Here is a 144179-nt window from a genome sequence, read left to right on the forward strand (position 1 = left end):
ATCACAGACAGCATTTGCACGCCTGAGATTTAAATTGGCTCCCCCCACCCTAAAAACCAATTGATATTGCAAAGGCCAAAAGCAAACACTGGTCAGAAGACTGAATTTTGAGTTTCTCTTCCTTGGCTTTCCATCTCACATTTTCATAACTGGTGAAACTAGAGTGAGAGAAGCACTCTTTTCAAGGGTCTGAAAATGTGTTACAGCGCAATTTTTGGTGAACTTACTCAGAGGTAAGTCTTGAGTTCAACAGGGTTCCCCCCACTCTTTAGAAAATGTGTTGAAGTTTGCAGTTCTGAAGATGCTCAACTTTTGCAGGTGATGATGCATTCCAGGTGAAATATATACTTTATTGGCATTACAGGAAAACAGCCATTTAAAGCTAGAATCTCGTCACAGCTCTCCATAGGCTCAAAGGGGTCAACTCTCCTCTGCCATCCTATCTTCTGCACAACTCTAGGAAATTTTAAGTGGGAGAGCTGCAGGGAGGGTGGACCGTGGAGGAAAACGTGTCATTTAGGCGTTTTGATTTCAACATCAATAACTTTTGTTTATACACCTACTCTGAAGCTGTCAATTATAATTGCGTGTTCTCCTCTAGCTCAGCTGCATGGCAGTCCAACTGAGATCTGGACAGGATACCACCTGATTTAGCTAATCATACACTTTACTAGAGAAATATAGGTCTTTTCCATTTTCTGGTCTATAGTAGGTATAGAGTGGTGAGAGTGGAAATGTAGTCTAACTTCAGGGAGGTCAGAAGAGCTAAAAAATAAAGTGGAGAAGACAAGTGGTGCAGGAATTCCAGCAGTGCAAACCTAAGTGTTTTAACTCAGAAGTAAATCCCACTATACTCAGTGGGATTTGCCTGCTAGTAAAAGCTTAGTGATACAGCCCCAATCTTTTATTAAAGGAGTTTAATTACTAAAGTGAGCATCTGAATCTGATCTTTAAAATCTCTTGAGGTGGAGGCAAAGAGTGTGCTTCCTCACAAATTTCTACAGCTTCTCACAAGGATAATATCTTCATGATAACAAACTGGGCCCTACACTGTTTGACCCACATCAGTTGTTTTCAATTGCTATGCTCAATAATTACTACTTTTATGCTGGCAGGTTTTTCAGAATAGGATTAATTTTCATGATTCCAATGAATCATTTACTCAGGATTGGAATGGTCTGAATCTGCAGAAGCTCTACAACGTGGACCATTTTCAGAGCCTGGAAGCTTGTGCAACATGTGCAAAGGCTTGCAATGTGACACCATCATGCGTGTTTTGCATAGGTTTCTGCCTATGCAGCAGGGCTTGTAGGTCATTGGATGGAGGTCAGATATAACTGCCTTGGGAAGATCATCCTGATAGGTGGCTTTAAAAAAATGCATTTAGAAATGGTTTTTCAACGGACTTAACAGTAACAAATGTACTTCACTGTTAGTCGCCTGGCCCTGTCAAAACAAAAATGTTTAATATATTTTAGAAAATGGCCTGCTCTGTCACTCTGGTCTGTTGACATACAATGCTGCTGTGTACTGTACATGGAATGGTGAGGTTTCTTACTTCAGGACAAAAGGGCCCAAATCAGCTACAGCATTTGCTTAATTTGAAATATGGAATGAAATCTCAAACTCGGATTAAAATCAGAAATGAAATAGTACTTTCAGAATTTGAAATAATCTTTTGACAGCAACAAATGCAGGGCAGCAGTCTTATGCATGTCAACTCAAAAGTAAGCCCCATTTTGTGCATGGGAGTGCAATTCCTATAAGCATGCATAGAATCCAGCTGATAGGCCCCTTTTGCTCTGATGATGTCACATAATGAAATGAATGTGGGAATGTCTGTATATTGAGTACCACTTAGAATTAGTTGACTGAATAGCATAGCAGGAGCCTTGGAATTTCTGGGGGCCAAATTGCAGGTGATACTCGTTGGACTTTTGTGACTCTTGAATCCCACAACAGTAAAGGGGAATTTTTGGTGGCCCATAAACATGGCCAAAGAACAAAAACAATTTTTTCCCCTCATGCCTACTTAACCATGACCCTTCAAAGACAGATTACCTAAGAAAGCATGATGGCATTCAGCCTCAGGCTTTAACAGCAGGTGTTTTGGAAGCCAGTCTAACTAAAAATAAAAAGTGTGTTGAAAAAAATTGAAGAATAAACAAAACAAAACGGCAATACGGTTGCGGGTCGTCCACTGAAAAACGCAGTGTTCAAATCTTTGCTACAGGCGTAAGTGTGCAGGGAACGGTGTCAGAAGTTAATGGTTATTTTAATAAAACCGAGATGTGCAGAGCCCAAGCCGTTGAAGGTGGAGAGGGAGACGGGGCAATGTGGGGTGCAGGAGAGAGAATGCACGGAAGAGGGATCTCTCTGCCAAGAGATTTTGTGCAAATGCTGCGCTGTGCTTCCCGCCATGGAGCAGCATTCATCAGCTGCAACATTCTCAGAAACACTCGATCCTAATGGGCGGTTCTTCAGTGCAAAAGCAAGGAAAGGCAGTGAATGTCTGGATCTAATGGTTTACCCAGAAGAAAATCCCACTGGTTTTAGCAGGGCTTCCTGGGATCGAAGCCTTTATCTGAACACCCTAGGGAAAGAAGGACGTGCGAGAATTGAGAGATCCAGCATCTGCGTTTGTCAAATCAACGTGATCACCACCAGAAGGGCGAAGAAGACCGTCGCAACCATTGAAACCAAAGATGAAATTATGCATTGCTGTCCCCGCCCCTTACATGAGCTTTTTTTCGCCCTCCAAAAAGCAAGGAGGACATCTCCATTTGTTTTAAAACAACGGAAAAGAAACCAGTTCGACCTCTGCCTTCTTCCTTTATTCTTAAGAATGCAGCGCTTTGCCTAAGAGAGAAATTATTTCCCTCAAAAATTCAGTTATCCAGCCGAACCCTTAGGAAAGGTGTTGCAGACGCCAGCCTCTGGGAGGTTCTCCTGAGCCAGCCCCATAGAAACGAACGTCGGTTACTCAAAGGCACCGAGGGGCAAGGGTGCTTCTGCCGCTTTCTCTTGTGCGCAGCTTAATTCGTTCTTCCAGATCCCCTAAACCAGAGTTCAGCGCCCCGCTGCCCTTTCTCGCTCTGCGCGACGCTGGCCTGGTCTCTCCTCTCCCCAACGCCCCTTTCCATAAAAGACGGCGGGGAGACTTTCCACTGCGCGGCTTTCCGCTCGAAAACCTCTAAAACTTTACTGCGGGGAAGGATAGAAGGCCTGAGGGGAACGCCGTCCAGATTTCTCACTAAGGCAGCCTGAAGCAGAGGGAGCCGTCGTGGCATTTGATCTGGTCTATAACGGAAAAGTTCCGAAAGCGCGCTGGCGAAGCCTCCGTTCGCACTCTGCGCAGCCCTTGCGCGCCACTTGTGGATCACGGAGCTTTAGCCTGTGCGCTAGGCCCTCCGAACGAAGCAGCCCTTTTGCACTCCACTTTGGCCTCTCGCCTTGCTCTGCCTCCTTCCAAATCCATCCTCACGCGTGTCTTGCCCAGCTCTCAGACGGTGACAAAGAAGGGCCGCTTGCCTTTCGCCAGCTGCTTCCACCGGCCTTCGGTTTCGACGACGCCGGACACCGGCTCCTGCCTCCTGGGAAAGCAAGCGCACCTGCCCGCGCACCCCGGGTACCATCCGACTGCGTGGCATCTTCTCTCGCCACGGCGCAAAGCAGAGAGAGAGGTCGTCTTTGGGATGGCGCTGCAGATCGCGTGGATTTCCACCAGGGCCGACGGGGAGCTCGACACAGCTAGAGAGCAAAGTTCAACCTAGAAACAGCCCCCTCCCTCGGGAGGGGTGCGTGCAGGGGGGTAGAAAACTGCGCAAAAGGGCGGCAGTTCCCTGGCCTTTGTTTAAACAACTCACCTCCCTCACCGCTTTGGAGTTAGGAGGTGGGGCTGTTGACAACAAAACGGTCTGCGGCTGATCTCCCCTCTGCGCTTTTTACTCTTCTGCGCAACCCCCTTACCCAAAGGTGCCCTAAGCTTGAATAGGGCTGCCGGGGAGCTTGCCTGTGGGTGAGGATTCGGAGCCCCTTCCCCACACGCCCAGGCACAGGGTTCAAAAGGGCAAGCGCTCTAGCCTAAGAAAAGCAACCAAGGCCCTGTGGCACCTTGGGTACTTCGGGAGACCTTGATGAAATGGGTCCAGCCCACGAAACCCATTCAGGTCGGGTCGCAGCGCACTATCCTTTCAGAGTGTCTCGGCTGCTTTGACTGCAGGCGGAGAGACGCGAGAATCGGACGCACAAGCTGCTCCAATTTGCAAGCAGTTTTAAGCGAAAGCAGCTGCATGTAAGGCGACTCGGTCCCAGCCAGGTCCATGTAACTAATTGGCCGGAGTCGACCCAGGCTTTGATTCTGGCTGTCCAGTTAAGGAGGAAGTGGGGGGGGGGAGCGGAACAAGAAAAGGCAGGCTGTCTGGTTGCCACGAAATGCAGCTTTGGTAGGCGCTTTAACCTTTGGGCTGAAGGAGACCGAATTAATGCTGCAATCTATCTTTTGGGGGAAATAGGGGGAGATTCTGTTTTGGGTCTGTGGAAACAGAGGAAACCCCAAACATCTCCCCCCCCCGTCTCCCATTTCAGACAATTATGTGTGTCCACAAAAGCGGAAAGACAAAACAAACCCGGGCCAAGTCCTCACCGACGCCTGCTGTTAAACCAGAGGCGGAGGGTGATAAAATCAAAAGGGAACCTGGTGGCTCGGTTTTTCTAAGCGCCCCCCACGCCAACCCCCGTTTCTAGTAACGCACTCAATCGAAGTTCCCCCTTTGCTGGAGAAAAACAGATAAATTTATGAAGGGATAGCTAAGAGAATAATTACAGGGGAAGGCCGTTAAATTTTATTTCGAATCCCCAAAGGCAAAAGCTGACATTTTATTGCAAACATCTGGCGGGCTTAAGGAGGCTGGCATGGGGTTAGTTCCAAACTCTTAATGCCGGTGTGTGTTTTAATTCGGAGCAAAAAAGCAAGAGAAACCTCGTCAAAACACGTTCCCACTATCCCCAAACCCTATTTGCTCAGTTAACAAAAAAAGGGGGGAGGGTTAGCAAGAATCCTTTGTGAAGTTCTCTTGCGCACGCCTCGCGGAGCTGCCCAGAGTGCTCTTGAGCTGGTGTGGTGGTGCGGGGCGCGGGCTATTTACCAATACTGTCTACTTGGGAGTAAGCCACCCTGAAGAAGCTCAGGCTCCTGCAGCAGATGGAAATGCCAGTCAACGCCTCCCACCCACAACCTCTTAAAATCTCACTGGCTAGCTGTCCTTAAGGGAAGCTATTCCTCGATCCCCACCCCATCCTCTCCCCACTGGGCATAATGGAACTGATCGACTTTTACGGGGCTCTTATACTGCCACAAAATAATATCTGCGACGCCCTTTGAACAACCCGAAGGCGCGACGCAAATAAATGCAGCATTCTTCTTCTTCCCTGCAAGTTGGGAGGGAAGGAAGAGGGCGAGAGAACCTCCATCATAACTAGCTAATAAGAAGGAGGCACTGGGCTTGGGGGTGTCCCATAAAACTGCAGTCGGAGGCCTGCTCTTTACAGACCTCATAAATGCGCCCCTTTGCCAGCCGGCGCGGGGATATCAACGTGCTTGACATTCCGAGGGCAACCAGAGCAATTGGGCTGAAATTAATCTCGCCTCTTAAACTAGCGCCGGGCCCGGCTCCTCCACCCCCTTTTAAAGACCATCTAATAAGGTAGTAAAGGACCATAAATCACAGGAACGCCAGCCCACCCCGCCGGCCCGCCCGGCTGAGCGCTCTGCAGCTATTGCGCAAGGTCCCCTTACTTAGCCGAGCCTGGTACAAAGCGGGGGGGGGGTGTGCCCTCAAAAAGTTCTTTCCCCCCCCTTCTCGAGATGGGCGAACTAACCCTCCCCTTCGTGGGGATGGAGTAGTTGACGGTGCTACTACTTATAAGCGTTTTAACCGGCTTTAGCGCAAAACCCTCTTCTCCCATCCGTGGTTTTTGAAGTATTGAACGGTGCGCTTCGCCGCTTCAGCTTGGTTAGGTAGAGGACGCAGCTTTCCCGGGGGCGGCCACTGCAGGGTCTACTCTGAAGTAAACCCTGCTGGGCACAAGGTTGAGATGGGAAACCTGGATCTGCGCTGCGACCCCTCAGATCGCAGGTGGAGGCCAATCTGATGGAATTATCCTTCGCACCAAATAAAATAAAAATGCTATGTGCCCACAGCATGCCAAGTGAAGGTCATTATGCGTGCAGCGTTTTCTTCCTGCTTTGTTTTTTTTGTGGGACTCGGGAGAAGCACCCGGGCAAATGAATCAATTCCTGGGGTCTCTGAGCTGGTACAGTCCAGACTCAGGCTTCCCATCTCAGGGCGAAACGGGCCTAAGGGTGAGCAAGACTGCAACTCTGGACTAGGGCTTCCAGGTTTCAAAATCTAAAGGCATTATCACTCCGGAGAACGTGAAGAGGGAGATAAAGGCTCTCATCAGATATAATCGCTCATCTAATCGGTCTGGGGTGTGTGTGGAGCGAGTGAGGGGCGCTTCCTTTTGCAAGGAAGAAGAAATAGAAAATCCCATACAGCAAAGGATTCAGGTGGGGAGATGGGAGCGATTGTCAGTAAACAGCTAATTAATCCGAAATTAATCCGAAATGACTGACGACGGTGTTTACACATAGGCCACCACCTAAAACTTGTGGGGCGGGGGGACGACCTCTGGGGTCCTCCCAATGTCCTGGAACTGACCTCGGTCCTCGCCCAGACTTTCAGGAGGCAGCCCCGCTCGTAGGATGCCGCGCAACCTCGTGGCGGTCTCAAGGCTAGTTTATGCCATAATAAACGTGTTAGGTGCCACGCAGCTCTTACTCTCACTCCCGGGTAAATGTGCTTCGGAGTGGAGGCGGATCTTTCGGAAGTTAAACAATAGACAGAAAAACCCGAAGGAAGGACATAGATGGGCTCGGAATCGTGACCTTGAGAGAGGTCTTGTTGGTGAGCGAAGTCTACGAGAGCGATAGGGGAGGGGGCGGTGAGTTGTCAGCCTGGGTGGGCGCTATCTCACGCACGTTAACTTGCCATCAAATCCCATTTAATTCTATGGGATTTACTTCCGAGTAGAAGAGCTGTTCGCCCCCGGATTTTCCTATTCGCTCCAGATTTGCCAGCAATCACTGCCGCCTGCCTTTTGCCTCCGCGGTTGGCTGGTGGATTTTGACTGCATCGTCGGACCACTTAATTTCGGATTAATTTCTGAAGCGCGCGCGGAAGTAATGCGGGCAGTGGAGGTCGAGTAAATATTTGTCACCTCTGGAGCCCTAAGGAAAAATCGACTTAAATAAGTTTTCCAAACTGCGAAGAAACACCAAAGGAATTTAGCGCGCTTTTGGTGTCGCCAAATCAGACTGAAAGAGGCGCAGAGTGGCCATAGTCGCTTATCTTCTTATCTTTTCGAAACACTGCGTGCAGATTATTATTATTATTTATTATTATTATTATTATTATTATTATTATTATTATTATTATTATTAAAACAAAATACGCCCAGACTATTTGCACTTAGTTGGACGTCCGCGGCACAGATTCCCGAGGGCCAGGTACCTTGCAGGCCACTTATTCTGGGACCGTGATGTGGGCGAAAGAAGCGCACAGGCCATAAGGCAACATGCAAGAGTAAATGAGATTTGGTTAAACTCATTTTCATTTCTGTGCTGGGTTTATCACCAGTCATTAAATGGATAGGAACTCAATCCCGATGGTTTCCACTTAATTTGCGTACACATCAGTGTGCTTGGGATGGGGGGGCAATTAAGGAATCTCACTCAGCGCCCCCCTTCCACTCGAACCCTGTTTATTTACTAGCAAATCAGTCCAGGTGACTACCATTGAATTGACTGGACCCATGTGCGTGCAGAGCATGCTCAAGCAAATATAATTGGCTCCAGTGAGCCTTTACTCTCGAGTAAATGTTCTTAGGGTTGCAGCATTGAAGTGTCATGGAAATAGAAAGAACTTGCACCCAAGATTAAAAAAAAAATTTTTGGCAAAGTGTCACTGCCTCTTCTGAGAGCGCTTAAATTTTCCTCACAAAGCTTTCTGTTACATAAACACTATCAAAATCCGCCGGCTTTACAAGGATTAAAGGTGAGTAGATAATTCTGTCTATTTTAAAGCCAGGATTTTGGTTTTAGAAAGGGTCTCCTAGGATACGAATGAGCGGCTTAAAAAAAAAAGCTAGTCAAAACGTTAAAAAATTCTTCATCTCCTTTCCCCAGGTAGCTCCTATTTTCCTTCGTTTTTGTTTTAATACAAAAATGAGCCCCTCACCTATTTGCCTACCCGCCCTCCCCAAGCATCTATTCCTCTCCGAAAGAGCCTTTGAATCGCAGAGTCCGCCCAAATACTGAGAGACTCGCGCGCTCTGACGCCCGCCATTCCTTCCCCGACGCACCACGGTTGCTTTTGCGTGGAGGACCCGAACTTTCGCCCTCCTCCGGCTGCTTTGCCGGAATTCAGCCTCCTGCAAATTTCGTGCGATTCCAAGGCTGGCGAAAGAGAGGATATGAGCTCAAAAGCTGAGGAAGAAGCCCCGCTTTCTTGGCACGGTGGGTCACCATAGTCGGGGAAGTCTAATCGAAAGAAAAAGACGGCGAAAGGGAGAGTTTGGTGCGCGCCCGCGCGTTATTTGTCGCTGTCAACTCCGAGCGGAGCAGCCCGTCCAAGCCACCGTGAGGCACCGCGCCCGCCCGCGGGATACCTTACCTGATCTTCGCCAGGCTTTCCCAGCCCCCTCCCTGTTGGTTCTTCGGTCTCAGAGGACCTGAAATCCATGCGAAGAAGGAGGTTTGTGGCTTAGGCTGCCTTTGGCCCCAGCAAAAGTCTGGTTCAGCCGTGCCAAAGGACCGCAATGAGACGCTGCCTAGCTAGCCCCGACGTGGCTTTCTAGATAGCCGGCTGCCTGGATGTCCCCGCGTCCTTTCTGCCGTCCAGGGCAGCAGCCTGCGAGCGTCGGTTATGACAACTTCGCCTTTGTCTGCTATGGATGAAGGAAAGGCTTGGTGCACGATTCGTGCGCGCGGCTGCCTGCCTGCGCTCCCTGCGTCTCTTTCTCTCTCTCAACGCTGTGGGATTATTGGGCAGTTTGTTTCTGTGTCTCAACATAGAAGGGCGTGTAGGGGGAATGAAATGTAGCAAGAAAACAGAGTTGGACATTTTATTTAAAAAATGACGTCTCCACTTCGCTTTTGCCCGGATTTATGAACTGGGAAATTTGGTTAAAATAAAATAAAATACCCTCTCCATAAAGAGGCCGATTCCAGCCCAAACCCCAAAACCAGGCAGCTTCTACATGCTTTACTGGCAAGTAAATTCTGCGGGAATAATTAGGGTTTAATTCGAGGGGAAATGCACAGGATCGCAGCCTGTCTTGATTTTACCGGGACAGATTTTTTCCTGCCGGCTCCTGTGCGCTGATTTCGTCGGGAGTTATTCCCAAGCTAGAGAGTTTAGAATCGCAGCCTTGACGAAGGCCTTCACTCTGAGGTCAACTTAAAAGTGGCTGTCACCTTGGGCTAGATCCTGCCCACGTCTTTTACCGCATCCACCTTTTTGTTGCCGTTTACAGTGCTCTTTCTTCCCCCATCCCAGTAAACCTCTTTGAGTCCGTGGGAATGTGGCCTGTAAGTCTTGCAGAGCGATAATCAGAATTATGCGGATGGGTTATTAGTATAGTCAATACATGCCATACATTATTAGATGTAAAGAGGCGTAGGAAATATGTTTAGGATAGGATATAGGACAGGAAACATCGAATAGTCGTGGCCGTCATACCGTGATATAGAAATATATTGTGCCTCTGTTGATTTTTGATTCGGTCGTTGTGATTATGCATTTTGGACGCACACCTGAAAGAGTTTTCTAAGGCCGAAGGTTTTTACGGACAGTCCCTCCTCCCGTCCACCCATCAACCTACCAACATCGAAGTTTGCCTGGGTTGAAACCAGTTTAAATCTCATCCAATAAAGCCCAAAGAAGTTATTCGCGCGCGCACAAAACTTTGCACTCGGGCGGAATTCCGGATCAGGCTGCTTAAACAGGACTTCGCATGGAACTGCCAAACCCTCACAACGGACTTCATTTTCAAGGAGATATGTATATATATATTGGTTAGTACATTTTAGAAACCTCGCTGCTGCTCCCCCAACCTGCTCCCCCTTTAATTCGCTTGAAGGAAAAGGTAGCGTTTGCAGAAGTGGAAAACGATCCCTCCTGCATGGGGGGAGCGGGTGGGGGAGAATCTTATGCAAGATGCCAGGGATGAGGGTGGGTAGGTGGGGGCTAGCATCTGGGGCAGGGTGGGGGGCTGGGCGCCCTCTCGGCTTGTTTTTGGAGGGGGAGAAGGGAGAGTGGCTGCGTGCTGGCGGAGGGGGGAGGAGTGCTGCTCCGCTCCCGTCCAGCAAAGGGTTAATTCCGCGCGCAGCTGCCCAGGAGGAGCCAAGCTGGGAGAAGCAGCCCGGGCGCTTGGCCCGCCCCCTCCTCATTGGCTCCGGGGCGCCGAGGTCCCTGGCCTGCGCGCCTTTCCATTGGGCAGGGACTTTGCGGCTCTCTCCTGACAGGCGCGCACAGCCTGGCGGTGTCGTCGGGGGTGTTGGGGGGGGGGAGAGAAGAAAGTTCCCCAGAAGTTTGGATCAATCAGAGGGAGGGAAAGGAGGGGGGAGAGAAAGGAAAGAATGAAGCGCAGGCTGCAAGCGCCGCGACTCTGAGCGGCGCCGGCGATCCGGGCGGTCGGTGGGTCGTCTGCGCTGCTCCGCGGATCCATGTAGCGTCCAGGCGGCCGCTGGGCGCTCTCACGTCGAGGCGGCCTCTCCGCTTGCCTCTTGCTGAGGCCCAGCCTCGTGAACCAGCCAGCTAGCCAGCGTCGCCCTCCCTCCGGCCAGCGCTTGGGCAGCTGGCGGCGTGCCTGCCCCTCGGGCCGCGGGACTCGCCAGGCACGCACTCACCCCGTCGGGCGGCTAAAATGAGCGAGAGGAGGCGCTCGGCAGTGGCCCTCAGCTCGCGAGCGCACGCCTTCTCGGTGGAGGCCCTCATCGGCTCGCACAAGAAGAGGAAGCTCCGCGACTGGGACGACAAAGGTCTGGATTTGTCCATGGAGAGCCTCAGCCCCGACGGGCAGCTGCCGGACGCCGACGACCCCGCCCAGTGCCTGGACCTCAACGCCAACGGTGAGTGGCCTGGACGGGGTTGGATTTGGGGAGGGGGAGAAGGAAGGAAGGAAAGGGTCCGCGGACGCGCCTTGGGGCGGCTGGAGAGTCCTCTTGGCACGCGGAAGCCGTGGCCAAATGCGAGGCCAGAGCCCGTCCAACGAGACAGGCGTTCGTTGTGGCCTGCGGAGGCTTGACCTTCCGCCGACAGGTGTTGCTGGGCCCCGGAATAATGGCCGGATTTTTGGAGGTTCCTGGTGGAAACCATTCAGGCTGCAGTCGACGGAAACATCTTTCGGGAAGGTTAATTTAGCACAGCCTCCCCGCAGAATGGTAGCGTTGGAAGCGACCCACAGGGCCGTCTCGTCCGACCCCCTGAAATGCAGGAATCGCCTCAATGTTGCTTGTGGTTTTTAATAGCCGTCGGGGAAACTGTATCTCTTGAACCCTGGCCCGGGCGTCCCCAGGGACTCGGCCTTCCCACTTTGCCTTCCTCTTGCTGCCAGGCAGCCCCTTCGCCCCTCCAGGACAGGAATAGACCGGCTGATGGCTATTAATAGCCAAAGGCATCAAGGCAACCCTCGCCTGGCATCGAAAGAGCGCCCCCCGAAGGGCCAAGCGGCGCTGGGGGGCGACGCACGCTCCTTGCCAGTTCGCCACTGCCGGGCCTGGAAGAGATCTGGGAAAGGGGCGCCTCCTCGCGCGCTCCTACCGCGAACATATCCCGGGATGGAGCCTCGGCACTCCGAGCGCGGAGAAGTCCGGGGAAGTTTACTTAGGGACGCAACAGGATCAGGCCTTGGGCCCACGGGCGGGAGCTGGGCTGCGGATCCTGCGGGAAAGAGGCGCCGCGATTGGCAACCCAGCTTGGAGACTATTTTCGTTCAAGCGGCTCCTCTCCAGAGTCCTTGGCCCGCGGAGCCCGGCAGCGAGGACCGGATCCCCCCCTCCTTCCCCACGGCTCCAGGGGGATCGGTTCCTCTTCCTCATCCTGGTCTTTCAGGACGCATGCCATATATCCACTATATTTATTTATAGCTGTATCTATTGCTGTATTTGTGATCCGTATATATATGAGCCTAAGCAGCCTTACTCAGAAGTAAGTCCCATGTAGTTCATGGGACCTTACGTGTATGCGTGGGATCGCAGCCTCCACAAATAATTACATCACATCCCAGGTGATCGTTTTGAATTTTCAGCTTTTTAACCGTTTCCCGTTTTGAGCAGTGCTTCCTGTAAATTATATAGTGTCTTCCAATGACACTATTGCGAGAAAGGGTTTAAAAACGCCATTTGATGGAAATCCGTTTTCCCCCCTGTTTGGCTGTATGTGTCAAATCACTTCAGTTATAATTCGAACGACGGTTGTTTAATTACTGTGAATATTATTATTTTTAAAAATAAGGACTTCAAAAGTAGGAAAGAGCTGAAAATCTGTAATTTTCCAAAACGTAATTTTTTCCTCTTGCAGTAAAAGCGAAATCTCTTTTCTTTGGGTTAAAACCTTAAGTCAATTCGTGTGCCTAGGAGTATAAATACAGGCCAGAAATTACCGGTGGGTTGTTTCATGAAACTGCCTGCTCGAAGTCAGTCCCTTTCTGGGAGTCTCGAGCGAGCGCCCGCTCCAAAGTGCCGTCGAGCCTCCAGCGGGGCTTAGATTTCCACCTAGCCAAGGATCGAAGTCCTTTTGCAAATCCTTTTTCCGCTTCCTACACTTCCCCTCAATGCGATGATGATTAAAAAACAAAACAAAATCCCTATTCTGACCTCTCCGCTGAAGCCGAAGCCCCGTCGGGGGGCAGCGAGTCGCAACTCGCTGGGATTCGGCAGGATTTTTGGATTTTGCCGTCCAGTCTCGGAAAAAGCGCAATTCCTTGGGACGTTTTCCAGCCGCTTCCTCGAGAAGTCAGTGGAGCTTTGCGCAGGAGAACTGCTCGGTCTATCAGTCTTTGAAATATAGTGGCTTTCAGTCCGATTTGCAGTCCGCGGGCCTTTCCCACTTTGCTTCACGGGTGAATTATTTTAACTCAGTAGGACAAGGCCCGTCTCCCAGCGCTGTTTCCCGAGGGCCCCTCTGCTGTGAATCGAACTCCTTCCCTCTCTTATTACTTCTACTTCAAGTGGGGTGTTTTTAAAAAAATAAAAATAAATTGGAGGGCTCGTCTTAATTACAAATGTCTTAATTATGCTCTGCCTCGGGAAAAATTAGAGAATAACGGGTGCGGGCGGGACAGCAACTTCCTTGCCCCTCGTTATAGCCAAGTCTCCTGGAACCGCATTTAATAGCCCTTCGATAAGCGCTTCTAGGAACCGTCGGAAAGAGACCTTGCGAAGAAAGGCGTTTGAGATTCCGGAGGCGAAAATTAATTTTCTGGAGGGGCCGCGAATCCGGGAATCCAGACTTGGGTTTCGAAAGTTCTTACACAAAGTAAAGAATATAGAGAGATCTATCTGGGGGATTCCTTCCCCACCCTCCCCCAAAATCCCCACACCGTTTTACTCCCCTCACACCTCTTGGAAGAGCGCGCACATTGTTCAGCTATTTGCAGTCCCGTAGACGCGAGATGTTTTTCAACTTAGCATGACCGACGGCGATCCCTGCTCCACCCCCGCTCCCAGCGGATTCGTTTCGAAGGAATCCCCGGGCTGAGGGTCGGAAAAGGAGAATTGCGAAGGGAAACGCGAGGTCGAGGCGAGGGGCTTTTGCGCAAAGCACCAAACCAGAACAGAAACAGGGACTAGCTGCGGCAAGAAGATAATAGTTACCAAAAAAAATCACAAAAGGCAAATCGTTAGGGGAAAGAGCCCATTGCAACTGCCGCCTAGATCCCGAGATTATCGCGATCATTATGGACATTTATTTCTGACGCCAACAATGTGGGCGGCGGGAGGGAAGTATAGTACTTGCTTACTTAAATCAAGAATGGGGTGTGTGGCGGGGATATCGCTGCAACGATACCTGGCTGTTGCTTTTTAACGAAACCCGCTCTATACACAAGAAGCGTGGCTGGTTTCCTCTTCTCTCTACGCAGCGGGCCACGATCTGCGCTCTGCGCCAGGCCTCAAATTCAGCGTTCATTATATTTGCAGCCGTGCTCTAAAAACCGGATCATAGTTAAAAGTTCTTAAAGAGTTTTAGTGCTGTTGCCGAGCCGCCCAACCGAAACGCGCCCTGGAAGAAACGTAAAACACGGCTCTAACTTCGCACCCGTCTTTTCTCCCGCTACTCCCCGTCATAATATGTATTTTTCCTCCCGCGTGGGCTTTTCCCTCGACCCGTAAACCTGAAAAGTCCTCTGTTTCCCGGCTCTTGCCGCTGCAAAACGCGCGGGGCGTTTGCGCCAAACTTGCGCCGGCCTAGAACATCTCTCTCTCTCTCTCTCTCTCTCTCTCTCTCTCTCTCTCTCTCTCTCTCTCTCTCTCTCTCTCTCTCTCTCTGTGTGTGTGTGTGTGTGTGTGGCGGGGGCACACTGGGACGGCGGATGATCCTCTTTACCTAAAAGGGCGAGTCCAGTTTGGAAGAAGTTTGGCGGGCTCCTCGGTTTGTCTGGATTTCTGCCTAACCCAGTCTGCCAATGTCGCCCCGGTGAAAGCGACTAGTTTAGCTGAAGCAGAAACACTTTCGGGTTGGATGCGCCGTTCGGTAAATCCGAGGCACAGCCTTGGAAAAAGAGAAAATTGTTCTTGCTTCTCGGGGTCTTGTTCCTTAAAAATAAAATAACACTGGAGAGTCTGGAGGGATATTTTTTTTAATATCGAGACATTTTTAAAGATTCTGACGCGCTAAGCATCTCCCTAGTCGTTCTGTACACAGTCGACAGCGCAAAGCGAGATGCCAGCACAAACTAAGGATTCAGAAGTCTCTTCGGAAAACAAACAAACCTGGAAGCAAAACTATGTAGGATCTTGTGTGTCCTTCCTTGCATTTTTCGGGGTAGTGATGGTGGGAGGGTGGGTACCGTTTTTCACAGCGATTCCACTTTCTATTAATCTCTCAGCCCCATGCCACCTATGTGATGGTGTGTTTTCCCCCGATGAGCTTACGACCTTCTCCTTCTTCTCCTCCTCCCGCCCTCAGCGCCGCACACGTGTCCTAGGTGCAGAGATTTTTTCACACGTAGTTTATGCCCTCGACTGGTGTATGCAACGATCTGGGTGGGTTTGGGGACACCGATCTGACAGTGGCAGTAGAAAATTGAGTAGAACAGGGCGTCGTCGGCCCCTTCTAAAAGTGGGCGCGCAGGGGAAATGGAAGGAGACGTTCTTCCCAAGTCAGACTGGGATGGTGGGGTAAGTGGAGGAACAGCCCCCCTCCAGGGTCAGCCAGTGGGGGTCCTCTTCGAGAGAGAATTTAGCCCTTTTGAATTGTGACAGCAGAAGGTCTCCACACACACCTCAAGATCCTACCCCGTTCCCATATTTTCTTTCTCAGAGAGGAACCTGCCCCTTAGTTTGGGATCGGCTCCGATGAATCTGTGGCAACACAGCCCAAACTACAACCTCCTTCAGGTGAGCAGTTTAGATGCTTTATAGTTGTGCAATCCTCCCCATAATTACCCCGAAAGTTTCATTGAAATCAACGAGATTTTCTTCCAGACGCATGCAAATTATCAGGCTGCTGGAATGGAAATTGGTGGGATTTCAAACGAATCCCCAAATGCTGTGTTTATTTTCATTAAGCTCAATGAAGGTATGGCTTCGTGCTTGGCCCGCTGACTTGGAAGTATCCATCTCTGGACTATGCGCCCCTAAACACATTTAGGTCAGAGGCACAAAACTTGAATCTAAGCATGTTTCCTTAACTGGGTGGATAGTTACTGCTTTCTGTGCCAAGTAACTGTTTGCTAACCTGTTTCCGAGCCCGGCAAAAGCGCCAAAATTTGAGCAGAATTATATTCCCACAACCTTCACCACGCCGTTTTGGAATAAACTCAGTTGGAGTTAGTTGGCTGTGCTCACCAGTTATATGTTGAGGGTCAAAGTTGCCCGCTAGGACCTATAGTTGATCCTATCCATATTTATGGTTATCGAGTCCCCGTGTTTTTAGTGGGTCTTGCTTCCTAGCGCCTTTGCCTAGGATCACATTTTAACCAGCCGCAGCCCAAGAAGCTTCGGTTTATCTGGGTTGCGGAGCAGGCTGTGAGTTTGTTATGCGCAGCTGTCCATCATAAAATGTGGACTGTGTAAATGGTGCTGGTCGTCACAGTGTGCATTAAAATAACCCCCCCCCCCAGGTCAGGGCAAGGCAAACGGGAAGATTTTCTTCCAATATGGTTCCCTTTTATCTCTTTTATGTTGATGATAACTCAGAGAGGGGGTTTACATAAACCAGAGAACTACCAACTAGTCCATCTGTTTTTGTTAATATAGTTTTAGTAGTTGTACTTTTAGGTCCAATAATCAGAAAGAACAGATGAAAATTAAACTTCCTCTTCTTTGCTCAACAAAGGTTTTACTTATTTATTCATTGTGAGTTCACCTTATTTTTTTGGTTTCTTTAGTGTTCTACTTGCATTTCTCAACTTCATTGTGAAGTTGTTCAATGAAGAGGCTCATTGCTGGGCAGCATCTCTTTGTGGCATAATGGTTCTCCTGAGAGAGCTGTAGGTCAAGTTTAATTTTATAGTTTAACCAAAAGGTCATAATGATAAAATGCCAAACAAAGGAAGTATGGTTCAAATGAATGTGTCTGCAGTCTAGCAAGAATCTGGAGGCTTTTTTTTCCCGGCCTCAGTTTCATTGCAAATTTTGAGATTCGCTTTGTGGCACATTTCTCCTGATTTTATTTTTTATTTAAAAACCCCCAATCTTTGTAAAATAAAAAAAAATTAGCTAAGGTCTTCAGGTTCAATAGAGATGGTGCAATGGAATACATAATGAAACACTGTTTAAATTTCATTGGCCCCACAGATGCATAATAATAATAATAATAATAATAATAATATATTTATACCCCACCCACCTGGCTGGGTTTCCCCAGGCACTCTGGGCAGCTCCCAACAGAATATTAAAACACGATAAAACATAAAACATTAAAAACTTCCCTAAACAGGGCTGCATTCAGATATCTTCTAAAAGTCAGATAGATGTTTATTTATTTAAGACCTGATGGGAGGCAGTTCCACAGGGTGGGTGCCACTACTGAGAAGGCCCTCTGCCTGCTTCCCTTTAACCTTACTTCTCGTGGTGAGGGAACCGTCAGAAGGCCCTCGGAGCTGGATCTCAGTGATGGGGGTGGAGATGCTCCTTCAGGTATATGTTGTTCAACTGGAATTTTCCAAGAACAGTGATCAGAATACTGTTAAGCCATTATTTGGAGCCTGAATGGTGCCTGAATTGGTACCTGAAGCCAGTGGATGCTGGTCCACTATGGTGAATGGGGCCACCAACCTTAATCTGCCTTCAGCCAGCCCTCACCTAACTGCCTTCTTACTTACAACTGTCCTAGAGCATGGCCTTCCCACCAGCTTCCTCCTGGTTAGTCTCGGTGTTGCCCTCAACAGGAAAGAGACAGGAGTCAAAGCTAGAACTAGGTGGCTCTGCCTCTCATTGGCTGAGCTTGCTCTTGTCACTGGCTCTTGCGCCACCTACTGCTGACATCCCTGCCTTCTGCCCTATCACCAGCCCCCATAGCTGGAAGCAGAGCAACAATGGCACCCCTCTCCTCAAGGCGAGGTGCAATATATGGCAAGGCTAACCAAGGTATTCTGGACCCGAGGCAGGAAAGTTCCACAGATACCTCTCTGCCATTCTAGCAGTAAAAATACAAGAATAAAAAATAAGTAATGAACAACTTGCTGCCTTTTTGCTTTGAATTTCTTGGGAAAAGTGAAAGAACAACAACAACGTCTCCACCCCTACGGTCATCAGCTGTGTCCGAGGCTGTCTAATGGTAGGGTCAATCTAAGATGGCAAATTAATAAAGGGACTCAGTAGGTAATGAATGAGACTCTTAATCTCTGGGTTGTTAGTTTGAGCCCTACGCTGGGCAAATGAATGAATCGGTTTATTTCAGTCACTGACCCGATTGTACGCTGGGCAAAAGATTCCTGCCTTGCAGAGCGTTTGACTAAATGACCCTCGTGGTCTCTCCCAACTCTGCAATTCTCTGATTTTATGAAAATAACTTTCTAAAGCATGACTAGGTTTTGCAGGGTGAAGGTATAGTGAAAATGCTGTGGTTTGACTCGACTCCATATCTAAACTAGGGAGAAAATGCTTTAATCTCTTATGTAACCAACGTTTTGATTGATCTAGGCTTCAGTATCTTAAATTCTGGGGGGGGGGGTTAATGCCCAGTGCCCCTAATTTTAACGCCCCCTTTCCCTATTTGACTTTCCAGTAACTGCTGCTAATATCACTGCCTTGTTCCAGAAAAGTTTAAAATAACATATATAGAAAGACTTAAAAGCGCACCATTTTATCGGCGTAAGTCTCACTTCTGCTTCAATACATGCTGTGGGTGTTCCAGGCAAAGTTGTTAGGAATTTATTTAGTGAGATTTCCAGCCGTTTGGTCTCAATCAAACCCCAAGCCACAGCATCATAATTGGGGGAAAGAAACCTCTGGTTTGAGCACTCTCAGGGATAGGAGGGTCAGACCACTCCCTTTCCTCTGCCAAACCCAGGAATAGCTTGTGAAGGCTGAGTAGCTTTTAGCTTAGCTCACATCATTGCTCCTGTTTCTGCAGATGGCACCCTCGAATCGTTGAAACAACGAACTTGCCCAATGATTTGATTATCTAGGGTCCCTGTTTGACATGCAGTCCAATCCCGAAAAGCAGCCAGTTTTATTTCAGTGTAATTAATACCGTATTTTTTGCTCTATAAGACTCACTTTTCCCCTCCTAAAAAGTAAGGGGAAATGTGTGTGCGTCTTATGGAGCGAATGCAGGCTGCGCAGCTATCCCAGAAGCCAGAACAGCAAGAGGGATTGCTGCTTTCGCTGCACAGCGATCCCTCTCGCTGTTCTGGCTTCTGAGATTCAGAATATTTTTTTTCTTGTTTTCCTCCTCCAAAAATTAGGTGCGTCTTGTGGTCTGGTGCGTCTTATAGAGCGAAAAATACGGTATATAACTGCTCTCTCTGTCAGATTGCCTCCCTTCAACCTTTTCAAAAGCCTTCTCGGCCCTGTGTGGGAGCTGTAATATAAAAGTGTGTGCGCGCTTGTGTGTAACCCTAGACGACTGTCTAAGCAATCCCCATAATACTACAAGATGTGCCCAAATTAATCTCTCTTGCTCTTCAGCCTGACACCTCAGCTTCAGCAGCTGTGGGAGGGATATTTATAAAGTTGACTGCCATTCTGCTTGGCCTCTGACTCTACCCCTGATCCCAAGCTGGAGGCTGTTTGAGGCGTAGCAGGTGGTTAGGGTGGCTGCCTAACAGTGCTCAGAGCCTATTTGTCTGTTTGTTTATTGCTCCCATGGGGAAGGGAAACAAGGAAGAATCTCCAGCACATTCGATCTGGGAAGTCAAGTTGCCCTCAGCACAGTTCTCTCCCCCCTTCCCTTCCCTTCCCTTCCCTCCCCTCCCCTGCTCACTCCATTGCACACCAATGCCCATTTTGGGAGGCTGTAGAGGAATCGGAGCTGAAAGCACTAATTCAATTAATCAGCAGATTAGCCAATTAACTCATGAACTGCAGATCAAGGATGACACGTTTTAACTGGACTGTCTCCCATGATGATTAGCTAGCACTGATGACATTATAAGGAATCTATTTGACTTCCTTGGTCTCAAGTACGTTTGGCTGATTTTTCCAAAGGGGTGTTTTGGTTTTTTTTTGGTAAACATCAAACTTATGAGGAGATTGTAATAATCATTTATTAGGTTTTAAATGAAGTTGTATTAGACGCTTAATATGAATTAAATACCCCTCATGTGCATTGAGATGCACATCTAGTTAAATGATTCACTCAAAGTAGGGGTGATTCACATAACTTTGGCGGCTTCTTATTTTGAACAGGTTTGCTTTTTTTAAAAAAAAAAATTGGTGACCCATTCTGGAAATAAACCCAAGGAAGGCTGAGCGAGTTAGCTTTTTATTTTCTAAAGAAACATTTCATAGTCTGGGACATATAAGGAGCTTTGTTCAGGGTTTGTACAACCGCCACACAGCTGAACATGTATGTGTAGTATCAAAGTAAGAATCTGGAAAAATAACAATCTGACCATAAAGTCATATATTGGTTTAAAATATTGCTCTGGTCAGACCTCTCTTTGTCAGAATTGAATGAAATTTGAAGGCAAGGTAGCCCTTTCTGTGGGTAAGAAGCCTATTGAGTCTCAGACAGGGATTTATAGACTAGGTAGGACTTGCCAATCAGAAGGTCGGCGGTTCGAATCCCCGCAACGGGGTGAACTCCCATTGCTCGGTCCCTGCTCCTGCCAACCTAGCAGTTCGAAACCACGTCCAAGTGCAAGCAGATAAATAGGTACCGCTCCGGCGGGAAGGTAAACGGCATTTCCGTGCGCTGCTCTGGTTCACCAGAAGCGGCTTAGTCATGCTGGCCACATGACCCGGAAGCTGTACACTGGCTCCCTCGGCCAATAAAGCGAGATGAGCGCTGCAACCCCAGAGTCAGTCACGACTGGACCTAATGGTCAAGGGTCCCTTTACCTTTTCCATTAATATAGATATATTTAAAAGGCAACCCTATAACTTTTTAATTCCTTAGCAGAATTGGATTATATTTTCAGGCACAGTTTCTCTTCCTGAGGGAGTGAAGACTGCCAAGTTTCAGACAGATAGCTACAGAGGATTATGTGCAAGGGGGAGTCGTTTGGGGGAAAAGGAATTTGTTTTCCCCACTTTGGGAGGGGCAATTTGTATTTAAAGATCTACATCAGGAATTGGGGGGGGGGGGGGGAATAAATAGCCACACTGGGAACAAGGAGGAGGAAATCAAATCACTCTTACCCTACAGCTGAAGTGGGAATCAAAGGCCGTCTCAGGGGAGAAAGGTGCCTAGCTTTGAATAATGCTGGGTGGGGACAGAGCCCAGGAGATCCCAGAGGGCAACTCCTGTCATTTCCTCCCTAGGGTGAAAGAGACCACCAGCGCCTGATATATGCTGAGAGGACCCTGGAGAGGCAGCATGGACGGGTGATTGCCAAGGAGGAAGCAGCCCTTGTGGATCCTGCTGCCCAAGGCAATAACCTCACCTTGTCTCATGGCTGAACTGGTCCTCCACAAACTGATGATCCTTCTGCATCCCTCCCAAAATCAGAATGATTAGAAGCAGAAAGTGGAGTCCTGATAAAATTATTCTCTGGCTGAAAACTCAAGCTCTTAGCTACAAAACTGCACCCCTTACTTTCCGTTTCCCCTCTCCTGTCATGTCATGCTACTAATATGTGGATCTTGGTGTGTGTATCAGTTTATACAGACTCACTTTCTGTGTTTCAGAGTCCCTCTAAATCTGTCCCAAAGCTCCAGGAACAACCCAATTTGCCCTGGAATCCTTTGAAAGACATTCATTTCAGTTCACATAAATCCTGTATCTTTTCGTTGTGGCACACTTTGGTCTGGGGTTTGTCTGAAGTGCAAGCACACCTCTAATTAATACAGTATGTGATCAACTATGTCATTATGAAGCCCAACATTCAATAGTAGGTTTCATATGCTTATTTCTCATGCAAAACTGCCTAAGAAGCAACCAAGTGTCATTGAAAGGATCTGAACACATTAACACCAATGCTCTGGGCATGATCCCCAGCTGAGTTCTCATGCACAAGTCCCACTGAAATTAATAAAGGTTGTGGAAAAGAACAGTGATGTTCTTAGTGCAAGCCCTGCTCCTTTTAATGTGAGATGCTTAGGAGAAAATGCCAGGGGAGTGTGCCTTTTGCCACTTCAACTCCCTGTAATAGTTCCATTTCCTACTTGCTACTGATATTTTCAAAGTCCATTTGTTCAGTAACATTAGCCAATGTCTTTTCTTTTAAAAGCAGCCAGGCCCTTCCAGACTTCTAAAATATATTTGTGCTCTCTAAAGGCTTGTCATTAATCTGATCTATTCTTGTTCATTAACCTAATGCATTTGATTATCTGAACCTGGTTAGACTATCAAATAGGGAAAGGTCTGCCCGTTGGAAATTAAAATGAAACCTCCGCTCTCTGAGGCTACATTATATATATATGGAAGCAAACATTTTCTGTTGCAAATACTACCAGCCAACATCCCATGGTTATTGAAAGGACTGTCAACACCAACATTTATTTCCCTAAATGTTAACTAAGGACACAAGCAAATCATTTTCTGCCCCATTGAAATAACTGGAAATGAAAAGTATTTAAATTTGGCCAAATTATCCCCTAAGTATTAATTCGTTTATGGCTTGTGTGCCGTGTCCTTCCTCTAAGGAACTGAGAGTGACACACATAGCCTTTTCTTTCTGCTTGATCTTCACAGCAACCCACAGAGGTAGATTGGGCAGAGACTGTAGCTGCTACAAAATTACATGGCAGATAAACACATCTGGAGCTGCCCAGATGTGGATCGGTATAGCTGCCTAGGCATATGCCCTGGATTTGGTCAGGTTCATTCAACTTTGACCTCTGAGTCTTGAGAATGGAGGAAGCGTGGGGAGGGGGTGGGTTTTTGTTGTGTGTCTCCAAAAGAATCTGCATCTCATTGTCCTGCGGAATCCTCACTTCTAGGCCTCTGAAATTCCTTTTATATGGAGGAGAACTGGGCAGAGGCTGTGCCTGTAGCAGAATGAGGTGTCAAGCAGGTGAGAATGTGGCTGTAGAATGCTTCCAGCAACACCACCCAGTGGGGGGCCACTTTCCCTGCTTAAAAAAAACTATAAATAGTGATAATACACTGGCGTAGCCCAGGATTTTGCCTGCTAAATACCAGATTTCTATTTGCAGCGAGGTTTTATTTCTTTATCGTAGTGAAGCGTTAAAAATTGTGATCCACCCCTCTCCACCTGCAGTCCATTCTTCCGTTACCTCATTCTGTTGTAGATTTTTGGATTGCCATAAGGATGCAAGTAATAAGGTTTTTTTGTGTGTGTGGGAGAATCCTACAAATGCACTCAAGGCTGCAAGAGGTGTCAACTGATGTCTTCATTTAGAAAGATTACATGCATTTTAAATACCCCCCCCCCCCCGCCGGTTTCCGCACAATATAATTTTATTACATCTGTAGGAGCAGGAAGAAGTGGGATTCAGAAGACATTCCTGTCTGGACTGTGATTTCTAAGCAAATCCAAAGAGGTTTGATTACACGCAAAAGTCAAAGATTGACTTACAAATCATCTATCACGGCTCCCTTTCCCCACTTGGGCCGGAGTTATTATATCAAATATCAACACAACTTGGCCTCTTCGAGAAGCGGCACCCGGCCCTATTCATATCTGTCTTTGGCGAAACTGATGTTTTTTTCAGATGGAAAAGCTGGGAGGGAGAAAAGGAGGGGACAGCCTCAAAAACGCCACAAAATGCTTTATTACTTTGCAGCCTGTTCCTGAAGCTCCCTAAAGCGCCGGTTTGAGTGAGTAAGAATTTATTGCATTAGGAGTTTGAAGAGTTTGGCTCTTTAGGATTTATATTTTAGTTTTTAGGATAGCAACATTTCTCTGTCCTCATCTTATGTTTACAGGTTTCTGGTCTGCATTAGAAAGTTTACGCTGCTTGATTGTATTCATATTTCTAAGGGTTTGAAACAGCTTACAATGTAAAACAATTACCACTACTTGTTTTCAGTTGCAAGTTTTCCAAAATAGGCCTGCTTCCATAGGTTGCTGTAGAATTTGTGCTGGCTTCTCTATTAAGCTGCAAAAACTACAGATTGAGATGAATTTAAGTCGATTCACTTTTTTTCATTTTGTCTGTGTATATGCATGCATAAGTGGTCTTGTGCTAGAATATATCGAACTATACCAATGAAGTTTTTCTAACGCTAGCAAATATTTTGGAAGTTGCCACAGTGCAAAGGAAAGGACCGGTTCCATTAGTATCCAAAATGGATTTTTAAAAATGATAATAATAAAATAAAATGCTTTTAGTGCAGATTGCATTCTGGAGTTTATTTCTTAATGTAAGTCAGATAAGTACACTGATTGCGAATTTGAATTTGTGATTTGAATTGGATCATAAATTCGTGTCATTTCTTGACCCCACTCAAATGGCTGCAGAGAGAATATGGCCTTTGGACTGCTATCCTTAATCAAACAAGACATGCAATTACAGAATAATAGAACATATGGTAGTCAACAAGCTGGCACATTAAATACATAAATCATGTTGTATCTATATTCCTTGGGACCTAGCAATTAACTCAAAGTACATGAATTTATGTTAAGTCAATTCACATGATAAAAAAAATATATCATCAGTCCCAAGAGTTGTCTCCAGCTTAGGCCCCATCCACACTTTATATTTAAACAATTATCATGACTTTCTCCGAAGATTCCTGGGAATTGTAGTTTGTCAAGGACACTGTGAGCTGTTAGGAGACCCCTATTTCCCTCACAGAGCTACAGATCTCAGATGTACCTGAGAACAAGGATTGACTGTAGTTCTTGGAATAAGGGTCTCCTAACCAGTGGCGTAGCGTGGGTGGTGCAGGGGGGCCCGGCCGCACTGGGCGCAACATCTGGGGGTTAGGGTTAGGGTGCGCAAATCCATGGGTTAGGGGGCACAAATCCACGGGTTAGGGGGCGCAAATCCACGGGTTAGGGGGCGCAAATCCACGGGTTAGGGGGCACAAATTACTTGCCTTGCCCCGGGTGCTAACAACCCACGCTACGCCACTGCTCCTAACAACTCAGTGGACTTAACAAACTCCATTTCCCAGGATTCTTCAGGGGAAGCCATGACTATTTAAACCGGTATAATACCTCTTTAAATGTATAGTGCAGATTGTGCCCATCATATTCAGTACAGACCCATTGAAATCAATGGACAAATTACTTAAGTGTATTAATTTCAGTGGATCTCAGGTAGATCCAACCCTAAGCACACAATTAAATCCAAATTCTGGCCATGCAGTAAAGCATCCAAACATTTTATTTTGTGCACCATCCTAATAGCTACTTGATGAAAGGTGGGGTTTTAAAAAAATAATAATCACCTAATAATAAAATAAATGTCTCCATCTCACAACCAAATCAATGTTTAGCATATGACGGGAGTCGTGATTTTATGAATTTGTGCAATTGCATGGAAATTAATCTGGCCACAAGATGGAGCAAACAGTTTCTAGAAGTGTGTGAGGTGAGTAGAAAAAAAATAAAGGACCCACCATTGCATGCACTTAATGTCTCTGTGGGGCAATCAGATATCCCTATTGCATGCAACTGTGTTCTCATAAACCATTACTGGGTTGTGTGTGAATTAGCCCCAGACAGGTTGCCTGTCTCATATCATCCTTTCTTTGAGTTGCTTAAATTTGTAGCATGCTACTTTCCAAGGGTTTTGGCAGATAGCAGAACTTAAGTATAGACATAAGGATAATTTATTGGTGGATTGATCACTTTGCAGTTATAGGAAAGGGATCTCATAGTCAGCTTGCAACTTACGAATGCAGCAAGATAAGAAATACCTGTGTGCTGCTTTTCAGTCAATGGTCCACAAATTGTGTCAAGCATCATTGTGGTCCTTTTTGGCTTCCATCCTGTTAGCATTCACCACCTGAGTTCGCTATAAGAAGCAACAATGCTATGCTTTATATTGCCTTAAGATAATAATAGAAAATAATAGATAACCCGAAGGACATTAGAATAATAATTAGAAGACAATTTACATGAGGGGTTGGGAAACCCAGTCAAAAGAAAACACATCGCCTCGTATGTAAACACTACGAAACTACACATTGCTTTCCTAAGATAATAATAATTAAGCAACATTTATATTATTTTCTGGGAACGAAACCCAACATTCTGGGTTCTGGCCAATAAAATGCCTATTTAATTTCCTACCCAATTAATTTTTTACTGGAAGAATGATCGCTTTTTCAAGCAGTCTGACAGTACAGTGTTTTATGGCATACATTTTCACGGGTCTCTGGAAGAGTCTCTGATTCATCATAAGCTCCTCCTGCTGGGGGGGGGGCATCATTTTTGCAGTTTTCCTTTTCCTCTTCTGCAGCCTCCAGTGCTATCCCACCCCCAGGATGTTCCAGAAGCTCCCCATATCACTCTGAAGTTGCTTTTGCAGAGGGAAGGCGGATTCTGCAACAATAATCTCTCCCTTCCTCTGGTATCCTGTTACTGGAACTTCACTCATAGGAAGCCTGGGTGCAGCCCACAGATACAGTTTTTCCAGACTTGATCACTGAAACTCTCTGCCCATGGAGTCTGGAAAAGCTACATTTGGGTTTATTTCTTTTTAATCAGAACTTATAATGAATCCTGATTCTGGGCCTGTAAGCATATTTAGCTGGCAATAAGCTGTGTTGGACTCGGTGGTGCTTTCTTCTGAGTGAACATGCTTCAATGCCCTTCTTCAGCCAACCAAAATGCACCTTTTTTTGCATTTTTAACAAAGCTCTTCCAAGGAACTTTTATCCTTTCAAAATAATTGCCCCTTTCTTCTAAATTGCTACAACTGCTTGCCTGCCTTTCATTACTATGTGGCGTGTCTTTGTGTGGAGAGGAAGACTGCATTGCGGCTACGCCAAAACCTAACCAACATCCCTGACGGAGAAGTGCAAAGTGTTTGTGTGTAGAGTTTCTGCCCTCCCTCAACATCCTGCCTATTATAACTATAAAATTATTTCTAGAATAGATTTCTAGATAAAACCAGGAGTGGACCAATGTGAGCTCCGGTTATTTATAAGCAAATGTTCACCTTTATTATGGAGACGTTTTTTTCCAGCTACCACAACTTGTAACAACCAACTGGGTGTTTGCCTCATGAAGAAAAAATGGGCGACATAGATTCTTAATTCCCTCCCAATTTCTGCATTGCTCTGCTCCTTCAGCTCCTAAGCCTTCTCTTTATTTAATTATTAACAGGGTTATCTAGTAGACCAGGGGTCAGCAAGGTTTACCTCGCTTGGGCTGGTTCACTCCAGTGGAGATCCTTCCGTGGGCTGGATTGTGTGTGTATGAGCACATATGCTCGCAATTTCTGACATCTGCGTATGCACAGACACGATTTCTGGTGCCGTGGAAGTGAGCCCCCGCGCTGCACTGCGCGGGTTTAGTGCAGCAGGTGGGGATTCGCCGAGTGGGCGGCTCAGTTTGGGGGCGGCTTGGGGGCCTGTTAAACGACCCCAATGGACTTTTTGTGGCCCATGGGCCTTAGGTAGTAGACAATTGGTTTAAATGCATTTCTCTCTTGTCTGGATTGCTCATCCATACAAAATGTTCCCTGCACATAGAAAACTATCCCTTTATTTGTTTATAAATTAAAATAATTATATACTGCCTGCTATGCAGGCATCTCAAGGTGGCATACACCAATGTCATTAAAATACAATACAAAACACAATTGCATTTAAAAACACAATACAGATAAACAAAGAAGCAGTCAGTGAATGTCTGCAATGCCTGTTGTCAATAGCCAGCAAAGGCTGTTCTTGAAGTTGTTGCTGTTATTGCTGTTGCTGCTGTTATTATTATTGTTTTGCATGCACTGGAATTGTATGCTGGCACATGACTTATCTCTAGAGGGAGACTATTCTACTGGCACAGAAAAAACCTTTTCCTAGCTTAGAGAGAAGTCTAGGTCTCTTTTCTCCTGCCATGCAAGTTTTTACTGTACAGAAAAGGATATTGATAAGCTGGAATGTGTGCAGAGGATGATAAAGGGTCTGAAAACCAGGCCTTATGAGGAACGGTTGAGGGAGTTGGGCATGTTTAGTCTGGAGAATACTTAATATGAAAGCCATCTTCCAGTATCTGAAGGGCTGTCACATGGAAGATGGAGCAAGCTTGTTTTCTCTTGCTCCAAAGGGAAGAACATCGTGTCCAGTAGTGGTATCAACTTCCTTGGAAGGTGAGGGTTTTCATTGTAGGTTTTAAAATGGGTTGGGTGGCCATTTGTCAGGGATATTTTAATTGTAGGGGGTGGAGCTACATGACCCCGTGGGGTCCCTTCCAACTCCACTGTTCTCTGCTTCTGTGTGAAGCTCCCCCATGTAGTTGTGCAGGCTAGATGCAGGTGGGCTACCTCGGGGAGAACTAGGCATTAACAAGTCTGGAGAGAGAAGCAGGTATTAAGAGTTTTATAGTTTTGAAGAGAACTGAGGGGAAGGGAGTAGCAGCCTTTCTTAACCTGTGGGTCCCCAGATGATGTTGAACTACAACTCCCATCACCCCAGCTAGCAAGGCCAGAGCTCAGGGATGATGGGAGTTGTAGTCCAACAACATCTGGGGACCCCCAGGTTGAGAACCGCTGGGAGCGTCTGATCAATATACTCTGAGCCTGTTCATCCCTGGTCTTGCTGGTGTTCTTGCTTGTTGATTGGTGAGGAGACTGTTCTTTGCTGCGGGAGAGGTAGAGTTGAGTATTCCATGCCGTTTTCACATTCAGTTTTCGCACTGAAGTCCACTTTCATTCAGCAAAGCTAGGAATGTCATCAACATAATAAACCATGCAAATAAGTCTATTGACTGTTTCTGAATGTTGGTTTCAACTCTACTGGCTCGCTGAGTGGGGAGAAGGTTTTCTCTGACCGTTTCTAATTAACAGTGTGGATCCTAAAAGGTAAAACTGAAACTGGTTCGGGACTGTGTGTAATTAGCCACTGCCCATAATGTGATTGCTTTTGCCAATCTCCTGCTAAGAAAGGTAAAGGGACCCCTGACCATTAGGTCCAGTCATGGCCAACTCTGGGGTTGTGGCGCTCATCTCGCTTTACTGGCCAAGGGAGCCGGTGTACAGCTTCCGCGTCAAGTGGCCAGCATGACTAAGCCGCTTCTGGCGAACCAGAGCCGTTCATGGAAACACCGTTTACCTTCCTGCCGGAGCGGTACCTAATTATCTACTTGCACTTTGACGTTGGCAGGAGGTTTGACGTTTGAGGTTGGCAGGAGCAGGGACAGAGCAACGGGAGCTCACCCCGTCGCGGGGATTCGAACCGCCGACCTTCTGTTCGGCAAGTCCTAGGCTCTGTGGTTTAACCTAACAGTGGTTTAAGTGCCTAACAATGTCCATGTCACCCAGGAGTTTGCAGCTGCAGAGATAAGAAAAGAAGAGTCGTTCCATTGTATGGAGAGGTCACTTCCTGGTTCACATGGAGAAGCTGTTTTCAGCAGAGCTCAGTGACAGAAACACACAGCTGTATTGAGGTAGCACTGGGTGTTGAAATTTTGTGCCCCTAACAGTTTTGTGCCTGGGGCAACTGCCCTTGTGGCCCTCCCATCTTACATCACTGGTTACTTGATCTGTGCCTGCACTTGACCTCACTTCTCCACTCTTTTGCCTCACACTGACACCCAGCACCCCACTGGACCTGATCCCCGTCTATTTGCAGGACTGACTCCAATGTGCCCCGGTTGAACTGCATACCATATTTTTCGTTCTATAAGACGCACCAGACCACAAGATGCACCTAGTTTTTGGAAGGGGAAAACAAGCAAAAAAATATTCTGAATCTCAGAAGCCAGAACAGCAAGAGGGATCGCTGCGCAGTGAAAGCAGCAATCCCTCTTGCTGTTCTGGCTTCTGGGATAGCTGCGCAGCCTGCGTTCGCTCCATAAGACGCACACACATTTCCCCTTACTTTTTAGGAGGGAAAAAGTGAGTCTTATAGAGCAAAAAATACGCTAACTCATTTCTCATTCTCTATGTGTCTTTAGCATGGCAGTTAAGGTGCATGTGCCGCATTGAGCTTTCCAGCACCAGTTTTATTACAGCAAAGCTTTGCAATATTTTAAACAGGCACAATAACTAGAGTTTTACTCGCAAGTGCTATTAAAGTAAGAAATGAAATAGTCCATGCCTATGTGTCTGAGAGATCTGGAAAACTATTAAAATAAGTCATTAAAACAACACATGGGTCTAAATTCTTAAAGCACTTTTATTTCATCCTATAAGTAAAAATAGCAACCAAAAGGTTTCGGGGTAGGGGTTTTCTGTGTGCTGGTCTTTCCAGGATATGCAAAAGAATTATTTTCTGTTTGGTGTCAAACAGCTTGGCCAATGCTTCTTTCCTCCCAGTCGTACCTCTGTTGTTTCACTCTTCAGATTTCTTTTCTTCTCTGGGTTCAACAGGACTGGTCTTTATAATGCTTATAAAATTCTGAGTGTGTGGTAGGAAGCCTGGCTTACTAACTCATCTCCATGTACAATTCTGTAATAAAACATAATTAAATAATAATAAACCAAAGTTAGAAGGTAACAGATTGCACAGGTTTCCAAATAAAGGCTTGAATAACCCATTTTAGTTACAAACTCAGCACTCAGCTTTTTAAGCTATAGTCGCTAATATGTTTCTCTAATTTAGTGATTAGTCATGAATTTGAAGTTATGTAAGTAATTTATACAACGTGTTGTATCAATTCTCTAAATAAGGGGCGTCTCTGGAAAATAGGGACACTTTGAGGGTCTGACACACACAAATCCTGGGCAAAAATCCTGACCAGCCAGTCCACCCCCCCCCCCCAGCTACAGCTCTGCCTAACACTGTTTTCGTGTGTGTGTGTGTGTGTCACCCTTCACAGTCACAAGAATATCTAATCTTATCCAGTCAGCCTTCCAAATATATTTAGGAATGTGCTTCAGTTTTGCGCAGTGTGTGTGTGTGTGTGTGTGTGTAGCGGGGAGTCTTTGAATGGCCAGCCTTTTAATAAAGCTGTAACAAGGTTTTAGGCACAAGGAGCCCAGTGAGAATTTCTCCTTTCCTCGACTCATTCAAATGAGTGGGTCCTGTGCAAAAATCTTGCTATTTCCATACGATTTGCAAAGCAGAACGTCCCACCTGCTGATTTTGGTCTTTTTTGCTGCCACCGGTTCTTCCTTTGAAGATTGTTCAAAAAATGGTTGTGCCAGTGAGGCTGATGGCAGTACAAATGAAAAGAAAATCATCTGTGTGCCTTTTCTAATTGCTTGTGAAAGTGTTTCACATTCAGATAGGCCATGGAGGATGAGTCTGGAAGGGCACCAACTAATAGTTAGAAAACACAGGGTTGTAAAAATATGTTTCTTTTGTGAGAAAGCAGTTTTTAAAATAGTTATGTTAGAGCAAACTCTTGACCCTTCTGACACCTTTAAGTTTTTCCCCACTGGGCAAATAGCAGCTGTGGGATCCACTTAGATCAGGAAAGAGTTAAATCCATCTTTCTGCAGCCCAGTCCAACCTGCCTCATAAGACTACAGTTAACTCAACCCACCCAACCAATAGGAGGCACATAATCTTGCCTAAGGGACTCGGGTGGCGCTGTGGGTTAAACCACAGAGCCTAGAACTTGCCGATCAGAAGGTTGGCAGTTCGAATCCCTGCGACGGGGTGAGTTTTCCCGTTGCTCGGTCCCTGCTCCTGCCAACCTAGCAGTTCGAAAGCACATCAAAGTGCAAATAGATGAATAGGTACCACTCCGGCGGGAAGGTAAACAGCGTTTCCATGCGCTGCTCTGGTTCGCCAGAAGCGGCTTAGTCATGCTGGCCACATGACCCGGAAGCTGTACGCCGGCTCCCAATAAAGCGAGATGAGCGCCGCAACCCCAGAGTCGGTCACGACTGGGCCTAATGGTCAGGGGTCCCTTTACCTTTAATCTTGCCTACTTGATGCTTCCTGTCTCTGCTGCTTTTATAATACTACAGTAGCCGTCACACTAAGTTATTCTCGGACAAAAAGTCTGCAGTAACATTTCGTTGCAGGAGGCTGGACTAGATGACCCTCGGAATCACTTCCCATTCCACAGCTCTATGAAAAGCTGCACATTTTAACAGTGTTTGGAACCTGTGGTGTTACTGAATCCAAAAAGGTCTGCATTTGCATAAAACTTCTTCAGACTGTGCTGGATCCCATGGACAGGAGGAAACGCAACAAAGCTTGTGGTCTTCTGAAGAACCCAGGAAATTTCCTTTTGGTCTCTCCCCCTGCTCCCCGCCCCCCCCCCCGCACCACCATTTAATGCACGAACAGCGGAGAACTGAAAGGAAGTTATGATGTGTTCTGCATCTCTCTCCAGGTTAGGAACAGGGAAAGGTTAAATGACGACGAGGTTTGAATGGCAGCAAGCCATCAATTTTGGCTCCTAGGGTTCTTTTCTGTCCTAGCAGTTGTAGCTATTTTATGTGGCGTGCCATTTCGGCAGCAGAGAGAGAGAGAGATGCTGGCACTGATCTTTAACACATGTGGAAAATACGGCTAGGGAGTGAAGCGTATGGAAAACATATTAATCTTTTTACAACCAGAAGATCCATGTTTGCTTCTTTGCACTCCTCTTGCTGCTTTTGACTCCACTGCACATTTGGAAGCTCACCCCTCCCCTCCTCTATGAAATAGACAAGAGATAAGGGGCCCAATCCACCAAGAAGCTCTTGCCCGACTACTGTTCATTTTCGATGGGTTTTGTTTGTTTGCACAGGAGAACTTCCTGGCTGATTGTACTCATTCGTACTGTTGAAATGGATCAGAGCAGCATAAGAGGATGGTACGAACATAAACAGCCTCACCAACCCAGATTTACCCCAATTGCATGATTGACTTGCATTAAAAGAAAAACAACAACCAGAATAACACTGTAAAATGTGCATGGTTAATATGAGTCTTCAGGAAATAGTATCCAGGAAGGTTAAAACATCTCTATGTAAGGTTTTGGTCTTAAAATGGTTCGATTTTTCACAAAATTATGAGCTGGAAATGTTGAGGAAGATGCGTCTTGCTGTGAATTTTGGCTAAAAATATTTCCAGTGAGGTCTTTCTGTAATTTGGGAAACATTTCTTTCCTATTCTGGATTCTCTGATCTGATGCCCGGACACATGAGCAGCTGGACTGTAAGCAAGAAGCTTCCCATTATCCTAACACCCAGTGGGATTTGATAAGACTGATCGGGCAATCCTATAAATGTCTACTCAGAAGTATGTCCCATTGACTTCAGTAAGACTTAGTCCTAGGGGAAATTGTAGTAACTTACTTAGGAGCAAGCCCCAAGTGAGCTGAACTTGCTGGTCCTTGATTCTGGCAGGATCGCACCATATCCCAATCTCAACATCAAATATATCAGATTGTACTGAATAATAAGAAGAGTCCAGGATATATTTTGCAATGCAAGTGGGAAATTACCATTTCACTTCTAAAGGAGAGTATGTGCAAAGGAAATTATCCAAAAATAAACCAGGGCTATTCACATCAGTGCTAGAAATAGGCTGGAACTAAGGTGGTGGAAACTTGTCCATTACAGCTTGTAAAATCAGGTAGGACTGGACATTTGGACCTTGAAGGTGGCTAATGCCTCTGGGAGCGAAGGTATGAACCCCGATAGCTTGAAGAAAATTAATTCCTATCTCCCGGTTTCTGATAACTACCCCAGCATTTGGGGGCAAGCTCTTGGAGTGTGTCGTTCTTCTCAGCTCCAGGTAGTCTGTGTTGTTGCAGGTGGTTTTGATCCATTCCAGTTCAGCTTCATGTCTAGTTTTGGGATGGAAACAGCCTCGGCCACCCTGATGAATAATTAGCCCAGTGGAATGGATTTGGGAGAGTGCCACCCTGCTAATTCTCCTGGGCTTCTCAGTGGTTTTCAGTATCACCAAGCCTAGTATCTCTCCAGAGCAGTTGCCTGGATGAGTCCTGGTTCCAGTTTTTGAGCATTTGAAGTCTCAGAATGTGGTGCTATTGTTGTCCGGGTTCATTTCTGTCTCCCTTCTACGTGAAACGGCTTGGGAAACTCGACTGGAGGTTTGGGCTGATGTGAGGATGATGTCTGCTTGTTACTGAGCTGTGTTCTGATGGTTTTTTGTTGTACACATGCATTGAATTTTGGTATTTGTGGATTATTTTTTACCGGCTTCTTTGAAATAAAAAACCTGTTGTAACTGTATTAATTGTACTCTGCCTCAGGACCTCTGCCATTGCTCCATTCAGTGAGAGGTGACATAAAAACATTTTAAGCACATAAGTAAATGAATGAATCAATGAATAGATGTCTTTTTGAACTGGATTTGTTTCTCTTTCTGATCTTTGCTCATTTCCGAGCACAGTTCAAAGTATTGGCGCTGACCTTTAAAGCCCTAAACGGCCTTGGCCCAGTATACCTGAAGGAGCGTCTCCACCCCCATTGTTCTGCCCGGACACTGAGGTCCAGTTCCGAGGGCCTTCTGGCGGTTCCCTCCCTGCGAGAAGTGAGGCTACAGGGTACCCGGTAGAGGGCCTTCTCAGTAGTGGTTCCCACAGAGAGGGGAAGTTCCTGGATTCCTTGGGGTCAGCATTTTAACCAAGGCCTTATCCACACTTCCTTTTGTCTCACTGCTTCCCCTGCCTGGGGAAACTGCTCTTTAGTGCTCAGCCAGAGAAAACAGTGATTTGGGTTTTCCTCAGATTGCCATTTCTTCTGATCTATGGCCAAAGTGGGGTTTCCCTTGGAAAGGCGCAGGGCAAGGGGAAAACTGCTCGGACCCATGCTTTCTAAGCGCGGCGCAAGCGGAACTGTAGACGAGCCCTAAAGCGGCAAAGGATTTGGGAATCCTTTTGCCCAAGGGACAAAGATGACAAAACATTCAACCAAATGTACTAGAAAACCTAAGCAGGCAGCGAATGACTTTGAATTCCCAAATCTACTATTTAACTATGCAGTTCAACAGCAGGCAATATCAGAATGACTAAAAGAGGAATGTAAATTTTGCCAGCTATTATGAAAGCAATAAGCTGTTCTAGCACTTTTAAAGTATTTTTCTTCTTCTGGGCAACAGTTAATTGATGGATGGGTAAAATAATAATAATTGTAATAATGGGGCAGTTCCATTAGTTCCAAAATAATAATAATAATAATAATAATAATAATAATAATAATAATAATAATAAATTCAACCAGTTTTATAGAAAAGTAATAGCCGGCATGATTGATCAGAGATTTATCCTCCTGATAGGCTGAGGGATATAGCGAATTCTATCCAATACTTCCTATTGACACAACAGCAGAAGCATGCAACGTAAAGAGACCTGTAGGCCCAGAAAGCGTTTGCATAGCTGGAGATTTCACCTTGTTAAGGACCTTTCCTGCCAGAGCTCAAAGCTGCTTCTAGCATTGTCTTGGCTCTTGCAGGTATTTTTGGCGCACAGGCTTTCCTCATGTAGCTTTATGAGTTGGCTTTTCCCTTAGGCAGGAGAAAGTGGCTTGGCTCAGGCAGTGGTGCAGCTGTCTAAACCACAGAGCCTAGGACTTGCCGATCAGAAGGTCGGCGGTTTGAATCCCCATGACGGGGTGAGCTCCCGTTGCTCGGTCCCTGCTCCTGCCAACCTAGCAGTTCAAAAGCACATCAAAGTGCAAGTAGATAAATAGGTACCGCTCTGGCAGGAAGGTAAACAGCATTTCTGTGCGCTGCTCTGGTTCACCAGAAGTGGCTTAGTCATGCTGGCCACATGACCCGGAAGCTGTACGCCGGCTCCCTCGGCCAGTAAAGTGCGATGAGCGCTGTATCCCCAGAGTCGTCCGCGACTGGACCAAATGATCGGGGTCCCTTTACCTTTAAGGAGTGATACATTATCAATTTATTATATATACTGTATATATTTATCACTGCAGGGATTTTCTGCCATTTGGCTTTTATGCCCAGGCACCAACATTCCTGCTTTTGGGCTGCAGCGAAGCTCATGGGACTTTGAGAATCCCAACGATAATTTGTTGGCGAAGCAACAGCATGAGACCTAGGGGAGCGTTTCCTGTGCTCCTTGCGTGCTCCTGGCATGGGCTCACGTGTATGCAAAAGCCATCATGAGTCACAGATTCCCATATTAAAATGTTTGTTTTCAAGGTTAAATTTATACCGGGTGTACCACTATAAGCAGTTAAAATTACACTGTGGCCTTAAAATGTTTTTAATAGAATTAACCTCCATTTAGCTAACGTACCTGAAGCGTTTTAAGAAGAAAATACTGAAGGACGTATTTAAACCCCACGCCAAGGGGTCGGCTATGCATAAATGTGCAAAAATGTACCAAGCCGGTTGAGTTTGCCCATGCCTTCCTCTCTGATTGCCCTGTTATTATTTTGCTAGTTCTCCCTTATCTCTCCTCTCTTATATCTCAACACATCCCTGTCCATGACCCTCCAGAGCCACCACCCTGAAGCAGAGGCACCAGGTTGCCCCCAAAATTGAGGGGTCCTAGCGTGTGCTTGATTCAGAATGGGCCCCTCCCTCTCCCCTGTGATGACCTTTGATTCCCCCCCCTTGTTTCCTATGTAGATCTTTATCCAGTGCCGGATTTACATATAAGCTAAACAAGCTGTAGCTTTGGGCCCCACTCTCTTGGGCCCACCCCAAAAATTTAAAACCTGGATGTACATTTCCAAAATATAAGATAAAAACAAATAAAATCAAACCTACATACAGCAACAGTGTTTTGTGTTGTGTAGGCTCCTATAATGTAAGTAATGCTCATTTCTAGATACAGTGGTACCTCTACTTACGTTCACCTCCGGTTATGTATCCTACGGGATATGTACACGGCAAACCTGGAAGTATTTTTCTAGGTTTCGTCGTGTACGCATGTGCAGAAACTGTCCCTCCGGTTGCAGAAACCTCGGGATCCGACCAGAGCTCCGGAACAGATCCTGTCTGCAAATGGAATGCATAGGGTGCCTACATTCTGCATGGACTGGTTGCACGGCAACATGTGCAAATGGCTTTAGATACCTATTTGGTCCATAAATTGCCATATAGCATATATTCAACACAAAAACAGCACAATTTGTTGTTGACAAAGGACAGCTGGACATAGAAAGGGCCTCATTACCTTCAGGAACTGAGGGCCTCATCCAACCTAAATCTGGCCCTGTCTTTATCCCACTCCCTTGCTCCTAATGTAGGTATTCAGTCACCCCTTCTTCCCTGTCAGGATGTGTGCGCTATTTTGTGGTTCGCCTCAGGTGCCCAAGTGTCTTGGGCTGGCCCTGATTCAGGTTCCCCCAATGTATCCAGAGTTTCTACTCTCTAAAATATAACAGGGACGCGGGTGCTGTGGGTTAAACCACAGAGCCTAGGACTTGCTGATCAGAAGGTCGGCGGTTCGAATCCCCGTGATGGAGTGAGCTCCTGTTGCTCGGTCCCTGCTCCTGCCAACCTAGCAGTTCAAAAGCACATCAAAGTGCAAGTAGATAAATAGGTACCGCTCCGGTGGGGAGGTAAATGGCGTTTCCGTGCGCTGCTCTGGTTCGCCAAAAGCGGCTTAGTCCTGCTGGCCACATGACCCAGAAGCTGTACAACGGCTCCCTCGGCCAATAAAGCGAGATGAGCGCCACAACCCCAGAGTCGTTCACGACTGGACCTAATGGTCAGGGGTCCCTTTACCCTTTACCTTTAAAATATAACAAGCTGGAAAATGGAGGTTCTCTCCTAGCCACTGAGAGGCCAGGCCATTGGAAAGATGTCTTGCCCTTCTAGGACAGGCAAATTCATCTTGTCCTCCTCAAATGAAGCAGTCAGATTTGGCTTTATTAAACCTCCTGGGCCTTTTAGGACAAGGATTCAAAATTCTCCTGTTTCCCTTTTGTCCATTCCGCATGTGATTCTCACTTATCCAAGTGACCCCAGGGTGTGTGTATTTTCTATTGGCTGGAGCCGAATCACAATTTCCTCTTTCGAGCGTCCAGTGCAACTGATATTTATAGACTTTTTCCTTTCCTCTTCCCGCTGAGCAGCCTCCCAGCTCAGTACTTTGAATTGTCATCTATGTTTACCCACTTTTTATTGCATGTTATGGCTAACCCCTGCTGCTGCTCCTTTTTTTTAAACCTGAGCCAAAACCAGTTTCTGGAGGCTGCAGTTGGAATTGTTATGAGAATATACTGCCTGGCAGATTTCAGACAACAGACTTTGCACCTGTTCGCCCAGTCTGGCTGAAAGCACCTGAAATTTAATGTCACTGCCCTGTGTTAAATGTATACGGTAATTTTTTAATTTGGGCTGTACCTCCAAGGAAAAATGACTCCTTTGTTTAAGTGATGAACTATTTTATGTTTGAAGCACAAATTAGGGAGGCTTGCATTAATACATGAAGCACCGTATTTTTCGCTCTATAAGATGACCAGACCACAAGATGCACCTAGTTTTTGGAGGAGGAAAACAAGAAAAAAATATTCTGAATCTCAGAAGCCAGGACAGCAAGAGGGATCGCTGCTCAGTGAAAGCAGCAATCCCTCTTGCTGTTCTGGCTTCTGGGATAGCTGCGCAGCCTGCATTCGCCCCATAAGACGCACACACATTTCCCCTTACTTTTTAGGAGGGAAAAAGTGAGTCTTGTGGAGCAGAAAATATGGTAAATGAACTCCCTCTCCATCTTGGCTTTTTCTTCTCCAAAGATCTGTAAGCCTCTTGACAAATGCTTTTCAGATTGCACATGGCTACTATATATATTTTTCAATGCTGGTGATCATAGAATCATAGAATTGTTGAGTTGGAAGGGTCCACAAGGTTAATCTAATCCAACTACCTGCAAAGCAGGAATCTTTCATCCAACGTGGGACTTGAACCCACAAACCTGAGATTAAGAGTCTCAGGCTCTACCAACTGAGCTATCTCTCAGGGGTAATCTGTCTAGTACGTTTCCGAGCACAATTCAAAGTGTTGGTGCTGACCTTTAAAGCCCTAAACGGCCCCAGTCCAGTATATCTGAAGGAGCGTCTCCTCCCCCATCGTTCTGCCCGGACACTGAGGTCCAGCTCCGAGGGCCTTCTGGCGGTTCCCTCACTGCGAGAGGCCAAGTTACAGGGAACCAGGCAGAGGGCCTTCTCGGTAGTGGCGCCTGCCCTGTGGAACGCCCTCCCATCAGATGTCAAAGCGATAAACATCTACCTGACATTCAGAAGACATCTGAAGGCAGCCCTGTTCAGGGAAGTTTTTAATATGTGACATTTTAGTGTATCTTTCATCCTTGTTGGAAGCCGCCCAGAGTGGCTGGGGAGACCCAGCCAGATGGGCGGGGTACAAATAATAAATTATTATTATTATTATTATTATTATTATTATTATTATTATTATTATTTCATTGGGGTTTCATTGTCCTAGTTATACTGCCCTGGGGCCTTTGGGTAGGGCTGCCATACGTCTGGAATTTTTTGCAGATATATGTGATCCGCCCATCAGAAATAGCGTCCATGCGTAATTTCTGAAAATCGGCAAAACTGTCCAGGGAAACATGGGCATATGGATATGGTGAATTTCCTAATAAATAGCTCAAAAACTTTGTTTGTTTGCTGCAAAAGAAGCTCAACAACCCTAGCAAAAAGAAAAAATGGAACGGTCAGTTCTTGAAATATGGCAACCCAACCTTTGGGCGACCCCTTCATGGATCACTGCCTTGCCATGGCGAAGGGGCTTGAATAACTCAGAGAAGCTATGAGCTATGCCGTGCAGGGCCACCCAAGATGGACAGGTCATAGTGGAGAGTTTTGACCAAACATGATCCACCTGGAGGAAGAACCGGCAAGCCACTCCAGTATCCCTGCCAAGAAAACTCCATGGACAAAGACAACAGGCATATAAAAGTTATGACGCTGGAAGATGAGCCCCTCAGGTCGGAAGGAGTCCAACATGCTACTGGGGAAGAGTGGAGGACAAGTACAAGTAGATTCAGAGCTCATGAAGTGGCTCGGCCAAAGATGAAAGGTTGCTCAGTTGCGGATATGCCTGGAAGCGAAAGGAAAGTCCAATGCTGTAAAGAAAAATATGGAGGGCACAAGGAGAAGGGGATGACAGAGGACGAGATGGTTGGATAGTGTTCTCGAAGCTACCAGCATGAGTTTGACCAAGCTGCGGGAGGCAGTGGAAGACAGGAGTGCCTGGCGTGCTCTGGTCCAGGGGGTCACAAAGAGTTGGACACAACTAAACGACTAAACAACAACAACAAACCTTTGGGCGAAGGGGAGGCAATATTTCTCATAAATAAATAACTGGTCGGGTGGAAGCCGAGGATCCCAACCGTAGGTGGAGTCAGTGCAAGTGACTGGCAGATCCAGCTAATTCTGTTTTTGCCCCCATCCTCCTCCCTGCTGAGTTTTGCAAGGGCAAAACTGAGACTGAAGAGGAGGAGGCAGATTGCCAGGGCAGCTTGCTGGACTGGTTGTCAGAAAGGAGGCCAGTGGGTTTGGAGGTTGTTGGGACAGTGCCCCACTTGCCCTAAATGGGCTGGCCTCCACTGATGGTTCATGCTGGACTTCCCTATGTGTCCCAGGAGACTGTTGTCTTTTCGGTGCCACGTCAAGCCTTTTGATTTGCTCAGGTGTTTCGATACCGTTTATTTTATTGGTAGAGATTTTAAGTGGGTTTAACATCGGCGTTGTCACAAATTGCTCTGCTGTTTCATCGTTTTCATGAGATGTTTGCGACGTTATTTTCTGACTGCTGTGGAAATCCTTTAACCCTGAGAGTTAGAGAGGAAGGTACAAATGTTTGCCCCCCCCCAAAGATTTAGGAAGGTCTTGGGTACCCCCCCCACTGCACATGAGTAGTAGCTGTGCCTGTTCTGTCTGGATCTATGGATCTCTCTACAGTGCTGAGTGGAGGGGCTTCGTAATAATAATAATAATTTTGAGAACATTCATAAAAAAGCAACTGTAACAAAAGGAATTATTGTGAAAATAAGAGGGGCAATTTTGAGCAATTTTGTCCTTGCTCAGGACACCATATTATTGAAGTTCATACCTGCTCTCTGGATCCATGGGGTGTTCCCCCCAAAACAGACCTCAATGCTGGGTCCAGCTGCCACTCCCCTCTCGCAGACAGTATGCAAGCCAATATGGCCATCATGCCTAGCAGACACTGGTATTCTTTCCCTCCTTGAATTAGGGCCTTTGAGATTTAGGGACACTATAGCTGTTTGTTCAGTTTTGCACAAGCCTATTAATAATCACTGTTCAGCTTTCTTTTCTTTTCTTTTTTGGGGGGGCAGCCGTGGCATCTAAATCTTGTGGCTCCGCTTCTGTATCCTTATGCAGCTGCCGTTCCTTCCAGTGGGGCTTGAGTAGGAGAAAATAAGTGGTCCCGGCTAGATGCTTTCTTCCTTGGTAAAATAATAAAAACAAGTCCTCACAATGCGCTCATGGAATTATGTAACTCTTGCAGTTCCACTTGGGTCAACATCAAAGCCTAAAAACTGGGCCTGGCCAGGTGCTGTTGATCAGATCTTGGTTTCCACTGCAAAGGGTTTGGGTGGCCACCTTGCTCTGCACATGCCCCACATGGCTCTCTGGGTAAAAGAGCAAAGGGAGGTGTTTTCTGAGCACTGCTGTAGGACTTCCACCATCTCTTTTTCCTGTCAAAGCAAGGAAGGCACCATGCAGAGAGAGAGATCTGTTGCACAGGCAGGAAACTTGCTGCTTGCTGCTAAGAGTCATATCCTCCAAGAACTCCACATTCCCAAGTGGCAGGAATAGGGGATACTTTGGGAGAAGCCCTTTGAGGTTCAGAGCCTGAGTCTCGGTGGGAAGAAATGTGCTCGAAAGTGGCAGGAACTCCTCTGCTGCAGACTTCAAAGAGGAAATCACTTCTGATCGCCAGAGTCTGAAGCTGGTAATTTAATAGGGAAACTCCGCATCTCCTATTGGGTTGGTGTTACTTCCCTGTGTATTGATTTTTTCCACCCCCCACCCCCGTGAGCCCATTCAAAAAAAATATAAATGCACAAGGATATTGAAAGCAGAAACTTCTGGTGTACGGTTTGGATGAAAGGGAAAAGGGAGGTGGGCGAGTGGATGGGGGGGGGGGGAATGTGGTGTGTGTGCCCACGTCAACTTTTGCTGGAAAAGTCACGTCAAGCCTATAAACACTGCAAGATGCAGAGAAGCCAAGTGCCCTGCTGCGTCTCCCCTGGTCTTTCCATCTGTGGCTGCCAGAGGAGGAGGAGGAGGAGAAGGAGGAAGAAGAAGAAAGGGCAACGCAGGCAAGAGCAGGACCCACTTCTCTCGGAAATATAAAGCAAACTGACAAAGCAGCCAAACCCACAGCTGGGTGCAAAGTCAAAAATCTCCCAATATTTTATTCAAGTTGGCACCCCTGATAGGAGTGCTTCTTCCAAGACTAGCTTGTCTGTGTCTTAAGTTCTTCAGAGGAGGCTTCTAGTTGGGTAAACTTCATTAGGTGACAATGTGGGACAGAGTCTTCTCTGGGGTGGCCCCGCCTCTGTAGGAGACCTTTCCATTAGGGGCATGTGTGACTGGAGCCAACACAACAATCATGTAAGCAGCAGGACAACACACATTTATTTCCCCAGGCATTTTAAAATCCAAAATTGATCAGACTCTGCTCTAATCTAATCTCATTTCATCTAATATCTCATCTAATCTAATATGTTCTAGTCTGTTCTCCCTTGGGCTTTGTAACGACCTCTGTAGTTTTCATGGATGGTGCTCCCCTCACCCAGTGGTCTTATACTGGATTTGTTTGTTTTGTTTTTCTTCACCTTTGCATGCTGCAGGGGTATCTCTGTAGATGAAGGGCAGTCTAGAAGCCTGCTTTTGCTTCTTTAAGGCTGTCACCTTGCGTAAACTTACCTTGGTAAAAGACCCACCCCCTCTAGCAGGCCATAGATACTTTCATGTAAGCAAAAATAGGCTTGTGCCACAGATTTTTCACCAGGTCAAAAGCCCTTTAATTGAGAGAAATGTTTTCCAGTGGTCCCAACAGCTACACTTTAAACAACTTGCCACTCGGAATAACTTAAATAAATTGCCACCCAACGCCTTTGTGTGAAAAAATATAAATAATATACTTCTCACTGCCTACGTCACCATTGTTCCTGATGTTCAGGAGTGGAGGAACCTTCTGAAAATCAAGCAGCTACTGTATATGTATATAGATCACCTATAAGCCATAGTCTTCCTCTTTCAAAACCGCAGATATGAAGTGCAAGGCTTTTAAAAATAGCCTCCACTTTGGGCATTGACGGATTGTGTGATTCCACCAGGGGGCAGTGGTGGCCGCCAAGTCAGATGGCTTTGAAAGAGGATTAGACAAGAGGATTGGGAACGCGGGTGGCACTGTGGGTTAAACCACAGAGCCTAGGACTTGCTGATCAGAAGGTCGGCGGTTCGAATCCCCGCGACGGGGTGAGCTCCCAGTTCCTGCCAACCTAGCAGTTCGAAAGCACGAAGAGCAAGTAGATAAATAGGTACCGTTCCGGCGGGAAGGTAAATGGCATTTCCATGTGCTGCTCTGGTTCGCCAGAAGCAGCTTAGTCATGCTGGTCACATGACCCAGAAGCTGTATGCCGGCTCCCTCGGCCAATCAAGCGAAATGAGCGCCGCAACCCCAGAGTTGGTCACGACTGGACCTAATGGTCAGGGGTCCCTTTACCTTTACCTAGACAAATTCATGGCGGATAAGGCTGCCAATGGCTTCTACCCACAATGGATAGGTGCTACCTCCACCTTAGGAGGTAGTATTCCCTGACCACCACTTGCTGAGAATTGCAAGTAGAAAAAGTGCTGTTGCACTCAGGTCCTTCTTGCAAGCTTCCCATGGGCATTGGCCATTGTAAGAGAAGAAGGCTGGACTGCTGACCTGTTCTAGCAGACTCTTCTTCTATATTTAAGCCCTCCAGATGTTTGGAATGGCAACTCTCAGCCCCAGCCAGCACAGCCACGCTGGAGGGTACCAGGTTGGGAAGGCTGTAGTAAGGCATGGTGAAAGGTAAAAGGGTAAAAGTGACAGGGGTGGCGCTGTGGTCTAAACCACTGAGCCTCTTGGGCTTGCTGATCGGAAGGTCGGTGGTTCGAATCCCGACAGAGTGAGCTCCTGTTGCTCTGTCCCAGCTCCTGCCAACCTAGCAGTTTGAAAGCACACCAGTGCAAGTAGATAAATAGGTACCGCTCCGGCGGGAAGGTAAATGGCATTTCCGTGTGCTCTGGCTTCCATCACAGCGTTCTGTTGTGCCAGAAGCGGTTTAGTCATGCTGGTCACATGACCCAGAAATCTGTCTGTGGACAAACGGCAGCTTCCTCAGCCTGAAAGCAGAGATGTGTTCCGCACCCCATAGTCACCTTTGACTGGACTTAACCATCCAGGGATCCTTTACCTTTAATAAGGCACAAGGCTCCATCATAGTAAGATGGCCATGGCACCCAGTGGACCTTTGCTGTTGGATAGCTGAGCCGTTTCCTTTGGTAATTCCAAGCAGAGACAAACAACTTGGTTCCACCTTGGTCCCAGTTTTAGCATTCATAGCTGTATTAAGTATCTGATAAAGTTGTGGCCAGTTTAATTCCCACACCCACCTCTCGCTGCCATTCTGCAGCACTAGAGATTACAGTCATGGCAGCTATACAAATCAAAACAGTGCAGCCAATGGCAAACTGAGAGATACCTTAAGGGACTTCCAGGCGTTTGTGTTGAAATTTTGCCCACTATGTGTTTGATAGCTTGGAATTTTTAAGGGTAGCATATGAAGTTGTTCCAGCTGTAGATATTTACTTGGTGTGTGTGTTTGAGTTTGATGGCAGTTTCCTTCACCCCACCCCTCTTTTAACTTGCTCGGTTTGAAGAAGGAAGAATCTCCCCTGGGATTTGATTGATACGGATTTGGCAGCTGTAAATTGCTCACAGCGTGCTGCAAAGCCTGTCCTGCGAGGTTATGTTCAGTTCCATTGAGATTTCATGGTTGGGCAAAGGAAGCTTTGTAAGAGAACAGAGCAGATGTGTCTTTCAGCTGGCTCACGCCTGTGCCTTTTGCAGCAAGCCTTTTCCTGGACTGCGTTGGTCTCCTGGCAAGCTTGTAGAAAAGAGGGCTCTGGAGAACCATATTGAGGATGAACTTTTAACTTGGGGTGTGGGTGGGAATCCAGAGTGCGACAGAAGTGTTAATGCAAGCAGATTCAATGTTAGAAAACTTCCCGACAGTAGTTGCTCAGAACAGTTGTCCAGAATCTCGATACTCCCCTAGTGGCAATTTTTTTTATACATATCTTTACAAACACAACATTGTGTCGAACAGTTAAAAGGAAGCTGGTTGTGACTGCAATTTGAAACTCTTTCAAGGCATTGCATTATTTTGCAGAAGGTCACGCAAGGGCATTGTTAATACATTGTTGTGTGTGACGTGAGAGAAACAGCTAGATTTATAGGATGGTGATGTCCCCGTGATGTGAAATGCAACTGTAGGGGCTAATATCTTTGCAAATATAACTTGCAAAGCAACAAACACCAAGTTGTGCTCTGAGTGGGGAGCACATCCCTTTGTGCTTTCGGCATGTGTGTGTGGTGGGAAGGCACTGGTAGTTGAGGTGGGCAAGCCTTGTCACAATTGTATTGTCAGCATGTGAGTTGTGGGTTCAGGCTACAGATGCAACACTTTCAGAGCAACCCACCCCCTTTAAATTATGCTGGTTGTAGCTGCAATCCTGCTGTGGCAGAAGGGAAGGTGGACAAATTCAGTGAAGATGAAGGAAGTGTCATGCTTCAATGGTGGGTGCAGGAACTGGTTTGCTCCTTTTTTAAAGGTCATTTTCATTTTGCTATGTATTATATGTAGTAAAGGTAAAGGGACCCCTGACCATTAGGTCCAGCTGTGGACGACTCTGGGGTTGCGGTGCTCATCTCGCTTTAGTGGCTGAGGGAGCCAGCGTACAGCTTCCGGGTCATGTGGCCAGCAGGACTAAGCCGCTTCTGGCGAATCAGAGCAGCGCACGGAAATGCCATTTACCTTCCCACGGCAGTGGTACCTATTTATCTACTTGCACTTTGACTTGCTTTTGAACTGCTAGGTTGGCAAGAGCAGAGACCAAGCAATGGGAGCTCACGCCATCGCGGGGATTCAAACCGCCGACCTTCTGATCAGCAAGTCCTAGGCTCAGTGGTTTAACCCACAGCGCCACCCACGTGTATTATATGTACACAGGTTAAAATAAAGTATGTAGAGTTTAAAAAAAAATCAGGTCCAAGTAGTATCTTAATAGTTATACTGTCGGAGCTTCACTGGTTACCAATTTCTTTTGTGGTGCTGGTTTTTACTTGCAATGCCTTGACTGGCCTGAGCCCAGAATGGCTGAAGGCTCATCTCCTCCCATGTGTAGATCTGTGATGTCCAGCTATAGTATGGTACAACTTATACTGCTTTTTAGCCGGAAGGTTTCCCCAAAAGTGGTGAACAACATCAATATTAATACAAAAGAAACACACAATGAAAAGTATGATATATAAAAGACAACAATCCTGCATTGTTCCTGCATTGATAGGATTCAGTCCCACTCAAGATCTTCTAGATCTTCAGATTCTTGAATCATTTACTAAGGTTTTTTCTTTTGAGCCAGGTTTTTAGCCTTCATCATTTTGAGAGTTCTGCCGGCTTTGCATCATTCTCCCTGCTGTTAAGATAATGCTGCTGATTCCATTTGCCTTTTTCTTTGGGCTGTTTTAATGGGATTTGGTTTTTCTCCTTGTTGGCCATATTATTACCCACTCTGAATGCTCATTTGAGCTGAAAAGCAAATGATAAATCCTAAAATCAATTAATAAAAAGTCCTTGCCCAAAGGCTGACTATCTAAGCAAAGATGAGATGCAGGAGAGAACAGGAAGGGATGATGGGAAACAGGAAGTAATGGGAAATCAAAGTTGTGTGCAGTTGTAATGCTTTCAGGAGGCTTTTCTCCTTACCATTATGGAACCTTTATAATTGTTGGCATCTGTCAAACCATCATAAGAGTGGAAAATAATGACAAGTTGAAGGAAGTTCCCTCATTTCCTTTATGGAAACATTGAGTTGCCAAATGCCAGGCCACAGAATTAATCTTATCTCCACCCTTGTCTTTGGCAGATGATGGAGGTGGAAGCAGAAGAAGCGATCAACCTTCCACAACGTAGTCTCTTCCAAATGCTTTGAGCTACAGCTTCCACCAGCCCCAACCAATATGGCTGTGCTGGCTGAGGCTGATGGGAACTGTAGTTGAAAAGATCTGGAAGAAACCAGGTTGGTGGAAGGTTGACTTATTGGTAGAGCCAGGGGTTGGTTGATAGGACAGATACCAAAGAGCAGGAGCCAACTTTCAGTTCATCTGTAGGGTTTTTGCTTTTCTTAAGCTTTCACTTATTGATTGAACTGGTTTTTGGCAGCTGTAAATGGCACGCTGCAAAGTCTCTCCGAAGAGATGTCTTCAGTTCCACTGAAGACTTTGAAAGCACCCTTCCCCCCCAAAGGGACTTTTGGCAAGGGAGAAACACGCTCTGTGCCACTGGACACCTGTTGTGAGGCATATTGCAGTGTGCTCAACATATGTGCCCAGCTGAGGGCTGGCAAAGTGGGAGGGTGGGAAAGGCTCGGTTGACTTCCTATGGGGATTGACATCTGTGTGCATTTAATTCTGTGTGGAGGGCTTGTGCCCTTATTTTGGATGCAGGTTTGCATTGGGAATTCGGTGTAAATTTAACACATGAAGTGCCATGGGCTTTGCCCTAATACTGCACGGGTTCATGCATCTATAGGAGCCCAAAAGTGTTAGAATGCATTATGTAAACATTAGAACAGCCTATATAGAGGAAAATCTATGTCTTTGACCCAACTGACAGAAATAATTTGTTGAATTCCTTTTCTCATGAGAAACAATATTGGATTCCATTCTTTCTTAGGCAGAGAGGTTGCTTAACAATCCAGAATAATTAGGTGATGTTTCATCAGCAGAACATTTTCTGTCAAATGACAAAAAAATTCATTTTGCCTTCTCGAACCCCATGACTTGGAAACAGCTTTTGATAGCAGTTTTTAAGCAAACAACTGTGTAGTATATTTCACTTACACCCATGTCTGCCTGTCTCTCGTTCAGTCTTCTCTGATCATAGGTTTACTACGGAAAGCTGCTGTTACAAATGAAAACTATTTGATAAATTAGATGTGGCTGATTCATGGCAGTCTTGAGCACATTATAGCTGCGCTGGCATAGTGCCTAAGAGATTAAGCTACAAATGAGGGAATCCCCAGCGGAAACTCCATTCATTCTCCCATGAACTTGTAAGGCTGGCATTAGGCAGGCTATAACCTCTCCGTCTTAGTCTCCATTCACAATAATCCTGACCTACCAGCCCGAGCTATTGCAAAGGTTATGGCCTTATAAACTATCTGAAGTGTTTTGACAATCCAAACATGTCAGGTGGGTGGCACAGAAACCCAACAGAATGCAAAAAGAGAGCAACCAGTTCTCCAAAGTGCCAGCGATGGAGGTTTATTGTAGGTTTCTTTCTTCAAATGCAGACTTTGAGCTTCTGAAGCAGGTTCCTTTTGGAGCCAGATGGACAACATGCAGAGTTTGTGTGATCTGCTTCAGAAAGTCTAGGCTTATGGACTATGCAGAATTAGACAAGATGACAGGAAGGATTCGAAACCTGCAGGATCAGAGATTCTCAGAGGACTGGAGTAAATCTGTGAGCTATCTGAAAAGCAATTGTAATCAACAGATCACGCTAGTAGGATTGCAAGAAGTTTTGTAAGGAGGACTATGTGAAACATCACAGAGAAAAGTATGAAGAGAACTATTAGTGAAGGACTATTAAAAGCAATAGTGAAATTAATGAAATGCAGATTAAGTGATAAAGGTTGAAAAACCTTCAGATGTGGTTGATGGAAGTCCAAAACATTGAATAAGATGAGAAAATATGTTGTATGTTTTTTGGGGAAAATTTTATGTAAAAATTAATAAAAATATATATTTAAAAAAAGAAAGAAAGTCTAGGCTTGCTCCTCAGGAAGAAACTTCAGTTCTGAAATGTGTTGAGCTACAATAAACATTAACAGGTGTCACTTTTGAGAACTAGCTTCTACCTTTTTGCATTCTTTGTGAAGTATTTTGAATGCTCTATATCAGGCATGTCCAACTCCCAAGAGACTGTGATCTACTCCCAGTATAAAAAAACTGGCAGTGATCTACCCCTTGTCTTTGGACAGGGGAGGAGCATGCATGGGGTGGGTGGATTGCGTTGTTGAGCTTTTTTGGGGGGAGGATTGCACAGAAGTTTTTTTTAGCTCCCCCCATAACCTTTGGTACATGATAACGATCCCGCAATCTACCAGGATCAGCTGGGGATCTACCGGTAGAAAAAATAGAGAAAGAGGAAGAAAGAATGAAGAGTAGAAAAGAGTTTAAAAGAGAAACATAGAAAAATAAGATTGGGAAAATAAAGAACTTCCTATTCTTCATTTGTCCACTATATAAAAACAATATTCACTTTCTATAAACAAACATTATCTTCAATCCTCAAATCCATATATCATCATTTCTTTTTCTTTTTCATGCAAAAAGTCTATGTGAGCTTTCCAGTCTTTAAGAAATGTTAAAGAAAATTACTTTTCTCTGATTAAACATGTCAATTTCACTTTTGAAAACCAGCTTCTCCTTTTTTGTATTCTTTGTGAAGTGTTTTGAACACTCTAGATAAAAGCCAAGTAATATTCTCTAATCCCTGGGACATCTTTCAATTGGTATGAACTGCTTACATTTCCTGCACTTGCGACTCCAATATATTCTGTATGAGAGTCATGCATTTTGGTTGCTTGTATTCTTGTTATAATTACACAGATAATGCTTGTTAGATGGTTTGTTCTCATGTTTTTCAACACGATCAATAGTTAAGTTAATGAAACATATTAAGCATGCAATATGGGATGTGTCATTTCATATTGGTGTCCTTGATAAATCAGATTTTTGTTTAATTTGTACAAATTCTCTAGGCTGGTGCAAAATCATTTCCTTGCACTAGCAATACATTGCTGGAGTTTTCACTTCCTATCTGTGCAAACAACCAATAAAAGGAAAGAAAACTGAATACTGCTTGCCTGTTTTTATTTATAAGTAAAAGGACTGGAGGCTTAACGTTTTATCAAAATGAAAATCCTAGGGAGGGACCAGTGATATTGCTTGGAGTATATCCTATATTTATTTATTATACTTGTATACCATCCAATAATACTTTCAGCACAGTTTACAAGTATAAAACAATGTACTCCACCTTTCGGTTCACAAGGCAACTCACAATAATAAAAAAGGAAACTGCAAGACAAATGTGGAAAAGATCACATCAAGACGTAGCAAATAGCACTATAATGGCGAGTCACATCATGCCAAATGCTTGGCAAAATATAACTAGCTCTTATGGCTCACTTGGAAGCCTTAATTGAGGGAAGCAGCTGGGCATCTCTAGAAAAGGGATTTACCAACCAGGGGGCCATGACCAAGAGGGCCCTGTGCTGCCTTCCAGCTCACCAAACCTCAGAAGGCCATGGAAATATTCACAACATGGCCATGGCCTCCACACAGTGGCGTAGCGTGGGTTGTCAGCACCTGGGGCAAGGCAAGTAATTTGTGCCCCCTAACCCGTGGATTTGCGCCCCCTAACCCATGGATTTGCACCCCCTAACCTTAACCCCCAGGTGTTGCGCCCGGTGCAGCCGGCCCCCCTGCACCCCCCACGCTACGCCACTGCCTCCGCAAACATTCGGTGTTTGCAGAGCAGTTTTTGAAAATGGTTTGGCGCAAGCCATTTCTTTCGTTCAGCCCCATCGTTCTGTTTCCCCCTCCTTTGTTAGCCAGACTTTTATATCCCAAGACCCCTGCAAAAACTTAGGTGTCCCTTGAAATAACAATTACTTTCCCAATAATTCTTCCCATATGTTCGCCATCCTTCCTTCTGCAGCTTTAGTGCAATGTGGTTATTTTCTCAAGGAAAAAAAATCATTGTTCCAGAAATTATAATAGAGGAACAAATAACATATATTTGCAAAGAAAGCTCTGCCAAAATAAACCCAAAACCAAAAGCAACACCCATTATTTCTGAGATACTAAAAAGAAGAAAAACAAGTGTTTTGTCTAAAAATACCTAACTGCAAGAGCAACATATGTGGCAGGACATATGAGTAACCAGAACATTATTTCTCTGGTGTTGAGTGAATTTTCTTTCTTTCTTTTCCTCCCATCTCCAGTTGGAGTGCTCCATTATTGTGCATCCTGAATACATTTCTTGCTATTTATATTTTATATTGTGGGCAATTTCATACAGCTGCTTTAAAACTTAACGAAAATTCCAGATGTCATGTTCGGAACAGAAAACCAGAAACCAGATTGTAAATCACAACAATAGCATGCATATAATAAAAGAGATGCCGTTTCACTCGTCGTTCTTTATTTTATTTTTTCAAAAAATAATCCTTATGCTGACTTTTCTTTATGCCTTCCTTCTGTGGGGAATTTTAGAAACTGATAGTTTGATCTGGTGTGCTCTCTCATTTGTTTAGATTCAGAACAGAGTACGGGTTCAGACACGGAAGTATTGGCTGAGAGGACATCCTGCTCCTTTGAGACGCACTCTGACCTCACATCCAGCGGCCCCATCTCTCAACCACCTCCTACCTCATCCATGGAGGAGATCCAGGTGGAATTGCAGTGTGCTGACCTCTGGAAAAGGTTCCATGATATTGGCACAGAAATGATCATCACTAAAGCAGGCAGGTAAGACGAAGGCATCCCCTCAGCACAAGACTCTGAGTTTCAATGTGAAATCGACTTGATGAAATAGAAAGGTTGTCACGGTATCGTCCGTGCTTTGTCACAAACTCATTCCCCAAGACTGACAAGGGTTGAGGCTTGGAACGGGATTTTCCCCTCACCACAATATCCATGCCTTAGCTTTACATCCATGCTGCTCTGGAGGCAGCCCTGCCTGCCAGTATGTTTCACAACAGAGATACAGTGGAACCTCGTAATCCGTTCTGGAAGACTGACTTCCGAAATGTTTGAAAACTGAAAGCGGAAGCCTCAATTCAATAGGGAAACTCTAAACCAGGCATAGGAAAACTCGGTCCTCCAGATGTTTTGGGACCACAACTCCCATCATCCCTGACCACTGGTCCTGTTAGCTAGGGATTATGGGAGCAGCGGCGTAGCGTGGGGGGTGCAGGGGGGGCCGGCCGCACCGGGCGCAACATCTGGGGGTTAGGAGGCGCAAATCCACGGGTTAGGGGGCGCAAATTACTTGCCTTGCCCCGGGTGCTGACAACCCACGCTATGCCACTGTATGGGAGTTGTAGTCCCAAAACACTGAAGGGCCAAGTTTGCCTATGCCTGCTTTAAATGGAAGCCACATCGGACATTCGGGTTCCAAAAAATGTTTGAAAACCGGAACATTTACTTCCAGGTTTTCAGAGTTTGGGAACTAAAACGGAGCTGTTTGAGAGCTGAGGTTTGACTGTACATAGGAAATATGAGCCATAGTTGTACATAAAACCTTTCATATTTCATACCTTAATCCTAGCTATGGCCATACCAAAGCAACTGTTGCCGTATGGGTACATGTTTAGGTGTGTATGCATGTATACGTATATGTGTATTTTCATTCAGAAGGGTGATCGTTAAAAAGAATAACACATCATCATAATAATTTATTATTATTTTGTATACTGCCCGCCATCTGTAGATCTCAGGGCAGTTCACAGTCTAAAAACACAAGATAAAAACAAAAAATAATAAGAAGAACAAGAGCAAAACAATAAGCTGCTCCCTCCAAAATATATATTATTAGTACTGGTGCCCTTACCACTGGCCAGCATGAAACCTTTAGTGCTGATTTTAAAGCATTTCCAATGGTAATCTATATATGCAAATACCAAAAAACTCACGACATTTGGAAGCTTGTAGAACTTCAGTGTTAAAATAATATTATTAATACATCCGTTAAAAGCAATTGGGTGATGATACCTTCAGAGGCACCCAATGGTCTGCTATCTTCTAAACTGGCATTGCATATTTCAGCCAGTTCCCATTTTAATTCCAATTAATTTTCATTTTTGCAAATAATCAGCACCTTGGACAGAGAAAGGACTCACCAGGCTGTAATAGTGTTCAGTCACTTAACACGAAGGAAAGTTGGGGGGAAGAGATTCAGCCTCTTTGTTCGTTATCTTTTTTCTTTGCTCTCCTTTAATTCCCTGAATTTCACAAGAGGAACCAAGTGTAACATATGTTTGTGGCCTGTATTACGGTCCACGTGACACTGAGCTATTGCTCCAGATGAACCCAATGGGTTTGGAGAAGTTTCAACAATCCACATCTTAGAAGCCAATTCTTACCTGTCTCAAGGCTCTTCTTTTCCCCATGAGTACAGGTAGTAAACTAGCGTTTGTCATTTGTTTTAGACCGTACATGGTTCCTAATTACACAGATCACTGGAAACAAACAATGGATGTTTGGCAGCCACTGTTCTCATGTTTACGGAATCATATCACATTCAGTGAGGAAATACTCCTTCAACTCAGTTGTAGGTTTGCAAATAGGCTTTAAGAGGTGACTCTGCACCTGTTTGCTGGCAGAGGGGTATATGTAGTATATGCAGTATGTATGGGATATGCAGATGCTTCAAGCTATCTGAGCTATACATTTAAAGCCGCATCACACCACTCAGGGCAGTTTGCTAAGGGTGCTGTGAGCTGTTAGGGCACTCCCTATTCCATCCTAGAGCTACAATCCCTAGAGTGGTTTAACAATCAATCCCTTTCCCCAGGGAACTTCTCAATTGTGCTTTTAAAAAAGATGTTGGTTTTTTTAAACAGCACGAAAAATAACACCTAAAAATACAAACACCTATATAAGCAATGGGAATGGAAAAGAACAAAACGTGATTCTATATATTCCTCTAGGAAGCCTATATGCAGGACATCAGGTTCTTAACTTGTTGTGTAAAGAAGTAACCGCTTTGAGGTTTGTTTGATTTTTTTTACAATCAAGGGATATATAACTTTTATGAAATCGGTAAATACAGTATGTACTGGGCAGGGTCTCTTTTAAAATGAAATTGAGCATCAGTGGCTCAGTGAAGCAAAAAAAGTATCTTCTGGTTAAATATTAAGATGAATTAGTATGATCTAGAGAGATAATTTCCCTCCTCCCTCTCTTACCCCAAATACATTGACTGACGGTACATTCAGGACATTTCTCAGCCACACAGGTTTGTTGTGAAGATGGAACAAGAGAGGACAGAGGCCGACATTATACCACCACTCTGAGCTTATGGCAGAAATGGTAGAACAGAAACATCATGGTGTGACTTTAAGCTTAGGGAATTCGTTGCAGCATTTTGGTCTGGCTTTAAAACCTTCACCTCCTGGTCCAATGAGAGTGATCTACACATAAAAGCAAGCTGTTGCACAGGTGTGCAATGGATGTGGGTGTTGGGAGTGCATCTGAATACAGTTTCATGATGCTTATCCAGGTTCCGTTGAATTAGCTGGATGAAACTTTGAGTGTGTCAACACATCGCTCTATTGAGTTGCTAGTTGTGGCACAAGACCTATCCACCCAAGACTTGGGGACCTCCTGATGTTTCCATATAAGAAGCAGGCTGTGTTATTGTTGAATGGTGATTTGGGAGTGTGTTATAGTGGCTGCTGTTCTTTTGATTATAATTAAGAATTCCAATTTAGGGATTTTAATGTCCTTTCCTGTTTGTCGTTGGAATATTGTTGTACGTTGTTGTTTTGTTACTCTGGTTTTCTTTTTTTCTAATGAAGAGTAGTCTCTAAATGAGATGAGATATATAGAATACTTGAGTACAGGTAGGGTTGTACGAGGCCCTACTATTTTAAACTCTTTTAACTGCATAGTTGTGCTGTGTTCCTTGCTGCTAGTCTGGAATGTAATGGCGTTTGTGTGTGCCGGGAGCAAAGCCATTGTGCTTTTGCACAGAACTTGCACAGTTGTTTCTGTAGACTGCTCACACTGGCTGCATGGAGGTTACCCTGTCTTAGCCTGAAAATCTTAACCAACTGACATCTATGGCAAATCTCCCATGACTTCACTTAGGTCAGGTTTTTTTTTTACTGGTTTCCCATCCTTTGAACTATGATTGCAGCTGGCTCCATTCTCCCCTCAGAAATCTGTACTGCAGTGCTTAAAAGTCTCTTGGGATTCTGTAGAGTGGTGATCCCAGGCTCCAGGACCAGCTGGCTCCTAGCAGCCGCTTTTGCTGTCCTGCGCCTGATGCTTTCTGCATCCACGAAACTCTTTGGCGTCTCACCCACTTTCAGGCAAGGCGGGCCTGATGGATTTGTAGGACTTCGTATCTCTTGCTGCTTTGTAGACATTTTGCAGACACAGGTCTCTGAGCAGGGGAGCTGCTCCTGCGCAGGGAGAGAGGAAATCGGTACCCAAGACTCCATTATGCTTACATGCCATTTCTGTTTCTTATTTCTCGGGTAAAACATTCATGTGAAATGAAATATTGGAGTCAGGGCCAGATTTAGGTTTGATGACACCCTAAGCAACTGAAGGTAATGGGACCCTTTATATGTCCAGCTGTTCATTGTCAACAACAAATTGTCGCTATTTTTTGTGTTGGATATATGATACATGGTAATTTATGGACTAGGGACGCAGGTGGCGCTGTGGGTTAAAGCCTCAGCGCCTAGGACTTGCCGATCGAAAGGTCGGCGGTTCGAATCCCTGCGGTGGGGTGCGCTCCCGCTGCTCGGTCCTAGCGCCTGCCAACCTAGCAGTTCGAAAGCACCTCCGGGTGCAAGTAGATAAATAGGGACCGCTTACCAGCGGGAAGGTAAACGGTGTTTCCGTGTGCGGCTCTGGCTCGCCAGAGCAGCGATGTCACGCTGGCCACGTGACCCGGAAGTGTCTCTGGACAGCGCTGGCCCCTGGCCTCTTAAGTGAGATGGGCGCACAACCCCAGAGTCTGTCAAGACTGGCCCGTACGGGCAGGGGTACCTTTACCTTTACCTTAATTTATGGACCTAATAGGTATCTAAAGCCATTTGCACATAACAAATAGGAGCCTACACAACACAAAACACTGTTGCCGTATGTAGGTTTTATTTTATTTGTTTTTTTAATCTTATATTTTGGAAATGTTCATCCAGGTTTTTTCCCTTTAATTTTTTGGGGGGCCCTATAGCTTGTTTACTCAGGACGTGGGTGGCGCTGTGGGTAAAACCTCAGTGCCTAGGGCTTGCCGATCGCATGGTCGGCGGTTTGAATCCCCGCGGTGGGGTGAACTCCCGTCTTTCGGTCCCAGCTCCTGCCCACCCAGCAGTTCGAAAGCACCCTTAAGTGCAATTAGATAAATAGGTACCGCTTTATAGCGGGAAGGTAAACGGCGTTTCCGTGTGCTACGCTGGTGCTGGCTCGCCAGAGCAGCTTCGTCACGCTGGCCACGTGACCCGGAAGTGTCTCTGGACAGCGCTGGCCCCCGGCCTCTTAAGTGAGATGGGCGCACAACCCTAGAGTCGGACACGACTGGCCCGTACGGGCAGGGGTACCTTTACCTTTACCTTTATAGCTTGTTTAGCTTATACGTAAATCCAGCACTGATTGGAGTGCTCATTTTGGGAAAACAAATTTCATGAAAACCTCCCAGCCCCAGCAAAATGCATCCAAGGAGCTCCTCACACTGTTGGAGGCCAGTGGAGAAGCACTTTTGCACCATCGTGGCATAGGTAATATAAGGGACTTGGGTGGTGCTGTGGTCTAAACCACTGAGCCTCTTGGGCTTGCCGATCGTAAGGTCAGCAGTTCGAATCCCCACGACGGGGTGAGCTCCGGTTGCTCAGTCCCAGCACCTGCTAACCTAGCAATTTGAAAGCACGTCAAAGTGCAAGTAGATAAATAGGTACCGCTCTGGTGGGAAGGTAAATGGCATTTCCATGCGCTCTGGTTTCCATTACGGTGTCCCATTGCACCAGAAGCAGTTTAGTCATGCTGGCCACATGACCCGGAAAGCTGTCTGCGGACAAATGCTGGCTCCCTCGGCTTGAAAGTGAGATGAGCACCGCAACCCCAGAGTCGACTTTGACTGGACTTTACCGTCCAGGGGCCTTTACCTTTTACCTTTTTAAATCTGACAATATTAGGGGCTAACACCACTGAGGACCTGCTGAGGTGTCCACCCCAAGCCTGGGCAGCAATTGCATCTTCCACCAGTTCCCTTGTGCCCCTCGAATTCGACTGGACTTAACCGTCCAGGGTTCCTTCACCTTTACTTTTTACCTAGGTAGTCTGAGTCTGAAGTCAGCAAACAATTCTTCTCCCATGAAGGGGCCTTTGAGCCATTCCTTGACACATGGAGCTACCTGTAGGCAGGCGTCCAATGGAGTTACAGTTGCCTCACTGCAAGGATATTGGACAGCTGTAAAAGGTTCAGAAAAGGGCCACCAACATTATTAAGGGGGCTGGAATAACTCCTCTATGAGAAAAGGTTACAATGCCCTGGGCTTTTCAGTTTATATAGAGGGCAAGATTGTTCACATCACTGTGTATAGAGAAAATGGGTAGAATAAAAACACACTGGAGCTAAGGGTAGGAAGTCAGCTTCTAAGGCTATATTGAATTGGAAATTAATTTTAATTTTAGAATTGTTAATCTGATATTTGCTAAATTTGTTAATCTGTTTATTATTATTTGTTAAAGAAAACATAACAAAAATTAATTGGAAAGAGAGAGAAAGAAAAAGTGAATAGAGAGAATTTTTTCTCCCTCTTGCTTCTTTTTTTAAGAAATAAATTTTTATTAGATTTTCCACAGTGATAACACAAACCACAAAGCAAAATGATACACAAAAAGAGAAAAAAGAAAAAAAAGAAATGGGGGAAAGGGGGAAAAACAATAAACAGATAAACAATAACAACAAACTTAATTCTTCACAAATCCAACCTTTGAAACATCTTGGTTGACTTCCTCAGATCCTTCCCTTCTGAGTTTCCTTGTAATTAAAGGTAACAGCTTTCCAATATCATTATTAAACTAAAACAATTTCCAATTATAGTCCATCTTATTCACTTTTCTTAACATTCTAAATAAATCCCATTTATTTAATTTTAACTTAATTTAATCCTAGGCCTGTGTGTTTCTTTCATGTAATTTCTAATTTTTTATATTACAATATTTATTCAAATAGTCCTTGAATTTCCTCCAGTCCTCTTGAAACTCCTTTCTGGTCGTGGATTCTTCCAGTCAGGTCTGCTAGCTCCGAAAAGTCCATCATCTTCCCTCTTGCTTAATTCTAACAGCTAGGTCATTCAATAAAGCTGAATGTTGAGACATTGAGGCGAGACAAAATGAAGCGCTTCTTCACAACAGGTCATGGTTAAGATATGGAAATTGTTGTCGCAAGATATAGTTATGTCCAGCAAGTTGGCCAGCTTCAAAAGGCACATCAATGGAGAATAAAGCTATCAATGCCATGATGGCTATATATTACAATGCTGGGGGATTTTCAGCTGGGCTGCCTCTCATGGCTGAGACCTGTCTGACTCTGCCACCTTCAGTCTTGCTTCACCTTGTCTATTAGGGCTACTTCTGGATCAGGCCCCGGAAACCTGATACATCCTTTAGCTATTCCCCAGCCTCCTCTCTCCAATTAGGGAGACCTTGGCTGTAAATTGCAACTTCCTCTACCCATTTGACTTGGCAGGTTTAACAAGCCGGTGTGGTGGAAATGAGGGAAGCCCCCCAAGCCACTCCATAGCAATTTATCTTGCCTAAAGACTGTGTCCGGCTATGAAGCTAACCTCATCAAATAGACAAATCCTCTCCCTCAATATGGGGTTTTGGAAGGGTTCCTCTCCCCCCCCCGACAGTTTTATGCTCTTAGCTTTAACTACCCAGAGCCTTTCTGGCAAAAGCAAGATTTCCTTGTGCTCCTGCGAAGGTTGCTTAAAAAGCAAGTAAGCTGCAAATGCCGCCAGATACCTCATGCTTAAAAAATGCAGACTTTAAGGTGATGAAATGGAAGAAGCGACAGCTAGGTGGAGCAATAGATCGCAAATGTTCCATGGCCAATTCCTCCTGTGCCATTCTGAACTGGTTTGGAAAGAACTTTTCCACAGTGCTTATTTCCAACCCACAACCAACCATTTTTAGCCGATTTCTAAAGAGCCCAATAGAAAAGACTATTGTGATCAATAGAATGGGAAGAACTTATGGTGCTGGAGGAGACTCTTGAGAGTCCCATGGACTGCAAGAAGATCAGACCTCTCCATTCTGAAGGAAATCAGACCTGAGTGCTCACTGGAAGGACAGATCCTGAAGCTGAGGCTCCAATACTTTGGCCACCTCATGAGAAGAGAAGACTCCCTGGAAAAGACCCTGATGTTGGGAAAGATGGAGGGCACAAGGAGAAGGGGACGGCAGAGGACGAGATGGTTGGACAGTGTTCTCGAAGCTATGAACATGAGTTTGACCAAACTGCGGCAGGCAGTGGAAGACAGGAGTGCCTGGGGTGCTCTGGTCCAGGGGGTCACAAAGAGGCGGACACGACTAAACGACTAAACAACAACAAATTGGGATCAATGACATCAGAACATATCATTATGTCCTTTAATCATGTCCTTTAAAACTAGTACTGCACAACATTGGGGGGGGGCAGGGGTCTATACCCCGGTGCAAAAGAGATTTGGAGTGTGGCAAACTTTTTCCTGAACCCCACTCGAATGGTTTGTTGATGACGGCGTTTTGCATCTGTTCCCTGTTATTTGCTGTCCCAATCAGCTGTGGCTTCAGTGCGTTGGAAACCACCAGCCATCTTCCCTCCTTAAAAACTGAGGTCAGGCGTACCAACTTTAATAAAATATTTTTTTGAGGGGGCACGTAAGCCACACCCCCATAATTGATCACGTGATGTGGCTCACACACACTATTTGAATGGCAATGCCCATCAATTTTGGGGCTCCCCGGCCCCTCAAATATTTTAGGGACTTTGGCCCCTAGGAATTTGCTCCTATGATTGAGGTTCTCATGTAGCCAGTTAGATTTACCTAGGTGCTGGGACCATAGAAGGCAAACAAAGCTTTTGAGGTTACTGTCCATAATCTTTGTCCCCAGGCCCTAGTCAAAGTCAACTGACTATATGAAAATGTTGCTGTTTTTAGGATGAATGAGATATAAATCATTGGCACCAAAGAGCTGAATCAGGCTGTAAATGAACTAAGAAAGGGATGAGAGGAGGGTATGCATTGTCAAGAAGATGGGAGAAGCAGCTATTGGGGTAAAGGTGGCATTGGGAGGTGACCATAACCCCCCCATAAATATGACTCCTGCACATATCACCCAAGGTTTAGTTTAATACAAGTAAAAAAAAATTGATGTTGTTTGTGGGAACATTCACATCATTTTTTTAAAAAAAATATATTTTTAATTAAAGATTTCTTACTTTACAGAAATATGTGCATTGTCTCTTTTTTTCAAATTGCGTTTTCTACAGATCAGTTACATAATGCTTCTATTTTTCTGCTTAGTTGTATGTGTGGGGTTTTGTGTCAGCATCACTTGTGTGAGTTTCTCTTTCTATTCACTTGTTATATTTCCTTGGTGGTGAGTGTTAAATTGTGGGTGAACATATCAAATGACACAGTGATTCTTCAAACAGCTCTTGTTTATTCACAGGCCAGAACAGAACTGAACTGAAGGGTTCAGCCAGCCTGCTTATATAGAGCTCCACTAGAACGCAACAGTAACCATTTTCTGTAACTATCCAATCACTGAACATCACTTTCAATCCCTTATTTGCATATGTGGACCTGAGTGAAAACTATCTACAGTATCCCCCTGCTGGCCCAGGGTCTGAACTTCAGTACATAACAGTGAGAGAGGTTGGGGGTGGCCTAGGGTGTGGTTGGTTGTCTTTGGTTGGCTGTAGTGAGATTTGTTTATGTGTCGGAGTGTGTGAGAGGGTGGGTTTTTGGGTCATGTTAGCCATATTGATTTGTATGCTGGCAGATTCTTGTTGTTGTCTTGCTGGGCTTTGTGTGTGATAAAGGGGAACCATATTGGGGTGAAGGCATCTTCTTCTATTTGTCCCCATGTCAGCTTCAGTTTATTGGTTAGTTTTTTCTAGTGAGACTGTTTCCCATACTGTTTGAAACCATTGGTCCATGTTTAGTCCTGACAGGTCTCTCCAGTGTCTGGCTATTATGCTTCTGGCTGCTGAGAGTAGGTTGGTTATGAACTCTTTATAATGTGAGTGGGCATTATTCTCTTGGAAGATGTTAAATAGGACCAGTTCTGGGGTGACTTCTAAGACTTGTTTAGTTATTTTGTTTCTTTCTTGTATGACTGATGTCCAGAAGAGTTGGATTTTGGGACATTCCCACCACATGTGGAGGTATGTGCCTATGGAAATGCATCTTCTCCAGCATTTTGGTGAGGCTCCTGGGCATATCAGCGCTAGTTTCTGAGGTGTTAGGTACCATCTGTAAGTGAGTTTCAGGGTGAGTTCTTTTCTTTTAGCTGAGATGGATTTAAAGTGGGGTTTGGACCACATTCTAATCCATTGGGTGGGGTTAATTTCATAGCCTATGTCACCCCCCCTTTTTTTTACGTCGATGGGGTTTGTGGGATTTTGGAGCAGTATTTTGTATATTGTGCATATCACCCCCTTGACATGTCCCTTTGTAGTTAGGAGGAAGTTTATGAAGGTTGTCAAGGACCTAGTTGCTGCTGATTTTACTACTGGATTGTTTAAGAAGGCATGTAATTGGTGGTGTGTTAGCCAGGGCATTTGGACGTCCCCTAGCTTGTCTTGTATTTCTTTTTTCCTTTTTTTCTTTGCATTTTCAAAAACAGGAACAGAAAGCATACTCTACCCCCCCTGTCCCACTTACAACTTCGTACCAAATACAGCATGTATACATGACTCCCACTCTTGTCCTGGTTCCTTTGCTTTTCCACTACTCTGTGTAATCCACATCTTTTTAATCATCCAATTTGTTATCTATTAAAAACTCTATCTGTTTCAACTGCTGGATTTACTCAAGACCTGCTAAGCTATGTATTTGTTTATACTGGTTCTTAAAATATTCAATAAAAATTATCTACTCCTCCTTGTATTACTTATCTTTTGTTTTCTCTTATCCTGTTTGTCAGACCAGCCAGTTGAGCATATTCAAACATTTTACACTGCCATTCTTCCTTAGTGGGTATTATATTTGCTCTCCAGCTTTGTGCCAATAAGGTTCTAGCTGCAGTGGCAGTGTTTCGGGGTAAGTTTTTAAAAGTATCTTTTTAAATTCATTATATATAATTTCCCAATATTCCTTAATTACTTTACAGGACCACCACATGTGGAAAAAGGATCCCCCATTTTCATTGCACTTCCAACATATACCTTTTTCTTTTTCAGACATTTTCGCCAATCTGGTGGGTGTTAAATACCATCTCTGGGTCATTTTCATCATATTTTCTTTTATCGCATAACATGCTGTGAAATTCATAATTCTTTTCCACAACTTTCCCCATAATTCATAATCAATATTGTGACCAACATTTTGTGCCCACTTAATCATGCTTGATTTCACAGATTCCTCTTTAGTTTCCCACTCCAACAGCAATATGAACATTTTTTATACTACTGTACTTTTATATTTGTATCTAAATAGGTCTTTGAGACTTTCGTCCTGCAAAGCCATTTCCCCTATCTATCTTAAACAATTCATTAATCTGACGTACCTGTAGCCAATCCGTAACCAGATTTCTTAATTCCTTGAGATTTCTCAGTCTTGGTTCCTGTCCTATAAAATCTAAAATTTCACTGTATGTTAACCGCTGCTTATCCATATTTGTTCTTCTCCTGGTCATAGCTTCCGCTGTCAGTTTGGTTTTGCCATCTAGTATCCCTTTAGCGAAAAAGAATCTGCCTCTCTTGTCTTTTAGCACTGTTGTGGCTCTGAAATTCAGGTCTCTACTGTGTATTATAGCTACTCCGCGAGCCGTTCCAGAGTCAGGTGCCAACCATTGTTGACTGAAGCTGGGTTTGCTCAGGAGTTTGCTTCCTTTAGGTGAATTGTGCATTTCTTGTAGGAAGGCAATGTGTGGTTTCATGGTGTTTATATACGAGGTGATGCATTTTCTTTTGATAGAGTTTCCCAACCCCCTCACATTTAGTGTAATTGCTTTTAAGCAAGCCATTCTGCTTGTCTACTTTATAGGATGATTCCCTACCAACCCATCAGGGTTGTCCTGTGTCTCTCACCTTATATTGTCTATCCAACCTCTTTTGTTGTGTTGGCATAAAGTGTGATGGGTGGGAGAAGAGGGGGATTAGAATTAGATTTGGGTTAAAGAGTGGGGGGTAGATTACAGAAAGTAGCCTATATGTAGTTATATAAGTGTTTGCCTGGGGTTATTTGGATCCTCTGGCTTCCAACCCGTTGGTCCTGGGTCTCAGCTGGCATGGAGGGCCTTGTTTAAGAACAGGACATCCTGCCTGTCATTTGCGACAGGGGAATGGTCAGTGAGACGGTGTTATGCGCCTTTTGTGACACTTGTGTTGGGTATAAGGTTTGTAAGCAATGCTGTCAGTGTTGTTAAACAACATTATTGGTTTGTTGGAGTGTCGGGGTAGGGATATGGGTATTGGCATGCTCTGGCACCACCATTGTGGTGGTTGTGTGTCAGATTTTAGCCTGTTTATTGATTGCTTTATTGAGGTTGGGGATATTGTTTTAGTTGGTATGGGTTTCTTTCTTTGCTTTTAATTTTCTTTTGCCTACTGATTTTGTTTGTTGCCTTTGTGTGGTGAAGGAAGAGACGGAGAGGTTGGTGGGGGAATTCACATCATTTTAATTCTTTTTGTTCAGTATTAGAAATAACTATTGTGAACACACTGAGGGAAATAAGGTTACTGGTTTGCCTTCTATGAGTGTTCATTTACCTTGTTGCTCTGATGTATGGCTGTGAGTTTGTTCATATGACCCAAGATAGCCCAAGATAGAAGCATGTTGACCAAATGTTGGTAAGAACACAAGAGGTTTGCTGCATTTGGGCCCAATGTCCATTGAATCCAATATTAATGTTTCCAACTATAGTCACCAGGAGGCCTTGGGGGTGCCTATAAGCAAGGTGTAAATGCAATACATGGTTTTGTCCTGAGTAGCTGTTATATGGTGGTAGAATGCGTCTGAATATGGAGGTTCCATCTAGCTAGCATGAGAATGCTGGCTAAGAGTCAAGGCCGTAGTTGAAACCTCACCTCAGCTATAAAGTCACCAGGTGGCCTCAAGTAAGCTGCCATTTTCCTTTTTAGTCCCTCTCCCAATTTACAGCACAGATATATAAATAGTGCAGTGAGGATTCCTGAGGTAATCTGTGTAAAGCACACTAAATGCTATATAAATAAGAAGTATTTTCCCCTCTTATTACGTTTGAGCGGAAGGCATTGCGGCCACCACTGAAAATCATTTCTTGCTTCCGTTATATAACAACACTGAATTGGCAGGATTCCAGTGTGGCCGGAGGAGGAGTTATAATCTCTTCGATGACCCCAGCAGCAAATATTCTTTGTTCGTAAAACAGGGCTACTGTCTCCATTTGGTAAAATACCAGGGTGGCACTAGGAAAATAATGACATTATAAATAGAAATTGGTGTCAGGTGGCCAACAGTGGTATGGCACACACACTGAAGAAAATTTGATGCGTGAATTAGACTGGGCGCACCAGTCCTTCAGAGAAAAAAGAAGGATGCACAGAATGTGTCATTTGTTCTCCTAACCCGAGGTAGGCAACCTAAGGCCCAGGGGCCGGATCCGGCCCAATCGTCTTCTCAATCCGGCCAGCGGATGGTCCGGGAATCAGTGTGTTTTTACAGGACTAGAATGTGTCCTTTTATTTAAAATGGATCTCTGGGTTATTTGTGGGGCATAGGAATTCGTTCATTCCCCCCTCCCCAAAAAAATATAGTCCGGCCCACCACATGGTCTGAGTACAGTGGACCGGCCCACAGCTGGAAAAGGTTGCTGACCTCTGTCCTAACCAAAGGAAAGAGGATGAGATCTGGGGGGCAGAGGAGAGACCAGGAGGCTGGGTTATATGTGAGGGGTGGCAGGTGTCTTCATCAATGGCTGGGGGCGAGTTGTATTTGCAACACCTGGAGAACACCATGTTAGTTGTCCCTGGTATTATGGCATTGTTGTTGTTTAGTCGTGTCCGCCTCTTCGTGACCCCCTGGACCAGAGCATGCCAGGCCCTCCTGTCTTCCACTGCCTCCCGTACTTTGGTCAAACTCATGTTAGTAGCTTCGAGAACACTGTCCAACCATCTTGTCCTCTGCCGTCCCCTTCTCCTTGTGCCCTCCATCTTTCCCAACATCAGGGTCTTTTCCAGGGGGTCTTCTCTTCTCATGAGGTGGCCAAAGTCTTGGAGCCTCAGCTTCAGGATCTGTCCTTCCAGTGAGCAGTCAGGGCTGATTTCCTTAAGAATGGAGAGGTCTGATCTGCTTGCAGTCCATGGGACTCTCAAGAGTCTATTATGACATTAGAGTGTGCCATTTTAGAGAGTGAAACTTAATTTTTGCAAATTTCTTCAGTGAGGGGGAGCTTGAGAATATGTCGTTAGGTGTGCAGGATTCAAATCTGCTATCATTTTTTGTATTTAACTTGGTAAGCCTACATATGAGAAAGAAGCACAAAAACTGCTTTTGGAAAACCAAAGAAATTTAATTTTGCCTTCTGAAATAGTCAGGCCAATTCTAAATAACATTAATAAATAAAAATAATATTAATCTATAATATAATTGCTGTAATATAATATAATATAATAGTACTTGGCAATCATTTGAAATGATTTCTATGAAATTTTACACACATTTTCCTTATCAAACAAAACTAAACAATATTAATTTAACCAAAATATTTTTGAATTCCCAAGTCTCTTACACAATTTTAGCTTATCACCCCTCATTTTTTGATTTTGAAAAATTCAGCATGCCCTAATGCATTCCTAGCCACAGGTGTGACCTGAGCACCCACCTACATTAACAGATCCCAAAGCGTCGTTTCTTTGCTTCCCCGTTTCATTCTGGAGATTCTGCAAAAACTTGGAATGAGCGAGTGAGTGGAGGCGAGAGTTTATTGGCATGTTTGCTTGAGGAGTTTTCTATGCCAAGAGTCCCTTTGTGTCCCTCGACGCTGGACACAGAGCAGCGATTTTCAACGTTTTAGCAGACTTCTTCCTCTGTCATCTTTACAATCCTGCCTTTCCCCTTTCTCTTTAAATGATGTGCAGATTGATTTTTCAGAGAAATTAAACACTTTTTATTGGTGCTGGGTGGGTGGGGAAGGAAGGATTGCAGCCTCAATTTAATTTAATTTATGGGGAGGGAATGAGGTGGTGATTGATGAACAGGGGTAATTATTGGGGGTGTGTGGAACTGATGTTACAGACACAGATGTTCTCATATTATATTTATTATAAAATATATATTAATCAGAGGCTCACCAACAACTGGAGTAGCTGCATGTATGTTTGGGCGAAGAACTGAGGAGAAACTGTGTGTGTGTGTGTATGGCATGATCCTGGGGGAGAGAAAGAAATGGGTGGGGTGCCTTATTTGCACAGAGGAAATGAGTGGACTGAGGGTTAATTTAGGATGAATTCATTTAGACAATGAATTAGGGGAAGCGTGTGGGGAGGTGTTCTTCCCAATAGTCCTTCCCTCCCTGTGGAACGCCCTCCCATCGGATGTCAAGGAGATAAAGAACTACACAACTATTAGAAGACATCTGAAGGAAGCCCTGTATTGGGAAGTTTTTAATGTTCGATGTTTTGTTATGCTTTTTACGTTTCCAAGCACAATTCAAAGTGTTGGAGCTGACCTTTAAAGCCCTAAACGGCTTTGGACCTGCATACCTGAAGGAGCATCTCCACCCCCATCATTCAGCCGGACACTGAGATCCAGCGCTGAGGACCTTCTGGCGGTTCCCTCACTGCAAGAAGTGAGGTTATAGGGAACTAGGCAAAGGGCCTTCTCTGCCTGCCCTGTGGAACGCCCTCCCATCAGATGTCAAGGAAATAAACAAATATCTGATTTTTAGAAGACACCTGAAGGCAGCCCTGTTTAGGGAAGTTTTTAATGTTTGATCATGTTTTTAATATTTTATTGGCAGCTGCCCAGAGTGGCTGGGGAAACCCAGTCAGACTGGCAGGGTATAAATAATAAATTATTATTATTGTAGAACAATAAAATGTCTCCAAATGCCTCTGTAGCAGTGCCAGCCAAATGCCTTTGACATTCTTAAAAGTGGTCGATGCACAAGGCATCCCGTTTGTCCCCAGCGTTTGATAGGAGAGTGTATGAGCTTTATCGCTGTATGATGCCTGTCTGTGCATGATAGAGAAGGCTATATAAAACCATGTGAATTGTCATTTCAGGCTTGGGTGGTGTGTACCCCCATCTCTAAAATAGGTACATGTTTTTTTGTAAGAGGTTCACTTGCAATTCCATCATCACACAAGCGTATCATGTGTGATATGACCTGAAGCCTGTGGTTCACTTTCTTGATGTTTGTTGTGCTCTGCATGAAGGTAATTTCCTGCCTTTTGACTAAAGCATGACTAGTCTTGTCTGAGTTATATTGATACCATGTGGCGATGGACAGTTATTATTTAATATGTGGTGGATTTATAAACTCATAGCTAAGAAAGGATTTGTGCAGCAAACGGAATGTGTTGGGCAGTGTTTCTACAAATTTATATCCACAGTGGAAGACCTTGTTCAGGCTCTGTGTCGCAGAACTTTTAAAAAAATGTGCAACTTGACATAAAACATTCCAGGAGGAAATTAGCCATTCCAAATTCAGGTTAGTTACATTTAGTTATTGAAGAGATAGGTAACATATTGCCAAAATAGTGCAACGCTTTGTCGTGTTGATAAAGAACATAGAAGCTTAGATAGTTGTTGTTGTTGAGTCCTTTAGTCGTGTCCAACTCTTCGTGACCCCATGGACAAGAGCACGCCAGGCTCCCCTGTCCTACACCACCTCCCGCAGTTTGGTCAAACTCATGCTGGTAGCTTTGAGAACACTGTCCCACCATCTCGTCCTCTGTCATCTCCTTCTCCTTGTGCCCTCCATCTTTCCCAACATCAGGGTCTTTTCCAGGGAGTCTTCTCTTCTCATGAGGTGGCCAAAGTCTTGGAGCCTCAGCTTGAGGAATTGTCCTTCCAGGGAGCACTCAGGGCTGATTTCCTTCAGAATGGAGAGGTTTGATCTTCTTGCAGTCCATGGGACTCTCAAGAGTCTCCTCCAGCACCAGAATTCAAAAGCATCCATTCTTCGGCGATCAGCCTTCTTTGTGGTCCTTCTTAGATAGTTACTTTATACCAATTCAGACCACTGGTCCATCTATCCTTGTATAATTGTCACCAACTGTCAGCAGCTCCTCAAGATTTCAGGCAGGGAACCCTGCCATCCCTACCTGGAGCCTTGAACTTCCAGGGAATGTAAACCTTGGACCTTGGTGCTTAGAAATGGTTTTAGTTCTCAGTTTTCCTAATCAGCTCTCCACATTTCTGCAGGAACTTGTGATTTTTTTAAAAAAATCCTCATGAAAATTCTTTAGCATTTTAGTGCAAATTTTTCCTAATAAACACACTTTTGCTGCCAGTTTTGACTGATGTACACTTTTTTTGCAAGCATTTTCTTCTGATATGATGTAATTTTGTACACTATTTTCACCAATATACAGTGGTGCCTCCGGTCGGATCCCGAGGTTTCCGCAACCTGAGGACTGCTTCTGCACATGTGCGCATGGTGGTAGACCACTTCTGTGCATGCGCACATGGCAAAACCAGTAAAATACTACCGGGTTTGCTGCTTTCGCATCCTGAAGGTTATGTAACCAGCGGGTTACGTAACCAGAAGAACTACTGTACTAATTTTTCTGCACACTTACCCCCTAGCAAATGCATTTCTGTGATGGGTGCCTTAGTTGAGATTACTGCCTTTCAAGGGATATGACTAGATGATCCTTTGGGTCCCTTTCAACTCTGCAATTCTTTGATTGGTTGGGGAACTGCATCACAAAATTCGGATAAATGTGAATTTTTGCAGGGTGGCTGTGTTTTGGGTCTTATAGAATCATAGAAATCATAGCATTGGATGTCAAGGAGATAAAGAACTACACAACTATTAGAAGACATCTGAAGGAAGCCCTGTATCAGGAAGCTTTTAATTTTTGATGTTTTGTTATGCTTTTTACGTTTCCAAGCACAATTCAAAGTGTTGGTGCTGACCTTTAAAGCCCTAAACGGCTTTGGCCCTGCATTTCTGAAGGAGTGTCTCCACCCCCATCGTTCTGCCCGGACACTGAGGTCCAGCTCTGAGGACCTTCTGGCAGTTCCCTCACTGCAAGAAGTGAGGTTCCAGGGAACCAGGCAGAGGGCCTTCTCGGTAGTGGCACCCACCCTGTGGAATGCCCTCCCATCAGATGTCAAGGAAATGAACAACTATCTGACTTTTAGAAGACATCTGAAGGCAGCACTGTTTAGGGAAGTTTTTAATGTTTGATGTTGGAAGGAACTGCAAGGGTCGCCTAGTCAGAGCCCCTGCAATGCCGGAATCATTTGCCCAATGTGGGACTTGAACCCACAAAGCTGAGATTAAGAGTCTCATGGTATTTTGGAATTTGATAGATTCAGTTTTAAATTGATTTTTTTTTCCATTTCCCCTGACATGTGCTCTATCACTGAGCTAAGGACCTCCTCCGTAAGTGTAGAGTGCTCTTCTTACCTAACACTGTCAAGAGTCTCAGTTCTGAGGATTTCCTGCCACTTTATGTAGGGAGAACTCTCAGCAACAAAGTATGGGCACACAAAAAGACAATGCACATGGAGCAAGTGTATGAATTAAGAGGCACTTTATAGCGGGGAATGAACTTCACAGGTTGCTGATAGAAACTAATACTTTGTCACCAAGCCCAGCCATAACCTGTAGGCCCCTGGACAGTTCTGTCTCAACAGAGCAGCTCTCTTAGGCTCATCAGGATGACTACGTTGACCACTTTCCTCCTTCCTTTTCAACCTTCATATTTCTAGGAGAATGTTTCCTGCAATGAGAGTGAAGATTACCGGACTGGACCCCCATCAGCAGTATTACATCGCCATGGACATTGTGCCTGTGGATAACAAGAGGTACAGGTAAGAGCTGCTAAAGAATGGGAACTATTAACTAAGTGCTCCACTGAGGATCAGAGAGCCTGAGCAAGCAAGAGAGAAAGCTCAGCGCCAGACCCAAAAGGGTCAGAATTGCTTTTTAAAAAAGAAGAGAAATGCTTGGATGTGTATTGGAGTGTGCCATAACACACCTGGTTAAAAAATAGTGCGCACACTCTCTCTCACACACACGTATATAAAATCATCATCATCATCACTGCTTTTAAAATGTTTAGGGATATTCTCATTTTCCTACTCATATTGAAATACTGCCCCTCAATGAGGCCAAACTTAGATTCACAAAATGTTTAGGGGTATGTGTACCCCTGTGTCTCCCCAGAAAAAAAGCACATTCAGAACTGAATGAAATTTGAAGGCAAAGTAGCCATTTCTATGGGTAAGAAGCCTATTGAGTCTTGGACAGGTCCAGGGATTTATAGACTAGGTAGGACTTGCCGATCAGAAGGTCAGCGGTTCGAATCCCCACAATGGGGTGAGCTCCCGTTCGAAAGCACGTCAAAGTGCAAGTAGATAAATAGGTACCACTCTGACGAGAAGGTAAACGGCATTTCTATGCACTGCTCTAGTTCGCCAGAATTGGCTTAGTCATGCTGGCCACATGACCCGGAAGCTGTACGCCGGCTCCCTCGGCCTATAGAGCAAGATGAGTGCTGCAACCCCAGAGTTGGTCACAACTGGACCCAATGGTCAGGGGTCCCTTTACCTTTACCTATGTATGTAAGTGCTTTTACCTTATGCTGGCAAAGATTTTGATTTGATTTGATTTCATACTCTGATCAGGAGTATGGCTTTGGAATAGGTGTAACTCTTTCCTGGTCCCATCCCAGCCACACCCCCTATTTGGGGAGTTACAGGAGAGTAAGTTATGCTCACTTAAGTTCCATTGGCTGAGTCGTCATTGAACCAAGTTGTATATTTATACCAGTGTATCTCCGGCACAGCTGGGGTGAGGGTGTCACTCTGGTGTAAGCTTGGCTGAGCTCTGGATCAGCTGGGAAAGCCCAAGACCTCCCAATTCCAATCTCTCTCATCCCAGCAGATTTTGGGTGCGGATTCTGATGTTAGTAACTCTCACTGAATAGAAAACTTTCAGCTTGCTATCCTCTTCATCAGTTATATATATTTTTACTCGCCCTTCACCCTGAGATCTCAGGGCGGGTTGGAACAATTTAAATATACAATATTAAAAACAGTTGAAGCAGGTTACGATCAAGATAACAGGGTGGACACTAAAATGTTCATGGCCAGTGTTGCAGCACACCAAAATGGAGTCTGAACTAAGGATTTTTAGAGATGAAATCATGGGACCTCCGCCGTGTAAACTGAGAAGCAAATGGCATTTGCAGGTGCAGAGTGTGTTAGAAGAGTCATCTGCAAGTAATGAAATATTCCTATTATATCTCTAAAGGCTTTCATCTGTGGATTAGTAGGGTTAACCAATTAGTCTGTCCCATGTGCAAAGTTTTCTAGGGACAGTAATTGGAAAAGAGGATTAATAGAGATGCAAAAGGGAGGAACTGGTTCCAGGTATCATCTGGTTTCCATTAAAGATGAAGCACATGGTTTCCTTCCTGTGTGTATAATCTGAGCCTGAACGCTGTTGGGTGAGTGCAGAAGGAAAGCTCTTAACGGCAGGGGGACTACAGGTGTTGTCTGTGTCTGCACTTTGAATAATAAAGCCTCCTTTCTCACATCCTCGTCTCTCGCAGGTATGTGTATCACAGCTCCAAGTGGATGGTAGCGGGCAACGCGGACTCCCCTGTGCCTCCAAGGGTTTATATTCACCCCGACTCGCTGGCATCTGGGGACACCTGGATGCGTCAGGTTGTCAGTTTTGATAAACTAAAACTGACCAACAACGAGCTAGACGACCAAGGCCATGTAAGTTCTTAAGAAGCACATTCCCTTTTCAACAACCTTTTGCTTCAGACCTGCCCCTTTGGGCACTACCCACTACAGTGATGTATTCCTTAGCTCAAAGCCCTTCCCCCAAGCAGGGGCAGAGGAAGGGGGGTGCAGTGGGGGTGGGCCGCCCTGGGTGTCACCACTGAGGGGGGTGACAAAATGCCGGGTGGCACTCACCGCAGGGCCTGCAGCATGCTCGAGCCATGTGTCTCTCCTGGGAGTGACACAGTGAGTTGGTCGCCCGCAGGCTCCGCACTGCCCCAAACGGTCCCCCCGCTGCCTCCCCCTCAGCTGTAGGGCAGGGGAGGCAGAATCCTCGGAAGCCCTGTGGAGTGTCCTGCCCCACCCCGCGGGCAGTTGGCCCCGCCCCTGGGCGCAGGATACATGCACCACGCCAGGCGCCTGACCAGCTTGCTCCGCCACTGCCTTCAAGGTGCAGTTTCTGCTCTTCCTGCAGGGCCATAGGAAGGCAGGGGCACAGTGTGGGGGGGCGGTGCCCCCATGCAGGCCTAGCCCAGTGCTCCTTTCCAGCCACCAAGGGTCATGTCAGCCGGTTGGACTCCCCCCGCATGGGTGAGAAGGTTGCTCAGGGAAGCCCTGCTTTGCTCCAGTGGGGGTGGGGTCATTCTGGCAGTGAGGACTGGGCTGGTGTCCCCCTGCCCAGTGTGTACATGTTGTCCCACCCTGGACACTGGCAACCAACGGTAAGAAGGTTTAGGGACTACAGTCATACCTCGGGATGAATACATGTCAGGTTAAGCATTTTCGGGTTGCGCTCCACGGCAACCTGGAAGAAACGGAATGCGTTACTTCTGGGTTTTGCCGCTCGCGCATGCGCAGATGCGGCGAAACACGACCTGTGCATGCACAGACGTGCAGTCGTGTGTTACGTTCACTTCAGGATGCGAACGGGGCTCCGGAACGGATCCTGTTCGCATCCAGAGGTACCACTGTAGCTCCACTGGGGACTGGGAGTGACGGCAGGGAACACAAAACACCGGTTCTAAAAGATCTACGCAGCCTCTCAGTATGTTTCTGAGCACAATTCCAAGTGTTGGCACTGACCTTTAAAGCGTATCCACCCCCATCATTCAGCCCGGACGCTGAGGTCCACCTCTGAGGGCCTTCTGGAGGTTCTCTCACTGCAAGAAGGCAGAGGGCCTTCTCGGTAGTGGCGCCCACCCTGTGGAACGCCGTCCCATCAGATGTCAAGCAAATAAACAACTATCTGAGATTTAGAAGACATCTGAAGGTGGCCATCCTGTATCAGGAAGTTTTTAATGTTTGATATTTTACTATGTTTTAATATGTGTTGGAAGCTGCCCAGAGTGGTTGGGGCAACTCAGCCAGATGGGTGGGGGGATTATTATTATTATTATTATTATTATTATTATACAATTATATCCTTATCAGGCTACTAGTTTGGGAGTCATTTGTTCAGTACCCCATCCCCAAATATCAGCTCTGAAATTTTTAGAATGATGCAGTTCAAGTAAATCTCCCTTGCCTTTCCTCTGTTTCCCCGAAGATAATCCTGCACTCAATGCACAAGTATCAGCCCCGCGTCCATGTTATCCGCAAAGACTTCAGCAGTGACCTGTCTCCCACGAAGCCAGTTCCCACAGGTGATGGGGTGAAAACCTTCAACTTCCCAGAGACTGTCTTTACCACCGTCACTGCTTATCAAAACCAGCAGGTAATGAAAAAGATGCTCTAGCAGCCCATCTGTTAACCGCCGAGCAGGTTTCGATCTGCTCTTAAATGAAAGCTATGCTGTCTGTGCCAAACTATGGCCCACTAATTAATACATTTATAAACAAATCTATCAGCAAAAATGTCACAACAGGCCAAGTACTGTTACAACGCAAGAGCAGAGTGGTGGTCTCAGCAATACGTCAGCAGAGAAAGCGAAAATGACAGCATAAGTTAGCTTTGAAAGAAAAAGACAGGTGGTGTAACCCAACTTGTGGAAACCCCCCCCCCCCAAATTCCACAGAGGAACAGAATTTGTCATAAATCAGGAACAGAAGGAGATTTGCAACATGGACAGTTGAGTTTACAGGCTGTTGATATGGAAATATTAAGTCTTTGGAAGAATTCCAGTAGGAACCGACCTAACATTAATGTCAAGATAGCCCAACAGCGTTTCGACTACATATGTATATTTCAAATCTCAAAATCGTAAATACACGCTGAATTTTGCAGAAGACAAAGAAACCCTTTCTCCAACTTTATGACTTTAAGCTACTTACACAGCTATTAAAAAAATGTCCGTGTTAGGAACTCAGGAAAACACGGAGAAGTGTTCAAGGGCTGAGACCAGGCTTTCGTCATAATGGGTATCTGTTTTCTTTTCCAAATCCTTCATGAAATCTCTCTCTTGTGAGGTCAACCAGCTGCAATGTAAGATGCACAGTGTCATTACATAGTATGTAGCTTAAAGCATATGAAAGCACAATCTGTTTTCTTTACTCGGTCCCCTGACAAGATCAAAACTCTTTGCCCTGTACTATAGATCCTACAAAGTAATGTATGCTGGTTCCAGTTTTAAGGCCATCGGGCATTGTTCAGCAAATTCCTGAACAGGACAGGCTAAAGTAGGAATTGCCGTCTGTGAACTTTGCCATTCTCCCAGAAACAGCTGACGTGCGAAGGACTAAGTGTGCTTTGCTGCTTTCTTGAGCTCACTGTAGTTGGAAAAACAAATACCAAGATATGAGAGAGATGGAAATCTAGAAACACCAATTGCAGCTTTGAAGATAGAATGCTTTTCTGATATTTGCTATTTTTATAGCAACATAAAAGCCTAAAAGCTGACACAGCATTTCAACAAAAGAGGAAATGATAAAAGGAGCAGAGGGAAAGATAAATATTGTTTAAAAGGTAAAGATAAAGGGACCCCTGACTATTAGGTCCAATCATGACCGACTCTGGGGTTGTGGTGCTCATTTCGCTTTATTGGCCAAGGGAGCCGGCGTACAGCTTCCACGTCATGTGGCCAGCATGACTAAGTTGCTTCTGGCAAACCAGAGCAGTGCACGGAAATGCTGTTTACCTTCCCGCTGGAGTGGTACCTATTTATCTACTTGCACTTTGACGTGCTTTCAAACTGCTAGATTGGCAGGAGCAGGGACCGAGCAACGGGAGCTCACCCCGTCGCGGGGATTTGAACCGCTGACCTTCTGATCGGCAAGTCCTAGGCTCTGTGGTTTAACCCACAGCACCACCCGCATCCTTATAAATATGGTTAGGTGTGAGCAAATGCAGTCTTCATTTTAGCTATAAATCAGTGTTTCCCAAACTTGGGTTTCCAGTTGTTTTTGGACTACAGTTCCCATCATCCCTGACCACTGGTCCTGCCAGCTAGGGATGATGGGAGTTGTAGTCCAAAAAACAGCTGGAGACCCAAGTTTGGGAAACAGTGCTGTAGATGAAGGTGGCAAGGATGCCTAAAGGTCTCATAGAATAAGCGACATGGGATTTTAGGAAGAGCAAGGGGTATTGATCAGGGATAGCTGATTTACAAGTTGAAGAAACAAATACACACACACACACACCACACACGATATACAATGCAAGGTGTGTGTGCAATTTAATTCTGAATAAAATGCAATTGAATGCAACCCAGAATTTACAGTGACATAGAACTGTTAATTTACCATTTATGGAAGCAATCATTCATTGCACATGCCCCTAACTCAACTGCAAGCTGTTTAACTGGGGGGCCGTGTGAAATGGCATGAAGCACCAATGAAAAGAAGAATAATTGTGGAATGATCCAAGTTATGCAAAGTGTTAAGGAATGAAATATTCTCCATAGAATCTAAGTTAATTTACATTCTGTTACAGATTACACGATTAAAAATTGACCGGAATCCATTTGCAAAAGGGTTCAGGGATTCTGGAAGAAACAGGTAAGAGAGTTCCTGATTTTCTTTATTGTATCATCCTTCTCTGGCCACGGTGCTGGAGCAGTTCCCCCAGGCACAATGTGGTGCCTTATGTAGTTAAAAGACCCTGGAATCAGCATGTGGGGCAGCAGATGGATTCACTTGCACCTTCAAACATGGCTATGGTCAGTTTTATTTGTACCAGTCACATTCGCTCCTCCCCAAGACGTGACCGATATCAAATCTAATGACACTTACCATCTGCTTTGCTCTGCTTTTTTACAATCAAGCAATATATAAATGTTATGAAATAAATAAATCTGCTGGGTGATTCCCCTCTCAGATCCTTGTTCATAGCCAATGCTATGTGCATGAATCGCTGGACCAGGTTATATGCTTTTGGGAGGGCAGTGTACAGAACAGATATAGGCTGTCGTGCTGCTTTAATTGCCCTGGTTTCAGTGGGTGATTCTGATCAGGTTGCCCAAGCTTGATAGTTCTAGTTCTTCAAAAGGCTTTTTGAAACATGCACTGATTTTCTAGCCCAGTGATTGCTTTCCTCTTCACCATGCTATGCCATCCACCCCACTAGTGGGAGCAGAATGACTGCAGCCCCGCTGCTTAGAATCTTGTAGGCTCATAAATGTGTCTGGTCTTTCTGCTATCAAGGCCAGAGGATGCCCTTCCCTAACTTCAGACGTGTTGGACTCCAACTCCCATAGGCCCTGCCAACTGGGACTGATGTGAACTTCAGACCCAAACATCTGGAGGGTGCAGGTTTCCTCTCTTATTTGGGCAAGTCTGGGTGGTTTGGTAGTTCTTTTGGATTTCTGATCCAGTGAACATTGCAGATGGTGGAAAAGCTTGAAGCGTGTGTGTTGTGGGGGCAGGTCGAACTCTGGGATTTTAGGCATCGTCTCCCAGGGATCAATTCTGGACCAGACCCTCCAGGCTCCAGGCCCATAAGAGGCCTCCTGGACTTGGTACACAGTGAAACCCACATTGCCATGGATGGAGCTCTCCTTGCTGCCTTCTAGCAAGTAGCGCAACACAATATGAGAGTTGGCGTCAAGGAAAGTCATAGTCTGAAGGCCAAGGAAGTCTTCATCAGTTGGTTCCTTTGGGAATGTCCAGGGTGGCAGGAGAGGATATATTGTTTATCAATATCCTTCCTAACTTGCGCTAGCAAGTTCCTTTACTCAGCAGAGTGCATTCCCCTTTACACGGCAGTTGCAAACTCGTGTGAGTTTCTTACGACAATACACAATTCAGTCTGGCTTGTCCAGACTGAAATGTGTTCTAATATCTTCCTGGTAAGACCCCTTGAATCCCTCCTAAAATAATAAAGATACCACAGTCTTATTCATAAGCAATAAAAAAAGAAAGTTTACTCACGATCAGGCAGAGCACAATGTGATCCCCGAGGGCAGCCTTTAGGCTTAAATTTACAAACATGTACAAACAGGTTTACCCCATATGGGAGATAACCGGGGGGACTGCTTGGCTGGCAGGAAAGGAAGATGGAAAAAAGAGAGAGAGTGGCAGCATGCCTTGGCCTTTTACCAAGTCTGGAAAGGTCACACCCACCCACTAATCACATGCAAGGAAGGATGCTCCAGGCCAGGAGGAACAGGAAGTTTCGACTGGCTGAACCAAACATTCCCTTGCATGTCCACTCTAGCAAAACAAGGAATGTTGTACTTGACTGCTCCCAGTGGATTACATCCCACAGTTCTGGTGTACGATGGTGATATAATCACTATTAGGCCTAGGAGTCCAATTTGAACTCAGTTTGGAGTTTGGATGAACTTCCCACACATCTGGGAAATTAGTCATTGCTGAAAATAATTTCTAGGATTGGCTGGAGGGATTTGTCCCTTCCCTGATGAAGCATGGGTCTCAGGGGGACTGATAGATTCAAGAGCCGTGTTTGGGAAAAATTGGGAAGGGCCAGGGTAGTTTGTGTAAATAAATTGACTGCATTCAGCAGGTCTGAAGGTGCTTGTGAGTGATGAGAGTGGTCCATGAACATGTGGCTGGGGGGCCGAAGTCCAGCATCTGAATGAGACATCCTCAAGGTTTTGGCCTGGTGCGGTTGGACTCCCCCCCCCAAACAAAACTCTGGGAATCAAGAAACTTGTGGCTCATTAACATTAGGTATAGGGCAGGAAATTGCTACACGGCTGTGGCTGCGGAGAGCTCAGCGCAGCTTTCTGCTGACGTCAAACGGAACTGAAATCTTTAAGGTATTACACATTTAAGAAAGCTGCCCTGGGGGTTCATTGCAGGAAAGCCACACAAATAGCTGTGAGCGTTAACGAAGACCCTGCCAAGATTTTGTTGCAAGGTTCAGCCAACGAGATGCTGTAATTCTCAGAGGCCTTCTGTGGAGAAATTGCACACCGAATGCAGTTGGGTGGAGGGGCTAAAGGGAAAGGCAGAATAAAGGTGTCCTGAAGAGGTTTTCTATTGCATTACATACACATTAATTTTGTTCAACAGCCATTCCCTCACCTGTAGAATCGGGGGGCTATAGCGGGGGAGCATTATTATGATGATGATTTATTGAATTTAAATACCGCCCTATACCCAGAGGTCTCAGGGCCGTTCACAGAACAAACTCAAAATATAAAACCACAAAATATATAATTAAACTAAAAACAGCAGCCCATTGCTCCCCTTCTACCACCACCCCATTTTAAAAGAGCGTAGGATGTCAATCAAATCAGCCAAGAACATGGCAAGGCTCTCAAATGGAGGACATACTACAGTTCCCAGGATTTTGGGAGGCAGTGGGAGAGCCATGACAGCTTAATTGCTATAAAATTGATATACATTTCAAGTGTAGATAACCCCACTGTGTACTTTGAATTACTCTTGTCTTCTTTCTTTCGCCACAATTTTCAGCGTCATAGTTAGCCTTGTACAGAACCAGCAGGGGGCTCTGTGATTATTCTCAATTCACCCAGATTTTTTTTTTATTACTACTATTATATGTTTCTCACCATCGCCATACAGTGTGTGTATTAGGGTATGTAAAATGAGAGTCGTCATAATGATCCATTGTCAAAAGCAGAAGTCCGCAAATGTGTCCTCCTTTTTGCTCTTCAGAATATGGCAACCCTAGTATGTATGTGTGTACATACATGTACACACACACTCTCCCTCATTGTAATTATATATGTCCTTCCTTTCTGGATAAAAATCCTCACAAGGCAGTTTACAAGTAACATGAAAGATACATAAACAGAACGCCAGTTAAGATAAAGGGACCCCTGACCATTAGGTCCAGTCGTGGCCGACTCTGGGGTTGCGGTGCTCATCTCACTTTATTGGCCGAGGGAGCCAGCGTACAGCTTCCGGGTCATGTGGCCAGCATGACTAAGCTGCTTCTGGTGAACCAGAGCAGCGCACGGAAACACCGTTTACCTTCCCGCCGGAGCAGTACCTCTTTATCTACTTGCACTTTGACGTGCTTTCGAACTGGTAGGTTGGCAGGAGCAGGGACCGAGCAAAGGGAGCCCACCCTGTTGCGGGGATTCGAACCGCTGACATTCTGATCAGCAAGTCCTAGGCTCTGTGGTTTAACCCACAGCGCCACCTGCGTCCCTAGAACTCCAGTAAACATTATCAAAAAAGTGATCAGAAATATGGTCATGTGGACAGCAGAAAGGGATGTGCAGTCACCCTCGCTACCTTCTCACTGCTTGGGGTTCCCAGTTTTCAACCCATGATTTGCAAAAGCATAGCAAAGCTCTGGATTAATTAAAAATAAATAAAACACAGTAACATAAATGCAGGATGTTAACATATACCACGAGTCCTGAAAGATCTACATTGGCTCCCAGTACATTTCCAAGCACAATTCAAAGTGTTGGTGCTGACCTTTAAAGCCCTAAATGGCCTTGGTCCAGTATACCTGAAGGAGCATCTCCACCCCCATCATACTGCCCGGACACTGAGGTCCAGCTCCGAGGGTCTTCTGGCGGTTCCCTCTCTGCGAGAAGTGAGGTTACAGGGAACCAGGCAGAGGGCCTTCTCTGTGGTGGCACCCGCCCTGTGGAACGCCCTCCCATCAGATGTCAAGGAAATAAACAACTATAGTATCTGACTTCTAGAAGGCATCTGAAGGCAGCCCTGTTTAGGGAAGTTTTTAATGTTTGATGTTTTAGCGTGTTTTTAATATTCTGTTGGAAGCTGCCCAGAGTGGCTGGGGAAACCCAGCCAGATGGGTGGGGTATAAATAATAATTTTTTATTACTATTACTAATGTTTCAACTGATAAAACACTAAAGCAATTTTTCAACAACCAAAATGCTGGCTATTCAAATCTCTAGTGTTTGATCAGCTAAGTTAACCTCACGGGGGTTGTTGTTGTGAGGATAAAATGGGGTTGTGGAGAGCCATGGGTGCCTCCTTAACCACCATAAATATCCATAATTACAAGGGCAAAACCTATTATTATTGTTATTGTTATTGTTATTGTTATTGTTATTGTTATTGTTATTATTTGAAGCAAGCAAGCAAGCTCGGAATCTGGGGATTGCGTCTCATCTGAGGGGGATCAACAGCTATTCTTCCCCACTCTGGGGGTGCACACATGACTTTTGCCTTCCATTACAAACTTTCTTTTGTTCAAAACTCCTCCAGGGCCGAAAAACGAGTAGCAAACGATCAAAAAGGATTACAATATTGGTATCCTCTTTCATCAAGCCTTTCCTTTTAGAAACTGTGTCTCTCCCCCACACTTTATCCTGGGATAATTGAGGCCTTCTCCCCCCCGCAGTCTCCAGGTTTTGTTTCTTTTTATTAGCTACTGCAGCGTTCACACGGTGTAACGTTGCCATTAAAAGCATAGTTTGCTGTCCATTTGTAAACCTATGGGGCAGGCTCCAACACCGAGTTAGGCATGCCGGTTTCCCATTGGTGTCAACGGGCTTAAGCACGCTTAACTGCGCACTGGATTAAAGCCATGGTTTTTATTTGCTCATAAATTCTACCAACCCTCAACCCTCCCCCTTTTTTCTGGGTAGAACCCTGCACAACCCTATAAAACCTGGCTGAATTAATTGGTGGCTTGGGAACACCAACCAAAATGTACTACTCCACAAAACAAACTTAACCTAGTGTGGTATACTGGTTCACTGGGGTGCTTGACCTGGAGGGAGGGAGAGATGGAGGGAGGGAGAGAGAGAACCAGAGAGAACCAGAGGTTCAGATTTCTCTTCTAGCATATTAAATCCAGCCAAGCTGTGGTATTATCTCTACCAGATATCCCTAGTATAGATAATGCCACAGCTTGGCTGGATTTAATATGCTAGGGGAGAAATCTGAACCCAGGTTCTCGTTAAATGGGTAGTTACAAAATAATGAGGCATTAGGTAGCCAGTGTGACCTACAGGTTACAGTTGTTGAGTAATCAACATGGCACAAGCTAAGCAAGGCAATAATTCTACAAAATGCATTCAATGTGCCTTGAATATTTCATACCCTAATCATCATAATCACCATCAGTGCTTTTTTTCTGGGGGTACGCAGGGGTACGCATACCCCTAAACATTTTGTGAATCTAAGTTCGGCCTCATTGAGGAGCAGTATTTCAATATGAGTAGGGAAATGAGAGTACCTCTAAACATTTTTTATAGAAAAAAAGCACTGATAACAACAATAAAAATAATGTTGTTGTTTAGTCATTTAGTCATGTCCGACTCTTTGTGACCCCCTGGACCAGACACTCCTGTCTTCCACTGCCTCCCACAGTTTGGTCAAACTCATGCTGGCAGCTTCGAGAACACTGTCCCACCATCTTGTCCTCTGTCGTCCCCTTCTCCTTGTGCCCTCCATGTTTCCCAACATCAGGGTCTTTTCCAGGGAGTCTTCTCTTCTCATGAGGTGGCCAAAGGAAATCAGCCCTGGAAGGACAGATCCTGAAGCTGAGACTCCAATACTCCAATATAACAATAATACACCCCCTCCCCCCCCGTTTTTTGCCTGCGTCTTGAGAAACAGAAATGGAGTTTGCTTTTGTTTTGGGGATTTTTACACCCCTCATTTGCTCCGATGCATTTAATGTCTCTAGAGAGATGAATGTAAAGACCAGAAGAAATAAGGCTCTCAATCCTTACAGAGAGTTGTCATTCATCTATCTGGTTTTAAAATACAGTTATTAGGGTGCTCTTTTCTAGCCCCGTCCCTAATGATGGTCATCTTCTACCCCCCACTCCTGCTCAGCTCCCCTAATTTGCTCCACCTCACTGTTGCCTCTGCTGCATTCCCTCATTAGGGATACTTTGCAAATAAAAGCAGAAAAAAATACGTATTTTTCACTCTATATGACGCACCAGACCATAAGACGTACCTGGCTTTTGGAGGAGGAAAACAAGAAAAAAATATTCTGAATCCCAGAAGCCAGAACAGCAAGAGGGATCACTGCGCAGCGAAAGCATTGATCCCTCTCACTGTTCTGGCTTCTGGGATAGCTGCGCAGCCTGCATTCGCTCCATAAGATGCACACACATTTCCCCTTACTTTTTAGGAGAGAGAAAAGTGAGTCTTATAGAGCAAAAAATACGGTATACCAACTTACTTTTCTGCATAAGTGCTTAAAAATACAGCAGTTCTCTATCCTTGACTTGCTTCTGTGAAACCCAACCCATAGCTTAAGCTGAATGCTGGATATTGTGATTATTCAAATGGTATTGAAAGTGTTAAGCTGAAAGGGACAAAGTGTATGTGTGTTTTACCAAAGTGTATTCTTAATTTCATATAAGATCCCAAATTTATTTGGAAAACACTCTGCGACATATGCTAAAACAAAACAAATCCACTCCAACTTTCGCAACAAATCTTTGACAGATTGCTCTCATGGCCACTTTGCGTTGGGGAGATGCTACTTTCCATCAGAGAAGGTTTGGCATTCCCAAATCAGAAGCGAAACTTTTAGATATGCAGTTGCTTTCTGACAACTGAGATTGGCGGTGTACGCTGGGGGTGGGGAAAGCTTTTCAGATCAGCTAGGTGGGGTGGAAAATGTAGCAAGATATTCCAGATGCCAAGGAATGGGCTTCATGCAAGAACACTCAGAAGACAGCAAAAACACAGATGCGGTGGGGGAGGCGGGCCATATGGAAAGAGTTACTGAAACAAAGAGATACGTGGAACATCTTTTCCCATTTTGGGGGAACAATGGGGTCATTTAATATATTACCTATTAATAAAATGTAATGGCACTAAAAAAAAACTAAAACCCCAAAAGAAAATCAAACAAGAGACAGTAAATTCTGAAGACCTATTAAAGAGGCTAGGTTTTTAAAAATGAAATGGAGCCTATACAATTTCCCTCTTTCTCCTTCCAGTCTATCATTAATGACAGAAAGAAAAATGAGAGTTTGTGATTGAACAGACAACATTAGTCCACAATAGGACTTGGGGGAGGGCAGAGAATAGGAAACCTGAGCTGACAGGCAGGCAGTCCGCTTGGACCAGGTCATGCATGAGAGCTTCAGTCTTGGTTAGGAATTCAAATCTGCAACCATTTCATCCAAGTCTGATATCATCTTGTGAAACTCGTTCTCCATGCAGTAGCAGCCCATTTGACAGGGTAGAGCCATGAAGCCATCTTCCTGAGACCGGTGCCACTGGAGTTTGCCAAGGTGGGACAGCAGTGAGGTCTGGGATGAGTGGAAGCACCCAATTGGTTCTGCTGGTGGATCTACTAAGCCCCAAACGTTCCCTTGCCCTGCTCCATCCCACCACAAGCTCCACTACTGCTTGAGAGTAACTGAGGTCCATGAAAACATGGATGTTGTTGTTGTTTAGTCATTTAGTTGTGTCCGACTCTTCATGACCCCCTGGACCAGAGCATGCCAGGCACTCCTGTCTTCCACCGACTCCCGCAGTTTGGTCAAACTCATGCTGGCAGCTTCAAGAACACTGTCCAATAATCTTGTCCTCTGTCGTCCCCTTCTCCTTGTGCCCTCCATCTTTCCCAACATCAGGGCCTTTTCCAGGGAGTCTTCTCTTCTCATGAGGTGGCCAAAGTATTGGAGCCTCAGCTTCATGATCTGTCCTTCCAGTGAGCACCCTGGGCTGATTTCCTTCAGAATAGATAGGTTTGATCTTCTTGCAGTCCATGGGACTCTCAAGAGTCTCCTCCAGCACCAGAATTCAAAAGCATCAATTCTTCAGCGATCAGCCTTCATTATGGTCCAGCTCTCACTTCCATACATCACTACTGGGAAAACCATAGCTTTAACTATATGGACCTTTGTTGGCAAGGTGGTATCTCTGCTTTTTAAGATGCTGTCTAGGTTTGTTATTGCTTTTCTCCCAAGAAGCAGATGTCTTTTAAACATGAATACCTGAGGTTAACTTTAAAGTACCCTTAGTGGTAGGGTCTGAAGTGAGTTGTCAAAAAGAGGAGTATTGCTGGATCAGGCCCATCTAGTCCAGCATCCTGTTTTCACAGTGGACATCCAATTGCTCACAAATAGCTTCTGAGTACAACTGAAAATCCCTTTCTGGAATTTCCAGAAACATTACTGTCTCCAACAGAGGAGACGTTTCAGTCCAACATTCCCCGACCTTGTGCTCTTGTCCAAATGTTTTCTTGGACTACATTATATCTGTATGCTTATTCCCTTGCTAGAGTTAAAGTTTGGAAATCTGAAATAAGCCCCTGCCCTGGATCTGGAGCAAAGTGGACCTATTTTTAAGTGATCCGAAGCGAAGAGGCTCCTTATCTAAGGAGGTTCTTAAGCCATATTTTCCCCACACTGCTAATAAACATTATTTCTGGTTTTCAAATGTGTGAAGCAGCTCTTTTTAAAGTTTCTTTCTGGACTGTGTTAGCGTTAACAATGCAATTTCACATTGTTTTGTCAACTTGAGCCTTGTGCGACTCCTGTGGATTTCACATGAACCAGAAAGGTTTGGGGTTTTTTGTGGTGCTGTAGCCTGTGCTGTTGTGAAACTGCAAGGTGGAAACATCTTCTGCTCTTACACGCAGCAGCTTAGCAGCTAATAAACACTGTACAGCAACTTCTCATCTCTGAAACTTGCTATTACAATACAGAGTTTTGCCAGGCGCTATATATTTTAAACATCCAGGCTTCCGGGGTGACTTTGGAAAGTCAACTGAGCAATGGCATGCATGTTCAGGAAACCTTTTTAGCTGCAGCAACACAAGCTCCCTTAAGAGTCTCTAGAGACCCAAGGGCTGCAGAAATGGAACGTGAGGAGGTTCTCAAATTTAATGAGCCATAAGAAAGCAGGCCAGCGATAGGAAATAAAACAAAAGAGGGAAGAGCGAGTAATGGAGGAAGGTTAACTGGTCTCCTCTGATTCCTCCTCACTACTCTTGCTGTTTCTTTCCCCAGTAGTCCTTTAGCTTTGCGGACAATAATGAAGGCTGTCAAGCCAACTCTGAGTTTGGACTCCAGCTCTGCTGCAGGCCTTGAATGTGGCCTCCGTCTCATCACCTTCTGCCTCACTTTCTGCATGGACTGTTTAATTTTTATTTATTCATGTTCCTTCCAGAGGTTTTCCCAGTTCAGAGTCTGAGGCACAGCTTGGAAAGATCAGTATTTCTGATCAAAGAGGCAGTGCCAAATTAATCACTAAAGCCGCTTCTCACAAAGGAGTGGATGATTTAGAAGCCAACAGGAAAATATGAAGGGGAAAACCTGTATCGTTAAAAGCAGGGGTGATATTAAAAATAAAATAAAAAAGCACAGGTGTGCATAACATAGCAATTCAGAAAGTTTCTGTTGACAGAGAGAACAATAAAGCTGAAATAATCTCATTTATTAAAGTGGCTATACCTACTCACTGACATTTCTCTCTCTGTCTCTCTTGTCTCTCTCCCTCTGTTTTCATTTCACAGAACTGGCCTGGAGGCCATTATGGAAACATATGCATTCTGGAGGCCTCCCGTGCGCACGCTCACCTTTGAAGATTTCACCACCATGCAAAAACAGCAAGGTGAGCCATTTTATAATGGGCACCAGAATGGTGGCAATGAAGCAACTGCAGAGCCGCTCTAATGGGCATATGGTATCCAGCTGAATCCCTGATAGTCCTGGGACTCTTGACAGCCGTGCAGAGATATAAACCAGAAAAAGTTCAGCTACTAGTTTCAGAAACAGGGGAGGTTTCGTAACAGGGGCACTTTATAGCCATTGCAAAGCCCTCTGTATGGGTAGTTCATATTTGGGCTAACACCCCTACTGTACGGGAGAGAGCAGCACATGTGCTTTGAGTTTGGAAGATCTCAAGCTGAACCTCCCACTTAAGTAAGCAAGATTTCAGACGAAAGGCCTAGGAAAGGCCTCTTTGCCTGAAAACTTGGGAGAATTGCAGCCAGTTGGAGTAGGACAGGGCTGGGGGAACCTGGATCCCCCCAGATGTTGTTGGACCCCAACACCACTTTGTTGTTGGCGTCCATCTGTCTTGAGAGACAATGGAGTGCTCCTCAAAGGGTGAAGACAAGTTGAAATGGCCTCCCCAAGGCGCAAGCCTGGGCAGTGTGTATGGGCTGCCCAGTGACAAGACCTCCCTCTTGGCCTCACTGATGTGGTCCAAAGGAAAGCAGAGCAATGCGTTTGGCACCAGCTTAGCTGCAGTAGTTTCTGGAAAAAGGTGTACAAGGTGCCTTCCAGCCGTCCTGGGGACTCCACTCTGGATTTGTGTAGGGTTTACTCCTTAGCCTTTTCTTCTCCTGAAGATATCCGACAAGGTAGCAGAGGTTCAGGGTCCTTCTTCTCGATGGGCTACCTTCCCAGGTTGACGAGCCCCATCTGCCCCCCATTTCCCTCTACAACACGTGCAGAAACTGCCTTCTTGACCATTGGGCCCACTATTGGTTTCGTCCACTCAATCCACCAGAGCCCGTCTTCACCTGCAGGGTGAAGTCCCTAACTTACTGAAGGTTTGAGCCCCATTGGCTACCCTTGCCTGGTTTATCCAGCCAGTCGAAGCCGTTTTCTGGGGTGTGGCCCCTGTCAAATGCCGACAGCTTTTAGGAGCCACAGGTGAGAGCTGAGTGCAGGTAGGGACCAAAGGTGGGCAAGCTACCCGAGAAGGAACATAACGTGTCCTCCATCAGATACTACCCCTCCCCTAGCACCCCATACATGGGAGTTGTAGCTTGACAATATCTGGGGGGGCCATAGGTTCCCTATCCCTGGAACAGACAATGCTAGGCTGCAGGAGCCCGTGGTCTGAATCAATATACGATTTCTTCCTGATAGAGAAAGAGGATGTCTACTTAAATGAACTTACAATGAAAGGTGTCTGGTCAATGTAATGGTGGGAATGTCAATGCATTTTCAGTTCAGCATTGGGTTTTCTTGTACGTGGCTGACTTCTTGCTCTCTTCCGCCTTCCTTATTCCTTCCCTTGTTCATCTACCAGTTGAGACGAAGCTCCTCGTTTGTAAGTTTACTGTTCCTGCACTGCTTCTCTGCTGCTTTTTCCATCTCCTTGTCCCTGCCAAGGAACATGGAGCCCTGATAGACGATCCCTGCCTTTAGCAAAGGCCAGGGCTGAAATAAAACCTCCGCTGTTATTTTTTCCTGGGAAAAGTGGCAACATTTCCAGTGTGCTTGTCACAATATCCCCACTGTGGTTTGCATTCTCCCAGGCAACTATGCCCAACGGTGGTCTTTTGAGGGATCACCAGGAGGTTCTGCCCCAGAGCCAAGGATTGCCTCCTGGGCGGTGACCAAGAAAGCAGGGAGGAGCTGTACTGTTTTGCTGCCTTCTCTTGTCAATAAATATAAGGGATATTTATGCCATAAACTTCTGTCAGTTCCATACCAGCCTAATTACAGTGGTACCTCGCAAGACGAATGCCTTGTAAGACGAAAAACTCGCAAGACAAAAGAGTTTTTCGTTTTTTGAGTTGCTTCGCAAGACGAATTTCCCTATGGGCTTGCTTCGCAAGACGTCTTGCAAGTTTGTTTCCTTTTTCTTAAAACCGTTAATACCCAGGGTGCATTGCTTGAAGAGGTGCAGTTGTGACTTGACTTCGAGGAGCAACTCGTAGCACGCGGTGTGGTAGCCTTTTTTGAGGTTTTTGAAGACTTTTTTGAGGTCTTTGAATCCGTGCTTCGCAAGACGAAAAATTCGCAAGATGAAAAAATTCGCAGAACGAATTAATTTCGTCTTGCGAGGTACCACTGTATCATGGTTTCCCTTGAAGAAATCCTAGAAATGACAGTTTGATGGAGGTGTTAAGAATTCTCTAGAAGAGAGCCACGGCTCCTTGTATGGAACTAAACCTCTCAGAGTTTGTTGAGATAAAAGATTATGCCCTGCCTTTCTGCCCTGCAGGGCAGCTTACAATCACACAAAAACCATTAGAAAAAAACAAAGTGAAAGATAAAACCAATAAGCAGCATAAACACCAGCAACCAAAGTCAAACAGTGGCACTAAACCTAATGGAAACCATGCTTTTAAAAAAACAGCAACCTGCTCTCTTGTGCTAAATTTCATTGGAAGAATTTACTGGGAGAGAAGGAATGGCTATTAAACCACTTGGAACTCCCTGCCTATTGATAACAAGCAGGCACCTTCACTGTATGTGTTTTTGGCACCTGCTAAAAACATTATTGTTTGGGCGATCCTACCCAGGTGCGGCTGGCGCTGTGGGTTAAACCACAGAGCCTAGGGCTTGCTGATCAGAAGGTCACGGTTTGAATCCCCGCGACGGGATGAGCTCCCGTTGCTCGGTCCCTGCTCCTGCCAACCTGGCAGTTCGAAAGCACGAAGTGCAAGTAGATAAACAGGTACCGCTCCGGCGGGAAGGTAAACAGCGTTTCCGTGCGCTGCTCTGGTTTGCCAGAAGCAGCTTAGTCATGCTGGCCACATGACCCGGAAGCTGTACGCCGGCTCCCTCAGCCAGTAAAGCAAGATGCGTGCCGCAACCCCAGAGTCGGTCACGACTGGACCTAATGGTTAGGGGTCCCTTTACCTTTACCTTACCCAGGTGCTTTAAAAGTTGAGGTACCGGTAATTTTAATCTCTTTAAGTAATTTTTTTTTTTTTTTTACTTTTGTGTGTTTTAAAGTACCCTTGTAAATTGTTCTTATTTTCTTGTTTTATCTTTTTGTAAACTGCTTTGAAATATTTTTTTTTTTAAAAAAATAAAGCAGTGTATAGATTTTATGAAATAAATAAGTAGAATAGCTAGTCCCCCACTTCATCCATAGTGACTGAACTGTGAGGGTTGGGTGGGCAAAGGGGACCATTACATTTTGTGACCTCTTCTTAGCTCCCGTGTTCGAAGGCTATTGGAGGCTGAGGCTGATTCACAATTTGGATAAAATTGGGAGGAGTCAGCAAGTGCTTCTTAGGTTCATTAAGTCCCATGGCCCCCACTGTCCTGATATAATTTAACTACTGCTTCCTCAATCCACAGTTTATTTAAATGTATGAGAAGGAAACTTCTGTATCATTCTGTTTTGTCAGATTTGTGACCTATCCAGTGCTCCCCCCAAAAAATAATGTTTAGGGGTACTCTTATTTGGACCCAAGAAAACCTCCATTTTATCATTCAAATCGGGGGAAATAAATACAGTAAATGGACAAAAGTGCAAAGATTCATAAAATGTTTAGGGGTAGGTGTCCCCCTGCACATCCCCCCCGAAAAAAGCACTGCACCTATCCAATTTTCAGAGGTATTTCCTGGGTGCTGCTGAAAATTCTCTCTCACCCAGTCCAAAGCTCTTTCAAGAATTTAACACCAAACCCAAAAACATACCATCTCTGTTGCTGATTATGTTCCATTAATGCTAATACATACATACAAAGACCTCAGGGACCATGGATTTTAGTGATTTGCCCCTGTTATGTACTGAGCTGAATCCTAGAACAATAGGATCCAAAATGCAGCAGTCTGATTGATCTGCAGGAGCCACCCAATCCAGCTCCAGGTGGAAGTGAATCAGCAACCTGATTGGCCTGCAGGAGCAGCCAACCAGGCTTCTGGAGGAAGTGAATCCACAACCTGATTGGCCTACAGGAGCAGCCCGTAATTAGCCAATTACACGTGGCCCATTGGGTAAATAATGTATATATAGCAGATGTTTTGGGGGAAGTTTCATTCATTGCTACTACAAGCTGAATAAAGAGCATGAAATTCAAACTCAACTCCGAGTATATTTCAACCGCCTAGGACTGGAATATCTGTTCTGTTTGATTGATACCCTTGGTCAAAATGTTGTAAGTAAATAGTACTTTCTACAACTTACATGTGTGGCCAGGCTAATAGCAGTCTTTTTTTTTTTCCTTTTTCCTTTTTCTAGAGGGGTGGTGGTGTCAATATAGAACTTTATAATGGCATGGGAGTAAAAAGTTGACACCCCTCCTCAATATATTTGATCAAATTCAGAATGCCCCATAGCTGTTTTTAAAATACAGTGGTACCTTGCAAGATGAAATTAATTCGTTCTGCGAGTTTCTTCGTCTTGCGGATTTTTCGTCTTGCGAAGCATGGATGCACCTGGTATTAACGGTTTTAAGAAAAAGGAAACAAACTCGCAAGACGTTTCGTCTTGCAAAGCAAGCCCATAGGGAAAATTGTCTTGCGAAGCAACTCAAAAAACGAAAAACTCTTTCGTCTTGCGAGTTTTTCGTCTTCCGAGGCATTCATCTTGCGAGGTACCACTGTAAAATGTTGGGAGATCAGATCACACATCTCCCTCATCCCATCTAAGACTTTGAAAGGTAGCCCTGTGCCTAAAGGCTTTGACTCAGAGCCTGGGGCATGTTTTAGCCGCACATTTGTATGTGAGAATCCTTGGATTATCAGGCCAAGTGTGGCATTTTCTGCTCCAGTGATTAGATGGACCACTAGGCCTTGAATCCATAGCTGCACTGATAACCTTCTGCCCCAGTGGCTATCAAATGACATGTTCATATCAGTCGCAGCAACTGCTGACACAGTCAAGTAATATAAGGAAAGGAAAATATTTCATGTATTTTTAGCTTCTTTAAATGCAATTTGGCAGCTGAAAAACCAGGAAGCAAGCCAAGACCATGTGACCGGTGAGCTCCCTGCGGACTTACTACCAACTGTTGCCTTGGCTGCTCATTCAGGATGGCATCAACTAAAATTTGTCCCTTGTTCAGGACCCATTTGCCAAAGTCATAAATGACTTTACACCTACAGCTTTTATGGTCTTCATTTTGTGTGCAGCTTTCCGAAGAGACCCTGAAGAATAGCTAAGCTCAAGCAAAACGGGAAGTTTTAAAGGCATGAGGATTTGACACCCTGGAAGAGACAGGCGGTTTTGCATTTTTCCAGCTATGTAAAACATTGACGCGGGTGGCGCTGTGGGTTAAACTACAGAGCCTAGGACTTGCCGATCAGATGGTCGGTGGTTCAAATCCCTGCAATGAGGTGAGCTCCCGTTGCTCGGTCTCTACTCCTGCCAACCTAGCAGTTCGAAAGCACGTCAAAGTGCAAGTAGATAAATAGGTACCGCTCTGGCGGGAAGGTAAACGGCGTTTCCGTGCACTGCTCTGGTTTGCCAGAAGCGGCGTAGTCATGCTGGCCACATGACCTGGAAGCTGTACGCCGGCTCCCTCGCCCAATAAAGCGAGATGAGTGCCACAACCCCAGAGTCGGTCACGACTGGACCTAGTGGTCAGGGGTCCCTTTACCTTTACCTAAAACATTGAACCCAGTAGAACCAACAGCTAAGAGCAATTTAATAATGCTGCCTATGCTAGCCCACGTTGCTAGCCCTGGAAACAACCATCTGAATCTTATAAGGAACCGACTGAAGACCTGTGGCCCATTGCTAAACAACTAGAATCAGGCTCAAGACAATGTTTGCCCCCTGGACTCCTGCTCATGTGTGGAGGATTATGTTCTTTGTGACTCACTTCCTTACGATTCAGCTGGACTTTTATGACCACCGTGCAAAACATGAACTCAGTGCTTTCTGAGTTGCTGAGCAAGAGAGGTTCAGGGCTGATCTGTGGACTCGCCAGCATTTTACAGGCTCTTTGAGATATATAAATTATTATTATTAATTACATTTATATACCTCCCTTCACCCAAGGATCACAGGGCAGTTTACAATATGAAAACACAAAAATGCATAACATGGTAGCAAACAAAAACAATAGCCCTCCCCCAGTTTAACAGGCCATTTAAAAAAATAAAATGTGTTTCATTGGTTTTCAGTTACAAATGGTTGCTTAATCAGCCAAAAGCCTGGGAGAAGAGGAACATTTTTGCCTGGTGCCCAAATATATGTAATGAAGGCACCAGAGAGCCTTCCTGGGGAGAGCATTCCACAAGCAGGGGGCCACAGCAGAAAAGGCCCGATCTCATGTTGTCACTCTCCAGACCTCTTGCAGAGGAGGCACACTTAAGGCCTGGGGTGATGATCACAGGGTCCAGGTCAGCGTATGGGGAGAGGTTGTCCAAAGTAATCCCTACAAGTAGCTTGTAAATACCGTATTTTTTGCTCTATAAGACTCACTTTTTCCCTCCTAAAAAGTAAGGGAAAATGTGTGTGCATCTTATGGAGCGAATGCAGGCTGTGCAGCTATCACAGAAGCCAGAATAGCAAGAGGGATTGCTGCTTTCACTGCGCAGCGATCCCTCTTGCTGTTCTGGCTTCTGAGATCCAGAATATTTTTTTTCTTGTTTTCCGCCTCCAAAAACTAGGTGCGTCTTGTGATCTGGTGCGTCTTATAGAGTGAAAAATACGGTAATTGTTGTTTTCCATTTATGTCACTTTCCTTTAGGAGAATTAGGTCAGAAAGTCAAAACTGATTTCAATAAACAAAAACAAGCAAGCTGTTGCCAAATAAATAAATAAATAAATAAATAAATAAATAAATAAATAAATGAGATTAACACAATATTCCTTCCTTCCTTCCTTCCTTCCTTCCTTCCTTCCTTCCTTCCTTCCTTCCTTCCTTCCTTCCTTCCTTCCTTCCTTCCTTCCTTCCTCTGTGCTTTTTACATAACTGAAAGTCCCAGCCCACAAAGATCTCAGTCATTATAAATGTTTTGTAGTTCTTTTTAGAGGGGCTTAGGAGGACATTAGCAGGATTATGCCGTGAAACAGTGTGAGAAGCACAGCTCAGACGACAGATTTCAGCACGTCTGTTTCACTAAGAAATTCTCCTGCGCAAGCCCTTATTTATTTATCATTGTCTATATTTTCCTCATCTTCTAGAAGCACTCAGAGTGGCAGACAAATTAATTGTAAGATCCAGGAAACAGTTTATTGAAACAGTAAGAAACACAACTGCCACTTTAAAAGCAACAACTGTGAAACTCCTAAAGCCTATTACTGTAGCAGCAAAGTGTAAGAAACGATACATATTAATAATGGCTACAGTAAAGCTATTTCTGTTACACGTTAGAAAGTCCCTTTGGTGGAAGAGACTCCAGGATCAGTTCTAGGAGGACCCCAAAACGCCACTGCTGTTCCTTCACAGGGAGTGCTGCTCCTGTCCATCCATGTTTTTGTAGTTACCTGCGAACACAGGTAACTACAGAAGGGCTGAAAATTAATGCTAGGCCTACTCAGATTATACCCACTGAAATTAGCAACCATGACTAAATTAGGTCTACTAATTTCAATAGGTTTTCTCTGAGTAAAAGTTAGCTCCACCCACAATAAATGTGTCCCCTTACTCAGATCAGATCTGTTACTTTGGGGGGGGGGTGGGGAGGGGAGGGCTAAAAATCTGAAAAACTTCCCTGGCTATATTAACAGACATTTTGAAAGGCATCCTAATATCTCCTCTGAAGGCAAAATGGGGAGAAAATGTGGGCAGTGATTTACCAAGGACAGATGCCAGAATATAGGTTTTTCCTCAGGTTGAATAAGAGTTGGACTGAATCCAGGAATGCCGGCTTAGTCCCAGTGAATGGCCCTGTTGCCTAAATTTTTGAGTGTCCAGCTTCTTCATGGGGAATTTTGTGGGTGCCTGGGCAGGGCTCCAGGGAGTTGGCACCTATGCCCGAATGCATCTGTTGTGGCCCATATACTGTGGAACCAAAAGGGGCGCGGGTGGCGCTGTGGTCTAAACCACTGAGCCTCTTTGGCTTGCCGATCAGCAGGTTGGCGGTTCAAATCCCTGTGACAGAGTGTGCTCCCATTGCTCTGTCCCAGCTCCTGCCAACCTAGAAATTTGAAAGCACGCCAGTGCAAGTAGATAAATAGGTACCACTGCGGTGGGAAGGTAAACAGCATTTCCGTGCGCTCTGGTTTCCATCATGGTGTTTCGTTGCACCAGAAGCAGTTTAGTCATGCTGGCCACATGACCTGGAAAATTGTCTGTGGACAAATGCCGGCTCCCTCAGCCTGAAAGCGAGATGAGCCCCACAACCCCATAGTCGCCTTTGACTAGACAACCATCCAGGGGCCCTTTCCCTTTCCCTTGTACCTTACTGTTGAACCCCACCCTGCAGAGCACTGCGGAGGATTCTGGACATTCTTGGATTTTCCAGAGCAATGCCAAAATTTATTGGACCTCACAGTTTCTCTGTGTGAAATAAGAATGTGACTTATGTAGAACGTATCTAATAATCTCCAGTGGCTGCACAGAGGAAGGGAAGGATGATGGCGGTGAGGAAGTGACATGTGGGTATAGCTTGTCCATTATTATTTTTAAAAATGATTTTATTGTTCACACTTTTTGAAACAAAGAGATAAATTTGGGACAACCAGGGAATTTGATAATAGATTAAATGTCGTTGCAGCAGGGAACTAAATCAGCCCTAAGCACAACCAGAACCTTGTTTCTAAGATGCCAATATGCCTACCCTATGACTACAGGACAGGACTATTTTGCAGAAGGGTTCCATTTCAGCCCCGTTCCGCCCCCTGTTCTGCCCCGCATTCTGTCTTCTTCCCGGTCAAAAAGGACCTCCACAATGGCAATTGTTCATCAGTTGGACGTGTCTAAATATTGCCGCCTGTACTAAAATGGATTGTAAAATCAGCTCCTTGATGATATTCTCATTATGGCATCCCTAAAAAACCTTCCAAGGAACGCTGAGGTTCCCTGAGCAATGGTTTTAACTTGCGTACAACAGCACATCATGTTCTGTGTGTGACTGCTTGTTTGATTTTTAAAGGCTTGCTCATCAATAACATTACTGAGCAAGCAAGTGGCATTTTGCCGGACCAGGACATCGCGTCTTTCTCCTAAGAAAGCTGCCAACTCTCTGGCCGAAAGAGAGCAGGAAAATGACAGGTGCAAAAGACCTTCTGTAGAATCCTGTTTGCTTTACAGAAAAGGAAGCATCTAGCTGGTTTAAACCAATAACCAGGCTTTACCCAGCTTTTTAAAAAAGCAGCCAAAATAATAGAGATACACTTCAAAACATAAGGGCTCTGGAAGAGCTGAACTCTTTACGAATGACGTCACCGACACTGAGCTTGGGACGAAGCAGGTTTGAGATTAATTAAATGCACATGGCAATGAGATGTTATGGACTGGGGAGAGCCAAAAAACTATTAAACACTTTAAATGTTTTGGGGGTATTTTTGAAACCAAGTTGAACCCGATCCAGGTTCTCATTATTAAAAATATTTGGCTCTGGTTCTTGACTTTAATGAAGAACATTTAGGGAGGGAGAAGAGTTCCAGTAACTCTGTACTATGTCATTTTCCAAGAGTGCAGAAGCTGTTGCTGGCTCCTAGACACAATTCTTTTTCTCAAACAACACAGATAGGAGATGCGAACAATGGCTCTGTGGGCAGAGGGTTTGCCAAAACTCATTAACCCCAGCCCCAGCCTTACAAATACGTAGCAACTAGTTTAGAATCCTTCACTTTGAAGCACAAACAATTGAGAATAATTACTTGTTGTTGTTTAGTGGTTTAGTCGTGTCTGCCTCTTTGTGACCCCCTGGACCAGAGCCTCCCGCAGTTTGGTCAAACTCATGTGGGTAGCTTCGAGAACACTATCCAACCATCTCGTCCTCTATCGTCCCCTTCTCCTTGGGTCCTTCATCTTTCCCAACATCAGGGTCTTTTCCAGGGAGTCTTCTCTTCTCATGAGGTGGCCAAAGTCTTGGAGCCTCAGCTTCAGGATCTGTCCTTCCAGTGAGCACTCAGGGCTGATTTCCTTCAGAATGGAGAGGTTTGATCTTCTTGCAATCCATGGGACTCTCAAGAGTCTCCTCCAGCACCAGAATTCAAAAGCATCAATTGTTCGGCAATCTGCCTTCTTTATGGTCCAGCTTTCACAAACGACTGAGAAAAATTACTATCCTCAGGTAATTCTCAGTTTGTGACAAGCAGGTTTAGTTGTCCAGTGCTGTGGCATCCATGAGTGCATTGAGCCCTTTTCACACTGCAATGGGAGTAGGACCAAGACATTGGGTAGTTTTGCCTCCAGCAGGGAATCTTCATCTCTCTGATTTGTATCCTGCTCTTCCTCCAAGGAGCCCAAATCAGGGAACCTTAAGGCTTGCCCAAATTTTATCCTCATAACAACCCTGGGAGCTAGTCCAGGCTGAGAAAACCATGGCTGGCTCAAGTTTACACTGTGGGCTTCATGGACTAAACAATAATGATGATGATGATAATTTATTATTTATACCCCACCCATCTGGCTAGGTTTCCCCAGCCACTCTGGGCAGCTCCCAACAGAATAATAATAATAATAAAGCGATAAAACATCTAAAAACTTCCCTATACAGGGCTGCCTTCAGATTACTTCTAAAAGTCAGATAGTTATTTCCTTGACATCTGATGAGAGGGCATTCCACAGGGCGGGTGCCACTACCGAGAAGGCCCTCTGCTTGGTTCCCTGTAGCTTCACTTCTTACAGTGGGGGAACTGCCAGAAGGCCCTTGGAACTGGACCTCAGTGTCTGGGCTGAATGATGGGGGTGGAGATGCTCCTTCAGGTATACTGGGTCGAGGTATACTGGGCCGAGCAAGGACTTAGAGCCAAGTATATTTAGCCAAATCTAATTCTTTTGCCCTTCTGGCTCTCCAAAGCACATTGCTGGCCTTCCTTCTGCACATACATATGCCTGTCACAGTGATGGGTATTTCGCAAGTGTTTTATAATTCCCAGGTTATATGTGTAATGGCTCCAATTTGTGACCTTCTGTAATCATCTGGTGGAAAATTCCATGCACGGTGTGTACAGGAAATGTGGGGGCTGAATGCCAGCGACTTCCAAATCCAATACTCAGCATTCTGTGGATAATTGCTGAAGGAATGTCAGCCTGAAGGGAACTGATAAGCATCAGCTACTGCTTTTGTGAACCTTGCTGATTCCTCTGGTCACATGGGATTGCACCTGCTGGGTTTGATGAGGTTAGAGGAAAAGGCATGGATGGTTGCAGTGTAATTTCTTGCACTTCCACTGGTGTGCAGAAGGAAAGGGGAAACTCTGTCTCTTGCTCTTCTTAGAGGTTCTCTAGCATTGTCCAGAATGGGACTCCCCATTGTGAAGTTCCCTTTCCTGGATCTCAGGTTTGACGTAGACAATAACTTGGAAGTGGTACGATCAGACACAGCACCCTCCCTAGTGTACATGCTTCTTTCTTTTGTACTTCTGCTTTCCTTCTGACATATATAATTTTCATGATTTGAAATGCTAAAAAGCCAGCAGCCTAGCATCCCTGAACCCCACAAACTCTTGTGAACACAGGCAACAGTGGTTTGAGTGTATGGCCCATGCAGTTGTTGTTGTTTAGTCATTTAGCCGTGTCCGACTTTTCGTGACCCCCTGGACCAGAGCACGCCAGGCCCTCCTGTCTTCCACTGCCTCCCTCAGTTTGGTCAAACTCACGTTCATAGCTTCGAGAACACTGTCCCACCATCTCGTCCTCTGTCGTCCCCTTCTCCTTGTGCCCTCCATCTTTCCCAACATCAGGGTCTTTTCCAGGGAGTCTTCACTTGTCATGAGGTGGCCAGAGTATTGGAGTCTCAGCTTCAGGATCTGTCTTTCCAGTGAGCACTCAGGGCCGATTTCCTTCAGAATGGAGAGGTTTGACCTTCTTGCAGTCCATGGGACTCTCAAGAGTCTCCTCCAGCACCAGAATTCAAAAGCATCCATTCTTCGGCGATCAGCCTTCTTTATGGTCCAGCTCTCACTTCCATCCCCCATGCAGTAGACCATTCTAAAAATGTTGGTTTCTTTCAGTTCCTCACCCCCCCTCAATATTAAGCTTGGTTTGCCACATTTCCACTTCAGTTTGTGATTTTTATTTTTTATTTTTTTAAAAACCAAGTCCTTGTGAAAAAAACAGTCGGCATATTAGTACGTATTTTCCCAAATATACACATTTTTCTATGCAATTTTGGACAATACATGCTATTTTCCATCCTCTGTTCATTTTTGTATGGTTTTTTTGGTTGGAGGACTGCATCGCATAATTTGGAGAAGTGTGGAAGGATAGCGGCAGGGCTATTTTTCTAGAAAAAGAGGTGCCAGAACTCACCACGAATGTCTTCCTCGTTTTCTTACAATGGCACCCAGCTGAGAGGCGCCGGAACTGAGTTGTGGCAAGTACAGCTGAAAAAACTCTTGGATAGTTGTTTTTTGGTTCAAGTATTGTTTTAGGTACTGTGAATTACATTGGCTCATATTAAAATGTGAACAGATTCAAGTTTCTCCTCCATCCTTCACCATGAGTAACTCTTAGTCTTTCCTATAACTTTCAGAATACCTTGCTCACTGAATAAATGATCTGTGGCCAACACTTCACAGAGCACCTTACAGATAGGTAGCCGTGTTGGTCTGCCATAGTCAAAACAAAAAAAAAATTCCTTCCAGTAGCACCTTAAAGACCAACTAAGTTAGTTCTTGGTATGAGCTTTCGTGTGCATGCACACTTCTTCAGATACACAAGAGCACCTCAGTATGGATTCATTGTTTGATGCTCCTGAACAGACATGTCATTTCCTATTTTCAATTTGCTTCTTCAGGGCTTAATCCTGTGTGGTGTAGTGGTTAAGAGAGGCGGACTGGTAATCTGGTGAACCGGGTTCGCTTCCCCGCTCCTCCACATGCAGCTGCTGGGTGACCTTGGGCTAGTCACTCTTCTCTGAAGTCTTTCAGCCCCACTCACCTCACAGAGTGTTTGTTGTGGGGGAGGAAGGGGAAAGGAGATTGTTAGCCGCTTTGAGACTCCTTCGGGTAGTGATAAAGCGGGGTATCAAATCCTCCTCCTCCTCCTCCTCCTCTTCTTCTTCTTTTTTATTTTTGACAGGTTAACAGGACAGCAAGTCACAAGGTTCAGAAATTCAGAGGTACCAGCACTATCTTAGGTGCAAGTGTTTTGAACAGAAAGCTAGCTGGGTCTTGTATGCAAGATAATATACTGGAGACTTTATTAGAGGCAGCAAACATTTCACTTACCTCTGTGCAGTAATCTGGTTCTCATCCATGTCTTTGATCTGCCAGAGTCATCTGCAAAATATTTTTAACAAACATCATTATGAAGCCAATTTTCCCCTGCCATTATGTCAAAAGCCAGATACAACATCAATATGCTGGAGGGGAAATTGACATGTCACTAACAAAACATGTAGTAGAATCCTATCAGTGGCATGTGGAGAATATTACAGTCAAAGACCAGCTCAGAAAGCACAACTGGGACAGCTTTCACAAGAATAAAATATACATGTAAAGCAGTGTACAACAACAGCTTAAAGATGAAAATCTAAGATAAGTGCATATACACACAAAGACCTTAAAATTTGGGCTCCCATATAAATTGGCCCTGACACCTTGGAGGCCGACTTCGACTGTTTTCCTAGCGAACCAGACCACAAGACGCACCTAGTTTTTGGAGGAGGAAAACAATAAAAAAATATTCTGAATCCCAGAAGCCAGAACAGCAAGAGGAATCGCTGCGCAGTGAAAGCAGCAATCCCTCTTGCTGTTCTGGCTTCTGGGATAGCTGCACAGCCTGCATTCACTCCATAAGACGCACACACATTTCCCCTTACTTTTTAGGAGGGAAAAAGTGAGTCTTATAGAGCAAAAAATACGGTAATTTGTTTCGGGGGTGGTCTGGCCTGCAAATCTGCGCAAAGAATCTGGCGACCATCCAGGTCGTCTTGTGGGCTTTGCCTAAGAGGAGAAAATTGAGTTTAGACTTATCCGGAAGGTCAGCAAGCCTCACCAGCTGGGGGTCAATGGTATCTCTGCATACCTCATCATAAAAGGGACATCTAAAAAAGAAATGTTTGGGGTCTCCTATTTCCCTTAATGGGCAGGCACAAAGTCTCTGAGCATATGGGACTTTTCCAAATACTCCTTCCAAAACCGGCGAGGGCGAGGCCCAGCTTCTGGCTAGAGCAAAGGCCCTTCTGATGTTTCTTGATATGAGAAAATAGAGGTATGCTGCCAGGACCGCAACATACCCCTCATTTTCTACGATTACATAATCGGGGGGCCTCAAGCAGTCCTGTTGTCTCTGTGTGTCCATGATTCTTTGCCTGACCACAGATCTTGCTTGGCCCAGGCCCAAATTTAGAAGGGCTTGAGGAGCAAAGCCCAATTTCTGGAGAGTATTCAGAACTTCTGTCTGCCAGCCAGACTTGAACCGGTCGCATAGAATCAGTGGGGCTATTCCTCGGGGGAGCAGTTTCAGTGTCAGCTATTTATAGATTGATGTTAAACTAATATAAGTTTATGCCTAATGAATTTGCATTATCTTCCCTTGTCATCTCCCCTGTCCCTTTTCTTATCTGCTGTAAAATTATTGTTTTACAAAACTAGAAATAATGAACATACAGGTATGAATGCTATACAGGTCCACTGCAAAGTGGTCAGAATCTGGGCTCCCTGCTGACAGATTTACACCTCCCCTTGCAGAGGGCAGCTTCAACAGAAACTCAACTTGGAAATGCGAGAATGCATCCCAAAACCTCCTTATTGCAACAAGCCAATGGGGAACTGGTCAACTGACAAGTTATATCAACGTTCTTTTTGAGGAAGTCATATGGGATAACTAGAAGGAACGTGAAGACAGATATCACTTTATAAGTGTGGTGGAAGTAGTTCAGAACACATTAATTGTCTTCATGGCATTTGTTTTCACGGCGGCAAAGATGTGTCCAAAATTCCCTTCATGCTTAAAATGCTACATCTGTTTCCACCCATCTGCTTCATTTTACAGCGAGGTCAGAAGTAGGGGATGAAGAATTTGTCCATTTGGTTCTCTCATTCTCCCATTTTTCTAACCTTAAATCCACTTCTTCACATTTCTGGAGCAATTCATGAATTTTCCTTTTTACTTCCTTATGAAAATTCTCCAGCATTTTAGTGAGAATTTCTTCTGATAAGAACTGAGTGACAAGGAAGCAACCATGGGGTCCATTGTTAATCAAAGGCGTTTTTTCACTTGCAGATAGCACATATTTGGCAAAAGACCCCAGAGACTGTAAACAAAAGTAGGACAGAAACAGTTCCAGATTTATGTATAAGCTAAACAAGCTATAGCTTAGGGCCCCACTCTCTTGGCCCCCAAAAAAAATTACAGGGGAAAAACTGGATTACATTTCCAAAATATATAAAACCTACATACAGCAACAGTGTTTTGTGTTGTGTAGGCTCCTATGATGTAAGTGATGGGCCTGCCTGCTAGCCTGCTCCATAAAATACCACTGGTTTGCTCATTTCTATATATAGGGTGCCTACATTCTGCATGGACTGGTTGCATAGCAACAAGTGCAAATGGCTTTAGATACCCATGAGGTCCATAAATTGCTATATAGCATATATTCAACACAAAAAACTGACAATTTGTTGTTGACAAAGGAAAGCTGGACATATAAAGGGCCCCATTGCCTTCAATAGCTTAGGGCCTCATCAAACCTGTCAGGTGGTGGTGTGGTTGCTCGAGAGCAAACAGGCAAGGCTCCAACCTGTCTTTCCCAGGGGAGGGGGAGGGCAGGAAGGAAGGGGAATAAAAGATCAGGCTAAGTTCCAATTGAAAGCCAGGTGGAATAGCTCTGTCTTACAGGCCCTACAGAAGGAAGTTAAATCCTGCAGGGCCCTGGTCTCATGGGACAGAGCATTCCACCAGGTCAGAGCCACCACTGAGAAGGCCTTGGCACTGGTGGAGGATAGTCTGACTTCCTTAGGGCCTCTAAACTATGATTATTCATGGACCTTATTCATGATGATGATGCTTGGTGGTTGTTCTGCGTTATGCCTCAGAAATGTTTGTTGTCGCTTTTGTTTTCCAGGGGGCAGCACAGGAACTTCTCCCACCACATCCAGCACAGGGACCCCTTCCCCTTCGGCATCCTCTCACCTTCTCTCTCCATCATGCTCGCCGCCGGCCTTCCACTTGGCCCCCAACTCTTTCAATGTCGGCTGCCGGGAGAGCCAGCTATGCAACCTAAACCTCTCTGATTATCCTCCATGCGCAAGAAGCAACATGGCCGCCCTGCAGAGCTACCCAGGGTTGGGCGACAGTGGATACAACCGGCTGCAGAGTGGTGGTGCGTCTGCCACTCAGCCCTCTGAAAACTTCATGCCTCAGCGGACTCCATCTTTGATCTCAGGGATGCCGGCTCCTCCTTCGCTGCCCAGCAATGGCAAGATGGAAGCTTACGGTGGCCAGCTGGGGTCATTCCCGACTTCGCAGTTCCAGTATGTCATGCAAGCCGGCAATCCTGCCTCCACCTCATCTTCCTCACATATGTTTAGCGGCGGTCACATGCAACAGAGCTCCTACAATGCCTTTTCCCTTCACAACCCTTACAACTTGTATGGATACAATTTCCCAGCTTCTCCGAGGTTGGCAGGAAGCCCCGAGAAACTGGCCAACACCCAAAGCACTTTACTCTGCTCTTCACCTTCCAACGGGGCCTTTGGAGAGAGGCCATATCTGTCGACGGGAATGGATCATGGCATGCATGTGATCAGCCCTCCCGGCAACAGCCAACCCCCAGCCAACGCTTGCGATAATAGACAATACGGGGCTGTCCCAGGGTCCTCTTCACAAATGTCAGTGCACATGGTTTAACTGGTGCTTGGAGTCACCACCTTGGTCGACAGTGAGTGAGGATCTCGTCATTTCTATTGGAGATCCCATCCCTGTTGCTTTACAACTTTTGAAAAAGGACTTGTTTGTGAACAATGAATGGAAACACAAGCCATCCTTAGCTAAACCCCAAAGAACCTGATAGCAGCAGACTGGAATCAAGACCGTCATGCAACTGAGTGGCTTCTGTTCCTAATGGATTTTTAAAAAATAAAATTAACAAAGGAAATGGCATTGTTTGCAGAAAACCTGGGGTGGGGTGGGGAGACCTATATAGTATATGCATTAACTATCTGAACTTGGTGCGAACTGTTCACAACAGAGGAAGTCCAGTGTGGGTGTGCTGTTCCTTCTGTTTCCCAGCTGCAAGCAACAAGACTTCGTTCCCTAGATCTGCACTGCCAGTAAGAGGCCCTTGTAACCTCACCATCTTTCCCTATCTTGTCACCTACAGTCATTATGCTGAATCTACAGCTTTCTCTCGCCCACTGTAGGAAAAGAACATTGTGTTTGAAGTGGGCATTCTCTTCCTTGAGTAATTTTTTTGGGTGTTCTTGCTGTTGGGGGCCTTTCACTCTCCCTAGACGACAATAAATTTCCTAGCGAAAGCATGCCATCGAAAACAGGGCGAGGGAGGATTTAAACCATTAAAAAAGGTTTTCTTTAACTTTGCAGGGAAAGACATGCTTGGTAGCAGGATTCCGTGTTGAAAATGCTGCGTAAGGGGAAACGGCGTTTACCGTATTGTTTTGTGTATAAGACACCCCATGTATAAGACGGCCCCTATTTTTTTTAACCCAAAATTAAGAAATTAAGGTTTTTAGCTTTTTATTGGGGGGGGGGGAGGTCACTACTGCCAATTGCTCACCTGCCTGCCCGCCACTGCCGATCGCTTGCCACAGCCACTGCCGATTGCACACCTCGCCGCAGCCGCCAATTTTCTGTCCTCTCGCCACCACCACCAGTCCACCCGCCCACTTGCCGCAGCCACCAATTGCCTGGCCAATTGCCACAGCCACAGCCAATCACCAGCGGGCCTTGCCGCAGCCATCAATCACCCACCCACTCGCTGCTGCCAATCTCCTACTTGCTGCTGCCATTAATCGCACGTCCCCCTTCTGCATTCACTATTTGTGTATAAGACGCCGCCCAATTTTTGCCTATTTTTTAAAGCAAAAAGCACCGTCTTATACACAGAAAAATACGGTAATTGTACGTACGTTCGGTGCCTTTGAGCTATTGATAGCCTAAGTAACTTTAGCAAAGCCATAGCAAGGCATGCTTAAAATATATATCACTCAGAGGAGTCAACTGGAAGGGAAGGAAGTCTGCAGACTGTGATAATGTCGAATGACAAGTTCTGTAAGAGGCTAGGCCTGTTCTGTGAAAGTATGCAGCCTAACCCTAGCCTTCTTGCATGTACCAGGGAAGCAGTGAAAGCTACTTATTAACATCAGGGGCAAGTCTTCTTATCCCCTGCCCAGCTTGCCAGTTGAACCATCAAGTCATGGCCAATTTTCTTTCTTTCTAAAGTACTGTTTTCTTCTGGTTTTACTTTTCCTTCAGCTCCTTTAAAAGTAAGCAAACGATTCTGAGCACGTGCTAAGAAGTTTTAAAGTCGTGTGGAAGTCCAAACGCCGAGCAACAAAATACAGAAATTGCAGTATAGAGATTTGTTTTGATGTGTTGTAGATAAATGTATTTATGTCTCTAGCGTGTGGGGGAGGGAGGGGAATCAATATTATGAATATTAAAAGAGGGTAATAAATGGGTATGTAAAATATATATTAAGAAAGAAAATGTATAAAGATTTGCCCTCTGCAGGGGACTCTGTTTGTAGGTGCCAAGCACATGACTGATGCAAAATAAACCTTTGTTCCTTTTGTGTTTTGTCTGTCTGGAAATAATGCAGGCGTCCAGTTCCAGAGTGCTGGGATGCTTTTACCTAATTCATCCTCCCTTCCCCTTTTGATTTTTTAAAAAGGCAGCTTTTAAATACAGCTGCCAAACACCTCTATGGTTGGGTGGGTTTCATACCATTCAAATGGACCTTCTCTGGGCATAAAAGGTAAAGGGACCCCTGACCATTAGGTCCAGTCGTGACCGACTCTGGGGTTGCGGCGCTCATCTCGCTTTACTGGCCGAAGGAGCCGGCGTACAGCTTCCGGGTCATGTGGCCAGCAGGACTAAGCTGTTTCGGGAAACCAGAGCAGTGCACGGAAACGCTGTTTACCTTCCCGCCAGAGTGGTACCTATTTATCTACTTGCACTTTGACGTGCTTTTGAACTGCTAGGTGGGCAGGAGCAGGGACCGAGCAATGGGAGCTCACCCCGTTGTGGGGATTCGAACCGCTGGCCCTCTGATCTGCAAGTCCTAGGCTCTGTGGTTTAACCCACAGTGTCACAATTCCAGCCATAAAGCAGAATTCTCTTCGTAACAGAACATCAGATCAGAGCAATTTACAGGGTTGGAAAAGGCCATTAAAATGATGTTTTCTCTTCCAGGACAATCTTCTGCATGAAGAATGGGAGCTGTGCGCTAGCAGATGTGCGGTTGCGCAGCTCCTATTAATTTCACAGAACAGGAGAACTGACAGTGCACCTATTCTTTCTATGACTGGGTGGATGGACCAGTAGATAGGCCAAATTCATAGTCATTTGTCTGTAAAAGTACAGGGAAGCTGGCGTTGAGGTGGGCAATCAGGAAACCAGTTAAGGCAACTGCTTTCAAAGAAATAAGAGCAGCATCTAAGTTGAAATAATTTGTAAGAGAAAAGATTGCTGAATATTTGGATTTGAATATCTATACAGTGGAAGCTTGGTTCTTGAACAGGTTAGTTGATGAACAAATCGGCTCCCGAACGCTGAAAACCCAGAAGTAAGTGTTCTGGTTTTTGAACATTTTTCAGAAGCCGAACATCCAACGCGGCTTCCGCTTGAGTGCAGGAAGCTCCTGCAGCCAATCAGAAACCGTGCCTTGGTTTCCGAATTTTTCAGAAGTCGAACGGACTTCCGGAATGGATTATGTTCAAGAACCAAGGTACCACTGTATTATAATTGACTGAGCACTTGGTAATAAGGTCTAAGTTTATAACATGCACTTTATATATTATAAAGCACTTATCCATACTGTTTAGTGGATACTGCAAGGTGGTGTACAGAAATCATAAAGCAACAGATGACATTTAAAACAGCATAAAGCCAAAATACAAACATGCATAACAAGACAATATCCACTCCAGCAGAGCATCCTCCATAGCTGGTGATTTGTGCCAATTCAATGTAAATGGCCCAGAGATGCTTGAGCAAACAGATATGCTGAAAGCACAGAACAGTCAGTTCACTCCATATTTCCAAGGGAAGGTTGTTCCACATGGTGGGTGCCACCACCTTAAAGGCCCTCTTCCAAATGGTCGCAAAATGGGTTTCTGAATGCTGTGGCACTTCCAAGAGGTTCTGAGAATATGACTGGCTAACATGAAAAAGAAAGCACACACAAATCCAGCCATCAGGAATTAAGGAGAGGAATGGAAGGTTTTGGTGCTATGACAACATGTCTCCAGCCCCTTAGGAACCTCTCTTTGGGAATCTATTCCATGTCCGGGAAGCTGTGTCTGTGAAGGATGCAACAGAAGGGTAAAAATGTTAGGAAAAAAGGGTGAAAATAAAATAATCAACACACACACTGTCTTGTTGTGGTGCTGATTCTGGGATGGAAATCTAGACTGGTGAACCTTGCCATGTGTTTGCACCAGTTAATTGCAGCCCATACCTACATGGGATAAGTAATAATAAAAAATAATTTTATTATTTATACCCCACCCATCTGCTGCAGCCACTCTGGATGGCTTCTAACACATACTAGAACATCAAACATTAAAAACTTCCTGATACAGGACCTGCCTTCAGATGTCTTCTAAAAGTTGTGTGGTTCAGTATCTCCTTGACATCTGATGGGAGGGTGTTCCACAGGGAGGGCACCACTGCCAAGAAGGCCCTCTGCCTGGTTCCCCATAACCTCACTTCTCACAGCGAGGAAACTGCCAGAAGGCCCTTGGAGCTGGACCTCAGTGGATGCCATGTCAGAGCACCACATAGAAGCATTTAGTGAGTGTCACCTAGGACGGTGGGTGGGTGGGTGGAGGAGAAATTAGATCATTCTCCATTTGGGAGGGGAACTTGTCCTGGTGGGATTCATGCAAAGAAGGCTGGAGTAGTTGAACCTTAATTGAACTACTTGATCCACTCAGTATCACACAGTACTTACTAGCTCATGCTTTGACTGTTTGGAGATACTGAGTCTGCATTCTGCTTTATCTATTTAAAATAAGCCATTGGATCACAGGGATTCCAGCAAAAAAGAAAGTAGACCAAGTGAAGGCTGAATCAACGCAGCCGAAACTAGGAGATAAAATGGCAAGTGCCCAAAGAGATCCTTCAAGCCCAACCTTTGTTACAGAGCTACCCACAGTAGCTTCACACAGTAGATGGAAACGAAAGTAGCTGCTAGAGATGAATTCAAGGGGCTACTTGGTGCATCATTGCTCATAAGAAGGGCTGTGAACAAACTCATCATGACAAAAGGATGGATATAAAGATAACTTCTCTGTGCTAATATTCGGTTCTGCCTTCTCATGCTACTTATTCATTCATTCATTCATTCATTCATTCATTCATTCAATCAATCAATCAATCTATGCAACAGCCGCCATGTTTAAGTTATCCAAAGTCTTCATCAGTTACTCAGTGATGCTGCACATGCCCTGCCCCTCCCAGTCACTGCCAGTCAGCCCCTGCTTGGACATTTCTCATCTCACAGGTCCTTGACACGGGATCCCAAAGGACAGCTGCTAATGTTCTAACTCAAACACACGTCGTCCTTTCGCCCTCTGCAATGTTAACCACGTCTTGCGGCTACTGCCACGGGAATACTGCCACCCCAACAATAGACTTACTGGATTTTGAATTACAGATAGGTAGCCGTGTTGGTCTGCCATAGTCAAAACAAAAAAAAAAATTCCTTCCAGTAGCACCTTAAAGACCAACTAAGTTAGTTCTTGGTATGAGCTTTCGTGTGCATGCACACTTCTTTGGATTTTGAATGACACACATCAACCCGGTCTCTCTGTGTGATTTTGGCAGCAAAAAACAAGTCCACAAGGAAAGGGTTGATCGTTCCTCCCCCTGCTACTGCTGCTTGCAACTTCACTGCCAGCTCCTGGATGGTACCACTGACTAGACTTCATTGCAGGGTGGTGTACGCCATCCTTTTTTATTTTAAAACGTTTTTATACTTCTTAATCATTTCTAGGCATTGTGCATTTGCAAAAAGAGAAAATGAAACAATAAATGATCACAGGGTGGTTTGCACCATAAAAATGCAAAACGAGAACACAAAATGCATAATAAAAACAAAACAATACCCTCCCTCTCACAAACACATTTAAAAGGACATAGAATGCCCATCAGCCAAAGACTTGGCTATAGAGAAACATTTTCACCTGACGCCTAAAGATATGCAATGAAGGGGCCAGGTGAGCCTTCATGGGGAGAGCATTCCACAAGCAGGGAGGCACCACAGAAAAGACCCATTCTCATGATCCTACCCTCCAGGCCTCTTGCAGAGGAGGCACACAAAGAACGGACTCAAATGATGATGATGTTGGTCATAGGGTCCGGGTTGGTTCATATGGGGGGAGGCGGTCCTTGAGATATTGCGGTCTATGAGTCCTGAAACAGGTCTTCTATTTTTCACTGAGACCCAATATTCTCTAAGAATGCAGAATGTCAGACAGCAGGGTAGTGCAGAAATGGGGAAAGTCCCTAAACTAGTTCCAGCAACAAACAGGCTTTTCAAATGGTGTGGCTGGCATCGCTGAAACTTGCTGAGTGTCAATATCAGCTTGTGATTCGATGACCGATCCCCACTTGGGGAATAAAGACACGTGAACACAGTATATTAGGTTAATGGGCAAGAAAAGGCCGCAACTTTATTGATTACAGCATGTGAGACGGTATTGGCTTAGGCATTGGACCATTGAGATTAGACTCCACCCACTCAGTGAGGGGTGAGTCTGAAGAGGGGTTAACCACCAGTCGGGGGAGCCTGTTGATGCTAATACAACTATAAACTCTCCCTTGATGTCCCCGAGGGTCGTGCCATGCCCCCCCCGCCACACAGGCATCGGACAGGATCCACGACCGCCGGATTCCTTTAACGAAATACCCAAAATTTAAGGGTAGGCAATGGCCACAGCTAGCCCTCCCAAGCACCAACGACATATTCCAATGCCTAACCGCCACCCGAGCCCAAACGGCTTGCCGCCAATACCCTCACAGCTGCAACCGATTCCTAAGACTATTGGTTATGTTAGCAAGCCAAATGTCGTTTCCCCGATCTGAGAGATGAACGCCGTCATCCTGGAATAGGCTCTGGTTGCCAATCCAGACATCGTCATGCGGATATCGTCAGGGCTTTTCAAATGGTGCGGCTGGCATCGCTGAAACTTGTTGACTGCAGTCGCTGAGGGTCAATGTCAGCTTCCGATGTGTGAGCCCATCAGCAGAACAACTGTAAGCTCAATTCCAGGGGGGAACCCCATAGCAACAAAGTTTATTAGTCTGTTGGATAGTTAATTTCCGAATTTCACCGGGGAGTTCGAACTATGTTGTTCTAAATCCTGGAAAGTGTTCTCAAGGGACCAATTCTGTATGTGCAGGGAAATGGCCGGGGGGGGGGTCTCTCTTCAATTGTTCCATGACAAGGCAACATGACTAAAGACTCCATTGAGCCTCACTGTATATGTCAGTGTATATCTTCAGTTGCAGTTCAATTGAAGTTGAGTGTAATGCCCAGAAATACTCTCCATTCGCCCAGCTGTAATATCTATATTTCCCCTTCATCAGTTGCTGCTACAATTGCACCGCTGGGAGATTCTTAAATTCAGTTTTCTGCTACTATTATTCATTCCCCCCCGCATTTTAACAGCTAAAATAGAACATGATTATTTATGATGTCTAAATATCTCGCTCTAATGTTTCTCCCAGGCTAGGAAAGGAAACGGGAGCCATGAAGATTTCAGTGAACCACAGCTGCCTATGGCGCTCCCACCAAACCCCATACATCTAGGGGAACTCTACCTTCACAAGCAGCTCGGCCATTTTCTCCAAACATAGGCAGAGATTTTAGGATAAAGAAGAAGAAAAAAGCACCAGCGGCAGCATTGGCTGTCTCCGTTGTATCTTGATATATAAACGTTTATAGTACTGCAATACCCTTTGATAAATTGCCCATCACTTCACAACTACCCAGTTTCACTTCCCCTTTAACATTCAGTGTTTTGCCACATCAACTGATGACAAAGTAACTCTACAAGATAAGGGACGCAGGTGGCGCTGTGGTCTAGACCACTGAGCCTCTTGGACTTGCCGATTGGAAGGTCAGCGGCTCAAATCCCCATGATGGAGCGAGCTCCCGTCTCTCTGTCCCAGCTCCTGCCCACCTAGCAGTTTGAAAGCACGCCAGTGCAAGTAGATAAATTGGTACCACTGTGGTGGGAAGGTAAATGGCGTTTCCGTGCGCTCTGGTTTCTGTTGTGCCAGAAGTGGTTTAGTCCTGCTGGCCACATGACCCAGAAACCTGTTCGTGGACAAACGCTGGCTCCCTCGGCCTGAAAGCGAGATGAGCGCTGCAACCCCATAGTCAACTTTGACTGGACATAACTGTCCAGGGGTCCTTTGCCTTTTTTTTTTTACAATACAAGAACAGAAGGGAAAAGGAAGAAATGCAACTGTATGTCAAACAGAGCAGAGCTGAACCTAGTTACCAAATTTTGTGTTCATTCTCATGTGTCCGTGTGTCCGTGTGTGTGGTATTTTCAGCCATTTTTAACACTTGCAGACATAGTATTCAGTTGGTTAGAGCGTGGTACTGATAATGCCAAGGTTGCAGGTACAATCCCTGCCGGGGACAGCTGCATAGCAGGGGGTTGGACAAGATGACCCTCAGGGTCATTTCCAACTCTACAGTTCTATGATACTCATTCAAATGGGTTCTGGTTCTGTTCTTTTGGCTTCTGCTGCTCACCCGCACTATACATTTGAACCAAACAGTCATGGCTTCCCCCAAAGAATATTGGGAAGTGTAGCTTGCCAAGGGTTCTCAGAGTTGTAAGGATACTCCTATTCCTCTCACAGGGCTGCTGTTCTCAGAGTGGTTCAATAATTCATTTGTATGAGAAGCTGCCGTCCTGAAATATATTAGTGTAACTCAGTTGGATTAAACTGGGTTGTTGTTTAGTAATTTAGTCGTGTCCGACTCTTCTTGACCCCCTGGACCAGAGCATGCCAGGCACTCCTGTCTTCCCGCAGTTTGGTCAAACTCATGCTGGTAGCTTCGAGAACACTATCCAACCATCTCGTCCTCTGTCATCCCCTTCTCCTTGTGCCCTCCATCTTTCCCAACATCAGGGTCTTTTCCAGGAAGTCTTCTCTTCTCATGAGGTGGCCAAAGTATTGGAGCCTCAGCTTCAGGATCTGTCCTTCCAGTGAGCACTCAGGGCTGGTTTCCTTCAGAATGGAGAGGTTTGATCTTCTTGCAGTCCATGGGACTCTCAAGAGTCTCCTCCAGCACCAGAATTCAAAAGCATCGATTCTTCGGCGATCAGCCTTCTTTATGGTCCAGCTCTCACTTCCATACATCACTACTGGGAAGACCATGGCTTTAACTATACGGACCTTTGTCGGCAAGGTGATGTCTCTGCTTTTTAAGATGCTGTCTAGGTTTGTCATTGCTTTTCTCCCAAGAAGCAGGCGTCTTTTAATTTCGTGACTGCTGTCACCACCTTCAGTGATCATGGAGCCCAAGAAAGTAAAATCTCTCACTGGGTTACACTGATATATTTCAGGATGGCAGCTTCACATACAGTGGTACCTCTGGTTAAGAACTTAATTCGTTCTGAAGGTCCGTTCTTAACCTGAAACTGTTCTTAACCTGAGGTACTATTTTAGCTAATGGGGCCTCCCACTGCCGCTGCATGCTTTCTGTTCTCAGCTTGAAGCAAAGTTCTTAACCCGAGGTACTATTTCTGTGTTAGCTGAGTCTGTAACCTGAAGTGTATGTAACCTGAAGCATCTGTAACCTGAGGTACCACTGTACAAGGAGGCATCTGCTACCGGTCGAAGTACCACAGGAATTCTCAATTCTTCCTTATTTACAAGTATTTACATGTAACTTCCTTAGTTACAAGTTGTTGCTTAATAGAATCTTTGTGAAGACAAGCGAAAGAGTCGCAGTTGACTCTGTCCAGGCAGAGCGGTATTCTTTTCATACAGCTGTTGCTTTGCTAGCTTGCTATGCAGTGTCAAAGCCACAGCAGCACAGCCTACCACATTATTGGCACCATGGCAACATTTCTGAACCACCTGCTGCTCAATTGCTTCCCCATTCAGACTGCCAATGGACACCTAGTGGGGAATAATCCGCTGATTGGTTCTGCTCTGGAAATACAGTAATTATGAAGTTGCAAGCTATTAAGAGATCATGAGAAATGACTGCCAATTCTACATTAAAACATCACCATTAAATATATATATATATATATCACAGCTAACATTCTTGTTTATTCTTAAATAATTTAGGCTACAACCCTAGAAATACATACCTGGGAGTAAGTTCAAGGTGAGAAGTGGGCTCTTAAATTTATGCTACGTATGTATTGTTGTATTTATTATGTATTAATACTATTGTTGTATGTATTAAAAAGTAGAGACATCACCTTGCCAACAAAGATCCGTATAGTTAAAGCTATGGTTTTCCCAGTAGTGATGTATGGACGTGAGAGCTGGACCACAAAGAAGGCTAATCGCCGAAGAATTGATGCTTTTGAATTCTGGTGCTGGAGGAGACTCTTGAGAATCCCATGGACTGCAAGAAGTTCCAACCTCTCCATTCTGAAGGAAATCAGCCCTGAGTGCTCACTGGAAGGACAGATCCTGAAACTGAGGCTCCAAGACTTTGGCCACCTCATGAGAAGAGAAGACTCCCTGGAAAATACCCTGATGTTGGGAAAGATGGAGGGCACAAGGAGAAGGGGACGACAGAGGATGAGATGGTTGGACAGTGTTCTCGAAGCTACCAGCATGAGATTGACCAAACTGCGGGAGGCAGTGGAAGACTGGAGTGCCTGGCGTGCTCTGGTCCAGGGGGTCACGAAGAGTCAGACACGACTAAACAACAACAACAAATGTATTGTTGTTGTCACCCGTCTATCTCGGGAGACAAGGGAGGAGTGCGCCTTTGAGGTTGGAATCAAATTGTTGGGAAGTTACAGTGCCTGCTGTGGCTGTAGAAACAGATAGAGGAGAGACATGTGTTGTTGCAGCTGGGGCAAATGAAGGCATTTGTGCTGCTGCAGATGCACCATGGCATTTCTTCTCTCTGCACTCCTCCCGGCGGTCATTCCTCTTCTTGGTCACTGCTATGGATGCACAACCTGACTATCTGTCTCCAGGCACTGCAGTCGTCTGCAAGGAATTCCCGCCCTGCAGGGTTGATGTTATCAACTTTCATGTTATGTTTGTAGGCACCTTTGTAACGCAGAGTTGGTCTGCTAACTGACCTGGTGCCTGAAGCCAGTTCTTTGCAGAGCACATCCTCTGGGGATCCTGACATCTTCCATTCTGCGGACATGGACCAAGCCAGTGTAAACATTGCTGAGACAGGAGTGCGAACATGTTGGAATGTTGAGAGATGCCAAAAAAATCCTATTTGGCAAATCTCCCCTGGAAAGGCTAATGTTTGATGCAACTGGTCTGGGAAAATTAATGAGCAAATGCCTAGATTTGATTTCATCGGAACTGAGAGAAGATGGCGTCTGCCAGCAGCGAAATGACTTTTGGATTGATTCGGCATAAACACCAGCGTGTGAGGATATGCTGCAACAATAGGCTTACAAGCTGTAACAATAGAAGAGTCAAGCATGCAAAATTCACACAGAAGCGCATCATTGCTTACTTCAACTCGCCTGTGGAAACAACTCAGAGGCCATGAAAGAAGGAAGGTTAACAACAGGAAGATTTAAAGGAACTATTGGAAACTCAAGGCAGTAGAGATATAAGATGATCAGAGCCCCCCTGAATTTGAAGCATGGGAAGTCCCAATAAAAAATTATAATTGGGCAGAAAATTCGGACTATATGATATGTATTTGTATAATTTGGAATATTTAATGTGATTTGATTGGATTGTTAAAATGGAAAATTTAATAAAAATTAATTATTATTTTTTTAAAAAGAGAAATGCCCCAAATTGTCCTGATATGCAGTATATAAACAAAACTGGAGGTGATACTGAAAGGTACTTAGATAACTGGCAAAATAAATACCATATTTTTCACTCCATAAGAGCCACCTGACCATACAACACACCTAGTTTTTAGAGGAGGAAAACACGAAAAAAAATATTCTGAATCAAATGTTGTACTAAACTATTTAAAGCAGCAAAGCAGGTGACTCCTGTCCGCTTTGCTGCTTTAAAGCGAGCCGCGGAGGAGGGACGGACGGGAGCCATGGCTCCCCTACCTTCTCTCCTCTGTGTCTCACTTTCAAGCAGCAAAGTGGACAGGAGCCGTTTACACGCCCCTCCTCCGTGCAGCATTCGCTCCATAAGACGCACAAACATTTCCGCTTACTTTTCAGGAGGAAAAAAGTGTGTCTTATGGAGCGAAAAATACGGTACTTCTACCAAAAGAGCAGCTTGTTTTTTGTGGGAGGGGAATTAATCTGAAGGCGTGAGGAATTCAGGAAAAGCCAAATGATAAAACAGTCTCTTGAGATGTGTCAGTCTGGGCATGGGAAATAGTTTGAGACCTTGGTGGTCCCCGTTGTTGGTTTTAGTCTCATCGTCATAAGTTGTCCCATTAATGTCTTGTTTATCTTGGCACTCAAATGGATGTTTCTTTTCTAATATGACTGTGTTACTCACACCTTTCTTCACCATGGTGACTGTTCGCCATGTCATATTTTTGTGTTTTGAAAAAGCAACACCGAAAGGAGGCAAAATTTCCTTTATTGTGAAGATCAGCAGGAAACATTGGGTTATAGAGAACTAAGCCATACTCAAAGCAGGGGAGTCCTAGCAAGGCCCCTCCAGATTGGGAGGGGAGGGGCTCAGCCCCATCCCTGCATATATTTGGGGGGGGGGGAGTCCTGAGCTGTCCTCAGCCCCATAGAGTTGGCATCTGTGCACAGGAGTCTTGCTGCGGATCTTTCTCAAACACTTTTTGAAAGTTCAAGTACAGTGGTACCTCGGGTTAAGTACTTAATTCGTTCCAGAGGTCCGTTCTTAACCTGGAACTGTTCTTAACCTGAAGCACCACTTTGGCTAATGGGGCCTCCTGCTGCTGCCGTGCCACCGGAGCACGATTTCTGTTCTCATCCTGAAGCAAAGTTCTTAACCCAAGGTACTATTTCTGGGTTAGCAGAGTCTGTAACCTGAAGCGTATGTAACCTGAAGCGTATGTGCCCTGAGGTTACCACTGTACTAACAAGTTTCTACTGGATCACCGTTATCCACATGCTTAATGATATTCTCAAAGAACTTTAAAAGGTTAATGAGAACCTTTCGAGAATGCAAAATATATATATATATAATTGTGCTAATAAATTTTGGATAGATCTTGAGCAAGCTGCAATTAACAAAACGGAAAAATGCTTTGGGGACCTTGTAGGGCAGTAACCTAGGCAAATGAAACCACTTATGGAGGGTCACATTCCAATGATGAAATGTGTTTCACATTTTGAAAATAGGTGCTGTTGTGATACATGAAGTAGTAAATAGGGCATTTGAGATGTTTCCAGATTGGCCACTTGTTAACGAAGCAGAAGTAAAATGCCTTCCTAAGAGACTTATCTCACAAAACCCCGTGTGGTGCACTGGCCAGAAAGATAGACTAGAAGCTAGGAGACCAGGGTTCAAATCTCCACTTAGCCATGAAACTCAGCTGGTGACCCTGGGCCAGTCACCGTTCTCAGACCGAGGGCTTTTCCAGGCATGGTCTGCACTTTAAAGCTCCATGTCCCTACAAAAAAACCGCTCTTTAAAGCTGAATCAGAGCAAATGGCCATTTGAGTTTTTCACAGAAATTTGACTTTTCCCCTTTAAAGGGGCAATTTGAATTTTCCCCTTTAAAGAGTAGGTTTTCATGGAGAAAGCTCCAGAGTGGGGGGGGGGAGGAACCCAGACATTGAGCTTTTTTTGGGGGGGGGGAATAAATTTTATTAGGGTTTATAGAGAAAAATAAAAAACTTAATATCAATTTTCTTTTTTTTTTGCCATTTTCTATAAACAAAGATTATCTTCACTCCTCAAATCCAAATGTCACTATTTCTTTTTCCTGCAAAAAGTCCATGAGAGACTTCCAATGACTTTTCTCTGATTAAACATGTCAGCTTCGCCATCTCAGCTAAGTCCGTTAGTTGTAACAGCCATTCTTCCATTGTTGGCATGAATGGGTCCTTCCATCTTTGTGCATATAAAAGTCTTGCTGCCACAATCACATATCGCAACAAAGTTCTATAGACCCGAGACACTGAGCTTTAAAGTGGGGACCATGCCCGAACAGAGAGGTGGAAAGGTCAGTGTGGATGAGCCCTTTGTTAGACTTCCTAGCTCCACAAATACCCTATAATCAGAAAACGTGTTGCTATAAATCAGTTCCTTAAGAAGAGCAAATTCACAGGAGTCGGGAGTATCAGTAGCTCTGTTGTCAGAGATGCATCAAAAACAACCACAGCTCAGTGACAAGAGTGCTTGCTTTGAGAGAATAAAAATCTAGATCTAAACCTTGGTGATTCCTTTGATTTCTAGTAGCAGGGGCTCTGAATGACATCTACCCAAAGCCTTGGAGAGGTGTTGCTACTTAGTGTTGTTGTTGTTTAGTCGTGTCCACCTCTTCGTGACCCCATGGACCAGAGCATGCCAGGCACTCCTGTCTTCCACTGGCTCCTGCAGTTTGGTCAAACTCATGTTTGTAGCTTCGAGAACACTGTCCCACCATCTCGTCCTCTGTTGTACCCTTCTCCTTGTGTCCTCCATCTTTCCCAACATCAGGGTCTTTTCCAGAGAGTCTTCTCTTCTCATGAGGTGGCCAAGGTCTTGGAGCCTCAGCTTCAGGATCTGTCCTTCCAGTGAGCACTCAGGGCTGATTTCCTTCAGAATAGAGAGGTTTTATCTTCTTGCAGTCCATGGGACTCTCAAGAGTCTCCTCCAGCACCAGAATTCAAAAGCATCCATTATTCGGCGATCAGCCTTATTTATGGTCCACCTCTCACTTCCATACATCACTACTGGGGAAACCATAGCTTTAACTATACAGACTTTTGTTGGCAAGGTGATGTTTCTGCTTTTTAAGATGCTGTCTAGGTTTGTCATTGCTTTTCTCCCAAGAAGCAGGCGTCTTTTAATTTCGTGACTGCTGTCACCATCTGCAGTGATCATGGAGCCCAAGAAATTAAAATCTCTCACTGCCTCCATTTCTTCCCCTTATATTTGCCAGGAGGTGATGGGACCAGTGGCCATGATCTTCATTTTTTTGATATTGAGCTTCAAACTTTCTACTTAGTAGACTGAGTTTAATGAGATTAGCCAATATTCTGAAGTAGTTTCTTCTCATATTCATCCCTAGCATATTCTTTCTTTCTTTCTTTCTTTCTTTCTTTCTTTCTTTCTTTCTTTCTTTCTTTCTTTCTTTCTTTCTTTCTTTCTTTCTTTCGCGATCACTCATAGCTGAGTAAGTTTGTCATACATAAACACGGTTTTAAAAGTGAGTCCAAAAGTGACTGTGGAGGCCAGTTCTGGATCTACACATCCTTCCACAGTAGGGACATAGGTTTCCGGCCAGGAGTTGATCACAGTGAGAGTTTGCCAAAAGTGCCTTCCGCTTAGCGTGTTTCTCCCTTTTGTTCTGACTTCGAGCATCTTCAAAGTCCATGACACCGTTGGTAAAGGCTGTTCTCCAATTGGAGCACCTGCAGGCAAGTGTTTCCCAGTTGTTGGTGTTTATACTACATTTTTGAAGATGAGAGAGTCTTTGAACCTCTTTTGTTGACCACCAGCATTACACTTACCAGTTCCAAGTTCGGAGTGGAGTAGCTGTTTTGGAAGACGATAATCAGGCATCCTCATAACATGACCAGCAGCATATTAATAACCCCAGAGCTATAGAAAATAGAATGATTTGATCACTAGCTGAAACAAAACCGCAAGAACATTAAAATTCAAAATCAGCAAAGTTAATATAAAACAAACTTCTTTGCAAGGTAGCCTGAAAAATAGTGATTGCTATTTTTCAAATATTATCAAATATTATCAAATGCTGATGGCTACATGTCAGACGCTGCCAAGCGTTGATAGCCTGCATGTCCAAATGCTGATGGCTTTGAGCAACATATAGCCAGATGTGGACTGAACATTTGGAGAAGACTACAGGAATGACTACATCCCAGTAGTGATGTATGGAAGTGAGAGCTGGACCATAAAGAAGGCTGATTGCCGAAGAATTGATGCTTTTGAATTCTGGTGCTGGAGGAGACTCTGGAGAGTCCCATGGACTGCAAGAAGATCAAACCTCTCCATTCTTATGGAAATGAGCCCTGAGTGCTCACTGGAAGGACAGATCCTGAAGCTGAGGCTCCAAGACTTTGGCCACCTCAGGAGAAGAGAAGACTCCCTGGAAAAGACCCTAATGTTGGGAAACATGGAGGGCACAAGGAGAAGGGGACGACAGAGGATGAGATGGTTGGACAGTGTTCTCGAAGCTACCAGCATGAGTTTGACCAAACTACGGGAGGCAGTGGAAGACAGAAGTGCCTGGCGTGCTCTGGTTCAGGGGGTCACAAAGAGTCGGACACGACTAAACGACTAAACAACAACAACAATAAACTGGAATGATGCGGCTATCAAAATACACAAGTGAAAATCTGGAGGAGAAATTGAGGGGGATGTGAAACTAGCTTCATCTCTATTTCAAAACCAGCTGGTGGTAATATTTAGCTAAATATATACCATTTCCAAATATCCAAAGCACTCCAAATGCGTTTGTTGAATAACTAAGTGCCTCACAGGATTGTTGTCTACTAGCTCAGCACCAGGACCCTCATGTTGTAGGAGGAGGGACTGAAGCTGAGAGAGGGAGTTGCTTGCTTCAGAGAAGCTAAGTGAGTTCAGAGCCAAGGCAAGATTCAAAGCTCCAGCAATGTGCTGATTTATAGCCTCCACTGAACCAGCTGAAGCTTCTTACAGTGGGTAGTTCAATAGGCCGTGTGTTGAGTTAGATGGAAGAGTGAGCAGTCTGCCTGGGGATGGCTTTCTGCCATGAAATGGCTATCAGTATTTTACCTGAGGGTTCCCTCTGGCCATTATTAGGGATATATAAAGAGAAGCTGAGCATCTGGTTCTGACACTGACAGATTCACACGCTGTTTCAAGCTAAAATGCCCAAATGTTACAAAGATAAACCATATGGAAATCTCCAACGTTCGGGGCCATTAATGGGTTTTTTTAAGGCAACTGTGATTGATGGAGCAGCTCTCACAAGTCCAACATCAATGAAAATGCAACTTGATCTTTTGAACTTAAGAGATTTTTCTTGTTTTTTTGCTTCTTTCTTTTTTTAAAGTCACATAAAAACGATTTTTGTTCAGACAAAAGCTGTCTGGAATGCACGGCCTTGTCATACACATTTTAGTCAAAATCTTTCCTTCCCCGCTCTCTTCCTAGGCAGACAATCATGCTTCTTTAAAAAATTTTGTGTCTTTAATTCTCACCGGAACCCCAGCACCTGTGGTTTCTTATGGTATAGTGACGGCCTACAGTCTGAATTGGGAATATTTGTACTGCAGCTTCTGTGCCCTGGTTCACAAGGGATACAATTCCGGCTTTCTGTCTGGGGGAAATGGAGCACAGTTGCAGCTCAGTTCCACACCGGTTGAACCTCACAGAGGGAATCTTTGCCATGAGTATTCTGTTTAAGAAGAAGTTGCAGAAGAACCAGAAATGGCTGCATGCGAATGGGGTGCACTGGTAAAGTGCAGAGTATTTCAGACCCTCCAAGTACCCTATTTTCCAGTGAGAGTCCCAGATTTACAGAAGCCATTCTGTAAATGGCACCTGTCCATTTATTCCTACATTTCCTGCAACAACCAATTCCTGACCCTCCAACATTCTCTGATGAAAATAGGGATTTCCTATTCTAATTATTCTGATTTTGATTCTTCTTCTTATTTATACCCCACCCATCTAACTGGGTTGCCATTATATAAAAACATACTAAAATCACCAACCACAGAAATTTCTCAGGAACAAGGAACAGTTAAAAGAAGTTTAAAAAAACTTCTCTATAAAGGGCTGCCTTCAGATGTCTTCTAAAGCTCGTAGTGTAACTTATCTCCTTGACTCTGGGGGGGGGGGAGGTCACATAACTCCATACCCTCCAACATTTCTCTTATGAAAATAGGTTTGTCCTAAGGAAAAGCATGCTCTGGTCCATGGGGTCATCTGGCGTGCTCTGGTCAATGGGGTCACGAAGAGTCGGACATGACTAAACGACTAAACAACAACAAGGAAAAGCAGGAAATTCTGGGATCAAATCAGAAACCTGTAATTCTAGGACTGTCCCTGGAAAATAGGGACGCTTGGAGGGTCTGTCTCTCCTCTTCTTCCTTGACTGGTAAGCTTTCTCGGGAGCCTTTGGTACTTTGAAAGCCTTTGAAAGTTCAAGTGCAGCGTGTCAAACAGGTCACCTCTATCTATATGCTTGCTGACACTCCCAAAGAACTCAAATATGTTTGTGAGACAGGACTTGCCCTTGCAGGAATGACTATGGCAAGGTGGCGGGGGGTGGAGGGCAGGGAATATGACGGAGAACTTCGACAGACTTGAGATGGATGCCGGCAGTTTCCTCTCTGGGAGCTGCTGTTCTGCTGCCCGCTTCAAGAGCTGCTCTTGCAAAGGCACACAGTGGGTGAGTTGGCGAGGCCACCAGCCCTCTCTCGCCAGCTGCTTTCCCTAGCTGAGAAGTATGCATTCAATTAGAGGACTTTAATTAAAATTCTTTTTCTGGAGCATCCTGTTTCCAGTCCCTGCTGTAAATTCAAGATGACATTCTCGGGTCTAACAGGTGGATGAGATTATTCTGAAAGCCACCAGATGAGGGGAAATGGAAACAGATCCGGAGGTACAGCTACAGGAACGTAGAGACAGGGCAATGGGCAGAAGGCCTGGGTATGTGTGTGTGAGGAAGGGACGTTGTTCATGCTTTCTAAATAGTCCCCAACAGCTATATAGCCTGCATTTTCCACAATTCCCCTTTCAGAGCAAAGAGAGTTTTGAGAATATCCCTCCCCCCACCAACACATGATTTTCTAGAACATAAGAAGATCTCTGCTGGATTGGGCCGGGGATGCATCAGTTCAGGGGGAGCTTTCCTGCAGCCAATCAGAAGCCACGCTTCGGTTTCGGAAACATTTTGGTAGTCAACTGTTATTTGTGGGGCATAGGAATTTGTTCGTTCCCCCCCCTCAAAATATAGTCTGACCCCCACAAGGTCTGAGGGACAGTGGACCGGCCCCCTGCTGAAAAAGGTTGCTGACCCCTGGGTTGGAGGGAGAGAGGGGTGAGAAAAAAAGGGGGGAAAGTAATGATCTTTCATTCTTTGGCATAGTGTGGGATAGGTTCTTTATTTGTCTATTTTAGGGGTCAGCAAACTTTTTCAGCGGTCCACTGTCCCGCAGACCTTGTGGGGGCCAGACTATATTTTGGGGGAAACGAAAGAAGAAAGAACAAATTCTTATGCCCCACAAACAACCCAGAAGTGCATTTTAAATAAAAGCACACATTCTACTCATGTAAAAACACGCTGATTCCGGGACTGTCCGTGGGCCGGATTTAGAAGGCGGTTGGGCCGGATCCAGCCCCCGGGGCCTTAGTTTGCCTACCCATGGACTCTATTTGCTCGTTTTTGTTGGCGGTGTGGGAGGTTGGAGAGCCCAGAGCATGGCTGGTTGCATTCAGTTCTCGGCAGCAAGTTTTGTGTGAGGGGGTGGGGTGAGGGTTGTCGAATTAGCTATGCTGATTTGTATGCTGTCAGGGGGTTATGTTGTTGTCGTATGATTTAAGGCTTGTTGTTGTTGTTGTTTAGTCGTTTAGTCGTGTCCGACTCTTTGTGACCCCCTGGACCAGAGCACGCCAGGCGCTCCTGTCTTCCACTGCCTCCCACAGTTTGGTCAAAGTCATGCTGGTAGCTTTGAGAACACTGTCCCACCATCTCGTCTTCTGTCGTCCCCTTCTCCTTGTACCCTCCATTTTCCCAACATCAGGGTCTTTTCCAGGGAGTCTTCTCTTCTCATGAGGTGGCCAAAGTACTGGAGCGTCAGCTTCACAATGTGCTGAGGGCCACAACAGCCCCATATCCTTTAGAAAGACCCTAATCCTTTAAAAAAAAAACCTAATCCTTTAAAAAGCCACAGTGCCAGGGAACATCATTACCATACTGTGTGGCGGAAAATTACCCATTCATTATGCCTTGGGGGAACAAGCACTTCCTTTTGTCTCGCAGGTATTTCATACATTATTGTAAGGCACTCCTGTGTGTAATCAGGAACTCCAGCCAACATTTGTTACCTAATGTGGGTGCCATAGGTGAGCCCTGTGGTTACTTAAAGGAAGAGTTTTTCCTGTATTCTCCTCAGCCAGTGTAAACACAGTTTCCCAAGGGCTCACTCCTGTCTTTTGGAACTAGAAGCACCCATTTCTGGCTCACTTCACCCTTCCTTTCATGGAAGACTTTGATCGTGGGGAGCACCCTCTAAACACCCTTTAAACGCCCTCTCTGCTGCTCTCTCTCCAGCCCAGATAAGAAATACTGTACCAAAACTATCCACAATTGGAATGGAAGCTCTGGGGCCAGCTGCAGGATGCTCCTGCTGGGCTACCCCACACATCAGATGTAGTGATCAGGTGGGATTGCTATGAGGAATTATAACAAATATAGAGTAAGCCATCTGTGTCAGCAATGAAAGCATTGCGTTGACTGGGTTTAAGCTATTTTGATATGATTCTTGATCAATCTACACCTCTGCATCCCTGTTCCATTTCTCTTTCTTGACCAGTCACGTACGCTGCCAGTTGCTTCGCCAGGCAGGCATCCTGGGACAGTGGGCAGTTTCTTTGATGTAGCTTTTCAGATATGTTAATCTTAGGGCCAGGAAACAGGTCTCACATAAAGGTGATCATGATCACTATCCTCCTGGCCATCCTTCTTATCATGTGTATTGATTGTTTATGACCTCCGGGGTTGCTGAATGCACCCTTTTGTAGTTTTCATTCATTTACCCCAAAAGTATGCATGCTTAACTAGTGTTTGTAGTTTAACTTTGTCCCCACGTGGGGTTTGTTGAAATGCTCAGAAGAAATCTGATTGGTTCTTACAAACACTCTGTAAAAAGCTCTTTTGTGAATAAAACGACCTGGGCCAGGGGCTGGAGGCAGAGATTATTATACGCACCCTTCCCAGAGTCTTGCTGGTTCAAGCCTCTGTGTGTATTCTTATTAATCAGAGTTCAATCCTTCCTTTACTTTGGGAACACCTCAATCAGCTGTTAGGCAGGGAGACTGAATAGACTAAACAAAGCCCTGCTGCACCTCCAATCTCTTCTCTGCCCTCGCTGACGTCCTCTTCAGGCTCCAGGGAGGGTGTCCTCATGAGATCTCCCCAGCTCTCTTCTTCCATTTCCTGGTATGCATTAAATAATTTAATTATTTCCCAGTGCTGCATGTATACATCATTGCTCACAAGTCGATTGTGCACAAGTGGGTGGGTGGGGGGATGCCTGTACTTTGTTTTTATTTTAAAAAATGAATATTATTAAGGTTTATAGAGAAAAATACAAAATTTAATATCTCTCCCCGTTTTTTAAACCAAAGCAAAACTTTTATCTAGATACAATAAAATCGCAAAAGGGGAGGGAGGGAGAGAAAGAAAAGAAATAGAGAACTAAAAATAAACATAAAAAGAGTTTTTAAAAAGAGGTTAAAAGAGAAAGATAGAAAAATAAGATTCTTCATCTGTCTGCTATATAAAAAAAATACTCACTTCATCAGATCTGACAAAGCCACTTTCTATAAACAAACATTATTCAGTCCTCAAATCCAAATATCATTATTTCTTTTTCTTTTTTTTACGCAAAATGTTTATGAGAAGCTTCCAACCTGTTATGTACTGAGTTGAATAGGATCCAAAAGGCAGCAGTCTGATTGATCCTAGAACAATAGGATTCAGAATGCAGCGGTCTGATTGGTCCGCAGGAGCCACCCAATCCAACTCCAGGTGGAAGTGAATCCGCAACCTGATTGGCCTACAGGAGAATCCCGGAATTAGCCAATCACGGGCAGTCCATTGTGTAAATAATGTATAAAAAGCAGATATTGTGGGGGAACTTCCATTCCTCCTCACCACTATGAGCTGAATAAAGAGCATGAAATCCACTCTCGACTCCGAGTATATTTCACAACCTTTAACAAAAGTTAATCATGACTTTTCTCCGATTAAACATGTCAGTTCCTCCTGTACTTTTATACAGGATACCGCCGTGGTATTTTTCTTAATATTGGTGGCATGGAAATTTTATCAAATAAAGATTTTGATTGAACCGTGTGAGAAACTAAAAACTAAGGAGTCTGGTGGAATCTGAAATTTGGACGGACCCAAGCTTCATGGGGATCTGCACCTCTGTTTCAGAGGACAGTGTGATTATAAATCCTCTCAAGGGGGTGCAAAGCCATTGACACTATTTATTTCCTGTCTCTGTGACAGATCACCAGTAGCCAGGGTGGCCGACTGCAGGAGAGCAAGCATGACAGTGTGGTTGGTCAGACGCGCCTCATGTCAGCAGCTCCATTAAAAGATGAGAGGATCAGATACTTAACCTTCATTCCAAGTCCAGCATCCTATTTGCAAATATAATGGTGGAAGTCAAGTGAAGAGGCATTTCTTTTAAGGCTTAATCTTCTGAAATGGAAGAGCTTGCATTTCTCAGCTTGCAAAAAACAAAATCATTGGGCTAGAGGTCATAAAAGACAGAGAGGCTACCTGAAACGACCGTCGCTTCAAGCACCCCCCCCTTCCCTTGCAATCATTAATATTTCTACTAAGACCTTTTCCATGACAATTTTCTCCTTGAGAAACTGCAAAGCCCCGCATCTCGTTTCTGGCGGTCTGGCAGGCAGCCTTGGCTAAAACCTGCAGAGGAAAACAAGAGCAGCTGTTGCCATGGTGAAACCGATAAGGATTCCAGACATGATAATACATTGCGTGCCGTTGGCAGAGCAATCCTATGGTCGAATTTCCATGGGTGGAAACTGTCCGGGGGGAGGGGGGAAGGCAAGAGAATATGCTGCAGTTATGTCTGTGGAACACCTGCTGCATTCAAACCATGAAGGTGAGGGAACATGGAAAAAGCGTGGCAGGACAGAGAGGCAGCAATCTTAATTTTATCCTGTTTTGTCCCAGGAAAATTACTCCCACTAGGTTCTGTCCTAGCACAGTTTCCCTTCATATCTGTGGGCATGCTGAAGGTTAGGATTTGGGCTCGATTGACACTGACCTCTCTAACATTATTTCCTCCTATTAGAAGGATATTAGATCTGTCGTTCTAAAACGACAGGGCACACTTGTTAATTAAAATGTTTTTTACCTTGGTTTTTTCATCAAATGTAAGTAACACCCGGCCACACCATTTTCTGAAACGCTGTTTGCTACGCTACTCCTGGTCACTGGTTGCTCTGCTCTATCCTTCGGTGCCACATTTTAATTTTCCCTCCCTCCCTTTGTGTCCTTTATTATCTAGCCCTTGAATATCATGTGTGTGTGTGTGTGTGTGTGTGTGTGTCTCTGTGTGTGTGTGTGTGTGTGTGTGTGTGTGTGTGTGTGAGAGAGAGAGAGAGAGAGAGAGAGAGAGAGAGAGAGAGAGTTTGAATGCAGTAAAAAAAAGGCAAAACACTACATAGGGTCATATGAGCAGTGTTTCACCAATATAGCAGCAGATAACAATTGGCGCTGTGGGTTAAACGACAGAGCCTAGGGCTTGCTGATCAGAAGGTTGGTGGTTCAAAGCCCCGCGATGGGGTGAGCTCCCATTGCTCGGTCCCTGCTCCTGCCAACCTAGCAGTTCGAAAGCATGCCAGTGCAAGTAGATAAATAGGTACCATTCCAGTGAGAAGGTAAATGGTGTTTCCGTGCGCTGCTCTGGTTCGCCAGAAGCAGCTTAGTTATGCTGGCCACATGACCCGGATGCTGTACACCAGTTCCCTTGGCCTTTAAAGTGTAATGAGTGCCGCAACCCCAGAGTCGTCCACGACTGGACCTAATGGTCAGGGGTCCCTTTACCCTTTAACAATTAAAAATTAAGCGATAAAAAGACAAGGTAACAACACATTATGAATGTAAAAAGAAGGAAGTCGTGTGTCCATCGACTTTATCAAAACCATTCCTTAACCCTTCATTAATGTTAAAAACCATGAGTGTAGATCTGCCCCTGGAGTAGATTCTGTACCCACATCTCTACGCTGTTTGGGGGATCGAGTGGATTAGCTGGCAAGGCCTTTCCAAGGTGCCCAGATGCATTTCTGTGGAAGTCTTTGGCAAAAGTGACAGTTCCGCAGTTCTGACGGCATCAGGAGTTTTGTGTGTCACACTGACACCCTTTGGCAGGTGAACCAGTGAGTACCAGATTGTACTTCAATGATATAAAAGAATTTGAAAATAGACAAGGCCATATTCCCATTTAAACACGGAGACATTTTGATTTTGATTGCTTGTTTGTTTCCTAGGATTTATACACTGCTTGATTGGTTGGTTTATGAAAAGATAAAAGATTGAGGAAAATCCACAGCCGTACTTTTTAAAAACATACAAAAGTTAAAATACTAAAACAGATTAAAATTACCTCAACTTTCTAAGCATCCAGGTAGGCATGTCTAAACAAGAATGTTTTTAGCAGGTGCTGAAAAGAGTACAGGGAAGGCGTCTGCTTGGTCTCAATAGGGAGGGATTTCCAAAGTTCAGGTGCTGCCACAGTAAAGCCTCAAATTCCTAAAATGTGAAATGTGTATTATGCGGCCCCTGTAGTAGTGCCAATTCTGCCAATCGAAGTGGTTGAGTGCGTACATTTCCTCTAGAAATTTTGTGTTTTAGTTTTAGTTTAGTTTTCCTCTAGAAATTGTGTTTCGTTCATACAGGGAGATTTCCTTGCTTCTTTTCTGTTTTCCAAATAAAGCCATGTATGAGAAATCCGTCCCCTCCTTGCACTGGAATTATTCCTTTCTTCCTATTGAATCTTGCCAAAACAGTAACTTGAATTTGTGAGCTGAAATGGGCTGTGGTTGAAAACCCATTAACACATCTTAATATGAATGGAAGAAATGGCAACAATCGATTTAATTGCAAATCGAGGTGCGATGTTTTACCTTCTTAGCTGCATCCAGGTGCCACAAAGGGATTAACTGGACTAAGGTTTCTTGAAACCAGTTCTGAAGCACCTGCCCTCTCCAGCCCTCAGCTCAGCACTCATCTCTTGATCCTGGTTCTTTTCAGAGCAAAAAAAAAGGGGTGGGGTGGGGGAATAAAGTGATTTAGGAAGAGCAAAGACCCTGGAACAGATGCACCAGCAGGAGCTGTGACAAAATGTCATATGGAATGTGCCTGTAGGCTGGGAATTTGGCCCTGAACACGGTGGATCAGTCCCAAGGATGGCATGTTCCCCAAGGGCAGGGCATGCTTTGGTGACAGCTGTGATTTTTATGGTCCAGCTTCAATGACAGTTTGGGAGGGGCGGGGGTCAGCTCAGCTCTTTTCTGACAGGAATTAGGTTTGTCATCAGATGCTAAAACCCGTCTGATTTATGGCATGGGCCCGTTCTGTTTTATCACGTTAACTCCTAGGTATTCTCTCTCCCTGTTCCCTGTGGAAGGAAAGGTGTGAGGTTTAAGATGCTGACATGATAGACCACCAAGGCAAGGCAAGGGATAGGTCACAGAGAACATAACAACTGCGAATACAGAAACATCTACCAAGCACTTGCCCTCCATGTGGAGAGAAAAACTATCCCAGCAACCATTCATCCTTGCTCATTCCTAGACAACTCTTTTGGAGGGAAGTCACAACGATATAAATAAGGAAAATATATAGATACGTATAGGTGTGTGTGTGTGTGTGTGTGTGTGTATAGTATTATAAAGAATGATAAAATGTGTAACTGAATGTAATATTCCAAAATAAAACAATAAAATGTGAAAAAGGAAGAAAAACAACAACTCTTTCTTTCTTTCTTTCTTTCTTTCTTTCTTTCTTTCTTTCTTTCTTTCTTTCTTTCTTTCTTTTGTGTTTTAGTTAGTTTTAATTAAAGATTTTTGTGTGTGACACAAACCAAACAAATAAGCAAGGAAACGGTACATATAGCACCTCCACTTTCAATTCAAGGATTCTTTTTCACAGTTTGTTTATATTCGGTATGAGGAACTTTTGAAATAATAATCCTCCCAAAGCTAATTTACCCGGTGCTATTTTTCTAGGGGGGGGGGGGAAAGGTGCCGGAACTCACCATGAATGCCTCCCTTCAGGAGTGCCAACCTTGAAAAAAATAATGGGGTTGGGGAGCAGGTAAGCCCAGCCCCACGTAATCAATCACATGACGCAGTGACACCATTTGAATTGGAATCTCCATCAACTTTGTGGGGGGCCTGCCCCCTCAAATATTTTATTGTGGGGGGCGAAGCCCGGACAACCCCTAGGAGTTGGCTCCTAGGTCTCCCTTGTTCTCTTATAAGGGTGATGATACCCACCTGAGAGATGCCGGAACTGAGTTCCAGCTGAAAAAAGCCCTGAATTTACATATTCCAAACTCTCCCAATCTGGATTCACCCAACCCAACTCTGTAAGTGGCAGAAAACATGACACTCATTTATTTTCTCACACAACAGGGCACGAATAAACTCCAAATTCCTGCCCCTCCCCTACTCAGAAGGAAGATGGGTAATTTGTAACATAGAACTACACTACATCGCCAAACAAGTGCACCACGTAATCCCATATATCCTAGAAGACGAAATGAAACAATGGGTGCACATGGAGAATAGCTGTCAAGCGTCCCTTATTTGGCGGGACAGCCCCTTATCCCAGCGCCATGTCCCACTGCTGTCCCTTATTGATGATGTCCCTTAAATTTCCAGGGTTTCAAAGGAAGCAGCTCCTCTCCCTCCCTCCCTGCCGGCCAGGGAGGAGGGAGGCTCCAACTGTGTTGCTTAGCTGCGTTGCTCACCCAATAAGGAGTCTGAGAATGACTGGGGGTGGAGCTTGCATGCCTTGTGCCGATCAAATCGGCCACATTGCCTGGGGACTTGACTTTGCTCAGCGCTTCCCAGCGGAGAGGTGACGGTGGTATTCCTTGCTGCATCCCCTTTGCCGGGTTGCTGCGCTATGGGAACCACTGCTTGAGGCTTCGTTTGGCTGCTGGTTGACTAAAATCCCTTATTTTGGCTTCTGATCCCTTATTTTCGAGGCTGCTGGTCCCTTATTTTCAAATCTGTAAGTTGGCAGGTATGACATGGAGATCGATAAAACCCCCACTACGGAACTAGCCATTCCTCCAAAACAAACTAAGGAAAATTCCCACCACCCTAAACAGGTTCACACAATGGAAGGAAAAATTAGGAAAACTGGCCCCAACCCCATGCTCCCTGATTCCCCTGGCCCATCCCGCACTATAAAGCATGTTCTCCCTAAAATGAGAGCACGGGTTGCGGTGGGGGCCGCCAGGCCAACCCTCTGTTGCCAGGCAGGTTAATGGCTATTGCCTGGGCAACGATTGGCTGACCGGGTTGCTGGGGCAAATTGCATGTTGCGATTTGGGTGGGTGGGACCAAAGGCTTTAAATATTGTGGGCACTCTGCTTTTGCTTTCTCTTTCGCAGAGTGCATTGGATCACCCGCTTGCCTGCCCTCTTTTCCGGCTGACCTTGCTATGCCTGTCATGGGGTCATCTGCCTTGGGGCAGGGGCCTACTAGGAATTTTGTCCATTTGGCTGATTGGCTGGTGCCATTTGGTTTTTGCCTACTTCTTAGTAATTCGTCACAACTTGTAAGGTTGCAATTAGGCAATGGTGCTGGAAGAGAATTCCGTTAAAGGAATCCTGGGGCTTGCCAAGATTTTGTCCAATCCCTGAAATGGGACCAGGGCCGGCAAGCCTTGGGGAGCTGGTTGGGTGAGCGGTGAGGGACTGTCGCTCAGCTCAACTGATCCCCAACATTGTCTTTCCCTTCACTGGCTTCCGAGGGAGTTCGGAAAGTCAGTTCTGTCCCAGACGGGAGGACAGATAGTCATAACCAATGCCTAAGCAACCACTCACAGATTATGTATTTTAATAAAGTTGTGGCCAAAATAGTGCCAAAAACCTTAAACTAAAATTATGTGTGATTTGTGAATTATTTTGAGGGGTGGCTTGGGGACCTCCCCATGCAACACTATGCATCCAAAATAACTCCTTTCGCACCTGAGCTCTTAGCATGCAAGAAATCAACTCAGAAACAACTGCCCAAGTGGAATAGTATGTTGACAAAGCCTCAAGAGTAGGTGTTGAATCCTTTTCTGTGAGGTAGGGTCAAATAATTTTTTAGTTCTGTGCCCTGTGGCCTTTGAGCTCCCCAAACAAGCTGCCATGAAAACAGGCCAAAACTTTAAAAAGAAAATAAAATCTATAAGAGATCCGAAGAGTTAAACTGAAGCATTTTTACGCTCTTTTTTAGTTCCTTTGAATCCTGCTGTAAACAGTAGAGAGGTGACAAAATAACAGTAATGCTGTTATGTTACATAGAAACCATATATATTTAGGATTTCTGGGAAAACTGAAAGCAAATAAGCAAGAGTTTGGTAGAGAATGGATAATACTTAAGAAATATGTAAAACTTTATTGTACATATAACTCCATGTTAGCAGAAATTGAGTGATATTTGTAAAGAAAAAGAAAAGATGAAAGGAATGTATACAAAGCAGAAAGAAATGATATTATATAATGTAAACCTGTCTAAAAAAGGATGTTATATCAAACAGTATAATGAGAAGGATGGGAAGGATTGCGCCGATGAGTACTTTTGCTATGTAAATAACTTTGTATTTTTTTATTTCTTTGTTTCTTATCTTTATTACTTCTTTATTTTTTATTTCTTTATAAATTTTCAACTTTATATAATTTCCTTTTTTTTACATGTTAAGAGATAGTACAGAATGTTTGTATTGACATGCAAATTTTTAATTAATTAATTTAATTAATTTTTAAATAAAGGATATTAAAGGATATTACAATGAAGGATATTAAAGAACAAAAGCAAGAGTTTGGTATGCTGTGATCCATGGAAGAAGAAGGCCATCAGAAGTCAAGCAATGAAAAGTGGAAGGGGGGGAAATGTAATTTTCTATTTAGTGGCTCCCTATAAATGCAAGTCAGCAGTTAAGAAAAACCTGCTTTTTGCACACACAGACACACATTTGCAATAAGGATAAAATGTGCCAGAAGCGGCGTTGAGCAACTTCCAAAGGTCATTTAAAAGGTGACATCACCAGTACAGACTGTGCTTGGGGAAGATTGGAATGGAAGTCCCTGGCTGCTGGAGATAATTCTTCAGAGGTCTGCCCTGAAAAACAGCAATGGTCAAAGGTTACTCAAATATTAGAAATTGTTGGGTGTGCTGCCACTGAGCTGAGTCTGTAAGATAACCTGAAGGCTTGAGTCCCTATAGCTGGCAGTCTGGGTCTGCACGCCGTGGCAAATGATGGATGACTGCATTGCTTTCTTTTCATCAGCAGGGGGCAGTCATCCTGGGTGGAAAAACCAACTGAGCTCCATCTAGAGGAAGGGAGGGGTAACTACATCCTGCCTCAAGTATATGTTTGAGATGCCAAGCTTTTAATATTGCCATGTAATATTGCATGCACCACAATATCTGCTTATTTGTCGGCGGTGCTAAATAAGATGCAAAACCACAAACATGGGCCTCAGGCAATCATCTCACCCTCCGACATTCCTCAGATGAAAATAGGGACGTTCTGTTCTACACTGGTATCACTGCTTGAGCATTTTTCACTGATCAAGTACAAAAGCTATTAGAGGAAGCACACACGAAGCTGCAGTATTTTAAGCACGGAAATCTTTGAATTTATGTATTGCATTTAGGCAGTGCCTTGGGGGGGGGCGCAGGGGTATGCATACCCCTAAACATTTTCTTCATGTTACAGACGCTTCAGGTTACAGACTCCGCTAACTCAGAAATAGTACCCCTGGTTAAGAACTTTGCTTCAGGATGAGAACAGAAATTGTGCTCTGGTGACGCGGCAACAGCAGGAGGCTGCATTAGCTAAAGTGGTACCTCAGGTTAAGAACAGTTTCAGGTTAAGAACAGACCTCCGGAACGAATTAAGTTCTTAACCCGAGGTACCACTGTACTTTTGTCCATTTACTGTATTTAATTTTCCCAATTTGAACTATAAAATGGTGATTTTCTTGAGTCAAAATGAGAGTGCCCCTAAACATTTTTTAGGGGGGAAAAGCACCGCATTTAGGGAAGCCTGAGATGAAAAGAAACACCCAAATAAATAAATAAATAAATACAGCGAAGTAGCACTGATACTGGGGGGTGGGGTTATTGGGTTATTGCTTTTGGTTTGATTTTATATGTTGTGGTTTTGTTTGTGAATCACCCTGAGACCTCCAGGTATAGGACGGTATATAAATTGAATGAATGAATGAATGAATGAATGAATGAATACTGATGTAGAATAGAATGTATCTCTGTTTTCATCTGAGGAATATGGAAGGGTATGTTATCAAACCTTTCACTCTCACACAAATGGAAATGGCTCCTGGTCAAACTGCAGTGAGATAACAGACTATGACACCTTGCCAAGGCTCCTGGTGCTTTTACATTCTTAAAAGGCTGAAAGGTATCAGGGACCAGGCCTGCTGAAAAGTGATGCCCATGACCCTGGGAGACTTTTTCCTTCATCTGCTTCTTGACACTGGGGGGTCTCCTTTGTGACCACCAAAGCCCTGCCACACAGAATGCTGTCTGAAGGGGATTATGTTGCCATGTGGGAAAGTCTCGAGGGCTGTTTATCTGAGTCTCCTCTGCGCACACCTTCAATGTACGGAGGGGGACAATGTAAACATGTCTCCCGCCCCCAAAGTGAAAGGCACCATTGGATCTACATGGCTGCCGATACCATATAACACAGGTCTTGAAAAGCCTACACTGGCTCCCAGTACGTTTCCGAGCACAACTCAAAGTGTTAGTGCTGACCTTTAAAGCCTTGAACGGCCTCGGTCCAGTATACCTGAAGGAGCATCTCCACCCCCGTCATTCAGCACTGAGGTCCAGCGCCGAGGGCCTTCTGGCGGTTCCCTCACTGCGAGAAGTGAGGTTACAGGGAACCAGGCAGAGGGCCTTCTCGGTGGTGGCGCCCGCCCTGCGGAATGCCCTCCCACCAGATGTCAAAGAGAAAAATAACTACCAAACTTTTAGAAGACATCTGAAGGCAGCCCTGTTTAGGGAAGCTTTTAATGTTTAATAGGTTATTGTATTTTAGTGTTTTGTTGGAAGCTGCCCAGAGTGGCCGAGGAAACCCAGCCAGATGGGCGGGGTATAAATAAAAAATTATTATTATTATTATTATTATTATCTACTGTACTTCCATACCAGGGCTGCCAAGTAGGGGGCCCTGGGGGTGTTGCCCTGAAAATTTTCAATGAAGGCAATGGGCCCCCTCAAAGTTTCACAGCAGCTTTGCATGCACATCATGGGACGTGCTTGTGTCATGCGCCCGTCCACACGAAGCATCAGTATGCCCCGTGGCGTGATTAAAAATGATTTAAAAAAACAAAATTTAATTACTAATAGCAAACAAAGCCGTTCTTAGTATATGCTTACGTTTGTCCAAGATGGAACCAGGAGGTTAACACCAACAGATCCTAAGATAGACTAATGAAAGTTACTGATTTGGAGAAGGAGGAAGGAAGCAAAGTCTGAGAACACAATCTACATATCAAGAAGTAGTTGCTTAAGGAAGAATAAGCAGGCTTGTGGGAATAGGATGTCCACTCACCAATTGGTTTAGGTAACATTGCGAACTTTGTTGCTGTACTCCAGAAGGCTGATACTCTGAAAGATAAAAGTCAAGCCACAAGACCTGGCAGCCACGTTGCTCCCTTCTTTTTGCCCACCCCCAATATTGTTTGATGTACTGATGAAGGCTGTTCACTTCATCGGCGTTTGACACAAAAATGACGAGCAGAATCCGAGACCAGGGAAGAGAAACGGCGGAAGAAGATTGGAAAAAATTTAAAGACTATCTAAAGAAATACTCAAAAATTAGTGAATGTTAGATTGACGCTGGATGAGAAAATTAGGGGTTAAATAGCGATAATGGTTATGATAAAAGAAAATGAGGGTTAACGAAATTAAGCTGAAAGTAAGGGAGGGATTTGCTGATTAATTAATTAGACATGAGAATACAGAAAGGGGAGGCATGAGGAAGTCGGGAAAGTAAGTTACAAGAAATTAAGATTTGAAACTACATGTGTTGTATGTTTTTATGTTTTATGTTTTGTTTGTTATCTTAAAAATTTGTGAAACCTTAATAAAAAAATTATTAAAAAAAACCACACACACTCAGTTCCCACAAAAGCTATAATTAGCAGAATGGCTGGATTCAGCTTTCCAGTGATACTCCGTGTAAAGTCTGATTTGCCTGAGTTTCCATCCATCCTGGGCACTTCTATTTGTTAATTCTGAATTTTCATCCTTTTCAGCCACCCATGTAACGTCCCAATCTGGAAGGTTTTGCAAGACCCACGTAGTTGCCTAAAGATGCAGATAATGATCACACAATCCGGCAGAGAAAATTGATTGGGTCAAAGGGAATAAATGGTTGTTTGACAGATCAGACTTTATACAGTCAGATTTTATGCTCAGATGGCTTAAACCTGAAGGCAAGTGTTAGGTATAATTTAGTACTGGGAGCCTAAAATGCTCAGAGAGAGCCTAACCACTCTGTTCTGCATGTCAAATTAACAACCCAATAGCGAGCTTTCCCTGCTAAATGTTCACTGTTTGGCAGGCTGCCACACCACAAAGCTCCCTGTACAACCTTCTCAAAAATGAAAACGTGTTATTCTAAGGCAGCTCTGTGAATACACATTCTGTCAGAACTGGAAGGAAATATTTGGGGTAGGCAGGCTGAGAAAACAGTAAGGTGTTGGGTGTCAAATTTGATTTAAACGGGCTGCAGCTTAGCACACTGGCACTAGAACACAGCTGCACAGGCCAGCAGGCCTCAGATCTCAAGTGAAAGCAGACAGGCGAAAGGGTACCATGCAGTCTTTCAAAAAATGTATATATTGGGAGCGTCACTTCAGAGAAGCATCTAGCTCTCAGGGACGCAAACAGCAACCGACAAAGGCTCAAAAAGCAGCAGAAAGCTTCTAAAAGTAAGGCATTGCATAGTTTTCCTCGCTTTCTTGTACGTCTACTATTTCTTGTATCCTTGACTTTACCATCCATCTAACTTAAAATCGCAAGCCCTTCATCTCCTTCTTCAAGGCCATCCTGTGAATCTCATGCAAAAAGTATACATTATTATTCTTACTGTTTCTTATATTTCTTTACTGCCCTTCACCTGTGGACCTCAGGATGGTTCACAGCATAGAAATACAAGAAAAAACTCAAAATATGCAAGTTCTCCTTGATTTGACTATGTACATACCCTACAACATTTCTCTGATGAAAATGGGGATGGCCTATTCAATAATTATAATTATATAATTATAATTATATCCTGCCTATCAGACTGGGTTGCCCTAGCCGCTTTGGGCGGCTTCCAACATATATAGTAAAGGTAAAGGGTAAAGGGACCCCTGACTGTTAGGTCCAGTCGTGACCGACTCTGAGGTTGCGGCACTCATCTCGCTTTATTGGCCGAGGGAGCCGGCGTACAGCTTCCGGGTCATGTGGCCAGCATGACTAAGCCAGTTCTGGCGAACCAGAGCAGTGCATGGAAACGCTGTTTACCTTCCCGCCGGAGTGGTATCTATTTATCTACTTGCACTGGTGTGCTTTCGAACTGCTAGGTTGGCAGGAGCTGGGACCGAGCAACAGGAGCTCACCCCGTCGTGGGGATTCGAACCGCCGACCTTCTGATCGGCAAGTCCTAGGCTCTGTGGTTTAACCCACAGCGCCACCCACGTCCCTCTAAGCAGAGGGTAAAAGGGGTTAAACAGAACCCACAGCGCCACCCGCGTCCCTAATACAGTGGTACCTTTGGTTAAGTACTTGATTCGTTCTGCAGGTCTGCTCTTAACCTGAAACTGTTCTTAACCTGAAGCACCACTTTAGCTAATAGGGCCTCCCACTGCCACAGTGCCGCCAGAGCCCAATTTCTGTTCTCATCCTGAAGCAAAGTTCTTAACCTGAAGCACCATTTCTGGGTTAGCAGAGTCTGTAACCTGAAGCGTATGTAACCTGAAGCGTATGTAACCCGAGGTACCACTGTAAAACATTAAAAATTTAAAAACATCCCTATACAGGGCTGCTTTGGGATGTCTTCTAAAGACTGTATAGTTACTTCTCTCCTTGTGTTGATGGCTGCATAACTCCATACCCTCAAACATTTCTCCAATGAATATAGGGATGACCTAAGGAAAAGCAGGACATTCTGGGATCACATCAGAAACTGGGATGGGTTCTGTAAATCTAGGACTATTCCTGGAAAATAAGGACACTTGGAGGGTCTGCATGGTCCCCACCTCCCCAAGTAGTGAGAAGTTACAAGGGCAGTGCTACCCAGTGGCGTAGCGTGGGGGGTGCAGGGGGGGCCCGGCCGCAACATCTGGGGGTTAGGGAAATCCACGGGTTAGGGGGCGCAAATCCATGGGTTAGGGGGCGCAAATTACTTGCCTTGCCCCGGGTGCTGATAACCCACGCTACACCACTGGTGCTACCTGGGTCTGGCTTTGGAGGAGAAACCACTGAAGCCCTTTTTTACTTGCCTTCTTTACAACACACAGGCTGAGCGTAAGTGAAGGCAAGCAGTGTGTGAACACCAACCAGAGAGCAGATCAGGGCAGACAGATTTGGGTAACAAAATGGGAAGGGATTTGGTTCAGGCAGCCCAGCAGAACCACACCTGCTAATCTGCCATGAAACTGCTCAAAACAGCACAGTGATGGTACGGTACCTCAACTAAGCCAGTCTTTCTCAAAGTGGGCAATACTTTCCCCTGGCGATGATGGAACCATCCAGGGGAGTGGTATTGCCTCGGGTGCAATTGGGGGGCATTGAATAAAAATAAGGGAGGAGAGTAATGATGCTTACCACCAGGGTTGGGACAGCAATAGTGCCTCCCAGTGGATCCAGCGGTTGTGCTAAAGGCAAGGGGCTTTCCTGAGCCAATGGGAGGCAGGCTGCAGTGGCGCCCCCACCCTGGGGCGGATTGGATTGAACCAGGGGGTCACTGAGTAATTTTTTTCCCCTGAAAAGGGGACGGTAGGTCAAATAAGTTTGGGAACCTCTGAACTAAGCTATAACATACACCTCTCCGTGGTGCTGGTGGGATTGTGGTAAAATGGGGTCGTTCTTGCACATGTGGTGGAGTTGTCCCCAAGTGAGCACTTTCTGGTTCGTTACATTTAAAATCAGTGACACCTGATACTGCGATACTTTCGTCCATTTCTGCAGATATGTAGGGCAATCTCTGTCATAAGCAGATACAGTGGTACCTCAGGTTACATACGCTTCAGGTTACAGACTCCACTAACCCAGAAATAATACCTCAGGTTAAGAACTTTGCTTCTGGATGAGAACAGAAATCATGCGGCGTCGGAGCGTCGGCAGTGGGAGGCCCCATTAGCTAAAGTGGTACCTCAGGTTAAGAACGGACCTCCAGAATGAATTAAGTTCTTTACCCGGGGTACCACTGTACAGTCGTATCTTGGAAGTAGAACAGCCTAGTTCTCTAATGTTTTGGCTCCCGAATGATCGAAACCCAGAAGTGACTGTTCTGGTTTTTGAACATTCTTTTGGAAGCCGAACGTCCGACGGGGCCTCCACATCTTCTGATTGGCTGCAGGAACTTCCTGCAGCCAATCAGAAGCCATGCTTTGGTTTTTGAACATTTTGGAAGTCGAACGAACTTCTGGAAGGGATTCCGTTTGACTTCCAAGGTATGATTGTGCTAGTAGAATTGCTGCTGGCCGCAGCCTGTCCACAAACTGCCCATCAGTGGAAGTCTCACCCCACATCAGAGTTCTTCATGCAGTGGCTCAGACTGGACATTTTGTAAACACCTACTTCTCCTTTGTAGCACGTATGTGTTACATAATGTAGGAGACCGCTTGAGTTTTATACAGCTTTGGGGGAAATCATTTTCTTTGTTTATACCAGGGCAACCTTTAGTAGGGAGTAGAAGATTCTATAGTCCACATTCTTCCTCTGATTTACTTGAGTTGTTTGGAAATAATCCACATATATAATAATATTAATAATAATTTATTGAATTTATATAATGTCCCTTGTCTGCTTAAATCTTTGTATTTTTATGATGATAACTATACTAAAAAGGAAATAAATAAATTTTCTAACAATTAGTTTTTTTAAAAAAAAAGACTCATAGGCAATCCTGTCCCATTTATAAACATGAACTTTTAAAAAGCAAAACCATAGTGAAGAAGGGCGTAGTAATCAGACAGAGAACTCCCAACAACATGCAGAAATATGGGCCAGGAAAGCTCCCCCCAAAAGAATAAATTATGTGTGCAAAAATTCGTACTGCAGCCTCTCATAAAGAAAAGGCTGTATCGGAGAATTTTCAAAATGATTTGCAACGCTGAACTCCATTTTGAATGTTTATATAAGGCCCTTCTCTGGCAGTCCCTCAACCACTGGGTCAGCACTGGCATATTTAGTAGTGAAAAATTTTGTCTTGAATTTCACAGAGCACAGGAATATGCGATGCTGGCATACTGGCCAATTTTCAGCAGAGCTGACTGGGTTCTCATCTAACATTTCCTTGCCGTTCCTAATTTCTATGCCATCTGCTCTGGTATGTGGTGTATAGCAAACAAAACTCTCCATCATCCCCCCAGTTTTTACTTTATAGGATTCTGAAATGCATTTCTTTGCTTTCACACCATATTAACCATTATATGCAGAAACCCAGAGCTGCAGTAATGTAGAACCTAAATTCTATGTCCAGCACTAGGATTTTCTGATGTTAGCATAAGACACTAGTATACAAAAAAATCATAATATTTTTTTCCCTAATGAAGGTTCTGCAGATATTCTAAGATCAACACACCTTCTTTTCTGTCTTCTGAAGTGGGAAAAGAGAAAAATCCAGGACTGTTGCATATGGATTGTGAAGCCACTGGTGGAGGAAGAGGGGTGCGGGGGGAGCGCAACGTCCCTGGCAGCGTGATCCTGGTGGGGTGCCATCGCGGCTGCCCCCCTGCCCACACTGGGCGCCTTGACCCCAGGATGTGCGCCATGCCCCCGGGATGCGAGCTAGCCCTGCCCTGCCTGCTCTCCACCCCCCGGTGCTGGAGCATGAAGCTCCGCCATTGTGTGAACCTGGGTGCAAAATCAGCATTAGGGGTCATGCCAATTGGCTCTCATTCTCCCAGCGATGAACCACCTTTACTACTCCATTCAAGCTCCATTTAAATACATAAGTAAACATTTCAGCACCAAAAGTGCTTCTTTTTCCCTTCTCCTCCCACTTCTGCACAGGACCATGATTCACACATTTCCTTGTTCATAACAGGGCATTTGTGCCTCTGATTTGGCCTTCAGATTATTTCCTATGTCTATGGATGCGCCTGAAGAATCTCCTTGTCCTTGTGATGGGCTGGGATTCAGACTCGGAGGCTGAACCTGAGGGATCCCAGCCTGCACAGGATTCCCTGCCTCCAGAACCAGTTGAGCCGGGGCTGGGGCTTGAGCCTGAAGGGTCCTCACCTGTGCTGGATCCTCAGGTGCAGGCACCAGCTGAGTCTGCTCTGGCTCCTGAGGTGATGGAGGACCCATTGCCTGCAGGTGCTCCACTCTCAGCCCCATCAGAGGAAGAGGAGGTTGTCTCTGGGTCCGGTAACCCTCCAGCCTCTCCTGAGCTGCAGAGGCTCAAGGCAGAGAGGCGGAGGGAACTAAGTTCCCACAGGAGGAGTGCTCGCCTCCAGGCCAGGAGAGGCGAGTCACCAGAGGATTGGGGCTGCCCTATGCCTCGGGGCAGATAAAAACCGGCCAGCCCCAGTCCCAAGTTGTGGGAGCAACATTGCTGGTTGTTAGTTCCTGCCTGAACCCTGTCCTGTTTTTCTGCCAGAGTTCCTGACTTCACCTGACTCCCTGCCCTGCACCCAGGTTCAGCTACTACGGACTGCCTCCTCGTTGCACCTTTGACCATGAACCGGACTTGGACCTCGCCTCTCGGGTAACCCACGGGACCAGCACAGTCCTATTGTGATGTGGATATGTCAGTTTGTTCATGTGGTGGAAATAATTAGTTCTTTGAATGTTGCGGGGAGTGAGGTAGGAATTGTTTGCATTGAGAGATTGAATTGTTTTTTTGGGGGGGAAATGAACTCACATAAAACCAGGTTCAAGTATTCAGTGATGCTTTAAAAACTTTGTTGTATTTATTGTTTGGGGTTTGGGCAATGGGTGTGTATATCTATTCCCTGTAGAAGCGCATGAAACCAAAAGCCTGTGACCTCTTATAAGGCATAATTTCCATATGAGAGGTGCCGGAGCATAACTTTATCTGGAAATAATGTTCATTCTCTCGCACATGGAAGTCCTCCCCCCCCCCCCCACCAAGCATAAGTGGACCAAAAACAGTTTCTCAGTGGGGACAACATGGCGTCCTCACCATGTTTAACATCCCTTCAGAATAAAGGACTGTCCACTGTAAAGCAGGACACATCATTTTCAAACATTGGAATTTCATCATCAGGGCCAGATTTAGGTTTGATGAGGCTACAAATTGTAGCTGTCTTTTTGTGTTGAATATATGCTATATGGTAATTTAATAAACACAAAACACTGTTGCTGTATGTAGGTTTTATTTTATTTGTTTTTCATCTTATATTTTGGAAATGTACATGCAGTCCCCCCCCTTTTACATTTTTTGGGGCCCCCAAGAGAGTGGGGCCCTAAGCTATCGCCTGTTTAGCTTATAGGTAAAACTGGCACTGTTCATAAGCTCTGGTCTCATTTTTAAAACGGGTAAAAATAATGCCTAAACACATTAGAGAAGCAGCCCTACAGGGTGGAGGTTGTGGGAGGTGGGGTGCTTAAGGTATACAGACCTCAAACTTTGCAGTGACGACTGACTGAAATATGGTGCAGACAGAGGGTTTGTTTGCTTGCATATTCAGCCAAGTGCTTTATTAACATTTCTCTGCTGAGGAATTATTAGCACGCTCTGCATGAGTTTTCCTCTAGAGAAGGAGCCTGTGATAACTACCAAGGAGAGACTCGGGCCAAGCCATAATTTCTTTGCATCTTGCAATATTACAGCTCTTTGAGGGTGACAGCCACACCATCTGCAGCTGCAATCTTTTGCCACAAATAGCACAAAACATTTTCCCCTGCCTTGGTGCCTGCTATGTCATTCATCCTACCTATGTCCCGCTGTGGTCCTAGCAACCCCCCTCCCTCCGTCGTATTCCGCCTCCTCCTTCACCACCGCCTATCTCTATTCCTGCGAGGCTTATTTTGAGTTCATTTCTGTGAGCTATTAATCACCTTCAGGGCCGGCCATTTAAAAATAAAACAAATTATGAGCCTGCGGACGTGACAAGTCATTTCCAGCCACCAAACCGCAGGGCCAAATATTTTCACTATGGCTGAAAAGATTTCTTGTACATGGGGAGGGAGTTCTGTGTCAGCGTTTGCATAGAGTTTCCACGTAAACTGTGTCATTCGCTAAATGGAGAGAGGGATGCATGGAAGGTTGACAGGGACAGCTCTTGCCAGCTCTTGAGCGGTTGCTAAAAGATGACACGTCGTGAGCTATGTTGATAACCCTCTTTGGGAGGAACTGCAAAAACGCAATTAGTGGTGCTAAAATCTATATCAAGAGAAGTGTATTTTTATCACTCAGAAGGAACTTCTAAGAAGACCAGTCTCACATTTCTCTACAGGGGAACAATATCTTTGTTCCACAGGAAGTAAAAAGGCCCACCTGCAATTAGAGTTATCCTTACAACATATGATGGGGCAAGGGTGGAGCTGTGGTCTAAACCACTGAGCCTAGGGCTTGCCGATCAGAAGGTCAGCGGTATGTAAACCTGAAGCGTATGTAAACCGAGGTACCACTGTATTCACAAGTTGAACAGATCGAAGGGATGCTGAAGACGATTCTTTCCTGGAATGCTATGTAGTCGAAGACCAGTTTTGGAAAATTCAGTGTTCCAGTATGACAGACTGATCTTGGATATTTTACTTCATTGCTGCAGAATTGAAATACTGTAACATCTTTGCTTCTACTGATGTTGGGGTGGTGGTGGTTCTTATAAGATGTTATTATAAGATATCTGGGGAGAAGATAAGAAAATATAAAAGGGGGAGAATGTCGGGGGTGGGTTTTTAGAAGAAACTGAATGGGATAACTGGAAAAGCAATCTTAATAAATTGCTTCAAGCATTCCTAGTATCGGCCCAAGACTGTTACACAGGAATTTAACAGGCATATAGGATTTATTCAAGTTTTGCAAGGTGAAAGAAACCTGGACAGACATATACCATATTTTTTGCTCTACAAGACTCACTTTTTCCCTCCTAAAAAGTAAGGGGAAATGTGTGTGTGTCTTATGGAGCGAATGCAGGCTGCACAGCTATCCCAGAAGCCAGAACAGCAAGAGGGATTGCTGCTTTCACTGCGCAGCGATCCCTCTTGCTGTTCTGGCTTCTGAGATTCAGAATATTCTTTTTCTTGTTTTCGTCCTCCAAAAACTAGGTGCGTCTTGTGGTCTGGTGCGTCTTATAGAGCGAAAAATATGGTACATATAAATTTTGTAAGTACCAGAGTGAGATGCTACCGTAAAAGGAATAAGGACAGGGAAACTTCTAAAGACGTACGAACACGAAGATTGAAGCCCTTGCTGTACCCTCCGAAATCCTGAAGGAAAAAAAAGTGATTTAATATATTTGTTCTTGTGTCTAAGGAAGAGATATTATTTCTTGATAGAATGGAAGAAAAGGAATAAGAGACTGTACTGAGCAGGAAATCATGACATGTTCAGAAACAAATGTTAAGTTTAGAGAATCTTTGTAGCTGTAAAATACAGCTGGAATTACTAGATACATATACAGCACTTATAAAAAGGTACAAATTTCTGAAATAAACAAAAACTTCCAGTGGGGAAATAAGCCAGGCAGATGACTTGCATATAAATATTTTTTTCAAAACAAGAAACAAATCCCTCAATAAAAAGAAAGAAGAAATATTTCACGAATATAGAAAAGTTAAAGCAGTTCCTGAAACGAAACTCTCATATTTAACCTCTGTAGATCAACAAGGATTAGATGATCTGGTTTTGGAAGCTGAAATGTTAGAGGCTACTGAAATTGTTTAAAGTAAAATAAAATAAAAACGAAGCAAAACTCCTAGAACTGAACTGATGGATGTTCTTCAGCTTATTATAAAACCTTTGCTGATATATTGATAAAACTTTAAGGAAGACAATTAACAGCATACTGAAGAGTTTTATGGCTTGCCAAGAGTTGTAATCCCAAAAAAAGGAAAAGATCCATCGCATGTTACATTTTGAAAGACCTCTCTTCTTTCTTAGCACTGATTATATATATTTAAAAATGGTAGTATTTTAGCAAGGAGACTGAATAACATCATGCATAATCATCTAGATCAGGCTCAAACTGGCTTCATTCATTATCGTCACATGAGGGATAATATTTTAGGGTTGCAATATTCCCCAAAGTGAAAATCCAGACAAAATTGTGGAAGACAAAATGATAATCTTACTTTTAGATGCCGAATGTGTTTTTGATTATATTGAGTATCTGAT

At 44.9% G+C, this 144179-nt stretch overlaps 1 protein-coding gene and 1 long non-coding RNA gene across 2 annotated transcripts; one reads left to right on the forward strand and one right to left on the reverse strand.

The window, feature by feature from the left end:
* Positions 1-10680: 10680 nt before the first annotated feature.
* On the forward strand, positions 10681-103221 carry TBX15 (T-box transcription factor 15). Its single transcript, XM_081894268.1, has 8 exons — positions 10681-11194; positions 51503-51716; positions 70067-70168; positions 71914-72085; positions 73638-73805; positions 75959-76023; positions 85883-85980; positions 102204-103221. Exons 1-8 carry the CDS (start codon positions 10990-10992, stop codon positions 102986-102988), a joined length of 1809 nt encoding a protein of 602 aa, XP_081750394.1. The 5' UTR covers positions 10681-10989; the 3' UTR covers positions 102989-103221.
* Positions 103222-131429: 28208 nt separating this feature from the next.
* On the reverse strand, positions 131430-143285 carry LOC309360458. The gene is made up of 3 exons (XR_014164169.1): positions 143233-143285; positions 142599-142689; positions 131430-131743 (listed from the first exon to the last, which is right to left on the reverse strand). It is a non-coding gene; the product is annotated as an uncharacterized lncRNA (long non-coding RNA).
* Positions 143286-144179: the final 894 nt, after the last annotated feature.

The sequence above is a fragment of the Podarcis melisellensis genome (assembly GCF_964234715.1).
Source record: "Podarcis melisellensis genome assembly, chromosome: 17".
NCBI lineage: Eukaryota > Metazoa > Chordata > Lepidosauria > Squamata > Lacertidae > Podarcis > Podarcis melisellensis.

Excerpts from the sequence above, each read along its gene's own strand:
- TBX15 (XM_081894268.1), top strand. The coding sequence starts at position 10,990 with ATGAGCGAGAGGAGGCGCTCGGCAGTGGCCCTCAGCTCGCGAGCGCAC. Across the intron at positions 72,086-73,637 it reads AGCTAGACGACCAAGGCCAT|ATAATCCTGCACTCAATGCA; the intron begins GTAAGTTCTTAA and ends GTTTCCCCGAAG. Across the intron at positions 73,806-75,958 it reads CTGCTTATCAAAACCAGCAG|ATTACACGATTAAAAATTGA; the intron begins GTAATGAAAAAG and ends ATTCTGTTACAG.